Source organism: Phyllobates terribilis, unplaced genomic scaffold, assembly GCF_046119375.1.
Source record: "Phyllobates terribilis strain yellow unplaced genomic scaffold, ASM4611937v1 Scaffold_4__5_contigs__length_816908805, whole genome shotgun sequence".
NCBI classification, from domain to species: Eukaryota; Metazoa; Chordata; class Amphibia; order Anura; family Dendrobatidae; genus Phyllobates; species Phyllobates terribilis.
Genome location: NW_027362764.1, coordinates 748930643 through 749058953, shown reverse-complemented (window position 1 = coordinate 749058953; position 128311 = coordinate 748930643). Strand labels below are relative to the sequence as shown.

The following is a 128311-nucleotide window of genomic DNA, read 5'->3' as shown; positions in this document are numbered from 1 at the left end:
GGCCCTACCAAGTCCATTGCAATCCGTTCAAAAGGTACCTCTATCACTGGCAGGGGTACCAATGGACTACGGAAACTTGCGATGGGTGTGGCCAACTGACATTCAGGGCAGGATTCGCAGTACCTTTTGACCTCCGAGTAAACCCCAGGCCAAAAGAACCACTGCAAGATACGTTCTTGCGTCTTTTTTACCCCTAAATGTCCACCCAGCAGGTGTGTGCGTGCCAAATCTAGAACCCCCCTACGGTACGACTGAGGTACCACCAACTGTTCCACGACCTCGTCCCTGATCATATCTATCCTATAGAGCAACTCACCATTGACTACCATGCGTGGAAATTCAGTATCTGCACCGGGCTGTTGGGCTACGCCGTTTACCTCTACCACCCGTTCCTGCGCCTGAGTCAGGGTGGGATCCTGTAGCTGAGCCATCCCAAACGTGTCCCGGGACACTTCCAGCTCGGGGATCGATGGGCTTTCCTCGACCTCTCCTGCCAGCACCTCTAAGGGAAACCTATCGGGGGTCACACTCTTTCCCTAGGTTGGACACCCCTATGGCAGATTCCCCTGACTCGGGTTCGTCAGGTACAGCGCCTGTAATACATTTTACCGGGGGAGAGTGGATTTTGTTTTTCCACAGAGTTCAGAACAGTCTCTTCCCAACACAGTCCCATAGGGAAGAGTTTTTACCACCCCCACCACATGTTTTATATCTCCACATGGCGTGGACAAAACTACCTCTGCAGTTGGATACTCTCAGAGGTCCCCATGGATACACACAACCCCGACTGGCCGTCCACTGGGGTTGTCTCCTGCCACCAGCGACCCATGTACCAAAGTCACGAGGCTCCCTGAGTCCAAGAGGGCCTCCGTTGGGTACCCATTAACCAGTACCTGGCATAGCTGGAGTTCACTGTCCCGGGGGTCGGACCTCGCCGTGCAGACGGTCTGGGTATACATTGAGACCCGGCGGCTATATCCGCAGTCCATGGGTTCCGTAGTCAGGGGACAATTAGCAACCACATGTCCCGGCCCCTGACACCGCCAGCACCTAAGGGTGGAGGTACTGTTAGGTCTTATGACAGTTTGGGAGGGAACCGGTCTCCTGCCACTCTCACTCCGGGGTTCCCCTTCAGCACGGGTACGGTGCTGACTGTCCCCAGCAGAGGGACGCGACCCCTTTCCCAATTCCTGGGTTGGCAGGGATCGGCGTGACAGCCGAGAGGGGGCGGAGTCTCGAATGAAGTCCTGAGTGGCAGAGTAGCGCTCGATCAAACTGACCACTTGGTCGAGTGTGCCGGGGTCCCCTTGCCCCACCCAACGTTGGATAGCGGCTGGCACAGTCCTCACCAGCCGGTCAACCACCACCCTCTCCACCATCTGGGCTGGAGACAAAGTCTCAGGCTGGAGCCACCTCTTTACCAGCTGCAGGAGATCATAATCCTGAGACCGGGCGGGTCGGGTCTCCACATAGGCCCACAAAAAACACACGCTGAGCCCTCACTTATGTATTGACCCCCAGCCGGGCAAGGATCTCACCTTTGAGCCTCTGGTAGTCCTGGGCGAAGTAGGCCTTATGGGCATCGCCGACCAAAAACGGAGCCACCACTTCTGCCCACTGGCCGGCTGGAAGGTTTTCCCGCTCTGCCGTGCGTTCATAGATGGTAAGGAAGGCTTCCACGTTGTCCTCCAGTTCCATCTTCCTCAACGCTGAGCGAACCTTGTCCCGGGCCTCTCGACGTTCTGGGGCTGGTGCCGTCGGCGTTTCCTGCAGGGCTGTGAGCTGCTGCACGATCAGCTCATTGGTGTGCTGCTCCTGCTGCTGGAACTGCTCCTGCTGCTGCGTGAGGACCAATTGCCTTAATAGCTCCTCCATTTTGTCCACGGGGTGAGGCTGAAAAGTGGCCGGCCGGATTGTGGTCATGCAGCTGCCGGTGGGGTATGCCTCAGTCACAATGCCCGCATTCTCCACCAAGCTGTAAGGCGGCGGTGTTCACACCGTGCAGTAACTGAGGCAGTGACCCAAGCAAGTCCAACATAAACAGCTTTTATTCAGCAACTCATGGGTAAACAGAAAGTCCTCCGGTTCGTAGCCGGGTTAACATGAGTCCATAAACAACGGTTGCCGGGGGCAACGGCCGCGCCAGGCAGCTCAGAGCTTGACTGGTGCAGAGCCTTCCCAGGCGTGGGTTCAGCCACACTCAATCCTGCTGAGCTTTCCTGCTATGCTCCTAGCAGGTTCCAACATAGAACAACACTAATTCTTACTGCAGGGTTTTTAAAGGACTTGTGGCAAGAGCCACTGGAAAACCTGGGTTGGAGGGAGGAGGCCGCCCCACTGCCTCCTGTGACCTCCTGAAAGAAATGAAGGCCCTGCCGGGTTTTACTTAATCTGCCTTAGCCAGATAGCCTGACCAGGTCAATGCTCACCTTCATTCCTGCATTGCAGCCGCAGGTGTGCCTGTGACTGCAATGGACTCCAATGGTTTTAATAGGTCTCTGTACACATTCTGGGGGATATATAACGTCCCTCATATACAATCCCAGTCACTGCCTCACAATATATATATACAGTACAGACCAAAAGTTTGGACACACCTCATTTAAAGATTTTTCTGTATTTTCATGACTTTGGAAATTGTACATTCACACTGAAGGCATCAAAACTATGAATTACCACATGTGGAATTATCTACTTAACAAAAAAGTGTGAAACAACTGAAAATATGTCTTATATTTTAGGTTCTTCAAAGTGGCCACCTTTTGCTTTGATGACTGCTTTGCACACTCTTGGCATTCTCTTGATGAGCTTCAAGAGGTAGTCACCGGAAATGGTTTTCACTTCACAGGTGTGCCCAGTCAGGTTTAATAAGTGGGATTTCTAGCCTTATAAATGGGGTTGGGACCATCAGTTGTGTTGTGCTGAAGTCAGGTGGATACACAGCTGATAGTCCTACTGAATAGACTGTTAGAATTTGTATTATGGCAAGAAAAAAGCAGCTAAGTAAATAAAAATGAGTGGCCATCATTACTTTAAGAAATGAAGGTCAGTCAGTCTGAAAAATTGGGCAAACTTTGAAAGTGTCCCCAAGTGCAGTTGCAAAAACCATAAAGCGCTACAAAGAAACTGGCTCACATGAGGACCGCCCCAGGAAAGGAAGACCAAGAGTCACCTCTGCTTCTGAGGATAAGTTTATCCGAGTCACCAGTCTCAGAAATCGCAGGTTAACAGCAGCTCAGATTAGAGACCAGGTCAATGCCACACAGAGTTCTAGCAGCAGACACATCTCTACAACAACTGTTAAGAGGAGACTTTGTGCAGCAGGCCTTCATGGTAAAATAGCTGCTAGGAAACCACTGCTAAGGACAGGCAACAAGCAGAAGAGACTTGTTTGGCCTAAAGAACACAAGGAATGGACATTAGACCAGTGGAAATCTGTGCTTTGGTCTGATGAGTCCAAATTTGAGATCTTTGGTTCCAACCACCGTGTCTTTGTGCGACGAAGAAAAGGTTAACTGATGGACTCTGCATGCCTGGTTCCCACCGTGAAGCATGGAGGAGGAGGTGTGATGGTGTGGGGGTGCTTTGCTGGTGACACTGTTGGGGATTTATTCAAAATTGAAGGCATACTGAACCAGCTTGGCTACCACAGCATCTTGCAGCTGCGTGCTATTCCATCCGGTTTGCGTTTAGTTGAACCATCATTTATTTTTCAACAGGACAATGACCCCAAACACACCTCCAGGCTGTGTAAGGGCTATTTGACCAAGAAGGAGAGTGATGGGGTGCTACGCCAGATGACCTGGCCTCCACAGTCACCAGACCTGAACCCAATCGAGATGGTTTGGGGTGAGCTGGACCGCAGAGTGAAGGCAAAAGGGCCAACAAGTGCTAAGCATCTCTGGGAACTCCTTCAAGATTGTTGGAAGACCATTTCCGGTGACTACCTCTTGAAGCTCATCAAGAGAATGCCAAGAGTGTTCAAAGCAGTCATCAAAGCAAAAGGTGGCTACTTTGAAGAACCTAGAATATAAGACATATTTTCAGTTGTTTCACACTTTTTTGTTAAGTATATAATTCCACATGTGTTAATTCATAGTTTTGATGCCTTCAGTGTGAATGTGCAATTTCCAAAGTCAAGAAAACACAGAAAAATCTTTAAATGAGAAGGTGTGTCCAGACTTTTGGTCTGTACTGTATATATATATATATATATATATATATATATATATATATATATATATATATATATATATATGAGGCAAAAGACCCTTATATTCAGTGCCTCTTGTTCAATGTCTAGCGGAAGGTAAAAAAAAAAAAAAAAAAGTGGAGTGTGGGATGGATAGAAAGAACCAAAATACGGTACTCTCCAAAGACCCTTCTGAACCAAACCCTTCCTTGGTGAGATTAGTGAAGGGGTCGCTTATTTAATATTTTGGTGAAAAAAAGATGTTCATTGTTAACATCTATACATGATGCCAGCAGATCCCTTAAAAAATACCCCAAGAGGTTCAGTTCTCAAAATAGGGTCATTTTATTGGATCTGTTATTGTTCTGGCAATCAAGGACCTTTGTAAAACCAAAAATGAGGCCCACAAAACATATAAGGAAAAAGCCTTTGGGTATGTGCACGCAACGTCTTTTTCAGGCTCATTTTGCTCTGAAAACCGCATAAAAAAGCGCTACCTAAATGCTTAAATGAAGAGTAATTTTAGGGGGTCTTTTATTGTTCTGGCAATCAAGGACCTTTGTAAAGTCAAAATGGGGCTTGCAAAATAAATAAGGAAAAAGCCTTAGGGTATGCGCACACAATGTCTTTTTCAGGCGGATTCTGCTCTGAGAATTGCCTGAAAAAGTGCTACCTTAAACGCTCAAAAAAATAAAAAAAATGTTTTATTTTTTTCTGTTTCCCTTATTATTGTGAAATTCCCTTAATAAAAATAATTTGACGAAAAAATAAACATAAGCAATTCTATGTAAAAACAACTTTCTGTGCATGCTACATCTTTTGTGCAGGTTTATAAAGATACAAAGTGGTTAAAAACTGATATGGCCGCTTTTTAAGTGGATTTCGCTCTGAAAACGCTCTGTATTTATAAGACAAGTCAATGGGAAAGCTCAAAAGATACCCGGGCATCTTTTAGAGAGTTTTTCCAGAGTTTTTGTTTGAAAAACCGCTAGTGGGTTCTTCATTGTTGAATGGGGTTAAAAGAAAACGGGCAGAATATGTCAGTAAACAAGAAGCTACAAAAATGTTGGAAATTGCTAAAAAAAAACAAACTGCTAGTGGTCAAAAACGTTGAAAAGCACCCAGGAAACAGCAACAAAAAAAACGCTAAAAAGATGATCCAGGGGGAAAAAAACACTGGAATTTTCAGAAGCAAAAGACGTTGTGTGCACATAGCCTTATAGGCCTCAAAATCCCACTATCACTACGTCACTTTCAGGCCCCGCCATGTGCCCAGGCTACAGATTTCAGCCTCTTTCAGGGTTTTTCTCCAATCAAGGAAAATAGCCCAATATATGCTCTGTTTCTGAAAAATATTAACCCTAAAAGACGCTCTTGTGAAAAAGAAGCAAGGGTATGTTCACACGTTGAGTATTTACAGCAGATTTTTTTTGTACTAAAAAAACAGTGTGTTGGCAGGAAAAATGCTGCTTATAATGTTTTTGATGCATTTTCACTTGCTTTTTTTTTTTTTTTCATTTTATTGAATAGGTGAAAAACGCTGCGAAAATGCAAAAAAATAATACACAAGCTATTTTTTTTAAAAGCACCTCAAAAAAAGGCAAGAAAAAAAAAACGCACTGTGTGAATGAGATTTTAGAAATCTCGTTTATTTTACTGCTACTGTAAAACGCCTGGGAAAAAAACCTCTTTGTTTGAACATACCCATAAGGGTTAAAAAACTGATCATACCCCAAGATAAATTTCTTGATAGGTCTAGTTTTCAAAATAGGGTCACTACTGGGGGTTTTCTATCGTTCTGACGGCCCTTTGAGATTTTTCAAGCATTGTTGAACCCGTCATGCAAAACGATCACCATAGATAACTGAGCTGCAAATTGTAACCAATTAAATTCCATCTCTCATTTTTCAGCCGTTCTTTGTAAAATGAAAGTTGACAGCTGATTGGCTGCTATGCATAATGTAAAATGAAAGCTGACAGCTAATTGGCTGTTATACATAATTTAAAATTAAAGCTGACAGCTGATTGGGTGTTATGAATAATGTAAAATAAAAGCTGACAGCTGATTGGCTGCTATGCCTAATGTAAAATGAAAGCTGACAGCTGATTGGTTGCTATGCATACTATAAATAAAAGCTGACAGCTAATTGGCTGTTATGCATCAAGTAAAGTGAAAGCCAACACATGATTGCTACACATAATTACTCGGCTTTTGCCTTACGTCAATATTTATAACTATATCCCCTTCCCCCCACCACCATCTCGCTCTAGACTAGACTATAATGTCTGACTATTCATATTATAATATTATTACATTACTGGCAATTTTCCCACAGTAAAGATGGCAATCATGGAGAGACGTGCGTATATACGTCATACCTCGCCCCTACGTCTTGCACTTTCTATGTTTTTAACGGTCAACATGATGTCACGCGTTCATCTTGAAGAATTACCCAGGATTCCAAGCAGTTACACTGTAGAGCGTATGGGGGCGTGGCTTACATTCCCGCTGCGTTGCCCGGCGACTGCACAGGTGAAGCTGCCGGAAAGGGGGCGGGGCTTCCTTATACAGTTACTGCAGCTCCGTGCTGTGCTCAGTGCGCTGCCAGACCAGGTACAGTACACACCGCACGTGGGGCACGACTAGAGATGATATATCGCGATATATACCGGCTTTAGCTGCACTTTTAGCGCTAACACCTTGTAGCCCTATATAAGGTTGGGAAAGCTGGGTGACAACCAACACGGCCGCCATGACAGTGCTCAATTATGGTTGTCACTCAGCTTTGCCATAGCCCAGCGTGCCTAGAAACGTGTGATAACCAGGGCCGCCGGCTTACACCCATTTCATTTCCCCCTCTCTCTTTCTAGCAGCTGTAACTTTTTTTATTATTTTTACTATTTCGGTTGATGCCGCTGGATTGCACTTGTTTTTTCTGGTACGAGTTGCAGTTTTCATTTGTTTGACTTTCTGGTCTCTATTTATTTTTTTTTAATATTTTCTGAATTTGAACAGTTCCGCACACGACAATACCTTTATTTTCAGCGCTGACGCTCCGGCAGTCCTACTAATGTTTGTTTACAACCAGTCAGCATGTGACCTCTGCTGCCAATCGGTAGCATCTGCCCTCCCCTGCTACGTGACCGCCACCCCCTGCTACGTGACCGCCACCCCCTGCTACGTGACCGCCACCCCCTGCTACGTGACCGCCACCCCCTGCTACGTGACCTCCACCCCCTGCTACGTGACCTCCACCCCCTGCTACGTGACCTCCACCCCCTGCTACGTGACCTCCACCCCCTGCTACGTGACCTCCACCCCCTGCTGTAGTACTGCTACATTACTGCCATCATGGCTGAGTGGTGATGCCAGTAAGCACTGCCTATGACTGCTGCAGCCACATGCTGGCCGGTTGTAAACAAAGACCGGGGAATGGGTAAGATCTAGATGAAACCAATGCGCACTGATAGGACAGTACTGTAAGGAACAAGATGAGGGTGAGGGCAGCACTCTCTTGTAAGGATTGTGTAAGGAAACAACACCTGTAGAAGCCTGATGTGCTGCAGCCCCGTGGCTGGTGGAGAGCATCGACCAGATAGCAGTTTGACAAAGCAGAGATTATCAAAATGTGCCGGCTGTGCTCGTGGAAAGGATTAGATCCGGAGAGTATAAGTAGGGGTTTTTTTTTTATTCACACCAATGTGTTTCGGTGTCGGAGCAGCACTTTTCTCTATGTGAGAGACCAAGTGTCTCTTGTTTTTTTTTTTTTTACCTTGAGAAAGGCAACAAAACAAGTTGGTGTGAATAAAAACCCTTGCTTATACTCTCCGGATCTCATCCTTTCCGTGAGCGCAGCCGGCACATCATGATAATCTCCACTTTGCCAAACTGTCCAATGACTGGTCTGTTTGCAGAGTATCTCGCTTTGACCAATAGCAGGGGCTCCCTGGCAGAGCCCCCCATCTTCTATGTCCACAGGCCTCAATACAGGACTCCCATCTAATGCACCTGACACTTTATAATGTAGAGAGGAGTCTGTTCCATCCTCTTATACTTCTGTCTTGTGGTTTGTTTGTTTTTTACAGCTGGTTGTTATTTCAAAAAGCCGTTGTCGTTTTTAATCTGGCGTCATGCAGACTACAGATTTGGGAAGCAAAGAGACGGGGAAGATCTGGCACAGGAAACCCACCCCGGCCACTAATGATGGGTATGTGGAAGAGCTGAATGATGACTGGATGAGGATGGCTTGGTGAATTAATTAGCATGCTGTTCTCATATATTTATTAAAGAAGTTTTCCAACTTCTTAAAAAATAGGGCCAATAGCATAAAATAATGAAGGACACGTAACTTTTCAGCTTGAGTGCTCCCCACCCGTCCTACCTGCAGTATTGACTTTCGTGAGCTTTGCAGCCAGTTAATACTCTCATCCATGTATGGGTTGGTTGTAGCGTTCACAATGTCAGGGAGGTCATTGCAGCTGGACAACACCGATGGATTAATCTGGAAAGTAATAGGTAATGGTTTTTCAATGAAGGGGTTGTCCAGGCTTGACTGCGTCTGTAGCCTTGTGATTCCTCACAACGTGCAGAGTGCACACTGTCAGGATTCTCTAGGAGCAGGCGGGACCACAAGTATGTGATTTGCATACATGCGGTCACGTGCTGACTAGACGTGTACTGCCTCGTTAAATACAAGTGCACTGAGCGATGCCAGATACGTCTAGTCTGATTGTGGCCAGAAATATGCAAATCGCACACTTTTGATCACACGAGCGGTTCCCAAAATTAGCTTTTGGTCGACACAGGACAGCGCTACACACACACACACACACACACACACACACACACACACACACACACACACACACACACACACACACACACACACACACACACACACACACACACACACACTCTCTCCAAGGGGGTTACTATAAATTGTCACCTATTCACAGGATAGGTGTTGAATACTAGATCAGTGGGGGAGTGACCACGGAGACCCCAATGTTGCATTTGGCTGTCTCCGGCAGGTCATGGGGTTCATTCCTTTTCTTTTTCTTTGCAGGATTATAGTGAATTTAGTCCATGGCTCTGCGGGTCCCCAAGCAAAAACGATGCGGTTTTTGCAGGTTGCATTTGACAGCTCCGGAGATCAATTCCTGGCCGGAGATCACTTAGGAAACATCTATCTTTTCAACCTTAACAGAAACAGGTAAAAATGTTCTTGTCCTTGGAAAATGACTAACGAAGCAAAACGATTAGAGCCTGTTTTATTTTTTTATTTTGCACCAAATTCTTCTTTTAATTTGCTCCCATTTTGAAATCTATTTTCTACTAGTTTGTTTATTTTATTCCCTGTTTCCCATTGTAGAAACTACTTCATATTATCTCCTCCTCACTGTGGTCATGGGGGAGGATGAACGAAGACTTGGGACCCCTTATAGGAATGATCAGTACCCCCCCCCCCCCCCCCTGAATAAGCAAATATTCACCTATTGTGTGAGAAATTTTAAAGGGATTATTCCCAGGCTCACATTGGAGGCTCATTGTCTCCTATACCTAAAATCCATTAATCTTTGCAATTGCATTGTTTTTTTTTTTTTTCTTAAGTGCACAATCCCTGACTTCTCATACATCCCATTTCTGCTTTCCACCTTTTTGTTACTGGACATGTCCTCACTCGCAGGTCGAGCACGCTCAGTTCCTCCTGCCTGTGTACAATCACTGTCTCCCCCTCTTCACCATGTGCGGAGGATACAGAGGGAGGAGGCTCATCCTCCTTTCCACACTGTGATGACAGGGCTCCGGCCCCTCAGAAGCTGATGGCTGACAACGGCTTATTGTGCTCTTGTGAAGGCTACCACAGCGTGGTGGTCTTCCCGCTCTGGATATAGTGGCAGAGACTGTGTGAGTTATGTAGTGTGTAATAAATGTCCTAATATTTCTGTGCTCCGTTCTCTTAGGTTTGATCTGGTGCAGAGAACCCTACAGGCGTGCACGGCGCTGGCATTTAATCTACATAGGAAATCTGAGTTCCTGGTGGCTCTGGCTGACTATTCTGTGAAGTGTTTTGATGCAGGTAATTGCAATATCTAACTACCCTTTTTCAGGGCTGTTCCCAGGCGCCGCTCCACAGCAGGGTCCTCTCCCGGGGGCCGCTCCACAGCAGGGTCCTCTCCCGGGGGCCGCTCCACAGCAGGGTCCTCTCCCGGGGGCCGCTCCACAGCAGGGTCCTCTCCCGGGGGCCGCTCCACAGCAGGGTCCTCTCCCGGGGGCCGCTCCACAGCAGGGTCCTCTCCCGGGGGCCGCTCCACAGCAGGGTCCTCTCCCGGGGGCCGCTCCACAGCAGGGTCCTCTCCCGGGGGCCGCTCCACAGCAGGGTCCTCTCCCGGGGGCCGCTCCACAGCAGGGTCCTCTCCCGGGGGCCGCTTCACAGCAGGGTCCGTTAACTGGGCTGTCTGTTTATTTCCAGCTGCCACCGAACTGGAAAGAGGTGATCAGTCGGGCTGTCGGACCTCCACCATTCTGATAGCGGTGACCTGTCCTGATGCTGATTTATTTCCCCAGCTTCAATATACAAAGGTTTTTGTCGTGATCAGACAGCCGCTATATAATTTATAGTTTCCATCCTCCCATATTAGTGCATAAGAAGCCAACGTTTGCATTCAGCAGTGTGAAAGGTTTGGCTGACCGATTCTGTGGCATCAATGTCTGCCCTTGTGATTATTCTCCACCTTTCCCAGAAATTGCTAAGCTAAGAAATTATGGGTATAAACGGTGTTCGCATCTTGGCTCGATTGCCCAAAAAGCACCGCTCCAGTCAGGGTCACGACACGTGGGCTATAAAGAACCTCGGCTCGGCGATTGAGGTCAGGAAGTGACAAAATTAGCAGCCATCTCCTCCAGCAGGACCACTGGATCATAGTACGACGAGCTCCTCATCCGCTGCTTGTGTCCGGTACACGATCGATGTTGCTGCTTAAGATGCAGATTATTTGCTCTTGATCTGGTGACTTTTTTTTTTTTTATTTGTTTCCAGATAACAAGGAGCTGGTGAGCTGGATGCGTGGCCACGACTCAACCGTTACATCCATCTCTGTACACGGCTCAGGCAGATATGCCGTCACCACATCCAGCGAGACGGCTCAGCTCTGGGATTTGGACACTTTCCAGAGAAAAAGAAAGTTAAATGTTCGTCAGTCGGTAGGGATACAAAAGGTGAGCACGTGACACCTCTATATACATTACTGAAGGGACGTACACTGTCACACTAGCACAATCAAGGGACATAATGTTTCACAGCGATTGTAGATTATCCATTGGATAAGGTGCAAGTTGAAGTCTTTAACCCACCCCATACACCTTAAGACGCATTCAGACATCCATGCAAAAATCATTCTAGGATCGGACCGCAATGCATGGACTGAAATTATATGAAGCTGACACTCTCGGATCGGGAGACCCATGAATAGTCCATGCATTGCGGTCCAATCATAGACGTCTGAATGTGTCCTTAGATTAACTTCGCCCAACGATTATCTATCTGGGACCCCCACACACATCAGACTGTCGGCCGAACCCATCACTATTATTATTATTTATTTATTGTTATAGTGCCATTTATTGCATGGCGCTTTACATGTGAAAAAGGGATATACATACGAAAACAATTACAATAATCTTGAACAAAGCGTGACGGCAACTGGTATAGGAGGAGCGAGGACCCTGCCAGCGAGGGCTCACAATCTAATCAGTGTGTTCTGCTGACGTGAGTCTAATGTTTATAGGGGGGGCTTAATGGGACAACTGTGGACTACCAGAATCCTAGAAATGACTTCTTTATCCAGTCCTGGATTGCTTATATTGCCTTTCCATCATAGGAGGCGATACCACTAACCCTATAGAAGCCATTCGATATTATATGGCATCGGTTGCACCATAGATGATAAAGGGGTTTTGAATTATTTGTGATCGCCAGTAGTGTCCTAAAACTGGATGATGCCACGTCAGACAGTTTGATAGGAATTTATGCTTTTAGGCTACTTAATAATCTTTCAAATGACAAGTGATGGCATAATGAAGTCACTAATAAAGGTACTGTAGATTAGAAAGGCGCTTCAGTCGTGGCTAAAACTTCCCCCATCGTCGACCATTGCTTTGACCAGTAACATTTGCAGCATAGGAATGGATTTCCTCAATGATCCAAGCAGATAGATTATCAGTTTACGGTAGTAACACAGTATGAGCGCCCCCTGTTGGATTCATGCACTCACAGCCAGGAAACTTGGTGCTTTATCTATTTATCCCCCCCCTGCCTCCCCAAGTCATAATTCACTATTGAGGAAATTAGAGTTGGAACCAGCTCAACATACCGGAGTAATTAAAAATTCACAAAATCTTTATTGGAAATCCTTTAAAAATAAAATTGCTGAAAAATTGGGCATCTCAGACAACAAAGAGGGGTGGTGTGTATATCAGGAATCAGTCCATACGCGTTTCGAGCTACATGGCTCTTGAACACTTTATTGCTTTGTTGTCTGAGATGCCCAATTTTTCAGCAATTTTATTTTTAAAGGATTTCCAATAAAGATTTTGTGAATTTTTAATTACTCCGGTATGTTGAGCTGGTTCCAACTCTAATTTCCTCAATTACCTTCAGCGCTGTGCAGCAGCTGGGATACCGCGTTCCTCCCGGATTGGAACAGCATCTCAGGAGTGAGCTGAATTTTTTTTCCCTATTATTTATAGTTCACTATTGCAGTTTGTAATTTCTTCTCATTATTTTTTTATAGGTATTTTTCCTTCCATTAAGTAACACAATCCTGAGTTGCTTTAAGGATAATTCCATCTTTGCCTGGGAAAGTGATACCCTGGCTTGCAAATTCCAGCTGCCAGCTCCAGAGGGGGGATCTGTTTTCCAGTATAAAGCTTTTGCAATTACAAGGTATTTATAGGCCCTCAACATTGTGGGATTCTTTAAAAAGATGTCTCGACACCCCCCCCCCCCCCCCAATTAGCAATATGCTATGTATTAAAATGCTTCCCGATTGCCGTCTTCTCTGGTCTCCAGCTCCGCTCCTCTCCTCTTCAGGCCCACGTCACCACTCTTCAGCTTTGCCGGCTCACACTGTGCGGGACGGTGCTACTTCCATCAGTGTAAGTCTATGGACTCCGCATAGTCTTACACTGACAAAGCAACTTCCACTCCACACATAAACCCGCGTGTGAGCCGGCTACTCTGATTTCAGGTCACGTGGGCCAGAAGAGGAGCTGCGCTGGAAACGGGAGAAGACAGCGATCGGTAAGTATTTTATTACATTTGCACTACATTTATTTTTAGGTGAAACTATGGCAATACATTTTTACTGAGACTTTTTTAAACTTTACTAAGGTATTTTTAGTAGAATGTGAAGGATAGTAAGTCCACCATAAAGTCCTTAATATGTCTAATAGTGACTGTTTTTTTTAATAATTAAAGGAGTTGTCCACAACTATGATATTGATGATATTAATTACATTCACTGGCTTGGTAATTTTCTTGCAGGGACGGGAGGATGTTGGCAGCTGGAGGAAAATCCAACAACCTGCATCTGTGGTGCTTGAGCTCCAAGCAGCTGTTCAGGCTTATCCAGATGCCCGGTACGGTGCGCAGCGTGCGCCAAGTGGAGTTTCTGCCTGACAACTTTGATGGCGGCTCCAGCCAGGTTAGTGACCTGCTATTGTCCTGTGTTGCTTGTAGTATTTTCTCGTATATTTTTTCCTCTCCGGTGGCAGGGCTTTGGTTTCAAGGTTTTTGGTAAAAGAAAGTAGCTCTTTTCTATTGGTTTTGATTTACAATTTCATGATTTATTTATTTTTTTCTTGTATTGCCTTTCACAATTTCTTCAAAAGATCAGGCAAAAGGTACGAGGCCTCACCTAAAGTGACTTTGTATAAACTGAGATCTGTCGCTCCATTGCAGAGATACTCACATTTGTTGCTTTTGGATGGCAGTATGTGAAATCTCTGTTTGCAGTGCAACTGAGTGTGGTTTTTTTTTTTGTTTTTTTTGTTTTTTTTGTTTTTTTTTTCCCAAAGTGCTCTCCGGGGCTGCATGCTTTCACTCCTCCCTCCCAGATGCTGCCAATCACAGCCCAGCAGTGTCTGAGACTTCTGGACTTTTAGGCTGTGATTGTCAGCATCTGGGAGGGCGGGGTGAAGGCGTACACCCCCGGAGAAGAATTTGAAAAAAAAAAAAAAAACTCAGTTGCACTACAAGCAGAGATTTCACATATTTCCCTTCAAAAGTAACAAATGTGAATATCTCTGCAATGGAATGACGCAGCACAAAATGGGAAAGAACGGCAGAATCAGGGGAGTTCAGGGATTTTTACCAGGTATTTTACGTAAATTTATTTATTTATTTTTTTAATGAAGTGACAGGTCATTTTTTTTTTTTTTTTTTACAGCTGCGTACATTATTTATTTTGTAGCATACTGTCCTAAGCTGAGTAACAATTTAATAAAGTCAGATTAAATAGGACCGTGTGCAATTGGTGGTGCACACCCGTGTGAATAATCAATCAAAAAAGGAAGGGGAAAGGGGGGAAAAAGGTTGTGAATAAAAAATTAACTTTTACTGATTATATAAAATATGAAGTGAACCATACATCCTGTAAGAATGTATATAGGGCCACTGCTAGATATATATTGGATAGCTATGACCCTGTAAATCCTGGAAAATATAAAGGACAGCAATAGAATTATGTGGTTCCACAACCAAAGTCCCTTTGATTAAATGGTTGGGTATTATATCCAACCAGGATTCTGAATTATGCCTATCCCCAAGATACAAAATAATGACATCTATACTATTTGTCACGGGAAACCATATATCTTGAAAGCACCCGCTGCAATCCTCATATACAGGTCACAATTCCCTGTGGATCGCTATCATATAGAGTCACTATTGATTGTGCCGATGTGGTAAGAGCTGACACGCCATTAATAGAGATCGCACCTGTATTACATGCGATCATATGTGTCGGTTATGGGGGACATGAGTTTCAATCACCACAGTGGTCACAACAAGGCAGACATGGGCGTGGGAAACATTGAATATTCATTCTCCTTAATAGCCATCACACAATGGGTGTGGAGAGGGGTGAATATTCATACCCTCTAATAGCAGGCACACGCGATCGCCCAGTAGGAGCCACGCTGTGGCTACACTGTGTGCCAGCTATTAAGGTGTGTGAAGTCACTGCTCCCCACACACACAGTCCCAGCATGGGGAGCGGTTACTATTCCCGCACCTGATCTCACCTTGTGAGGGCGCATGGCAGGGACGTCATGCGCGGCTCACATGGTGAGATCAGTGCTGGCAGCAGAGCAGGACACAGCGTTGGAGCAGGGGGAAGAAAGGTGAGTAGGAGTGTTTATATTTTTTTTTTTATGTGCAGTGTGATGGGGATGAGGGGTGCCGTGCATACCAGGATGGGGATGAGGGGTGCCGTGCATACCAGGATGGGGATGAGGGGTGCCGTGCATACCAGGATGGGGATGAGGGGTGCCGTGCATACCAGGATGGGGATGAGGGGTGCCGTGCATACCAGGATGGGGATGAGGGGTGCCGTGCATACCAGGATGGGGATGAGGGGTGCCGTGCATACCAGGATGGGGATGTGGGGTGCCGTGCATACCAGGATGGGGATGAGGGGTGCCGTGCATACCAGGATGGGGATGTGGGGTGCCGTGCATACCAGGATAAGGATGTGTGGTGCCGTGCATACCAGGATAAGGATGTGTGGTGCCTTGCATACCAGGATAAGGATGAGGGATGCCAGGATGGAGATCAGGGGTGCCATGCATACCAGGATGGGGATTGGGGCCACTTATAATAGGAAGGGGGGACATATATACCAGGATGGGGGATATTAACAGAATTGGGGGACATTACTCCTATTCCAGTGTCAGCAGCAGACCCCCTCCCCCTTAACAGTGCATCATTGCCATATTTTTTGCTTACATTTTTTTTTCTATTTTCCTCCTCTAAACCTTGGTGCGTCTTATGGTCCAAAAAATACGGTATATACAATAATTTTTTATTTTTATTTTTTTTAAAGGTTTTAGGGGTTCTCAGCCAAGATGGGCTAATGAGATTCATCAATATTCAAACGTGTAAACTTGTGTTCGACATTGGAAGCCATGATGACGGCGTAGTGACCTCATCTGTCAGTTCAAATGGCAGATACATCGCCGGCATCATGGAAAATGGCAGCATAAACCTTTACAGCATCCAAGCTCTGACCAAAGAAATCAATAAGGTAGGGCATAGATCAGTCATTCTGATGAACATCTTTTGACCTATTTGATTGCCTGTTGGAGATCCAGCTACTAACCTCCGTTCTTTATTTCAGCCGCCCCCACCACTGGTGAAAGTCGTGGATTTAACAAAAGACAAAGACTCGACAGGTAATAAATCTGCAATAGTGAGGAGCGAGAAAGTGAACATCTCGGCCAGTCGACCTTGCCGGCCTTGGAAGTCCAAACAAGAAGTGGTGAAGACTAAATATCTGCAGCCAGAAGAATATAACACGTCCGATAACAAAGAGGTGCGTTGTCCGAGGAAATGTTGTTTTGCTCTAGATTTGCTTGGAAAAAAGAAAAAAAAGTTTTCTTTTTTCTTATCAAGTAGAAAAGAACAAACTAAAGGTTGGTTCCGCATTACTACCAAGACATGTGGAGGAGCAAAAAGATATTTTAGTGTAGAACCATTTGTATATTTTAAGACCTTTCATTATGAGCAATTCTTAAAGGGAACCCGTCACTTCAGAAAAATGCAATTTACCTACAGATATATTATTATTCTGCATGTAAATAGCATTACAATGCTGCCCCGCTGCAGTTGTGAAAGTGCAGCTGTTGGGAGAAAACTAACCTATTTCCTTCCAGGAGCCGCCGGCTTTCAGTGATGGAGGCGTGCACGGAGCGGCTACATCATTGCTAACTATACAGCAAGCGGAGGCTGTAAGCACTTTGACAGTCGGCTCTGCAGCGCATCCGTGCAGAGCGAGCTGTAAAACTATAGGGGAGTGCTTACAGTATAGTGACTGTACCCGCTCCACCCCTTGACTGAAAGCTGGCTGCTCCCAGTAGGAAGTAAGTTCATTTTCTCCCTGTAGCTGCACTTTCACTACTTCCTCCAACAGCAGCTTATAAATGGAATGATCGCATCACACGACCATTCCAGCGCCCAATGGCTTTCCTCTCTCTCCTGACCCCTGCAACAATATCCCAGGGTGCCGACAGGTTTGCAATAGCAGACTGGGACGTACTGATGGTCCACATTGCTGCTATATTTGTTCTGCAATATTTTAGTAATGCTGTATGTAGAAAAAGTGATCACTCAATTGCAGAAAATAAAGACTTTTATTTATTTATTTATTTTTTTTAAATAAGAAAAAAAATCGATCTGAAAAAGTTTGTCACCCCATCTTTCCCCGGTTCAAAAATTAATGAAATACGTTTATTTTTACTTTTTCTTATTTATTTGGTATTACTGCATCCGTAAAAGTCCACCCCCCTCAAAAAATCAATAGTACACGTGAAACAAAAGAAACTTTGTAATATATCTTACTAGTGAACTGATATAGGAGATGACCGTTAGAATGTCTGTGTCGGCCTCTACCTCCTCCCTTATCCATAGAATTTTAAAAGCACCAACTGTTGTCTTGTATCACAGTAATGGGAAAATCTGTCTTCATTGAACACAGATTTTGTGTATTTTACCCCTGAAATGAGAATTAACGATCAGTCCAGGAGGAGAAAGAAGCGGATTTCTCTGATGAGATATATTACAAAGTTGTATATTTTCACTTTTTTTTTTTTTTTTATGAGACTTTCCCATTTATTCACGTGTAACAAAGCTGCTGCCTGTTAATATCCCCTAAATGTCTTGGATGCTTTTTCCTTCAGAATGAGACATCGTGTGTGCTGAGCAAGCAGCGGCTTCGCGCTATCCTGAAGGGGTTTGGAGAGTATCCTGCAAAGTACAGGTATTTAAAAAAAAAAAAAAAATAGGATCTTGGCCATATTCTCATTCTTACATTCATTATTTGTTTTTCTGAATGTCCTCGGTATGTAATATTTCTCAATGCTGTTCTCTTCATGTTCCTGCAGGATGTTCATCTGGCGTTCCCTGCTCCATCTGCCGGAGAACCACGCCGCCTTCAGCAGCCTCACCGACAAGGGCACACACGCCCAGTACCTCCTGCTTCACCAGGAATACCCCCTTAAGAGTACAAAGCTCCTGAGAGTCTTACAGAGGTAGGAACAAGATGCGATCAGAATTTTATCCAATATGGAGGCTAATTTCCAAATTAGTGGGCGATCCATGAGAAGGTTGAGTAGGCTGTGTTCACCGGACGTCTCCATTTATGATACAGAGGACTCCAGCCGGCACCTTACGAGCCTAATTAAGGCAGATTGTGGCCCGCCAGGTGTCTGCTGCATTGAAGGACAAGTGCACTGGTCAAATAAGCTGGGATATGTGTTGTATTTGACACAATATTGATGTATTTCTTGTGCATTTATTTTTTTTTCTCATGCCCATAGACTTGATTAGCTGATCTGCAAAAACCAGAATAGCGCACATACATTGAGTTCTTGGATCACGCACACGGGTCCATAAGAATAGATGTGTGAATAGCGTCGTGACTTGTATGAAATATTATATCAAGGTGATCAGACAGGCACTGCTCCAGTGCCCATGCCATCATGGGTGCATATGACCAGAAAAAAAGACAACTTTGGCCGTTAAAGATAATCTTTAACTTACCAGGTTCACCCAATATAAACCAAAGCCACCACCTTATATGCTCTATAACCACAGTCCATCGACCCATATCTAAGCCACCAACTTCACTTTATATGCCAAAAAATTCCTCTTATATTTCTGGCATGCCTCTCGGTCTGGTCTTTTTTTTTTTTTATGTCTCCGCACCTCCTCAATCAGGATCACTCAGCTCCCGACCTCCTGGCTTGATTGATGTGGATGATGTCATCCACATATTGCTGCAAATCTTGCGCCAGCACATCTCCAAGATCCTATCCCAATATGTAGTAGGTGTAACAATAATACATTTCTAATTGAAGGTATTTGCTAATTTTAGTATAGTTCATCTGATTAGCTATGTTGCTTACCCCATGTACAGGGTATTGCAGTAGCTTATGTATCCATGGTTACAGCCATTAACAACTAACTGTCCACTAGATGAGTGGTCGTAACCATAGACACCTAAGCTACTGCACTGTCTTGCTTGTGGGGTAAGCAACCTAGCTAATCAAAAGAACTATAAACCATTTCTAATTGGAGGTGTCAGGGATCACCACAGCGACGACACCGGAGAGATCACGCAATATCTCGCCGTTGCCATCACGCCGTCCGTAATCGCGAGCACACGATCCAGACTACTCACTCCTTGGACATCGGCGAGCACGCAGAAAGCGTATGGCGTCACACCTCCGAATTCCAGCTCAAGGAATATGTGTGTACGCCCCGTACGGTTGCTGCCGGCTGCACGATACCCGATTATTAATATTATTCTCTGCCACCACTGTCCAGATTTGAAATATAAGGCAGGCCTGAGTGGACGCGTGCATTTTTGTATATGACTTCGGGGGAGGGAACGATTTCAGGACAAAAGAAACAGAACTATTACATTTTATATTTAATACAAAAGGGAGGCAGTGTTTAGGAAAAATATATACACAAGGATGTTACAAAGGAAACATTAAAATACATAACCAGTTACATAAAATAAACCGGATAAAAAAAGACAACTTACACTATACAGTTCGCAGGGACGAATCAGCATAGGTGGAGGAGGGGCTCCCCAGTTGATTTGATCATTATCGAACGCGACTCATTGCTTATAGTTTTTATACCCCGCCCGTGGCAATGAGTGCTCTTCTATTGTCCATGGGTTCTCTTATACCTAAGGGGAGATCTGTCCACACACCCCTTGTGGTGACATCATGTGGGCCGGTCTCCAGCCTGTACATTTTTATTAAAAACGCTAACTTCTGCAATAGCTCAACTCATCGCTCGTTGATCGCAGAAGCTTGCAAACTACGCCATTTTTCCCGTTATGATTTTACCTTCATTTAGAGACCAAACATCGCATAGTTGCAGTCTGCTATTCTGTTTTTTTGCGCTACAGCTCTCCAGAGGGGCCTACGCCTATGAAAAACTGAGCATCTTGTTTCTTATCTGTCCCTACCCCCAAAAATATGGGTCCCGTTATTGTCAGAATTACGGAACATCAGTTATTCCATATTTCATATCGGAGTCGACGTGGCTGGAGATCCTTTTTTTTTTAAGCTTGGGAAAACAAACCTTTCCAGTTACAGACAAATTATTGCAATCCTGACACTAATTCCCTCCTGCGTGTGCCAGGGACAAGAGGCTGGCATTCTAAGTAGCTTGGTGACACCTCTTGGCTGGCATTTGTTTGTGTAAGCTATTTTGGCTGTGGGTGATAATTTGCAGGAAGATAATGTAGATTGTCTTCTCTGGACTGTGTTTATTGGGGCTTTGTGCTGAGATTTTTATGGAGACAGCTTGGTACTGACAAAAGGGAGAAATGGTCAATATCCATGTCAGGGAAATATGGAAGAACATTTTCCTGACATCAATATCTCCCTGACAGGCCACCTCAAGGAGGGAAGGAGGGGGAGCTAAGGGGTGATTTACTGATCGCCCCTTTAAGCCCACCTCCTGGCCCACCCTTCCTGCTGATCCGACAAGCTATGGATCCAGCTTTCCGATCACCCTGACAGGTTCGGGATACGTTTTCCCCACACCTTTGACAGGCTATGGTTGCCTTCCTCCTACCTTGCTTGGTTGTGGGACCTACCCTTCCTGCCATCATTTTTACCTTGGGAGCTATGCCCGGCCATGTCACAGTCCGTCGTGACACTGGTCGGTGGCACAGGACCACTTTCCCTATGATCTCCGTGCTCCCCCGGCCCCCAATCCCTCCTCATCACCTCTGGAGCCGTGCTAGTCATGGGGCAGCTGCCATTGACCATGCCTCTATCTGGCGTGACACTGGTCACCTGCACGGGACGACCTGCTTCCTGGAGTCTGTGCCTGCTCCCCTTGCCCCTAGCACTTATGCTGGCTTGCTTTAGGGGATCCTCGGCAGCATCACTCCGCGGGGTGAGGTGGCTGAGTTCCCCTTTACCACCACAACACACATATTTATTATGCATGACATTGACATTTTTTGACAGTGGCATTATGACATATCAGATATGGGAGGGTTGTCAGGGATGTATCGGTCAACCAACCATCCCAGATCAGTTCCCAATAGCACATTAGTGGGGAGATTTTCCGACACCCCCACTTCCCTTAACCCCCTCCCCGCACCCCAGTCCAGGAAAACTCGGGCCATCGGTATGGGACGGCGAACACCCCCAAACCCGGTGACAGTCAGGGTCTTCCCAGGAATGAGTTCCTCTGGTAACACAAACTCAGGGCGGATGAGGGTACGTTTTGCTCTAGTGTCCTTAAGGCCTACAGTGACGGTGTTGCCCACAGTAACAGGTTGTAAGTTCTCCTGGGCCCGGCCAACCGCCCCACCCACAAAAAGAATGGCTGCAGTAGGCCCTGAGGCCTCAGATGTGGTGTCCATCTTCTGCCTCTCTGGGCAGACAAGGCTGATGTGACCCGTTTGGTCACAAGTATAGCACTTACGGGAGTCAAGTGCAGTCCAGGTGCTGGAAGATGGGGCAGAACCCGCTGAGGGCCGGCTGGCTGGGACACTGGGGGAGGTTGTAGGCTTGCCCCCTTTCCAGCTGGCGGCGGCTGACTTCCGCACATCTGGTGTGCGGTGGGCCTCATAGGCATCCGCGATCTGGGCTGCTTTGGCGACTTCCTTTTGGCACCCGGTCCAGCACAAAGTGCCGCACTTCCACTGGGCAAAGATGAAGGAACTGTCCTTCACCTTCAGGTCCTCGAAGGTGGTGACAGACAGTCCTCGAATCCATTGCTCAAAGTTGGTTCTGAGCCCATCTCCCACGTCGCTGTAGGTGTCATGTGGTCCACGTTGGAGGGCTCTGAACTCTTTCCGGTAAACCTCCGGAGTCAGCTGGTACTTTCTTGTCAGAGCCTGCTTGACGGCCTCATAGTCTCCATCTTGTTCTCGAGGGAGAGAAGTGAACACCTCCAGAGCTTTTCCTCTGAGCCCTGGAGTTAAGCACCTTGCACACTGGTCAGTGGGCAGCTTATGCTGTCTGCAGGCCTTTTCAAAGCCTCACAGAAATGTGTCCAAGTTCCCATCCTTTTCCATTATAGGAAAATGCTCAGGACGGGGTTTAAAGCTGTTGGTGCTGTTGGACTCACGGGTCTTTGTGCTGGAGTTCTGCAGCTGGATTCTGGCTAACTCCAGCTGGTGCCACTGCTCAACTTGCCACTTTCGCTCAGCAGCCTCTAGGTCAGCTTGGGCTTGGGCCTGGCGCTCTTCTCGGTCAGCCGCCTCTCGGTCAGCTTTGGCCTGACGCTCAGCAGCCTCTCTCTCCTGGAATTTCAGGATCAGCTGCAGTCGTCCATCAATCGTCTGCTGCGAGCAGCTCCAAGGCTATCTGCAGGTGGGGGTCCACACTACCCTGGCTGCGTGTATGGCTGGCAATCACAGGTGGGACCCCTACAGCAGCACCATCCAGGCCTTGGCTGGCCACTCCATCATCGGGTCTCTGCTGTCGGACTGGCTCTGCGGCACCTTGCAACATTTCAGCAATCATTTGGGCCTTGGTTTTGTCCGTGGGATCAATCTGTCTCCGCTCACAAAGAGCAGTGATGCTGTGCTCTGACTGCTGGGTATATCAGGGCTCTCCACGTGATAGGAGAAAGGTAGGGTAGAAAAACAAGAGAAGGGGGTGGGATGCAACTGTTACACGTACAGTAATGTCCCAGATAAAAAAATATTAAAACACTAAGTCTGATTTCTTAAAACTTTGCACAGAATTCTCGCAAGAACCGTGCAAGTTTTCAGTGACAGGAATGATTGCTCAATCCAGCCACTGATGTTCTGTAATATCCCAACCGCTGCCACCAATTTGTCAGGAACTCCCACAGTGACGACACCGGTGAGATCACTCAATATCTCACCGTTGCCATCACGCTGTCCTTAATCGCGAGCACACAATCCAGACTACTCACTCCTTGGGCATCGGCGACCACGCACAAAGTGTATGGCGTCACACCTCCGAATTCCAGCTCCTGGAATATGTGTGTACGCCCTGAACGGTTGCTGCCGGCTGCACGATACCCAATTATTAATATTATTCTCTGCCACCACCGTCCAGATTTGAAATATAAGGTAGGACTGGATGAACGCCTGTGTTTTGGTAGTGTATATGGCTTCGGGGGAGGGAACGATTACAGGACAAAAGAAACAGAACTATTACATTTTATATTTAGTCCAAAAGGGAGGCAGTGTGTAGGAAAAATATATACATAAGGATGTTACAAAGGAGACATTGAAATACATAAGTAGTTACATAAAATAAACAGGATAAAAGAAGACAACTTACACTATACAGTTCGCAGGGTCGAAACAGCATATTTGGAGGAGGGGCTCACCAGTTGATTTGAGCGTTATCGAACGCGACCTGAAGCTTATAATTCTTATACCCCCCTGGCAATGAGTGCCCCTCTATTGTTCATGGGTTCTCTTATACCTAAGGGGAGATCTGTCCACACACCCCTTGTGGTGACATCATGTGGGCCGGTCTCCAGCCTGTACATTTTTATTAAAAACACTAACTTCTGCGATAACTCAACTCATTACTCGTTGATCGCAGAAGCTTGCAAACTACGCCATTTTTCCCATTATGATTTTACCTTCATTTAGAGACCACACATCGCATAGTTGCTATTCTGGGGTTTTTGCGCTACAGCTCTCCAGAGGGGCCTACGCCTATGAAAAACTGAGCATCTTGTTTTTTAGCTGTCCCTGCCACCAAAAATATGGGTCCCCTTATTGTCAGAATTACGGAACATCAATTGTTCCATATTTCATATCGGAGTCGTCGTGGCTGGAGATCTTTTTTTTAAGCTCAGTAAAACAAACCTTCCCAGCTACAGACAAATTATTGCAATCCTGCAACTAATTACCCCCTGCGTGTGCCAGGGACAAGAGGCTGGCATTCTAAGTAGCTTGGTGGCATTTGTTTGTGTAAGCTATTTTGGCTGTGGGTGATAATTTGTAGGAAGATAATGTAGATTGTCCTCTCTGGACTGTGTTAATTGGGGCTTTGTGCTGAGATTTTTATGGAGACAGCTTGGTACTGACAAAAGGGAGAAATGGTCAATATCCATGTCAGGGAAATATGGAAGAACATTTTCCTGACATCAATATCTCCCTGACAGGAGGTATTTTGCTAATATTATTATTACATCTACTACATACTGGGCTATGATCTTGGAGATGGGAATACCCCTTAAAGTATGTCAGGATATTGTAAGAAAAAAACACATTTCTGTGTTGATGAGAAATTAGTTCTGGAACGTTGTGATGGGGGGGAGAGGGCTCTGAAGGGGTTCATTTGCATAGAAACTCTTCCCCGCCCCCCCCCTCCCCTTCCCCAAACACAAATCACATTTCGACTTGCATTATTGTTCTGACCGTCTTTCGTTTAGTGATGGTGTTCTTATTTACTCACTAGGACACTCTCTACGTTGGCCCATTGGTCCTCAATATTTGGAGAAACAAAGTACCTTCCTCTCTTGGCATTTCCATTTGTAAAACTTTTTCAGAACAACCAGCTCATCTGCTTCGAAGTTGTGGCCACAGTGATAAGTAAGATCATTTAGTTTTATATACCAGGGATTTCACTTTTAAATGCTCAATGCCTTTGGCAGTCTCTAATTTTCATCCTAAAAATCAAACCACTTTCTAAATAATCTTTATTAAAAATCTCCTCCTGATTTTTCTGCCAGATTAAGGCTATGTGCCCACGATGCAGAAATGAAGCAGAAAATTTCCGCTTCATTTCTGCATGTCCTTGCCCGAAAAAATCGCGTGCGGCATTTGACACTCGTTTTGCACATGCGGAATTGCCTTGCGTTTTCTTACGCATTGTAGATAGCTATTCCGCATGCGTAAACGCACAAATAATGGACATGCTGCGGAATATTCCGCACATCAAAAACGCTGCGGAAGATTCCGCAGCATGGGCATTGAACTTGCGGATTTACATTGGGGACCATGGGAGAAGGAATACCAAGCGTTTACGCTGCAAAAATTCCGCAGCAAAAACGCTTGGAAAATGCATCGTGGGCACGGACCCTAACTGTGTTGCTCGTTCACTTAGCTGGTTATCCCGATGCCTTAACACAGAACCAACACCGCACTTACTCCTGCTGTGTACTTTTCTGTGCTCTCAACCTTCCTTCTCTGTTTTAGAGATACCAGCAGGGAAGGGGAGGTTATGTAACGGAGGCAGATCAGAGTATGGAGAGGAGGTGGAAAGCATTTGTTAAGCTAGGTAGATCACATGTGCTGTTGATATGAAGAGGTTGGGTGTATTACACCCATGACAAATTGCAGGAGATGGGAGGGGGGAAATCACACACTTCTTCACAACAGTGACTGTGTGAGCTCAAGGGAGGAGAAATCAGTCCAGGAATGAAGTTGTTCTTAAACATGAGAGCTAGTGAAGATATGAGGGAATATTCCATTATTCTCTAATGGGGTGTTTTCATAATAGGTTTTCCACATCAGATGACATTTGTAACACCTGAATACTAGTTTCTATGATCCTCCTGAAAATTCTGTGTAACTCTGTGGGTAAGAATTTAATTGCTATTTTTTTTCTTGTTAGCTAATTGGTGTCAGCATTGGTTTGAATATTTCCCAAATCCTCCAATTAACATTCTTGGTATGGTTGAGAATGTGTTGGCACATCATGACAAGGAGCTTCTACAACACTTTGTGAAGTATGATGTCACATCACAGGTAACCAATACAACCTACTATGTCATTGGGATATATTATTGTATGCATGCATGGCAAATAGTGTTCTCCTAACTTATTTTATAACCACTATAATACTGTCTCTATGTACAAGAATATAACTACTGTAATACTGCACCTAAAGTTGAAACCAGAAGTTTACATACACTATATAAAAAGACACAAATACATGGTTTTCTCAATATCTGACATGAAATCAGAATAAATCTTTCTCTTTTTAGGTCAATTAGAATTTCCGTAATTTTTAATATTTGTCAAATGCCAGAATAATATGAGAGAGAGAGAGAGAGATGTTTTAAGGCATTTTTATTAATTACTGAAAGTATAATGCACACCTGAAACACACAACTTCTTTGTGTAGCATCATGGGAAAGTCTAAAGAAATCAGCAAAGATATCAGGAAGAGAATTGTGGACTTGCACACGTCTGGCTCATCCTACAAACAATTATACGCAAGTACAAACAAGATGGGAAGGTCCAGCCATCATACCGCTCAGGAAGGAGACTGTTTTTGTGTCCCAGAGATGAACATGCTTTGGTCCGACGTGCATATCAACCCAAGTTAAAAAAGCTAAGGACCTTGTGAAGATGATGGTGGAAGCTGGTAAGATTGTGTCAATATCCACAGTGAAACGAGTACTGGATCAACATGGGCTGAAAGGCCAGTCTACCAGGAAGAAGCCATTACTCCAAAAGAAACACAAAAAAGCCAGATTAATGTTTGCAAATGTACACCGGAATAAAGACCTTAATTTTTGGAGACATGAAGACTGTGGCCTGATGAAACTAAAATGTAACTTTTTGGGCATAATGACAATCGTTACATTTGGTGGAAAAAGCTTGGAAGCCTAAGAACACCATCCCAACTGTGAAACACGGGGGTGGCAGCATCATTTTGTGGGGATGTTTTGCTGCAGGAGGGACTGGTGCACTTCACAAAATAGATGGCATCACGAGAAAAGAAGATTATCTGGCAATACTGAAGCAACATCTCAAGACATCAGCCAGGAAGTTAAAGCTTGGAGGGAAATGGGTCTTCCAAATAGACAGTGACCCGAAGCATACTGCCAAAATGGTAACAAAGTGGCTTAAGGATAACAAAGTCATTGTTTTGTAGTGGCCATCACAAAGCCCCGATCTCAATCCTGTTGAAATTTTATGGGCAAAGCTGAAAAGGCCGCGAGCAAGGCGACCTACAAACCTGGATCAGTTGCACCAGTTTTGTCAGGAGGAATGGGCCCAAATTCCTACCAACTATTGTGAGAAGCTTGTGGTAGGATATCCCAAATGTTTGACCCAAGTCATTCAGTTTAAGGGCAATATTACCAAATACTAATGAAATGTATGGAAACTTTTGACTTTGCAGTAAGTAATAAAAATGCCTTAAAACATTTTTTCTCTCTCATTATTCTGGCATTTGGCAAATATTTAAAATTATGGTAATCCTAATTGACCTAAAACGGGAAAGGTTTATTCTGATTTCATGTCAGATATTGAGAAAAACATACACTATATAAAAAGACACATATGCATGTAAACTTCTGGTTTCAACTGTAGAATAGAACTAAATCACAAAGAGGACAAAAATAGCCTTGAGAGAAATGTACATACAATTAATATCCAAATGGGGAAACCATGCCAGTGTCCCGTCCCCTGATGACACCACTCGTGCGGTGAAACTTGTGGGGGACGTGCTATAAACAGTTGCCTTATTCAGTCTAATGGTGGCACTTTATGGTGTCAGCCTAACATTATAAAGTGGAAACTAAACAATTAATATAGGCATATTAGGGACAATATTTTATACCCTTTACACATTTTAGAATTAGTAAAATTAAAAGTTAAGTTTTATAGAGAAGTATATAACTACTATAATACTGCCCCTATGTACAAGAATATAACTACTATAATACTGCCCCTATGTACAAGAATATAACTACTATAATACTGCCCCTATGTACAAGAATATAACTACTATAATACTGCCCCTATGTACAAGAATATAACTACTATAATACTGCCCCTATGTACAAGAATATAACTACTATAATACTGCCCCTATGTACAAGAATATAACTACTATAATACTGCCCCCTATGTACAAGAATATAACTACTATAATACTGCCCCCTATGTACAAGAATATAACTACTATAATACTGCCCCCTATGTACAAGAATATAACTACTATAATACTGCCCCCTATGTACAAGAATATAACTACTATAATACTGCCCCTATGTACAAGAATATAACTACTATAATACTGCCCCTATGTACAAGAATATAACTACTATAATACTGCCCCTATGTACAAGAATATAACTACTATAATACTGCCCCTATATACAAGAATATAACTACTATAATACTGCCCATATGTACAAGAATATAACTACTATAATACTGCTCCTATGTACAAGAATATAACTACTATAATACTGCTCCTATGTACAAGAATATAACTACTATAATACTGCCCCTATATACAAGAATATAACTACTATAATACTGCCCATATGTACAAGAATATAACTACTATAATACTGCTCCTATGTACAAGAATATAACTACTATAATACTGCCCCTATGTACAAGAATATAACTGCTATAATACTGCCCCTATGTACAAGACTAGAACTACTATAATACTGCCCCCTATGTACAAGAATATAACTACTATAATACTGCCCCCTATGTACAAGAATATAACTACTATAATACTGCCCCCTATGTACAAGAATATAACTACTATAATACTGCCCCTATGTACAAGAATATAACTACTATAATACTGCTCCTATGTACAAGAATATAACTACTATAATACTGCTCCTATGTACAAGAATATAACTACTATAATACTGCCCCTATGTACAAGAATATAACTGCTATAATACTGCCCCTATGTACAAGACTAGAACTACTATAATACTGCCCCCTATGTACAAGAATATAACTACTATAATACTGCCTCGCAGTGGGTTACGGTGTAATCTCTCTTGCAGGTTTACGCATGGCCTCTGTTGGAAACTCTATTTTCTGAGGTTTTGACAAGAGAAGAATGGCTGAAGCTGTTTGATAATGTATTCTCCAATCATCCTTCCTTCCTGCTGATGGCGGTTGTGTCCTATATCTTGTGCTCTCGGTCTCCATTACTGCACTGCAGCCAGATGGAAGACTTTGAGGTAATACAATGACTTCTTTATATGAACAGAATCCTACAGTCGGGGTCATAGGTGTTGTATTGATGTTCAATGATCAGGGCAGCATGAGAACAGCCACAGTCACACGAGCAGAAAAGTGTAATCAATTCATATATGATCTGGGTGTAAAGTAAACCCAATGTGTAAAATGGCAATGTTAGCTTTTTTTCCAAATAAAAAATAAAAATAAAAGTGTTTTCAGGTGATCGCTGGTTCAAGTCCCTTAAGAAGTCTAAATAATAAAGTAAAATAATATATAAAAAATCGAACCACCCTTCTTTCTGTAGTGTTTCATTGGGGGACTCAGGAGACTGTGGGTGTATGTTGCTGCCACTAGAAGGCTGACACTTGGAAAAAAATTACCTCTTCCCTAGTAATATATATATATATACCCACTGACTGTCACAAAGCTAATCAGTTTTAGCTTGGTGTCGGTAGGAGGCAGACACACGTCTGCTCTCACGCCCATTTCTATCTTAGGAACTTGTGTGTTGTGAATTTTGTCCCTTTTTTCTTTTAGGCTCAGCTTGTGATTACGGGTAACAGCTTACTCTGCTTTCCCACCCAGAGACCGAGAGAACAGTGTGGTCTGATCCACATCGTACCCTCTCGTGTCTATGCGGCAGGACCATACCCCCCTAACACATTAAGAGTGTCTCGGGGTGGCCAGGAGGATGGTCCTTTGCCACCTAACCCCAAACCAGTCGTCTGAGGACCGTCTTCCATACTGCGAAGGAGGAGTCGGCACCGCGTCAGGATAGGTACCTCTCCTTCCCGAGGTCTTCACAGAAGGGCAATAGGGGGGCTCCTGGCCTAATCTACTCCCTGGTTCCGGGTTTCGATCCCCTCCATTACGCAGGGAACTCTCCCTTCGCAGGCCTCAACTCCTTTCCATGGTGCTGGCACATTCCCTTGGCCTTTCCGATATACCCGGTTTCCTCTCCCGTCCGAACACTGAAATAGTCCGCGGCTTCCCCAGGGCCTACTTCTCAAACCCACATCTCTATCTCGCAGCCAACCTTGGTACTTCGACCATTCCCTGGGACAAATCTAAATCCACCACATATTCTCTCTGTCATTGCAGACCACACGTGAGATCAACGAAGCAGTCTCATTCCACCTCCATCTCCTGCTCATCCTCCCCCGGAACCCATGCAACTTCAGGATCAGAACTCCACTCTCCCAGGTTTTCTAAAACCACAAGGATTTGATTCATTTTTTTTCCCAGGAGTGGGAGCACCTGGGAAAAACGCTTTCCTCTGGTTTCCCGGCTGTCCTCAAATATGATCCTTCCTCTTTCGGACGGCACCTCTGTCAAGGACCTTTCAGACACACATTGAATTGTTAGCAAAGACTGTCTTCGAGGTGGCGTCTGCTTCGCTCTGCCCTAACTTCGCCTCCACATGAGTCTCCAAGTCAGTCAACGCCTGGTCTAAGCTCCTTCGTCAAGGTATCCTTTCCTGCGTCCCCTTCTGAATCACTGGCAGATCTTGATGATCAGTCTGCCCATGCGGGTAAATATCTTCTCACAGCATCTCTTGACCCATGGGCTGCTCAATGCTAGCTTCCAGCAACATTGTGGCCATTCGCAAAGTCTTATAGCTCAAGGCCTGAAATGCAGATGCGGCCTCCAAAATATCCCTCATCAGTTCAGTCTCCCCTTCCAGGGTCTACGGCTGTTCAGAACGAGACTGGACCAAATCAGCTCAGACGCCAGCGGAGTGAAGAGAATCTCCCTTCCCCAACAGAGACCAAAATGTCTCAGCTAGGAAATGTACCCTGCAGTTTCGCTCCCTTTGACAATTTTCCTTCTCTGAGACTTCTAACTGCCGAGATCGCTCCCCAGCACGGCGGGATAAAAGGAGACCCTCCTTTTAAGCCAGCTCCCTCCTGGCGACCTTGTGGCTGTCATAGCAAGTCCCGCCCGATCCAGGTCAAACAGATTTTCCTCCACATGACAGGTCGCCCCCACTTGGGGACCCTCCAGGGTGGGTGGTCATCTTCTCATATTCAGGGATGTGTGGCTTTCTGTAGTCAACAACGCCTAGTTAGAGAGTTTGTCTGCACTGGTTATAAAATAGAGTTGTCACCTCTCCTCCACTATCTCTTCTTCGAGGCCCCGCCCCCAAGGGGTCACTCGCTGGTGTCAAATTTTTTTTTTTCATTCAATTTCCTCCCTCCTTTAGTCAGGCATCATTATTCCCATTCCCTCTGAGAAACGCTTCTCAAGTTTCAACTCAAACCTTTTTGTGGTCCCAGAAAAGGATGGTTCTGTCTGCCCTATGCTAGACCTCAAACTCCAAAACAAGCAAGTGCAGTTCAGCCACTTCAGGTTGGAATCCCTCCGCTTATTAATTGCCTCCGTGGAGCCCACGGAATTCCTCTGTACAATGGATACCCAAAACTTCTACCTTCACATTCCAATCTGCTCATCTCACCAAAGGTTCCTCCGCTTTACAGTTCAGGACTCTCACTTTCAGTTAACAGTGCTCCCCTGCGGTCTAGCGTCTGCTCCCAGAGTCTTCACGAAAGTCATGGCTGTTGTCGTAGCTCTTCAAGGGAATTCTAGTCACCCCCTACTTGGACGATCTGCTGATCAAAGCCTTGTCCTATTGGGACTACTGCGAGAGTCTTCATCTGACTCTCGACGCGCTCTCTCTCGCTTGGACTGGCTCATCAACAAATTCCCGCCCAGCGCCTAGTTTTCCTAGGCATTCTCTTGCATACTGTACTTGCCATAGTTCTTCCCAAAGAAAGTCTCCTTCCTCCTCTACGAGATTAATTATCTCCGACGCCCATCACCCTATCCGCTTTGGACTTGCATGAGTGTTTTGGGCAATATGGTAGCCGCCATGGAAATGGTTCCCTTCGCACAGTTTCATACTCGTCCACTTCAGCTGGCGCTTCTGTTGCATTGGGTCAAGAAGATTTCCTCACTGGACCGTCCTGTCCTCCTTCCCCCACACGTAAGACAGTCCCTGGACTGGTGGAGCCTCTCTCCCCACTTTAGATCCTTGTTCCCTCTACAGTGGCAGATCATGACGACTGACTGCTTGGTTGGGAAACTGTCTTTCAACACTTCACGGTCTAGGGTAGTTGGAAACCTCAGGAGTCCCCATCAACATTTTGGAGCTCATAGCAGTCTATTTCGCCCTCGGAAACTGGCATATCCTTCTAGTGGGCCAACATGTGCGCATCCAGTCCGACAATGCCATGGGTGTGGCCTACATCAATCACCAGGATGGAACCTGAAGCACATCTGTCATGTCAGAAGTCTCTAGAATCCTGGCCTGAGCCGAAAAGAGGGTGCCTGCGATCTCAGCAGTTCAAATTCCCAGAGTGGACAACTGGGCCGCCGACATCCTAAGTCGTCAGGACTTCTCCTCAGGTGAGCGATACCCTGAAACCATTGGTGTTCAGGCAGATCTGTCAACAGTGGAGCACGTTCGATGTCGACTTAATGGCATCCAGGATAAATAACAAGGTTCCTCTGTTCGTGTCCAGGTCTTGCGATCCACCTCATGATCGGATCCTACGCCCTGGTTTTTCCATGGTCGCAGTTTCACCTTCCATACCTTTTTCCACCTCTGCTGTTGATCCCCAGGCTCAAAGAAATCGAGGCAAAAGCAGTGCCAGTCATCCTTGTAGCTCCTTACTGGCCCAGAAGAGCGTGGTATGCAAAAGTGGTCAATCTCATTGCAGACATCCTGTGGCAACTTCAGAATCGTCCAGACGTTTGAGTCCCCTCTTCCACCAGAATTCAGTCGCTCAATTTAACGGATGGCTGTTAAAGCCACACTCCTGAAAGAAGCAGGCTTCTCTTACAAGGTTATCCAAACCATAATCAAATCAAGAAATCCCTCATCCTCCCAAGACTACTATTGTTTAGAAAGTTTTTTTTCCACTAGTCTGCGGACAACAAGTTGACCCCCTTGTCCTTCTCAATCCCCTAACATCTGGCTTTTCTCAGTCAGGTCTCGAGTCTGGACTATCACTCAGCTCTCTTAAGGGCCAAGTCTCTGCGCTTTCAGTCCTATTTCAGAGGACTTTAGCTTCCCGTTCTCAATTCAGGACTTTCTTACTAGTTGTTCATTAAGTTCCTTCCTATCGTCCTCCCATGGACTGCTGGGATCTCAGCCTGGTTCTAAACGCTCTTCAGGGGGTGCCCCTTCTAACCTCTTTTGAGATGTCTTTGTCCTGGCTCTCCTGGATAGTTGCCTTTCTAGTGGCAATCTCCTCCATCAGGCGTGTCTGAGCTGGCGGCCCTTTCCTGCCATTCACCCTTTCTTGTTTTTCACTAAGACAAGGTAGTGTCCTGTCCTGTTACTTCTTCCGAAGGTGGTTTCCCCCTTTCACCTTAACAAGCACATAGTTCTCCCAGCCTTCTGTCCTTCTCCAATTCATCCTCGGGAGCAGTCTCTCTCTTTCTAGAATGTCATCCTTTAGACGCATTAACTCTTTGTTTGTGATTCCCGAGGGTCACTGCCGAGGTCATTCAGCCTCCAAGGCCACAATCTCCCGCTGGATCTGTTCTGCCATCTGGAAGCTTATCGTACATAGGATAGGCTACCGCCACCTGGGGTCAAGGCTCACCCCACACGTGCTGTAGGGGCTTCCTGGACTGTTTGTCTTCAGGCCTCATCGTCTCAGCTCTGCAAGGCTGCTACATGGTCCTCTGCACACACCTTCTCGAAGATCTACAGAGTGCATACCTGTGCCTCGGCTGATGCGAGCCTAGGTAGGAAGGTCCTGCTGGCGGCAGTCACCCGGACCTTGACCTATTTTGGGCTTTCTTCCGTTTTTTCTTTTCCCACCCTTGGGACTTCTTTATGACTTCCCATCGTCTCCTGTGTTCCCCAATGAAGCGTTAGAGAAAAGAGGATTTTGGGTACTTAGCATAAAATCCCTTTCTCGGAGACTTCATTGGGGGACACAGTTCCTCCTTAGGCTATGTGCCCACGATGCAGAAATGCTCCGGATTTTTTCCTGAGCGTTTCTGTATCTCCCTGGCAGAAAAAAACGAATGCTGATTGTACAGTACAGACCAAAAGTTTGGACACACCTCATTTAAAGATTTTTTCTGTATTTTCATGACTATGAAAATTGTACATTCACACTGAAGGCATCAAAACTATGAATTAACACATGTGGAATTATATACTTAACAAAAAAGTGTGAAACAACTGAAAATATGTCTTATATTCTAGGTTCTTCAAAGTAGCCACCTTTTGCTTTGATGACTGCTTTGCTCACTCTTGGCATTCTCTTGATGAGCTTCAAGAGGTAGTCACCGGAAATGGTCTTCACTTCACAGGTGTGCCCTGTCAGGTTTAATAAGTGGGATTTCTTGCCTTATAAATGGGGTTGGGACCATCAGTTGTGTTGTGCAGAAGTCTGGTGGATACACAGCTGATAGTCCTACTGAATAGACTGTTAGAATTTGTATTATGGCAAGAAAAAAGCAGCTAAGTAAAGAAAAACGAGTGGCCATCATTACTTTAAGAAATGAAGGTCAGTTAGTCTGAAAAATTGGGAAAACTTTGAATGTGTCCCCAAGTGCAGTTGCAAAAACCATCAAGCGCTACAAAGAAACTGGCTCACATGAGGACCGCCCCAGGAAAGGAAGACCAAGAGTCACCTCTGCTTCTGAGGATAAGTTTATCCGAGTCACCAGCCTCAGAAATCGCAGGTTAACAGCAGCTCAGATTAGAGACCAGGTCAATGTCACACAGAGTTCTAGCAGCAGACACATCTCTTCAACAACTGTTAAGAGGAGACTTTGTGCAGCAGGCCTTCATGGTAAAATAGCTGCTAGGAAACCACTGCTAAGGACAGGCAACAAGCAGAAGAGACTTGTTTGGGCTAAAGAACACAAGGAATGGACATTAGACCTGTGGAAATCTGTGCTTTGGTCTGATGAGTCCAAATTTGAGATCTTTGGTTCCAACCACCGTGTCTTTATGTGACGCAGAAAAGGTGAACGGATGGACTCTACATGTCTGGTTCCCACCGTGAAGCATGGAGGAGGAGGTGTGATGGTGTGGGGGTGCTTTGCTGGTGACACTGTTGGGTATTTATTCAAAATTGAAGGCATACTGAACCAGCATGGCTACCACAGCATCTTGCAGCGGCATGCTATTCCATCCGGTTTGCGTTTAGTTGGACCATCATTTATTTTTCAACAGGACAATGACCCCAAACACACCTCCAGGCTGTGTAAGGGCTATTTGACCAAGAAGGAGAGTGATGGGGGGCTACGCCAGATGACCTGGCCTCCACAGTCACCAGACCTGAACCCAATCGAGATGGTTTGGGGTGAGCTGGACCGCAGAGTGAAGGCAAAAGGGCCAACAAGTGCTAAGCATCTCTGGGAACTCCTTCAAGATTGTTGGAAGACCATTTCCGGTGACTATCTCTTGAAGCTCATCAAGAGAATGCCAAGAGTGTGCAAAGCGGTCATCAAAGCAAAAGGTGGCTACTTTGAAGAACCTAGAATATAAGACATATTTTCAGTTGTTTCACACTTTTTTGTTAAGTATATAATTCCACATGTGGTAATTCATAGTTTTGATGCCTTCAGTGTGAATGTACAATTTTCATAGTCAAGAAAATACAGAAAAATCTTTAAATGAGAAGGTGTGTCCAAACTTTTGGTCTGTACTGTACATGCGGATTGTACATGGGTTTTCCTGCCAGGGACATGCGGATGTGAAGCGTTCTTCAGATGCATTTGCGCATGCGGGTTGACAAGCGCTTTCCAAGCGATTTTAGCATCACTTGGAAAAGTGATTGACAACTTGGTCACACTATATAAATCCATGCCGTTTGCATGGATTTATAGTGTGACCGTAAAGGATGGTAAAAAATAAATCTATACTTACCTTCTGATGGCCCCCGCTGTTTTGCTTCACTCCGTCCTGGCTTACCGGAAGCTCGCGGTACACTGAAGGACCTGCCGTCACATGACTAAATGACGTCAGCGCAGGTCCTTCAGTCCACCGCGATCTGCCGGCAAGCGAAGACTAGCACACCGGGGGCCATCAGAAGGTAAATATAATATTTATTTATTTTTTTTTACAGGTTCTATGGTACCTGGGTCCGGAGGAGACTCTCCTGTCCTCCACACCCGGGTACCATTGAAACGCATGGATTCCGCATGTTCAGATGCAGTGATGCGTAATCCATGTGTTCCAATGCAAGTCAATGGCGGCGAAAACGCATTTCTTCCGCAAAATAATTGGTAGTGCTGCGTTTTTTTTCCGCAATGATAATCAAGCATTTTTTTAAGCGTTTCTGCAGCGGAATTGCCTCTGCAAAAACGCTTAAACGCATCGTGGGCACACAGCCTTATTGTAGATATGTTGGGGATTATTTAAGTTGTTCTTGTTTCTTCTCCTACTACTTTCTCACTAACTGATTAGCTTCCTACCAGCTGTGGGGGGAGGGGGTGGGATGTACCCTGCTGATGAGAGGCTAATTTTTTGCCTAGTGTCAGCCTCTTAGTGGCAGCAGCATACACCCATGGTCTCCTGTGTCCCTCAATGAAGGCTCAGTGAAAGGGTAAGTGTAATTGCTATTTATTTAGTCTCTGCTACTCCCTTCCAAAATGTTGTATGTGGTTTGGTTTTTTTTTTATGTTTTTTGTTTTGTTTTTTTATGTACCCAAAATTGGTATCAACAAAGCCGTCAGCTCGATAAAAAAAAAGAATAACCTATATATTTTCCCATTCTAGTATTTTTTCCATCACCGAAATAACCTGGATATCAACTCAATGATTAAAGAGGCTTATCATGTTATGGACGCCACTCCGGCTGAAATTCACCCACATCAGCTACTAAGTGAATTTGTGCCTCTTACTAAAGGACAGTATCCGATATTCAACAAGTACCCCAAATTTATCGTGGATTATCAGAGTCAAGAGAGGGAGAGGATCCGGCAGGAGGAGCTGGAGTACCTACGAGAGAGGTAAGAGAGCAAGGACATGTACATATAACTTGCTCATATTGGAGACTGATACATGGTTTCACGAGGAATGGAAGCTGCATGTAGGCCGGTGCTGCCTCCTCTTAGCCCTCTTTGTGCAGGGTAGTATAATATATATTAGTTCTTACTACCTTTTACTGAGCATTAATTATTTCCATATATCATTTTGTTAGTTTGCTGGGAGTCAGGCACATTCTCGATTCTGAGCTCTGAAATGTCCGGTCACAATTAAGCGGTGGCCGCACATTCCCGCCATTCATTGTCTTTGTGACTGTGGGACAAAGCCAAGCGCGTTCTCTGCTATGTTACACACTCTATGGACCCCTTCAGCAAGATCTGCAAGTTATCTCTTTTTGTCATAACTTGCTTAGTTGGCAATAAGAAGATAAATACCCCTCCTTTAAGACTTCTGAATTCTACTTTGACTTTTTCTTGCTTGTTCTCCGAAGCTGTCACACTTTATCTTCATCCGTGCAGACAGATATCCCATGAAATGGAGGTCGAGGCTTTAAGGCGAAGAGCAGATGATGAGGCCTGGTACCAGCAGCAGGAGCTTCTCCGAGGAGCAGAACAGCAGAGGCGACAGCTACTGATCGAGGAGGAGCAAAGACTCCTGCAGCAGAGGCAAAGGTAAAAGAGCCGAGATCTGCAGGGGCAGCCATCTCTGAGATCAGGCCTGCAGTAATGTACAACCCTTCCCTATTCTCTACTAGTGTGCGATAAAGCGAATGTTAGAAATGGGGTCAAATGGGTATCGCCTAAACACGTGCCGTTGATGGTTCCAATTTTAGCCAACCTTCCTATTCTATATAAGGACCTTAACTACCCCACCACCAGTCCTCCAGTTTCTCACAATTTCTGTCTCTTACATTAGCTTACTCGGGTAGGTTAACGCCTCGTGCCATTTGTGTGTGTGCTCTCTCCTAGGCTCGCAGCTGTAAAGCGAGAGCTCAAACTGAAAGAGCTTCAGCTTTTAGAAGCCGCCAGAAAACGTTTCATGAAATACCAACAGGATCAAAGAAAGATGGAACTCCGACGTCTGGACGACGAGATCGAAAGGAAGATGTGCATACGGGAAAGGGAAACTGCTGCCGTAGCACAAGACGTGGAGATCCGACAGATGGAGCTGGAGGCTCAGAGACGCTTCTACGAGCAGGTACTTCTGTGTGACCGGTGGGGAGGATGGACCATAGGACTGATCCTCAGCGTCACATGTTGTGTTGAGTTGTACATATGATTCCTTTTCAGGTTTTTGATTTTTTTTTTTTTTTTAATATTTAGCAGTTAGCTAAAGAGCTTGAGGCTGAAACACAAGAAGTGAAAGGAGAACATGACGCCAACAGGAGAAAAGCCGACCTGGAAGAACAGATGTTCTGGAGGCTGATGGAGTCAGAGGCTGATCTCCAAGACAAGAAGGTCGGGAAATAAAACTACAGCCTAGAGATTAATGTAATGACTACAGCAGGTAGAACGTAAAATACATTGTCTCATCCCGCTGGCATGTAAGTCAACCATCATATTAATCTGAATATGTGCCAACGTCATCCCAGCGGCTCACTCTCACGCTTCGGTGCATCTTTAGCATAACTTTATACCGCCTTTTGGTTGGCTTACATTTAGTCCAGTTTTTGAGCCTAAATGTTGGAGCATCATTAGCTGCATCTCCTTTTTGAGTGGGCAGCAAGCAAAATAAATGCGTCTAAAACTAGATGTGACAAAATTTGGGGCATTTTTGAGGCACAATGCCCTCATTACTAATCAGCTTACTTTTGTAGCTTTACATGCCAACTGATCATGTAATGCCTGGACACATCAGGGTAGGAGCCAGCTTGACAGATCGGCTCTCAGTTCTGGCATATATGTTGGGGGATCCTGAATGGAAGGCCTCTCGATAAAGTCCATATAGCCAGGCATTCAGAACCCCTTTAAGGATCTGTACATAGACTGTATTGCAATCCTTGTTCCATGAATCCCTCCCGTTAGTCGTGTGTTACAGCAGGTTATCAAGATTCACAAGTGAAGCCGTCTCAAAGAATAAAACCGCAAATTCAGTTCAGCCAAGTCTGTATATTTATTATAAGAGTTTTAAAGTCTTTCCACAGTACATTTAAAGTTTTTTTTTTTTCCCCCTTTACAGCTCCTAGAAGAGAGTTTGGCCAAAGCCGACCGCTTATGTTCAGAGACGGAGTGGAAGCTGCAGGCTCTTCATACACAGAAGCAGGATGACGAGCAGCGCGGGAAACACTACGAAGACGTGGCGAAATTAGCGGAGAGCATCAAGGAGCAGGAAAAGCAGCTCTGTGACGTCATTAAGGAACTGGAAGCAAGAAAGGTAAAGGAGATCTGCTGGTATTGCTCCATACATCACACAGTTATATTACTAGGCAGTCAGTGGTGTCATGCCCAGTAATACATACATACATACTTGCATTTAGTTATCCGTTTGGAAGCCAATCATTTATGCTCACAATAGTCATTTGATCCTGTCTCGATAATGCACTTCCCCCAACCCAATGGTGACATGATCACTGCATCCAAGATGGTGTCTCTCCATTCTCTTCTATGGGAGTTATGGAAACATTTCAGTTGTTTCTATAATTCCCATAGAAGACCTCATCTCTCTATCCACTTGGGTGCGGCAGCCTCCTCGCCGGGTCAGGGAACCCACACCTTTCAGACATTTATGAATAATGCCATAAACATACAGGGTTGGAAATTCCCCCTTGACAGCAAACCAGGGCATTGAGGTTGAGGTTTAGTGTCTCGGTAACTTCTGGGTAAGACGTGAAACCTATGCAGTATCTAATAGAGAGAACTAATGTCTATATGGAGCAGGTGCCACCAGGGTAGGAAGAAGGTTTCATCAATGAAGACTGATTTCTGGCTTCCATATTGTGCCTTTCCCTCTCCTCAGTGGGCAGAAGTGTCCTGTAGACAGTCACAGCTGGAGACTGAGCGGCACTCGAAAGCCACATGGGATCCGGAGGCGAGGACGTTATTACACCGGGGAATGGTGCAGGAGGTGAAGCCAGAGGACGTCCTGCCAGAGACCGACAGTGAATATTCTGGTCTGTATACGCCATGTTTAGTACCTATTACAGATCACTGTACCAGTTAATCTTCACGTCTTATATAAATGTATCTCTAAACACAGCTCCATAGATAACCTGATGATTAAGGTTTAAAGTCGTTAACCAAAATTGGGGGGGGGATTTTTTTTTTTTTTTTTTTTCCCCCCCCACTGAAACAGTGCCACCCTTGTTCAGGGGTTTTGTCTGGTATTGCACTTGAGCCCTATTTACTTAAATGGAGCTCAACGCCAATACCGTCATCTTCCTGTGGAAAAACTTACTCCAGGACAACCTTTTATCCCCTCCTCTTGTCTCCCCCAAAATTGGATTTAGGAAGCTGAGGAACTCTTGAGTAAATATCCAAGGATCCTTTTATTAAAGGGAATCTGTCAGCAGGATCTTTACATATGGAAGTAGTGGTATGGCTGTGTAAGTGCTTCTAAAACTATAAAAATTATACCTTTTTTGTAGGGATCCGATGTGCCAGTCATGAGAAATCTAGAGTAGAAGTTAAATGCAAATCAGGCTTGAAGTGCAATGTGGGCGTGTCAGCGCATTGGGAAGAAGCAGTCCAAGTGCATAGATACACCTCCTGTGCACTTCCTGCCTGATTTGCATGTATCTTCTATTCTAGAGTTCTCATGACTGGCACGTCAGATCCCTACAAAAAAAAAATATTGTTTTTATTAGGGGAGAAGCATCTATACATCCATACCAATATTTCCATATGTAAAAAAAAATGCCGACATGTTAACTTTAAAGAGTCTTGTCCGTTAATCAGATCAAAGAGAGGTGCACACAGTGTCTCTAGCAACGGAAGACACATGTCAATGCAATACAAATTAAACCCACCGATTATGCAATGCTTCATCTCGCCTGCGGAGGCGCTGCAGGGAGATTACCCTTCTTTCTGACTGGGTCTCTCACAGTTGTGCACTGTGCGATCAGCTCATTTTCATGTAAACCCCCTAATTAAAAGGGATTTCCATTAAATAAGCTGCAGATTTCTCATACTTGATCGGTGTGTTTTGCTTTGTTTTACAGACAGACTTCGCGACTTGAATGAAAGTTCTCCAGTGAAGATACAGGGGGATAGTGAAACTCTGAGCAAACCACACAATGTTTGCCTCAACGATGTCTCTTCTTCAAGCTCATCCACTCACTGTAAGTCCTGGTATTATAAAGACATCCTGATCTTACCTCCGACACCCCAGGATTCACAGTCTGCTCAATATTAGGTATATAGAGGGGTGATATAGGACAAGCTAAACCTCCTACTGCACTGCATGAGCTCAGATAGGTTGTTGGGGACCAGTGTGACAATAAGCCGACTATTTTCTATAACGACCAGGAGAACATACCGTTATGTGCAGATTAACAGCAGTCTGACTGACATCACTAATGTGTTTTAATCATTGTTTTTGGCAAAAAAGATCATACAATATGGAACAAAAAAGTAATGATTTAGGTGTAAGCGAGACACTACGTGTCCGCCTGTGTGAACAGACCAGTAAATGAGCCCCATCGACGTGTGTATACAATAATCAATCTGCGCTTACCTGCTACTGGGTCGACATCAGGCCACCTGAATGCACTATTAATGCTGCTATGTCATACCAGTATGTTGCAAAAACCTATGAAAATTCTGCTATGATTAACAAGATGAGATTTTAAGAAGTCAAATGCACAAGCTGCAAATAATTTCTGCAGTGGAAAATTGACCATAAAATCCTCAGAATGTCAATTTACGCTGCAGGTATCTATGTGCATTTCTGCAATAGAAATGGGGAAATTGGCGTCTTTTTTTTTTTTTTTTTTTTTTTTTTTTTTTTGCAACAATATTTTGCTTTGGCACTTTCATTGCAGGAGGTCCGCAGCACAAATGCAACGTGGCAGAGTTGAGTGCGTCTGGTGACGTTGGTACATTTTCCCAGGCCGCACATATATATGAGCTATATGAAGTCTTAAGGTTTATGTGTGTTTTAGTTTCTTTAGATCGAGGAAGAGAAAACTTGGAGAATAAGGAACGTGCCCTAATGTCAGAAGTGCGAGAGCTCAGACACAAATTGGCTTCACAGGCCCGGAGAAAATACCCCACGTCACACTACCCGGGCACACAGTGGACTTGACGACTGCCACAGGGGGGAGGGGAGGTTATTTTATTCTATTTATTTTCAGTCCTTTTTTTTTTTCTTACCATGTTTTTATACGGTAAGTTGAATCATCTCCAAATGTGTATGATCATTAAATACATTTTATTATTCAACAAGCTGCTTATTTTGAACACTGTGTCAAAAAATGAGTGAATTAGAGGATCGTATAATGTCCAACATAATTTTATATATTACTTGCACTAGATGGCGCTGGCTTACTGGATAAAGGCGTAGAGGCGTTTGGGCCATTACAGGGTTTCTGTCATCAGAAAAAAATATATAATCTTCTGTATTTGCTTCTCCATCCAGCTCTACCCCTGCAGGCACTGAGCTGAATCTGTTTTATCTTCATGTCTATAGGAGGCAGACCACCCTGCTCTGGGATGTTGGGCTGCACAGATGCCTGCACACCTTTCCCCCTATCCTTGCCTGCTGCACCTCCCTACGGGAACTTTACTCCCCAGCCACTTGGTTGCACTCGGTTTATTTTAAGGCATAGCTCCATCTCTGCCCGTTCCCACGCCATCTCCAAACTGGTCTGACATCCATCCACTCTGCCACTCACTTAGCCCTTGTCCATGTTGGGCTTAAAGGGAATCTGTCAGTAGGCTTTTGCTCAGCAGCTTTCCGTAGTTTCAATACAATCATTGTTTTATTAGCAGGAGATTATCATTGCAGGACTAAGTGTCACGTGCACAGCAGTCCAGCTATTCTATCTAACGCCGCCATTGATTGGCAGCTTGCTGTCAATCAAGAGTCATCTCAGATTAGCAGCCAAATTGTGGCCTTGCAAGATACCTTGAACCAAGATTACAAACAGTTCTCATCCATGTCAGGTTCTATTTCCTCCTCCACCAACACTTAGTAAGGTGTTCTCATCCTGCTCTTCTCTGAGGCATTAGAAGCTTTCTGACAGATTCTTTGCCAAACCCAAGCGTATGGACAGCAGCAGGCACCTTCCCTTTTTTAAAATGCGTTTTGCGGGTGACAGAAGCCCAGTGTTATTTGAAGTAGAAGTGTTTTCTTTGTTATTTCTATTTCTCATGCTGGATAAATAATGGATACATGAAAAGAACACATTGCATACAGTGAAGCATGTTGATGGCTCGGGGCTACCTACAGTGAAGCATGGCGGTGGCTCTGTGATGCTCTGCAGCTGCTTTGCTTCTTGACACTGGAAACCTGCATCATGTGAATCCATCTTGCCTTTCAATCAAGTATTGGGAATACTAGTTCGAATCATATATCTTCTATGAGCAAACTGAAGTTTGGGCATCATTGGACCTTCCAGCAGAACAGTGATCCCAAGCATACTTCAGTCCACCAAGGTTTGATTTCAGAAGTAGTCCTGGAAGACTCTGGAGTGACAGTCGGTTGAGTTGAACCCCCATAGAAAATTTTGGTGGGATTTGAGGGAGGTTGCAGTAAACCCAAGAATATTGGGTGGAAACCTTCAAAAGGAACCTAAAGGCCCACCTCTTCCGACAAGCCTACAACCTGCAGTAACCCTCACTCCACCATACCACTGCGCGACCAGCTCTACCCTCACCTACTGTATCCTCACTCATCCCTTGTAGATTGTGAGCCCTCGAGGGGAGGGTCCTCGCTCGTCCTGTACCAGTCGCTGTCACATTGTGTTCAAGATTATTGTAATTGATTTTGCTATGTATACCCCTTTTTCACATGTAAAGCGCCATGGAATAAATGTTCCTATAATAATAATAATATTAGTGGCCTAGAAGCTATTGCCCATGAGGAGTGAAGTGAGCTTTTTCAGGAACACTGCAAGAAGCTGTCACCTTTGCAATAGGTCGTAACAGCCTGAGGGGCTCTATAAAGTACTAAAGACAGTTGTCATAGAGGGGGTGAATAATTCTGAGACTGCAGTAGTCAGTAAAGGTGACATTTCCAGGTAGTCTCTCCTGACAGCATACTAGGAGGTAGTGCTTCTCATCCTCTATGGGGACATTAGAACAGGAGAGCTTAAATAGCCTCACCCACCAGTGTTTTTTCTTGTCCCTAGGAGGACAGACGCATGAGAGGTGCGCGGATGCGAGATGCTTACCTTTTAGGTCGGGATCAGGGGGTTCGTCCTTTCCTTCCTCCAAGACCGTGCCTGACACCTCTGGGCAGAGGTCCCTCAGCCAGACCAGTCGAGCGGGAAAGGCTGCTGGTTTCAGCCGCTTCCCTCCATGGAGGGCTATTGGCTCTTGGCTCCCTGCATCTTCCTCCCAGAGCGTGCGGTCCTCCGCTTCCGGTGACTCACTCGTGGCATGCCTTCCAAGATGGAACGCACTTCCGGCTTCTAGGAGAAGCAGCACAGAGATATGCAGGCTTGGCATGCATTTTAGCATGGACCGCACAGGAAGCAGGGATCGTGATTACCGGAGGGCGCCAGGTAATGCATATATTATCATTTGCAATGGAGCTTTTTGCAGATGCAGCTGCTGGCTCTGTGGAGGGAACTAATACTTCCCTTCGGAAATGTAAGTTAGTGGTCTGACGTTATTATTATGTGCCGACTGCATTGCCAAAATTGTCAGGGATGAACAATCCTCTTTCATGGCTGACAGTGGTTAATGATGAGGGAAGAGACCCAGAGCACAGTTTCCAACTTTGGTTTCTCCTCACCCAGTGCAGATTATGCCCCATCAAAAAAGACCTAGGAGATGGAATTTACCTTTTGAGGATGAAGACTCATACTGTTCTTACCAGGAATTGGAAGAGGGAGTGGAAGTATATGTCAAGTTCTACCAGAGGAGAAGAAACAGTACTAATTTTCGTCAGAAAAAATGGGCGAGCTCTTGCAACCAGTTAGAAACACCATGAAAATTGAGGAAACACAGGTGGCCCACTCTATTCAGGATGAAATGTTAGGTGGTTTGAGGACCCAAAGAAATAGGCAAATATGCTTATTGACTGGAAAGACCTTGTGATAATGGAGGAATGGGAAGATGCAGTGAAAAGGCTAGCTATTTCGAAGGATTTTAAAATCCATCTGCCCTTCAAACCTGCTGAGGTTAAGGTCTGGGAGGAGATCCCGAAAATATATGTCCTGACGGCTAGACTGGCAAAGAACACATTGATCTCATTTGAGGATTCCTCTAGCCTTAGAGACCCTATGGATAGGAAGGCGGACGAGTTGCTTAAAAGAGCTTGGGAAGCCTCTGCCGCCATAAATGGGGCCACTATAGCTGCCTCCTACGTGGCCAGGTCTATGAACTTATGGATTGATAAATTGGAGAACCACTTAAAAACCAAGACCTCAAGAAAGGCCATATTGGAATCTCTTCCACTGCTTAAGATGTTGAAGCATCAACAGAGTCAATTAGATTCGCCGCCAGGAATACTGTTCTTTCAAATTTGGCTTGGTGGGCTATCTAAAGCTTGTTCTTGGAATGATTGTCCCCAGACCAGGTTATGTTCAACTCCCTTCTCAGGGCTACAGGTGTTCGTCCCAGTACTAGATGAGATCTTAGAGAGGGCCCCTGATAATAAGAGGTTTTCCAGAAGAAAGACCAAAAAGATTTCCGTCCTTTCATAAGTCTCGTCCTCTCAGACAGAAATATAAAGTAAAGGGGAAGATTGGTAGATGGAGTTACCCAAAAGGGGGTAGAGGTAGTGGGTCTCTAGTCAGTTCAGGCCTTAGCACAGGGAGACCTTGACTCCAGAGGAGTAGGCAGGGGGATTCAATATTTCCAGGAGGTTGGCAGAAAATTGCTCAAAATCCATGGGTACTTCAGACTATTGCAGAGGGTACCCAAATAGGATTTACTCAGTTTCAGTTAACGATTACTCCGTTGCCAGAAACCCTTCAGAGGCTCATGAAAGACATTCGGAAACTCTGTGGCTCTGTGGTTAGCACTGCAGCCTTGCAACGCTGGGGTCCTGGGTTCAAATCCAACCAAGGACAACATCTCAGCCACCGTGTATCCCCTGGGCAATACTAAGGAAATGCTGAAAACATGACCTGTTGGTGGTTCTTGAGGACCGGAGTTGGGGAACACTGCTATAGTTGATGAGAGAGACTACTTCTTGGTGTGCTCTCATGATGGACTCCTGGAAATACAATTACCAGTAGGACTAATTCCTCCCTTTGTGTTGAATTTGGAGAAACTCCTTGTTTTATTAATAGGGTTGAATTTTTTCTATTTATTTTACTCGGTTCTATAGTGCCATTAATTTCCACTGCGCTTCAATAAATATTTTATTTCATTGGATTATTACAACCAGCAGAAAGTTTGTAAATGTATCTAAGTTGCAATGGAGGATGAATAATTTTGTTTGCAACTGTACCCAAGAGAGACTTCTATTGATGCAGCTTTGTCACTTGCATCCACATTCTCAGGTTTAAGTTTTTTTTTTTTTTTTTTTTTCTTTCGCAGAAAAATGTTTGTTTTTTTTTTCCTTTCATTTTCAAAACAAGAGGTCCAATCTCTTTGAAGCCTCTCTGCAATTTGGATTCATCACTGTGTACTGTTCCTAATTCTGAAGGTCTTCTTAAGGAAGAAACCCCACAATTATTGCTCAGAGGAAAGCTTGATGGCAAATTGGGTGCTCTTCTGGCAAAAGCTTTGCAGGGCAGAAGCAAAGAGGCATAACCTTCCCAAGTAGAATGTCTGCACCACCTAATAGGCAGCTTACGGACCCCACCTTTTCTTATGGACACAAAAACCGAAAATCATGAACTTGTGGTGCCAGCTTAAAAAATAGCAATTATATCAAAATAGAAAAAGATAATCAGTTCTGGACTTGCAGAAGTGCTAGCACAAGCGCGAAACGGCTGTGGTCTGTCTCCCCCCCCCCCCCCCCCCGACTCCCTGCTTACCACTGATTTTTTACTTCATACATGAAATAAAGGACTATTGATTTTACAGAAAGGTGAGTGCAGCTTCCATTATCTTTTTCTATTTTGACACAGTTTAGCTCTGTTTTGGCCTTGGATGGCCATCTTGCCTTAAAAATAAGATGGTTGCAGTTAGGTTTAATTTCATACCAGTCTTTTTCAAGTGCTCACCCTGGTGTATTCGGTGAAGTCCAGGAACTATGTGGTGTCTCTGTAAGTCCAAAAAAAAAAATTGACCAGCAGAAGGGCTTGCAATAAAATCCCATAGATTTATTGTTGAATTCTTTGTACAAGAGTAAAAAACACCAAGAAGTGTGCACATAAAATCACATAGGAAAGAAACACAGGTTACGCGTTTCTGGCCCTCAGGCCCTTAGTATCTACCTGAATACAAAACATATTGCATGAACTTTTATAGGGAAATACTTAATCCACAGACACCTCCCCACATAGGGTGGAGCTCAAATACTACAGGTGAACCAATCCGTAAATACAAATAAACGCAATGGGGCATATAAGAACGAAGAGGGGGAAAAGAAAAAAAAAACAGTATAATAATACACAAATGATGCACATAAGCGCAATACAAAAACATATACAAATACACCAGATAATGAACACAATATCATAAACAAAATACAATATATAAAAAAAAATACAAAAATTATTTTCTTTTTTTTTTCTTTTCCTTTTTTTTTTTTTCTCTTTTCCTTTCCTTTCCTCCCTTCTTTTTCTCTTCTTCCCTTCTTTCTCTTTCCCCTCCTTCCTTTTCAGAATCAATAATGCAAGATTAAATCAGTGCGCTTATTCAACCCATATGGGTACGAAGTATTCATCATAAGAATCCAGTGCGCTTCTCTGTTTAATAATGCTCTTCTCCAATCTCCGTCCCTACGTGGTCTCCCCACCTGTTCAATGACATAAAAAAAATCATTGTGGAAAGATCTCCGAAATGCACCTGAAAAAAGTGTTTAGAAAGGTTAGAGGGATTATTTGCATCCGGATTACCAGCATCACGTATATATTCCCTCCTTCTTTGTTTCACTTTTCTAGTTGTACATCCAATATATGATACCTCACAGGCTGTACATGCTGCTTGATACACAACATAGAGTTACAATTAACAAACTGCTTAATAAATACCAGCTCATGATTTATGCCATTATGAAATGATATAGTTTTTGGGGCATATTTACAGCAAGGACGTTTTAAATAGCCACATTTGTGGAACCCTTTCACACTGAGCCAAGTTTGTCTCCCAGTATTCTTAACCATTAACATAGATGGTGATAATATATTACCCAGTGTAGGTGCACGTCTAGCTGAAAATCCACAGCCATCCGACATGATTTTAGAAATTAAGTCATCCTGCAGCAAAATAGGTAAATGTCTATTAACAATAGCTTTCACTTTGTTATATTCAGCACTGAAAGTAGTGATAAAACTCACATAATTACGGGCTGTTTTTCCTGGTCAAGAATCAGCAAATCCTCCCTAGGGATTTTTTTCCACCTTGTCAATCGCTCATTTAAGCATCCAATCTTGGTATCCCCGCTTGCTAAGTCTATTACAAACCAGATTTTTTTTTTTTCTCTTTTTCATATAAATCTGCTTCAGAACAATTTCTGCGTGCCCTTATTAACTCGCCTACAGCCACCCCTTTGATAGTATAGATGGAGTGGCATGATCTTGCATTTAGAACAGTATTTCCTCCTATCTCCTTCCTAAATGTCTGGGTAATAACTGATTTTTTTCTGATCAGTATTAGATTCAGGAATTCCAGACATCTTGGATCCCACTTATAGGTAAATTTTAAAGAAAATTCATTATAGTTCAAATAATCCACAAGTTCTGAAATCTCAGAAACCTCACCATTCCAGATAATAATAATATCATCCAAATATCTTGCGAACCATTAAATTCTATCCTCAAAAGGATTAGTACTTGAAAAAATATATTTTTCTTCCCAAACTGCAACATATAAACAAGCAGAAGATGGTGAGTGTTTCGCACCCATAGGGGCTCCCACAGTTTGTAAATAATATTTATCCATAAATAGAAAATAATTATGTTTTAACAAAAATTGCAGGGCCATAAGGATGAAATTCTTCAGATCTTCACTATATAAGGAATATCTATCCAAAAAATCCTGACATTGCTTGCACCCCCAAATCATGGGGAATGCACGAATATAAGGACTCGATATCACAACTGATCCACATAAAATCCGAGCTCCACAAAATAGAGGCAGCACTGTTCAAAACCTGCTTTGTATGACGTAAATAACCAGGACAGATTGATAATAATGGTTGAAGCAATGAATCCACCCACTGACATAGATTCTCGTTCAAAGAACCAATACCCGCCACTATGGGTCTCGTAGGCAGCGGGAATCAGTTCTTGTGAAGCTTGGGGAGAAAATGGAACACAGGCACCACAGGGTTAACAACATAGAGATAATCAAACAGTTTTTTAGAGATTACCGAAAGTGAAATACCCTCCATCAATAGATCAAATAATTCCTTCTGAAAAAACAATTGTTGGGTCATTAGACAATAATGCATATGTTACATCATCATTAAGAATATTTTTATATAATATGGGGTACAAACCCGTATCTAAAAGCACCACCGAACCCCCCCCCCCCTTATCCGCCGCTCTTATAGTAAGGTCCGGATGCTTTTCCAAATCATATATAGCTCTCTTTTCCGCTGCAGAAATATTACCAAAATATTTACTGTTTACTTCTCCATGTAATTTGATTAATTCCTTTTGTACCATCTCCTGAAAATTTTATCCATTACTTTAGACTTAGTTTGAATAGGATAAAAAGATGGATTTTTAACCCCAAAACTCTAAGCTTCATTATTATTTCCTCTCTGAATTTCCCTGTCTAAAAGACTGAGATTCCTGCACACGATCTGATCCTGAAAATTGCATACCATCATGTTATCAGGTGAGCTGAAATACTAACTGCTTCTGCTATGTGGTGTCTCTCTCTGGAGATATCGGGGAGTCACGTTCTCCTGTTGTTCTTTTGGCAGGCTCCTCGGTCATGGCGTTTGGAGGGTTCTGTTAAACCTCCTGCCATTGTCGCCAATTTTTCCCACTCAAAATTGGGGTTTCCTCCGTCAGAATCAGAGGGACACCTCTACGGTTGTGACAAACCAGAACCTCCACACATAGCACAGCCATCTGATTTACAGTGATGAACAAAAACTTGTGTATAGATATTTTAATTTTTTACATTTTAAAAATGACAAAAATGGGCCAATCAAAAGTTTGTGCACCCTGAATGGTTAGTACCTAGTAGCACCCACTTTTGAAAGTATCACTGCTTGTAAATGCTTATTGTAGCCATCCAAGAGTCTTTCAATTTTTGTTTGAGGGTTTTTCATCCATTCTTCCTTGGAAAATACTTCCAGTTCTGTGAGATTCCTGGGTCGTCTTGCATCCACTATTTTGAGGTCTAGCCACAGATTTTCAATGATGTTCAGATCGGGGGACTGTGAGGGCCATTGTAAAACCTTCAGCTTGCGCTTTTGAGGTCGTCTATTGTGGATTTTGACGTGTGTTTAGGAACATTATCCATTTGTAGAATCATCCTCCTTTCAACTTCAACTTTTTTACAGATGGTGTTATGTTTGTATCAAGAATTTGTTGACATTTCATCGAATCCATTCTTCCATCTACCCGTGAAATTTTCCCTGTGCCATTGGCTACAACACAACCCCAAAGCGTGATTGATCCACCCCCATGCTTAATGGTTGGCGAGATGTTCTTTTCCTGAAATTCTGTGCCCTTTTTTCTCAACACAATCTTTTGATCATTGTGGTCAAAGAGTTCTATTTTATATTCAATCTGTTTTATTAAATATCAATTAAACATTCATTATTAATCATTTTACATTTTGCAAATCAAGAAAAATATATCTTATTCGACCTTTGAAGAAAACATAAAATAGAAATATAGAAAATGTCCAAAGTTCAAATGAGACCACTTTTTTTCACTAACAATTCAAATGGTAGTACATTGAGCAACATAGTGTTTATATGATAACCACCAATAAGAGGATCATATGTTGAAGTAATTTCTATATTGTATCTAAGAAGACCATATAAGAAGATGAAAGAAAAGAGAAAAGATAGAGGGTCGAGGGAGGGGAGGAGGAAGGTCCTTATGCCCATGTAACTAATTATGAACACAATTACATGCATCTATTGCAACCATTAGAACAGGTTATGAAAATCGGGTGAGTCCTGAAACAGAATCCATCCGCTTCAAACCCTTCTGAATTTATCGTTTATTCTACATAGTCACCATTTCCTTGTACCAATCTAGTATGTTAGGGGGATTTTTAAGTTTTCAAAACTGCGGAATTACCGTCCGTGCCGCTGTTAAACAAAATCAGGAAGGGAGGATTGACAGAAGGGCTATTTGAGGAGACCTCATAACTCTGCTACCTATAACATATATACCTCTGTTGGTGTTTATCAAATACATTCTCCCAAAATGGTTTCATTTTAGAACATTCCCACCAGATATGAATCATGGAACCCACTTCACTTTCACATCTCCAGCATGTTTCTGAAACTCTAGGGAACATTGCATGTAATTTAGATGGGTTGTGATCCCATCATGTAAGTATTTATAGTTCTTTTCTTGTTCAGTCCCAGCATTAGTAAGCTTATGTGTGAAGAGGAACCCTTTTGCCCATTCAAGAGGGGACAAACGAACCCCCAAGTCCTTCTCCCATGCTCGCTGACAAAGAGTTCTATTTTAACCTCATCGGTCCGCAGGACTTGTTTCCAAAATGCATCACGCGTGTTTAGATGTTTTTTTGAATACTTCTGATGCTGAATTTTATGGTTGGGACGCTTGAGAGGTTTTCTTCTGATGACTCTTCCATGAAGGCAATATTTGTGCAGGTGTCTGAACAGTAGAACAATGTACAACAACTCCAGAGTCTACTAAATCTTTCTGAAGGTCTTTTGCAGTCAAGCTGAGGGTTCTGATTTGCCTCTCTAGCAATCCTGCGAGCAGCTCTCACTGAAATTTTGCTTGGTCTTCCAGACCTTATCTTGTTCCTGTTAACTGCCATTTCTTAATTACATTTCGAACTGAGGATAGGACAACTTGAAAACGCTTTGCTATCTTCTTATAATCTTCTCCTGCTTTGTAGGCCTCTACCATTTTTCATTTTCAGAGTGCTGGGCAGCTTCTTAGAAGAACCCATGGCTGCTGTTTTTTGGCACAAGGTTAGAGGAGGCTGGGTTTTTATAAAGGTGGGAAATTTGCATCACCTGGCCTTTTTTTAACGATGATCATGAACAAGCCATAACCCTACCAGGCTAATTAAGGTCTGAAACCTTGGTCAAAGTTATCTGAGCACACAAATCTCCAAGATTGTCCAAGCTTTTGCTTTGCCCATTTTCCTTTTTCTGTATTTTTTAAAATGAAAAAAATTACATTTTTTTTGCCTAAAATACAAAGGAAATTTGTTATATTTGTAACTTTTAGGCCTTTTAGAGATCATTTCATCTTCAACTTGCTTAACTGTTCACAATAATAGTGATTTTGACCAGGGGTGCCCAATTTTTACATGCAACTGTGCTTTTGCTTGTGTGCCTTCATTTGATCATCACATTCTCAGCTTGCAAACAGGGCTTTACCAAGGCTTGTCCTTCTGCTTTCTCAAAGGTGGGTCAATGCTCTGCTGCCCAATTTTTTAAGCCTCTGACAGAAGATTCCACATTTTTCACCTCTGAGATTTTATCTGCTACAGATGTTCCCTGTCCGCTGCTCAGACCCCTTATTCATCTTTTTGATGCTTTCCAGATGATGTTCAGTGGTCTCCAAGGCTGCTGACTTTGGTCACCCATGAAACTTGCCAACACTTTCGGCCATGACACTGTGTGTGTGTGTGAGGACAAAATTGTTGGCACCTTTCCAAAATTGTGGGTAAACGACTTTTGTTTCAAGCATGTGAAGCTTGTTCAAACTCATTGACAGGGCGGATTCAGGTTCAGGTACCGACAGGTCGGTTTCAGGTTCAGGAGTGTGTGCTACCCCTTTTAAGAATTGGGGAGTGCGTGCACCCTAAGTGTGCTGCCAGGAGACTTAGCTATTTATTTTTTATTTCTCCAAATTAGTTTTTTCACTTGATAAAGACGCCGGTACAACTTTGAAACGCATTGTGAATACAAAAATCCTTTTTCTCATCAACATTTCTGAAGAATTGATTTACTAAAGCAGCGCAGCCCTCCTACGTGTTCAACTATACCACATGTATATAGTAGTTATGAGACTCTTTAGGGCACAACTTAATTTTTCCCGCAGCTTTCTGGATAATTCCCCACTCTGTATTGTGCTCTTCTACATTTTCTTTTTGTGAAAGTTGATCAACCAGTTTCTCTTATTAGATGCATCTGATTTTCGTTTTCTGTCTCCTGGAGCGAGGATGTTGCTCGTCGCCTTCAGCCCTTGTAAATGTACCATGCACATAAACTGAAGGACCTACCGCAAAACCTCTGCTCTCTGTAATGTCTTTGGTCTCATTATACTGATTCCTCCGGGATGAGTTCATGTTATTCGGGTTGGTTTGTATTAATAATACAATTACAAGTCGGAAAAGGAAGAACGACAGTAATAGAACAAATTATAGAGGATCTACCACCGCTCCTGACGTGTGTTTTAGTAAATCATTCTATTCCCCGTAATATAATGAATCTAAAACGTCCTTTTTTTTTTGTTAAACTCTGCATTGTGCTGCTCCACAGTTATTCCTTCTTTAAAATATATGAATAGATTGACAACTGGGTGTTACCATTTGTGCGGATGTCCCTGCCCAGCCCAAATGTATTCTTATATTTCTAGAAGGAATTACAGAGGGTCAGTACAAAACTCTCTCCAATCAAAATTTGTTTGTGGATTTGGGAGAGTTTCTGCTGCAAAAAATCAGTGTGAACATAGCCTAAAGGTCTCTTCAAAGAAGTGACGTGGACTTTAATTTTTCCCTCCCGGGAATTTTTGAAAACCTTTTCAGGAAGGAAAAGAAAGCTCATAAAACTCTCCGTATAATTTATTTCTATCCACTTTGAAGTTCATAAGCTTTTTACCAAAAGTATTTTAAAGCAGTTTTTGAGAGTTTCTGCTCCAAAACTGAAAAAAAAACCTGTGTGAACATACCCTTAAAGGAGTTTTCTAATTTGGTCCAGGCCATTAGTGTGGGATCTGCTGAGATAGGGAATAACAACCCCATAATCACGGCTGGTCAGCAGAATGGAGGGGTCGATGCTCCTTGATGTAGTGTCACAGGTTCTTTCACTTCAGGTCGTCTGAAACTGTGCTTACACTGACTCTCGAATTCAAGGGAACCTGTCGTCTGATTAATGCTGCCCGAACCACACAGGCATCAGAGCCAGTTGTGTATGTTTTACTTTGAATGCTGATATGGTTCAGAGAGAACCTACTTAGAATAGCCGGTCGGGAGACCTTGAGTATCAGATGACTAGTCTGAGGTAGGTCCCCGGTGGCATCTCTCCACTTTGCTTCCTTAGACTGATCGGTTTCTTCCTATCCACTGTCAGGTTTCAGAACAAACGGAGCTCTGCTACGTAGGATAAAGGCATAACACAACCGAATACCAAGAAGTCAACAATATATCGCCTGAATCTCAAAACATTTGATTAATATTGTATATCCGAAGCTACACTCCTTACAGAGGCGCACTAGGTGCAGTACTTGCCTAGGGCTGTGCAAAATAACACTAGATTTCGGTATTCCCTTTGTCTTACTATCTGATATCATCTGTCGGAAAGTATTAATAAGTTTACTCCTCATGAGGGATGAGTCTAATTGGCATGTTGAGCAGTGCCTGCACGATAAGTAAAGGGACAATGGATTGATCGGAGGACCCCGGGGCCGTCTGCCCTTATTTTCCGGTAGGTGCTTGGGTTTGTCTATAAGCTAATATATTGTCATACTGTATTGATTTATTATTTAATGGCCTTCGGCTTGGTCACGAGACATGGTGACTTGATGGATGAATTTTTTGATTGATGGATCTTATGCAATCCTAGATAGGTCCACCAGGGTCTTCTCCGCCATTATCTTAATAGTTTCAAGCCATCAGGTTGCTGGTCTTCCTCTTCGCCTTTTTCCTTATATTCTTCCAACCATGATGTCCTTCTCCAGTGATTGCTCTTTTTGTATGATGTATCCAAAGTAGACAAGTCGCAGCTTGGTGATCCTTGCTTCCAGTGACATGTTTGGCTTTATTTGTTGCAAAATTGATTTGTTTGTTCTTCTTGCCATCCATGGTATTGATAACATCGTCCAGGTTTCAAATCCATATGTTAATGTGGAAAAGACCACACTATGTTTGAGCTGTGTCTTCTTTGCCAGTGAAATGTTCCTCGATTTGAAGACCTTGTCCAGTGACTTCATTTTTTATTTGCCCGTAGCTATTCTCCTATTGTCATTGCTCCATCTTGAGTGAACATTGATCCCAGTAGGTTGAGGTCCTTTACAACCTCTGGTTCGTCGCCGTCCATCTAAAACATGTTCCGATCATACCTGGCAATAGTCATTATCTATTGGGCACTAAATTATAGTTAAATAATCCAAATGAAAAATCATTCTTTATGATAATTCTTTTTGTTCTTTTACTTTTTTTAAAAAAAAGTAAAAAAATCATGCTGAAACAAAAATACAATGTATTTATTGCAAAAAAATTTATCATGAACATTGGTCAATAATATCAGATCATTGGGGGTACACCACCCACAAGCCAATGTCCACAGATTAACTGTTAGCCGCTCCAGTAGCCGGATGTCAACCTTGTATGGAGCAGAAACAGCACGACTCCTTACATTTAGTGGCCAACAAGGTGCAGTACCTAGAAGCGGCCACTAAAATGTAGGGAGCGCTGTTTTACATGCAGTCAGAACAAATAACAGCTGATCAGTGGGTGTTGGTTTGTGTGTCCCCCTCCTACCGATCTGATATTGATGACCTATCAATATGGTAATCCCAGACAATCCCTTTAAATACACGTTCAAAGACAAAATAGGTTGCACTGAATTGTTGTATTCACAAATGTAACAACCGATACAATAAATACATAAACTAATATATGATGATCTGCAAACAGCTGGAGAAAAAAAAAATTAGGATCAATTTTTTACAGAAGTTTTAGCAAAATGAACAAAAAAAAGTACAGCCTCCTAACACTACAAAAAGAAGTCTAAGGTACGTGCACACATTATTTTTTTTGCTGCAGAAAAATGTGTTGCAAATACTCAGTGTTGTCAGGAAAAACGCTTTTTAAAATATGAAATGCGTGTATTTTTGATGCTTTATTAATTGCATTTTTCCCATTCATTTGAACTGGTGAAAAAAGCTGCAAAAACTGTTCCCCCTGTAGCTAGGCTACTGGTTCAATCAAAAGCATGCAAAGAACATGGGTGGAAAATAAACTCTTCTAAAATTCTTTAAAACCGTTTCAGGAAAAGAAAACTTCACCAAAAAAAGAAACATTTCCTGAATTGGTTTCTGCTTGAAAAACCTGTTTTTGACGCCTCAAAAAACTCATATCCTTACATGCCCAAATTACATTTTTAGCAGTTATTCTCTACAACAGGAAAAAATTCCAAGTGAGATGGAACAGTAAAAATAAATGCAATTCTGCCATTGTATTTTTATGGCATTCATAATGCGGTAAAAATGACCTGAAAACAATTCTGCAGGTCGGTGTGATTTATGTTGATGCCAGTTTTTTTTTATTTTTCGAACTGATTAAAAATTTTGTAAAACATTTTTTTTTTTTTCCTCCGTCGCCATTTTCGGACACCTGTAACATTTTTTTTTATTTTTTTTCAGTGCCTGAGCTACGTGACGGCTTATTTTTTGCTTTGTGAATCGATGTTTTGATTGCTTATTATTGGGGGGGGGGGTTTAGGGAGGTGTAGTGACCACACAAAAAAAATGCAAGTGTCATTTTTTTTCTTCTTCTCTTTACGGTGTTTACTGTACAGGTTGGTTAATTTTATGTTTGATAGATTGGACTTTTTTTTGTGGCGCTTCCATCATTTTTATTTTTTTTCCTTTATTTGTATTTGTGGGATGGAGGGATGATTTTGATTTTTTTTCTTTTGTTCTTTGGTATTTAAAAAGAACACAAATTCACAAATTTTTTTTTATTCTGCATATGTATTGCAGTATATAGGAAAAATCATGATCTCCTATGAAGCTCAGCCTATAGGTTGGTTTACTCGAACGATTTCTCCACATTCTTGTAGATTGTGAGAAGTCGCGGGCAGGGTCCTCGCTCCTCCTGTACCAGTCACCAACTCGTTTTTGTTCAAGATTATTGTAATTGTTCTTGTATTATACCCCATTTTTCACATGTAAAGCGCCATGGAATAAATGGCGCTATAGTATAATATTTAATAATAATAAATGTACATGAAAAACGGAACAATTATTCTGATCAGAATGGCATCAGTTTTTTTCGACTGTGGAGAGAAAAACAAACAAAAAAAAGTTTCTCTTCCTTCTCCATTCTGTCTGTCCGTGAAAAATTGGACCACACTCGCATGTCATCCAAATTCGGTCTGATATTTTTTTCATGGACCCACAGACTTGCATTGCCGATTTTGATTTAACACTTGTTTCAAAATCTGACATGTCTCTGATATCTTCCGCGGACCACTCTGTCCAGGGAAAAAAATAGGACAGAGTGTAATGTCTGTATACTCTTTTTGCGTCCTCCACTGCACAGGAGATGTGGTATGATCAGACCATGTTCCTGTACGGTGATACACAGCCATTACACAGTACACAGCAGGGGCACATTTATAAGATTATCTCAGTACAGGGACATTTTATTTAATCACATCCAATTGTGGAACTTATTATTATTCCAAGATCTATTGATTAAATGAACTTTTGGTTCATTGGAAAACCCCTTTTTGCAGTTAAGAACGGAGCTCGGCTCTGGTCGCTGCTGTTAGTATCAGTCTCTATGTAATGTAGCCAACATCTCGTGCGTGTGGATGGAGCTCAGCTCCAGAGCCCCCTCCACATTTGCGGACCCCTGCCCAGGACATTTATTCACGTCCTAACAGGGGAAGGGGTTAATCTTATTAAAAATCCAGAGGGTTTGGCACTGCTGCAAAGATGGCCAGAAGTTGCTCTAGCACACAATCCGGCAGGCTTAAATATTCCTGCGTTGCTCCAATGCAGCTTCAGACAGCGCACAATTCGGAACAGCGATGCAACCATGCCGCTGATCTGACCTGTCAATCTTCAGGAGTGCAACGCCCTGGCAAAAAGAGAGCCGGTAGGCAGGGGTGCAACTCCTTCTAACCCCTTCTCGGAGATGAAACTTTAGGACAACCCTTTAATTTATATACATGTCTCCGGACTGATCAGTTCATATTTTTCCTATTTTTTTAGGTTACTTTGTATCACTCATTTTGTACCTGTTTTATATTTTTTTTTTCTTACTTCATTTACAACTAAATTTAGAATTCTTCAGATTCCATAAATAGGGACGTGCAGTCCCAGACACGGACAGTGGATCAGAGTTACACCATAAATCAGCCATTAGATTGTGAGCCCTATCATGGTGAATTGCTACATACAGCGCTACTGCTTTGTGAGAAATACAGGTGGTGTGACAGTTATGACACATGATTAATTGATGTAGGAGATGGTCTTAAATTCATAGGAAAGCGTCTCCCTGAGGGAGAATATCCAACCTGTCTATTTTACAGTATACGAATCATAATACTGCCAAAGTGAGTGATGAAAATGAAGGAAGGCAGAACAGATTTGGCCACAGTTGAAACCTGTTTCATATCGTCGTGTGATTCAGGTCTAATACTATATTATTTTCTTAATATCTCTTTATAACTGTAAAAGCTGCTTTTTTTCTGATGCAATTCTCTAAATGAGAGATTTGTGTCTTTTTAAAGTCACCACTAGAGGGAGCAGGCTGCACACTGATGTTGTTGAGCCCAATCTATAAACTGTATGCACCATGCTCACTGGCTCCCTCTAATGATGAGTGTGCAGGCAGAAAGAACTTTAATGTTTTCATCTACAGTTGACACCAGAAGTTTACATACAATATATAAAAAGACACATCTGCATGTTTCTCTCAATATCTGACATGAAATCAGAATAAACCTTTCCCGTTTTAGGTCAATTAGGATTACCGTAACTTTTAATATTTGCCAAATGCCAGAATAATGAGAGCGAGAGAATGTTTTAAGGCATTTTTATTACTTACTGCAAAGTCAAAAGTTTACATACACTAAGATTACTATGCCTTTAAACAATTCTGGGCTGCCCATATGATGATGTCATGTGTTTGGAAGCTTCTGATAGTGTTTTTTTTTTTTTTTGCAGCATCTGAGTTCATTAGAGACACACCAGTGGATATATTTTAATGCACACCTGATACACTGCTTCTTTGTGTAGCATCATGGGAAAGTCAAAAGAAATAAGCCAATATATCAGGAAGAGAATTGTGGACTTGCACAAGTCTGGCTCATCCTTGGGTACAATTTCAAGATACCTGAAGGTGCCTCGTTCATCTGTACAAACAATTATATGCAAGTGCAAACAAGATGGGAATGTCCAGCCATCATACTGCTCAGAAAGGAGACCGGTTCTGTGTCCCAGAGATGAACATGCTTTGGTCCAACATGTGCATATCAACCCAAGGACAAAAGCAAAAGACTTTGTGAAGATGATGGAGGAAGCTGGTAAGATTGTATCAATATCCACGGTGAAACGAGTACTGTATCACCATGGGATGAAAGGCCACTCTGCCAGGAAGAAGCCATTACTCCAAAAGAAACACAAAAAAGCCAGATTAATGTTTGCAAATGCACTCAGGAACCAGGACCTTTCTTTTTTGAAGACATGTTCTGTGGTCTGATGAAACTAAAATTGAACTTTTTTGGCATAATGACCATCGTTAAGTCTGGAGGAAAAAGGGAGAAGCTTGGAAGCCTAAAAAACACCATCCCAACTGTGAAACACGGGGGTGGCTGCATCATGTTGTGGGGTTATTTTGCTGCAGGAGGGACTGGTGCACTTCACAAAAAAGATGGAATCATGAGAAAAGAAGATTATGTGGCAATACTGAAGCAACATCTCAAGACATCAGCCAGGAAGTTGAAGCTTGGGCGGAAATGGGTCTTCCAAATGGACAATGATCCGAAGCATACTGCCAAAATGGTAACAAAGTGGCTTAAGCATAACAAAGTCAATGTTTTGTAGTGGCCATTAAAAAGCCCTGATCTCAATCCTATTGAAAATTTATGGACAAAGCTGAACAGGCAGGTGCGAGCAAGGCGACCTACAAACCTGGATCAGTTACACCAGTTTTGTCTGGAGGAATGGGCCCAAATTCCGACCAACTATTGTGAGGAGCTTGTCGAAGGATATCCCAAACGTTTGACCCAAGTCATTCAGTTTAAGGGCAATGATATCAAATACTAATGAAATGTATGTAAACTTTTGACTTTGCAGTAAGTAACAAAAATGCCTTAAAACTCTCTTTTCTTTCTCTTGCTCTCTGTCTCTTGCTCTCTGTCTCTTGCTCTCCTCTCTCGCTCTCTTTTTTTTCTTTCTCTTCTCCGTATTTTTCGGACTATAAGACGCACTTTTTTCCTCCAAAATTTTGGAGGAAAGTGGGGGGTGCGTCTTATAGTCCGAATACTATCTCCCTGTATATACTGTGCTCTGTGTGGTAGGAGGTCGAAAGGGTTAATAGAACATACTCGCTCAACACTAACTACAACCCATGGGCGTGGGGAGCAGGGAATATTCATTTTCCTTAATAGCCGGCACACTGTACTGCAGTGCGGCTCCTGCTGCCGCTCTGGGGTCTGTGTGCCCGCTATTAAAGCTCATGAATATTCACTACAACCCACTCCCATGGGTTGTAGTTAGTGTTGAGCGAGTATGTTCTATTAACCCTTTCGCCGAGTATGCTCGGGCCGAGCTCCGAGTATTTACAGCTGCTCGGTGATATGGTTGAATCGCTGCTGTGTGCATGATTTGCGACTGACAGTTTTACTACATGTGAGGAATGTCTATTTCTTACACATTCCTCACATGTAATAAAGCTGTCAAACAGTTGCAAATCATGCACACGGGAGCGATTCAACCATATCACCGAGCAGCTGTAAATACTCGGAGCTCGGCCCGAGCATACTCGGACAGAACATACTCGCTCAACCCTAGTTGTAGTGAATATCCATGGTCTTTAATAGCAGGCACACTGACCGCAGAGCGGCAGCAGGAGCCACGCTGCGGTACAGTTTGCGCGCTCTCACACTGTGTGAGGGCGCATGGCAGGAACGCCATGCGCCCTGCCATGTGCGGCTCACACAGTGAGAGTGTGAGCAGCAGAGCGGGACAGCGCTGGAGGAGAGAGGAGGTGAGTATGATTGTTTATTTTTTTTTGTGGGCAGCAGGATGGGGGATCAAGGGGTGCCATGCATACCAGGATGGGGGAATCAAGGGGTGCCATGCATACCAGGATGGGGGAATCAAGGGGTGCCATGCATACCAGGATGGGGGAATCAAGGGGTGCCATGCATACCAGGATGGGGGATCAAGGGATGCCATGAAAACTAGGATGGGGATCAGGGAGTGCCATACATATCAGGATGGTAGATCAAAGGGGTGCCATGAATACCAGGATGGGGGATCAAGGGGTGCCTTGCATTCCAGGTTGGGGATGAAGGCCACGTACCAGGAAGGAGGGGCCATACATACCAGGATTGAGGATATTAACAGAATTGGGGGACATTACCCCAATACCAGTGTCAGCAGCAGACTCCCTCCCCTATAACAGGGCATCATGACTACATTTTTTGCTTAAATATTTTTTTTCCTATTTTCCTCCTCTAAAACCTAGGTGCGTCTTATGGTCCGAAAAATACAGTTTATTGATAACTTGATCTTTATTTTTGACGTGGACCAGTTCAATCCCACCTCCTTTGTTACCCATCTGAATGATAATCGATGGGGTATTACTTTTAACGCAGACATAAACGAAGACTGCATAAATTTCTTAGATCTTACACTTTTTTATTAAAGAGAATACCATTTGCACCAGAACATTCTTCATGAAGGTGGACGCAAATAGCTATATCCATTATAGCAGCGGACACTATAGAAAATGGGTCAGGAATATACCTTTCAACCAATTTCATAGGATTAGAAGGAATTGTACAGCTAAAACAGATTTCATGGAACAATCTAAGGCTATGTGCCCACGATGCAGAAATGCTGCATATTTTTTACGCTTCTCCCTGGCAGGAAAAACGCATGCGGATTTTACTTGCATTTTTCCCGCCAGGTAGAAGCGTTTGTCAAGCGTTTTTTCATGCATTTCTGCATGCGGGTTATCAAGCGCTTTTCCAAGCGATTTTAGCATCACTTGGAAAAGTGCTTGACAACTTGGTCACACTGTATAAAGCCATGCAACCGGCATGGATTTATATAGTGTGACCAAGTTAATAGTTAAAAAAAAGAATAAAATGGTAAAAAATAAAGATTATACTTACCTTCCGATGGCCCGCGGTCTCCTTCTCCGCTCCGTCCGGTCTCCCCGGTGTCTCGTGGTAGTGTAAAGGACCTGCGATGACGTCATTGAGTCATGTGACAGGTCACGCAACCGCTGACGTCAGCAGTCAGGTCCTCACACCACCGCGAGCCGCCCAACGCATTGCACGCATCGCTGAGGAGTCCGGGGGACATCAGAAGGTAAGTATAATCTTTATTTTTTATTTTAAATTCTTTTTTTTACAGTTTCTATGGTACCCAAGTCTGGAGAAGAGGAGACTCTCATCCAGACCTGGGTACCATAGAAAGAGAGTCTCCTCTTCTCCAGACCTGGGTACCATCCACACATTGAACCGTGTGATATCCGCTTGTGCAGATGCAGTCATGTGGATGTCACGCGGTCTAATGCAAGTCAATGGCGGCGATTGCGCTGCGTGTCCGCAAAATTAATGGACATGCTGCGTATTGTTCCGTAATGATAATCCGCAGCGGAAATTTCCACAGCATGTGCACAGCACATGCGGATTATCATTGGGGACCATGGGGCACGTATTACCAAGCGTTTAAGCGTCTTCGCTGCGGAAATTTTCTATGCGAGGCTATCCCAATAAATTAATCAAAGAATCGTATGAAAAAGCTAGGGATTCTTATGACCAGAATATTGCTCCCAAACATAAGAAACCAGAAGACTCTTCTTTTGAGCATACGTTAAATTCATTACTACTTTTAGCTCTCAACATAAACTTATAAGGGAAATTCTACAAAAAAACTGGCACATTTTTGCTCAGTGATTCCGATCATCGGAAAGTTCTAACTGGGAAACCCTTGAATGTATTCAAAAGAGCACCCACCCTGAGGAATATCCTAGCACCTAGCCGGATATATAATCCACACAATTCTGCTGATATCAGCACCCGTAGAGGGAAAATTCACAAATGTGGTAAGAGGAGTTGCCTATGCTGCAACTCCATTAAACATGGAACAGGAATAGTTTCCAGTTTTTTGAAACATGGCCTCTCGCGACATGTGATCAATTGTCCTAATGGGGACTTTAGTTGTCTGAGTATCATGCCCATTGAACACATTTCGAACAATATACCTAATAGGATTAAAGTGTTGAATAGAAAAGAAATATACTGGATCTACAAATTAGATACATTAAAACCCCGCGGGCTTAATGAAGTCTCAGAGATTTTTATCTAAATTCCATCTAAATGTTGCTTTTAGTCAGTTTTAATGTTTTAGCCCTCGCTTAGTGTGGTTTTTACTGGATCTATTTAAATTTTGTTCAAATCTTGAATCTTGCTTTAAGTTAATTTCAATGTTTTTTTGCATTTTCTTTTTATTATATATATGTATTTTTTTTTCCCTTTTCACAATGAGAAATAATGTAAAAATTATAATTATGACTGCATCTCGGGTCCTGGCGATACATGCGGGATGCACTCTATACGTGCAGTCTCCTGCCCTTGCTCCTCTGACACATGGGTGAGCGGCAGATCCCGTCCTTCTCTGTGTGAGGGTCAGACTCTTTGGAGCAGCGGCTCTTACCAGTATCCTGCAATACTGACCTGGAATCATGGCTTCTATTCCATAAGAAGTATATAAACCATTTTTTTGACATAATACTCCGAGCATGAAGACACAATTTAACAACTTTCAGATTTTTAAATTCATTTTAATTCATTTATATTGGATTATAACATAATAAGACTAGTTAACATGTTTTTGAACATATGTATATCGATTTTGCTTTTATACCAAATGCAACGAATTGATGCCTTGGCACCAGTTTTTGTGTTTTTTTTTTTTCTCTTGATTGCCTGTATATAAGGGATACTAGGAACATCTGTGTATCAGCTACTCCCTGAGGAAGCGGAGAGGACGTCCGCGAAACGCATATGTAGTTTATTAATAAAAAATATTTCCATTAACCCTTTTGATCACCGGATCATCTTTTCATACGGAGGAGTGCGGATATCTATACACCTTTCTTCTGCCATATCCACCTGTTGATGTCTCTCATTATTCTGGCATTTGGCAAATATTAAAAATTACGGTAATCCTTATTATAATAATCTTTATTTATATAGCGCCAACATATTCCGCAGCGCTTTACAATTCAGAGGTTCATATACAACAGTCATAAGCAGCATAGCTAAAGATAATACAATAATTAAAGCAAAAATAATGACAACCCTCCTCGTAAGAGCTTACAATCTACAATGAGGTGGGGGTGACACAAAGTACAGGGGCTTATTTACAATGATGGTCCAGCTATCTTGAGCGGATGAGGGATAGATAAAGGCTGCATGAGCTCGTCACCAGCCAGTATCTGTAGTGCTTTTGGGTGCGGAGGAGTTTGGTGGAGAATTATGATTGGAGAAATAATGAATGGGCTATAAAAATATAAAAGGACTTTGATTAAGGAACGTGATAGGCCACCCTAAACAGATGTGTTTTTAAGGAGCGTCTAAAACTGTGTAAGTTGTGGTTCGTCCTAATTTCTTGGGGTAAAGCATTCCAAAGAATAGGTGCAGCCCGGGAGAAGTCTTGGAGTCGGGAGTGGGAGATACGGATTAGTGCAGATGTTAGTCGAAAGTTGCTTGCAGAGCGTAGAGAGCGGGTAGGCCGATAAACAGAAATGAGGGAGGAGATGTAGGGGGGTGCCACACTGTGAAGAGCTTTGTGAGTAAGAACAAGCAACTTAAATTGGATCCTATAATGTATGGGCAGCCAGTGCAATGACTGGCACAGAGTGGAAGCATCCGAGTAACGATTAGCCAAATAGATGACCCTGGCTGCAGCATTAAGGATTGACTGGAGAGGGGAAAGTCGAGTGAGGGGGAGGCCAATTAATAGAGAGTTACAGTAGTCACGCGAGAGAGGATCAGGGCAGCAGTGAGGGTTTTGTGTCCAAGGTGAAAAAGGGGCAGATTCTAGAGATGTTCTCCAGGTATAAGCGACAAGAGTGGGCAAGATATTGTATATGGAAGGTGAAGGAAAGATTGGTGTCAAACACAGCACCCATACAGCGCACCTGCTGGCTCGGCGTTGTTGTGGTGCCACACACGGAAAGGGAGATGTCAGATTTAGGGAGGTGAGTAGACGGCGGGAGCAGAAGAAGTTCCGTTTTGGAAAGGTCAGGTTTCACATAGAGAGCGAACATGATGTTGGAAACTGCGACCAGTCACTGGTGTTCTGTAGTACAGTGGGGGTAAGGTCAGGGGATGAAGTGTATCGGTTTGTGTCATCAGCATAAAGATGGTACTGAAAGCCAAATTTGCTGATGGTCTGTCCAATTGGGGCCGTGTAGAGAGAGAAGAGGGCCAAGACTGAACCCTGAGGAACCCCAATAGTGAGAGGAAGAGGGGAAGAAGTGGAGCCAGCGAACGATACACTGAAAGAGCGGTCAGATAGGTAGGAGGAGAACCAGGAGAGAGCAGTGTCCTTTATGCCGATTGAGTGGAGCATAGAGAGTAGGAGGTGGTGGTCAACGGTGTCGAGAGCTGCAGAGAGGTCAAGAAGAATGAGCCGAGAGTAGTCACCGTTATGTTTTGCTGTCCGAAGGTCATTGGTCACTTTGAGTGCAGTTTCTGTAGAATGTAGGGGGCGGAAGCCGCACTGTGATGGATCTAGAAGAGAGTAAATGGAGAGGTAAGGGGTAAGGCGGAAGTAGACAAGGTGCTCAAAGACTTTAGAGATGAAAGGGAGATTGGAGACTGGTCTGTAGTTGTTTGTACAGGAAGGGTCAAGAGAGGACATTTTTAATAATGGAGTGATGATAGCGTGTTTGACGGAGGAGGGGAAGATACCAGAAGAGAGGGAGAGGTTGAAGATTTTAGTTAGGTGAGTAGTGACGACTGAAGAAAGAGACTGGAGTAGATGTGAGGGAATGGGGTCAGTGGTGCATGTAGTGGGATGAGAAGAAGAGAGGAGCCTGGAGACTTCTTCTGTGACTGGGTCAAATGTGAAGAGTGAGCCAGAGGAGATGTGGGGAGGGATGGAAGTCACGGCACTTGGTGGCTGGGAGCTGATTTCCTAACGGATGTTCTCTATTTTCTCTGTGAAGTAGGAGGCCAGGTCCTCAGCACCGATTGACCTAAAATGGGAAAGGGTTATTCTGATTTCATGTCAGATATTCAGAAAAACATGCATATGTGTCTTTTTATATAGTGTATGTAAACTTCTGGTTTCAACTGTATATCTATGCAGTTTTAGAGCGTTGTAGCAAGAAAAACTGCCCATAAATGTATATTAAGAAATGAATTGACACAGAATTCTAGAACTATTTAGATTAAAAAATTAAGGTGAATGTCCACATTTCAAAACCTTAAGGCAATGTATGGGCAGAAAGTGAGCTATAACTTTAATCCCTTTTTTGTGTTTTGTGCAACCCTTTTTGCATTCTCATTATCAGCACAGATAAGTTTACAATGACTGATAACACCTCTATATACAGTAGATAACACAGGATTCACCATTCACAATAGGTGATGTCACAGCTCACCTCCTCCTCCTGTACAATGACTGATAACACCTCTATATACAGTAGATAACACAGGATCCACCATTCATAATAGATGATGTCACAGCTCACCTCCTCCTCCTGTACAATGACTGATAACACCCCTATATACAGTAGATAACACAGGATTCACCATTCACAATAGGTGATGTCACAGCTCACCTCCTCCTCCTGTACAATGACTGATAACACCCCTATATACAGTAGATAACACAGGATCCACCATTCACAATAGGTGATGTCACAGCTCAGCTCGTCCTGTACAATTACTGATAACATCTCTATATACAGTAGATAACACAGGATCCACCATTCACAATAGGTGATGTCACAGCTCACCTCCTCCTGTACAATTACTGATAACACCCCTATATACAGTAGATAACACAGGATCCACCATTCACAATAGGTGATGTCACAGCTCAGCTCGTCCTGTACAATTACTGATAACATCTCTATATACAGTAGATAACACAGGACCCACCATTCACAATAGGTGGTATCACAGCTCACCTCTTCCCCTCCCCAAATAGGGTTCAAGTCAGTCTATTTCTGGTAATGTGAAGTACATGTAGTGGTTAACTTTCCATAAAAAAACAAATGTGCAAAACAAAAAAAAAATGTATCATCTAATACAGGATTGCTTCAAATATTTGCAGCGTCCATAGCTGACGGAAGGCCGGGTTTTCCCTGTGATTGACAGCTTTGCTTTCTTTTATGCCACAGTCCTTTGCCACAGAGAGGCCTACATGCAGCCTGTAGACCTGTAAAAAATTATATATTTTCAAGGATACATCAGTTTCTTTGTGTGCGTGAAATAAAAGGATTTCATTATTTAGGAATTAAGAAGGAGATTGGTAATTTTTTGTTTTTGTTAATCACTAATCTCTGTCTTGTGAAATAACACCGCTCCTCCGTAGAAGTCCTCGCCACTCCTATGATCCAAGATAGAAATCTTCAATCATGAAGTGCAGATCAACGGTGGATTATATAACAAATTATCTAACAATGTGTAATAACAACAATAATAATGACAGCAGCACCATATAACACCATTTATCTGGGCGCCGTACAGGACAATTATTTTAATTTCCGCAGCCATTTTTCTTTTTTTTTTTTTTCAGCACCCATATTTTCTTTTTTTTTTTTTTTTACCAATGTTGAAGTATGAGGCTTTGTTTGATGCACAATGAATTCTAATATTTTTTTAGCGCTGTTATGAGGTACATATAAATTACCCCACCATTTATATAATTTTTCTCTGCAAACTATTTTTGTTTAGATTTTATTCTGCTCAAGATCCACCCCAAAATAACCCCTTGAATGAATTCTGCAGATTTTTACATTTGTACAGATGCCTAATATGTGTAGGGTTTGGTTTTTTTTGTTTTGTTTTTATTTCTTTTTTGATATGTAATATATTTTACTCAAGAATTTAAGGATTTTTTCAGTTTTTTTTGTTATGGGGGACTTTACTTTTTCAAACACTTTTTTTTTACTATTATTTTTGCAGGCCTTTTTTTTCTTTTTTTTTTTCCCCACTGTAATCAGGGGCTTCCATAAGAGCCCTAGTTGCAGAGGAAAAAAGCCCCTTTCTGTGCCACTCGTCATTGGCAGAGCTGATCTGGGACTGCTAGGACCCAGCAGTTCTGCTATGGCAGGTCTGATCGGCAGGTCCTACAGAAACATTGGCAGTGCCCTTGCTTCTGTTATGTGCATAGTGCTCACTGAGAGCTACACTACCGTTCAAAAGTTTGGGGTCACCCAGACAATTTTGTGTTTTCCATGAAAACTCATACTTTTATTTATCAGATGAGTTGCAAAATGAATAGAAAATATAGTCCAGACATTGACAAGGTTAGAAATAATGATTTTTATTAGAACGAATAGTTTTCTCCTTCAAACTTTGCTTTGGTCAAAAAATGCCCCCTTTGCAGCAATTCCAGCATTGCAGACCTTTGGCATTCTAGCTGTTAATTTGCTGAGGTAATCTTGAGAAATTTCACCCCATGCTTCCTGAAGCCCCTCCCACAAGTTGGATTGGCTTGATGGGCACTTTTTGCGTACCATACGGTCAAGCTGCTCCCACAACAGCTCAATGGGGTTGAGATCTGGTGACTGCGCTGGCCACTACATTACAGATAGGATACCAGCTGCCTGCTTCTTCCCTAAATAGTTCATGCATAATTTGGAGGTGTGCTTTGGGTCATTGTCCTGTTGTAGGATGAAATTGGCTCCAATCAAGCGCTGTCCACAGGGTATGGCATGGCGTTGCAAAGTGGAGTGATAGCCTTCCTTATTCAAAATCCCATTTACCTTGTACAAATCTCCCACTTTACCAGCACCAAAGCAACCCCAGACCATCACATTACCTCCACCATGCTTGACAGATGGCGTCAGGCATTCTTCCAGCATCTTTTCAGTTGTTCTGCGTCTCACAAATGTTCTTCTGTGTGATCCAAACACCTCAAACTTTGATTCGTCTGTCAATAAAACTTTTTTCCAATCTTCTTCTGTCCAATGTCTGTGTTATTTTGCCCATATTAATCTTTTCCTTTTATTAGCCAGTCTCAGATATGGCTTTTTCTTTGCCACTTTGCCCTGAAGGCCAGCATCCCGGAGTTGCCTCTTCACTGTAGACGTTGACACTGGCGTTTTTCGTGTACTATTTAATGAAGCTGCCAGTTGAGCTGTGAGGTGTCGATTTATCAAACTAGAGACTCTAATGCACTTGTCTTGTTGCTCAGTTGTGCAGCGGGGCCTCCCACTTCTCTTTCTACTCTGGTTAGAGCCTGTTTGTGCTCTCCTCTGAAGGGAGTAGTACACACCGTTGTAGGAAATCTTCAGTTTCTTGGCAATTTCTCGCGTGGAATAGCCTTTATTTCTAAGAACAAGAATAGACTGTCGAGTTTCACATGAAAGTTCTCTTTTTCTGACCATTTTGAGAGTTTCATAGAACAAACAAATGTAATGCTCCAGATTCTCAACTAGCTCAAAGGAAGGTCAATTTTATAGCTTCTCAAATCAGCCAAACCGTTTTCAGAAGGGCTCACATACTTGTGCAAGGGTTTTCTGCGGTTTTCTAAACATCCATTAGCTTCTTACACAGTTACAAACACAATGTACCATTAAAACACTGGAGTGGTGGTTATTGGAAATGGGTCTCTATGCACCTATGCAGATATTGCAATTAAAAACAAGATGTTTGCAGCTAGAATAGTCATTTACCACATTAACAATGTATAGAGTGTATTTCTGATTCATTTAATGTTAGCTTCATTGAAAAAAAAAAATGGTGCTTTTCTTTCAAAAATAATGAAATTTCTAAATGACCCCAAACTTTTGAACGGTAGTGTATGTGACGCGCCCAGGAGATGGGGACGACTCGGCGCCTGGGCCTTGTTGTTGCCTGACCTTGGGGGATGTCGCGGTGGTCGGCTCCCGGGCCCGTACCCTGGGGTCACTCTTAAAAGAAGGGGGAAAGTTGTGTGGGATAGGGGAATGTTCGTGACGCCACTTGTGGTGTCTGGTGAGGACCACCAGCGCTGCGACAGTCTTCTGAGGCCGGTGTTCAGGCAGCTTAGTTGGTGCGGCTCCCCACATGTGGAGCGGGGCCTCGGGGTAGTGTAGGAGAAGGATGCAGGACAGAGGGGACCCAGCCGAGTCAGAGGAAGAATAGGCACACTCACAACAGTTCACTTCAGTACCTTTACTGGTGGTGTTTCTGGCACGGTGCAGGGTACTTCAGGGTGAAGGATGCATATCAGGACTCTCCCTAGTGAGCGGGTGTGGGGCCTCCTGTTCCTTGCCTTTCCTTGATAAGTTTCTGACCTGCCTGGAGCTAGGCCTAACTTGGTCTCTGTCTTGCACCTGCTGACCTGTTGGTAGGGCCTTCTTTTGGAGATCACACTCCCTGGTCTCTTGGGCCTCCGTGACTCCTGACCCTGGTACGTAATCAGCTTTTGGTGTTCCTGGGACATATAGTTCTCCAGGGGTTCCGGTTGTTTCTGCTGGATGTAAGGAATCCCTGCAGACGAGCTGGTTAAGCTCATCTGCCCCCTATGTTGCTTGCTTACTCCACTCGCCTTCGGCCATGCTCGGGGCCCTAACTAGGCTTCACATGGGCAGTAGACCTCGCTACTCTTCACCGCTCTTTTGGCGTCGGCATACCCTAGGCTCACTAACTCGAGCTCTCTGAGTCTGGACTGAACTGACTGAGCTCCGCTGCAGGCTAGCTTCTGCAGGAGTTCCTCTCAACAGGCTCTAGACTCAAACTAAGACTCAGACTTCACTGAGTTGCCTGGCTCCACCCTCCCTTTATATATACCTATCCAGACTCCCTCTGGTGGTCTGAGGTGGTAGGGTGGAGGTGTGTGAATGCTATGAGGGCCTCTTGTGGAGAAGACCGTCCATGCACCCCTCTGGGATCTGTGGCACCAATGCGCAGCAGGGCGCCACATAGGTAGCTGGCAAAAAAGACAGAAGCAGTAATAAAGCCCTTCTGTTTTCTCACCAGGTTTGCCAGCTGCTTAAAGATATTCTTATTAATGGCGTAAAACATTAATAAATTTGGACAAAATTGCACAAAATTTTGGTTGCAAACGAAATGAAAAATGCCACCCTTTGTGGATAATTAAATTGGACTTTGCATTATCATTTGGACTCCATAGCAGAACACACAAATAATAGGTTCATTGTGTCTTTATTTTCCATATATTTCATATGATTACATAGTAATTAAACGCCTATACTGTGCATGCCTTTTCCTCCTTTGACCAGAACATGACCTCAACCTGTTTGCCCTGATCCGCTCTGAGCCCTATAGGCATTGTAGGTCTACTTGTTCTCCAGGAGTGTGTAAACTATATCATGATCTGTCACTGCCAGTCCCACAGCTCAGAAAACAAACCCGCCTATAAATCTATTGGTTGTATACATGTCGCACCTAGCATATACTGGCAATCACGTGGAGCACATGTACGTGTGGTACCTATGTGGCTCTACACATAGCACTGAAGGATTTGGATATGGTTAGGAGGCTGATTTTCTCAAAAAACTGTGATCACCTGTCTATAATGCTACTGTATGAAACTGAGCTGGAATATCAGACTTGGACCATTGTAGGGTTTGTCCAATTTCTTACATTTATGGCATAGCCACAGGTTTTAGATAGCTATAAATGCTAAGGAGCGGCCACCTTTCCAGTCCTGGATAGCACACAACTTCCCAAAATAGAAGTGGATCCTAGTGGTGGACGGCTTTTCCTATGGATGGATGAGAAATGTCATTTGTGACATGGTCTCTGTGTCTTATACAGTCTCTATAGGGTATATTCATTCATGTCAGATTTCTGGGAGTTAAAGGTGTAATCCAGCTCCGCTCTCTTCTGTATCAGGAGATAAGGGGGGCTAGTAATGTCACATCAATAGACATTTGCCACCTCTCTGTTTACGTACATGATATAGAAGTGAGCAGAGACCGAATATACCTGAAGACATGATGTCACCCACTCTGCTTACCTCCCAGTATGGAAGAGAGCGAAGCCAGATTATCCCTGAAGACTGGATGTCGCCCACTCTGCTCAACCTCTTGATCTGGAAGTGAGCAGAGCCAGATCATCCCTGAAGACATGATGTTGCCCATTCTGATCACCTCCCAATGTAGACGTGAGCAGAGTCAGATTATCCCTGAAGACATGATGTCGCCCATTCTGATCACCTCCCAATGTAGACGTGAGCAGAGTCAGATTATCCCTGAAGACATGATGTCGCCCATTCTGATCACCTCCCGATGTAGAAGTGAGCGGAGCCAGATTATCCATGAAGGCTTGATGTCGCCCATTCTGATCACCTCCCAATGTAGACGTGAGCAGAGTCAGATTATCCCTGAAGACATGATGTCGCCCATTCTGATCACCTCCCAATGTAGACGTGAGCAGAGTCAGATTATCCCTGAAGACATGTTGTCGCCCATTCTGATCACCTCCCAATGTAGACGTGAGCAGAGTCAGATTATCCCTGAAGACATGATGTCGCCCATTCTGATCACCTCCCAATGTAGACGTGAGCAGAGTCAGATTATCCCTGAAGACATGATGTCGCCCATTCTGATCACCTCCCGATGTAGAAGTGAGCGGAGCCAGATTATCCATGAAGGCTTGATGTCGCCCATTCTGATCACCTCCCAATGTAGACGTGAGCAGAGTCAGATTATCCCTGAAGACATGATGTCGCCCATTCTGATCACCTCCCAATGTAGACGTGAGCAGAGTCAGATTATCCCTGAAGACATGTTGTCGCCCATTCTGATCACCTCCCAATGTAGACATGAGCAGAGTCAGATTATCCCTGAAGACATGATGTCGCCCATTCTGATCACCTCCCAATGTAGACGTGAGCAGAGTCAGATTATCCCTGAAGACATGATGTCGCCCATTCTGATCACCTCCCGATGTAGAAGTGAGCGGAGCCAGATTATCCATGAAGGCTTGATGTAGCCCACTCTGCTCAACCTCTTGATCTGGAAGTGAGCAGAGCCAGATCATCCCTGAAGACATGATGTCGTCCATTCTGATCACCTCCCAATGTAGAAGTGAGCGGAGCTGGATTATCCTTTTAAAAATAAAAATCCATTCCATGCAATTGAATTGGATTTTTCCAAGCCCCATTTTGATGAACGGCACAGTAGCAAAAATTTCTGCAACATATCTAGTAGTACTGATATTTTTTTATGTGGCACACTGACCTTTGGGCCCCTTCAGCCAACATAACCTGGGTGTGAAAACTCTTCAGCTGGCTGAGTTTCATGGTCTTTTATATGGACCTTTATTTCTAAATCAGCCCAGAGTCTCCTGATCCAAGCTATAACAGCCTCATATATGGCTATAAGGCTGGTAGTTAGGGGCTGGAGACCCATGGCAGTCCAGATTTTGAGGTCCGTACACGGACCGTGAAACTTGGAGATGTGATGCCAACCTAAGTCAGTCTTTTGATGCTTTCATGACTATTATGACTAATATACAAGAGAAATCACCCGTATACACTGCTCAAAAAATAATGGGAACACTCAAACAACAGAATATAACTCCAAGTAAATCAAACTTCTGTGAAATCAAACTGTCCACTTAGGAAGCAACAGTGATTGACAATCAATTTCACATGCTGTTGTGCAAATGGAATAGATAATAGATGGAAATTATTGGCAATTATCAAGACACACTCAATAAAGGAGTGGTTCTGCAGGTGGGGACCACAGACCACATCTCAGTACCAATGCTTTCTGGCTGATGTTTTGGTCACTTTTGAATGTTGGTTGTGCTTTCACACTCGTGGTAGCATGAGACGGACTCTACAACCCACAGAAGTTGCTCAGGTAGTGCAGCTCATCCAGGATGGCACATCAATGCGAGCTGTGGCAAGAAAGTTTGCTGTATCTGTCACCGTAGTGTCCAGAGGCTGGAGGCGCTACCAGGAGACAGGCCAGTACACCAGGAGACGTGGAGTGGGCCGTAGGAGGGCAACAACCCAGCAGCCGGACCGCTACCTCCGCCTTTGTGCAAGGAGGAACAGGAGGAGCACTGCTAGAGCCCTGCAAAATTACTTCCAGCAGGCCACAAATGTGCATGTGTCTGCACAAACGGTTAGAAACTGACTCCATGAGGGTGGTATGAGGGCCCGACGTCCACAGATGGGGGTTGTGCTCACAGCCCAACACCGTGCAGGACGCTTGCCATTTGCCACAGAACACCAGGATTGGCAAAGTCGCCACTGGTGCCCTGTGCTCTTCACAGATGAAAGCAGGTTCACACTGAGCTCATGTGACAGACGTGAGAGTCTGGAGACGCCGTGGACAGCGATCTGCTGCCTGCAACATCCTTGAGCTTGACTGGTTTGGCAGTGGGTCAGTAATGGTGTGGGGTGGCATTTCTTTGGAGGGCCGCACAGCCCTCCATGTGCTCGCCAGAGGTAGCCTGACTGCCATTAGGTACTGAGATGAGATCCTCAGACCTCTTGTGAGACCATATGCTGGTGCGGTTGGCCCTGGGTTCCTCCTAATGCAGGACAATGCCAGACCTCATGTGGCTGGAGTGTGTCAGCAGTTCCTGCAAGATGAAGGCATTGAAGCTATGGACTGGCCCGCCCGTTCCCCAGACCTGAATCCGATTGAGCACATCTGGGACATCATGTCTCGCTCCATCCACCAGCGTCACGTTGCACCACAGACTGTCCAGGAGTTGGCGGATGCTTTAGTCCAGGTCTGGGAGGAGATCCCAGAGGAGACCATCCACAACCTCATCAGGAGCATGCCCAGGCGTTGTAGGGAGGTCATACAGGCACGTGGAGGCCACACACAATACTGAGCCTCATTTTGACTTGTTTTAAGGACATTACATCAAAGTTGGATCAGCCTGTAGTGTGTTTTTCCACTTTAATTTTGGGGGTGTCTCCAAATCCAGGCCTCCATTGGTTAATAAATTTGATTTCCATTGATGATTTTTGTGTGATTTTGTTGTCAACACATTCAGCTTTGAACAGAACAAAGTATTCAATGAGAATATTTCATTCATTCAGATCTAGGATGTGTTATTTGAGTGTTCCCTTTATTTTATTTGAGCAGTGTACTAAGGTAACAATACTTAGATTGAATCCAAACTCCCTAGATCCGAAAATCCTTGCCTAAAGTTTTACAGACAGAAGACTGGACCACCAGAGTATCACAGAATCCTCAGGTGGGCCTTGGTTCTGATACATAATGGACTGACTGATTTCTCAGGTTCCTTTAGACTTTATTTAATACGTAATAAAATAAAAGCATAAAAATAATATACAATAGTAAAAAAGTACAAAAATAATATATGAATAGTAAAAAAAATAAAGCAATTAAGAAAAAAAAGGAAATTGCTAAATCTGGTGAGTTCTACTCAAGTCTCAGTGCCTCCCACATCAGAATACAGACAAGATCAATTCATAGAAAACTGCTGACAATAAATAATACAATTTGCATAGCAATGTGTTCCGCGGGCGCAATCAGGAACTCAACACAATGTTCTGCTTTTAAGATTCCTAGAATCCTTCACCCCTTCTGTAAGACAAGAGTTACGAAATTCTGAGGACGGATTAATATAATCAATCACATCCCTACATGTATACATTGAAATCTACACACATAGGTGTTCACAAGGAGTGGAGGCTATAGGGACACACCTTGCGAACCTATCGCAGATTTAATTTTATGCTTATCGTATTTCTCATCTTTGAACCTCCTGAGAATAGGACAAAATCAAAAAAGAACATGTATGGTAATCCGACCATAAAAGTCTGACTCTTCAAAAGACTTATGACACAAAAACTTTGAATCCCACCAAAAATCTTTAGGAAATTTCAACACCAAAAATTTTCTATGCTTCCAACACCTTCAAGAATTTTTTGACACGTCTAAGAACCTCACTCAGCCTACTCGTGTAAGAATTTTCAGTTCCTCCAAAAACCTTAAAATCTCAATGAACGTCTGGCACTTTTAAAATATTTATGATAACTCTAAGAACTTTGAACCCCACCAAGAAACTCCAGTGCTTCTAAGAACCTCTAGCCAATTTCTCATTCCAATGAACCTTAAAAACTTACAAAAATCTCCAATACTTGAAAGGATCTCCAATACAAATAACTTTCTGCACCTCCTAGATCCTCTAGTTCTTCCGTTAATCTCAAACAACCTGAGAACCTTCAACATTTCAAAGAACCCCTGACAATTCCTGCAATCTCAATCAACATGAAGAAATTCTGATGGCACCAAGACCCTTGAAGATATCTAAGAACCTCAAACACTTCCAAAATTCAAAGACACTTCAAAAAGCCATACCAATTAGCTGGTTGTCAGCCGAATTATGCTTTGCCCAAATGCCATATTGGACGTCTCTCCCATACACAGGAGAGCTCTTTTGGCTAAACGCTCCTGTGTGCTTTATGAGTAAGCAGTCTACAGACATCTGAAAATAGGATGTGCCCAATTGACATCTCTGCCGATGATCAGTTAGCTGCCCTCCCCCATTCACACCAGAGTATATTGACTGGTTTGACCGACATTAGTCTAATCTGTATGGGGGCCTTAAGTTCAAGAATTCATAAGGAGCTTCATCTGAATCCATGAAAAACAGGATTCAGATAAAACCCTCTGTGGGAACCATGAAGTACAATTAGGCAAACATAGTCCAAAGTCTGAAACTTTGGACTCCATTTGTCCTCCTTTACTGCAGTGTCCTTGTTTTTAGTTGGTCCCAATAGTCTTCTATTATTGTACCAGTGTGCCCGGCTTAAAAGATAGACACCACCTGAATCCCGTTTTTCAGGGATTCGAACAGAACTCCCTTCGGAATTCAGAGCAAAAAGCCGAAACACAATGTACACCCAGGCCTTTGTGTGATAACTTTGGTGCAATGACTCCTTAGAATCTTTTGTCTATGCTTCATGTCTTTTCATCATCTCCCACCTTAACTACTGCAATATTCTCCTCTGTGGCCTCTGAATTAACATTCTCGCACGTCTCCACTCAATCCTTAACTTTGCTGTCTGATTAATATACCTCTTCCCTCACTGCTCCTCTGCCTTTCCGCTCTGCCGATCTTTTCATTGTCTCCCAATTTTTCCACTGGATACAGTTTAAACTACTCACATTGGAACTACAAATCTGTCCACAATCTGTCTCCTCTATATATCTATGAACTAATCTCCTGATCTCTTCCTATACGTAATCTCTTGTCCTCATAAAACCTTCTTCTTCTCTCCTCCACTCTTGTACATTCCTCACCCAATTGCCTTCAAGACTTCTCTCGAGTATCCCCTGTCCTCTGGAATTCTGTTCCCCAACATATCCAATTGTCTCCAAAATTCCTTGAGACGGAACTTGAAAACCCATCTCTTCAAGAAAGCTACAGCCTGCAATAACCGACCTTACCACCATCGGAGCTGCCGCTACCCCCCAACCTACTGTCTTTTTCCCCATTATCATGTAGAATATAAGCCCCCCGAGGGCAGGGTCCTCTTCCCTCTGTACCAGTCTGTCATTGTAATTTTGTTAATTGTAATTTATATTTGTATGTAACTCCTTCTCATGTACAGCACCATCAATGGTGCTCTAAAAATAAATATTAATAAAACTGTTCTTTAAACCAATATTTTATATTTTCTCAGGCTTTCCTTTTGAAAAAAAAATAATTATCCACAGTGGCATTGTTTATTGCTTCCCATTGTTTTCATTTCTGTTGAATACTGCATACTTTTGCAATGACCATGAAATGAGACAATTTGTGTCATTTATATAGATAAATACCACTTTTTAACACTGTCACCTTGACAGGTTCTCTACTCGTACTGTTGTCTTTTTTTATGCTTTCTTTTGCTTTCAAAAAAAAAAACAACTTGCTGAATATTTTTGACACCTTTTGTTAAAAGCCTCCAGCTGGAGCGGCTCATACCTGTGCAATGATCTTCTCCATTGACTTGTTACATGACTGAGCTTAGTGTTATCTACATGACAGTGAGAGTGACAGAGCTAAAAGGGGAGTAGCTGAAGCTCCGGTGTAGCCCACAGGTATAAGGTGTGTCTCCACCTAGATAAAGCAGTTTATAGGGCTGTCACTTCCCTGCTGATCCCAGCTCCGTTGTCTCTGTACTGGAAGAGGATTTTTCACAGTTAATGGGACTACTGGGATGAAGTGAAAGTTCTACTCGAGCAGTGATGGCGAGGATCTGCTGAACGTTTATTCCTAAGAGAATCCTTCAAGAAAGTTGGTAGACACCTTGGAAGAATCCTCAGAAGTCATCTTCTTCACCAGTAAATATGAATAGGTCAAAGGCAGTGGGGAAAATCAAGAAAAGACTTGAAGAAGCCAAGAACAAGTGGGCAAGGCTGAGCAAGCCAGAGTTCTGCCACAATGAGAGCGCCAGGTTGGCAACGGATGCCCTCTTGGATGGTGGATCTGATGACTACCAAAAGGTCCTTGCAGAAGAAGGAGAGGTGGACTTCTTATCGAAGCAAGAGATGCAATACATTATGAACAATGTGAAGGAACCGTACTATGCCACCGAAAGCCACACAGAAAACGGCGAGAACGGGTCGGTGCAAAATGGGAACCTTTCCCACCAGTCCGAGAGTTATTACCCTATAAATTCGGACAACAGTGAGACCACCACTCCACTACACAACTGGAGTTCAGAGGAGAAACCTTACCTGAAGGACAAGTCCAGTGCCACCGTGTACTTCCAAACCGATAAGACTAATAATATCAGGGAGACCATCAGGAGGAGTATACACCGAACCGGTCAGGTAGGTATCTAGTATGGCATTGATGTCAGCATGTGTCCTGAATTAGTCATTTAACTCTTTGATTCTATACCGTTAATTACGATAACTCAACCAAAGCTGCGCAGCCGTTCTAATATAAAACCATAAACTATGTCATGTGACACCACAAACGATGTGACAAACTCAGCTCTGCTACACTTCTCAAGTTTGTCGCTGCAGTATATAACTTTCAGTTAACTAATTTCTTTAAAAATGTATTTATTTTTTATTTTGCTTATTTATAAAAAAGTTTGAAATATCAGAGCTGAATTATTCCTTCCACTCTTCTGTGGAAATCCCTCACACCCGTACGGGAAAGTACTCTGTTTTTCATCTATATTTGGTCCGTAGGTCTGGTTTTACCCTTTAATATGCTATGCATTATTCCCATATGCGAAAAAATAAAAAAATTCAAAAATTCTCCTACCCAGTAGGTTAAGTTTCCATGATCACTATTTTTTACGCTATGTATTTTTACGCTTTTTTTTTTCTCACACTGCGGAAATTGACCCGTGGTGCAATATTGAAATCCACAGCATGTCAATTCCTCTTGCGTTAAATATACGTTTTTAGACTTGAATGAGGTGAGGAAAATCCACAGATAAAAATACACATTTTCAGCAGCAGAAGCGAAGTCAAAGTGCACATAATCCACCCATGACTATCAATAAAGTTTTACCAAAACTAAATAACAGTAAGTATCCAAAAATAGCAGTTTTATTTAAAAAAAAAAAAAAAAGGATGTAAAAAAAAATTGGTGCAGAAAATCTGCAGCATCAATAACGCACCAAATACTCATCATGGGAACTTAGCCTTAAACAGTAATAATGGATAGCGCCCAGATGACACATAGATGGAGTCTGCATGGAGTCCAGTTTTTTCACGGACTTCCCAATTTCAATGGGCGATTGATCATTTACTCAGATCAAAGATGAACAATTCTCCCGATTTTTTGCAGGTACACGGATATATGATTGCCCCAATGGGTTAGTGTCCTATCCGTTAAAAATACGTGTAGAACGCCTCCGTGAAAAACAGACGTCTGACTGAGGCCCTTATTACCACATATCACTTTCCTTGGATATATATTAGCAGAGGAAGTTTCAGAGCCAACAATAATGGGAGATATATATATATTTACATACAGTGTATATGTGTATGATGTGTAAAGCTTAATGACAAACTCAGCTCTGCTACCTCATTTCTCATTTTCATTGAACCCATTGGAGTTGCATTATTTAATACAGATAAGTCGACCTGCAGTCCTATGTAAGACCACATGGAACCTTTTATAATATAATATAACTTCTGCTTAATGACAATCTAAGTCTAAGAGCTCGTTCAGATGTTTGTTTGTATTTTTCCACGCACGAGAAAAATGGTCCAGGTTTCAACAGATTTTCATCAGTGTTTGGTCTGAGTTTCATCAGTTTTTCTTGGGTGAGTAAAAAAAGGTTTCTCCACCTTTTACTTTTTTCTACCGAGCAATCTGTGAAAAACGAACAGATTTCTTCCGTGTGCCGTCAGATTTTTTCCAAAATAGACCCATAGACTTGCATTGCCGATTTTGATCTGACCCTCGGATCAACATCAGACACGTCGCCGCTATTTTGTGTGGACCACTCAGTCCGCAAAAAAAAAAATCAGACATGTGAACAGCCCCGTAGACTATAATAGGTACGGGTTCTATCTGTGAAAAACGGACATCTGAATGAGCTCTTAGGAGGGTGGAAAAATGTAGCCGGAACTGTACCCGAACTTAAACCAGAACCCGGACCCCATTGAAAACAATAAAGACCCGGATTTTGGAGCAGGAAAATTCTCTCTTTCGTCCCCGGAACTCTGAACATTAAAATGGACTTCCAGTAGATATCTGTGTTCAGAGTTTAGCTCCGGACACTTATGTCCGGTACGAACCTCAAACTTTTAAATTCATATTCGCTCAACTTTAACTATTAACATCAGTGATGTAGAAACAACCACGTTTCTACAAATTCCACAGGGAGCGCTGGGTGACAACCCCTCTGGTAGCTACAACAGTGACTATATTGGTTGTCGGACAGCTTTCCTAGAAACAGACTCATAAAAGGTTGAGGATATGATAAAATTCATGACACAAGACTTTCTCGTTGGAGCGTCAGCCACAATAACTCCTCCGCCCGGCAGGGACACGCCATTAACTAATTAACATAAGGTCACTAAAATGTATAGGTCAATGCCATAAGTGTGGGGTAAAGCTGGAGAACAGGTCCCTACAGGATGGTTATGTGATCCGGATAAATCATCGCACAGACTGAAGGTCAGCTCCGCAGTAACCACCTCCTGCCCCCCGGGGTACACCGCCCTACAACTCAGGGGTAATAATAATGATCTTGACGGTTTCCATTGAGTGATAAGATCATATACAGAGAGATGAAAGTCAACCTTGAGTGACCCAAGATCCAGAACCAGTCCTGTCACCCCGGCTCTATCACTTGTTAAGTTGAAGGTGATGGATATACAACTTTTCCCACCGCAGAGCTGAATTTAACTCTTCATAGTCGCATTACTTGCACTTTGTGACAACTATCTTTATTAAAAAGGGCAACTCCGTTCTCAACCACAATTTGCACACAAGTAAAATTAACATAAAATGCAGAGTAATTTTATAATTTCTTTGCTAGTTGTGTCCCGCTTGGTTCACAGCTAAAGCTAAATTCAGACAGCAGTGCATTGTGGGAGCCCAGATAATAGACAATGCATGACTTAAAAGGGAACTGTCACTAGGTTAAAAGTGGCCAGTATTTGCTCTTATTTTATTCAGGCTGTTCCCCTGAGTATTCTATTTTTTGTCTTTTTTTTTAATCCGCAACACGGTTCCAGAGATATGGGCCTTTTTATTTATTGCTAATTATTATGGTCATTAGCAAGGAGGGGTGTCTCAAAGGATTCTCGGGGGGGGGCGTGTCTTTAGGCTGCTCTGCATAATTACCTTGTGAGCACCGCCCCCCGGTAAAGACCATAAAAAATAGCATTAAATAAAGAGGCCCATATCTCTGGAACCGTATGACGGATTTAAAAAAAAAACCATAAAATAGAATCCACAGGGGAGGAGTGGAAATAACATACGATGAATAATAGACACTTTTGACCTGGTGACAGGTTCTCTTTAAGGCCACTTAGGATTCCTGTATGGGAGCTTGGTGGGTGGTCAACTGACATATATTCATTAGGCAACTTTTCCCCCACCTGGCACTGATAATCCCTTCACTCCTCGGGAGGCAGCGTTGCACATTGACATTGTTTGCTGTACATCCTTGAGGATTAACATCTTTGCTTTTGTTCATAGACCTGAAATGAATTGTTGCATAAAAACTGCATTAAAGGGATTAAAAACCCACTTTCATGTGCCTGTGACGCCTCTTCTCGGAAGCCCTTTATATACCCTGGGAGATGGGGGACTCGGAGTCGTGTCCTGTGATGGAGAGATGGGATGCAGCCGTGGCCCGGACCCGACCCGTGCTCAGGGCTGTCACATTAAAAAGGATGGTGTGGGCTTATCCGGGTTGAGTGGCTGATTTACGACTACGCCACCTGTGGCACCTGGTGAAGGCTACCAGCGCCGCTGCAGTCCGCTGAGGCATGGTGTTATGGCGGCCAGAGTTATTACTACTCCCCACAGGCGGAGCAAGGCCTCAGGGCAGAGGGACAGGAGGATGGGGGTAGTAGTAGAGGAGATCGGGCGCCGCGTCGTGCGGTGTAGCGCAGAATAAACAGTCCGGAGGCCATAGGGGTGAACTTCCAAGGCTTTATTCACTTTAGAGGTGGCAGAAAGAAGGCGACTCCCTGCTCCCCGCGGAGTCCTGCGGTCACCAGGGACGAGGGTCCTACAACCTCCGAGTAAGTCCAGTGTTATATCAGGACCCTGCAACAGAGTGTTCCTGAACTACAGACTGGGTCCTTTCCTGTCCGTGTGTGCGCGAATAGGCCGGGTCTCCCTCTGAGCTCCTCTCAGAACAAGGGCACAGGTGGCAGCTCCGCTCCGTCCGATACCCGGTGGGATCCGCAGGGCCTACCGGGCTTTCCCGACCAGGACATGGAGTAGCAAGGTCGGGTGTCGGGGGCCGGTACCCCTCTTGCAGCCGGACTCCCTCTGAATACATCAGCATGGCAAGGACAGGTGGCGTACACCGCTCCGTCTGCATCCTGCCTGGGATCAATTTGCTGTGGAGGCACACTCTTAAGCTCCGGGCCTTCTTGGTCGTGGTCCTTGACCAGGTTGAGACATTCCTCGTCTGCTACCTTCCCCTCATCCCAAGGCCGGGGTACAAGGGCTGTGTCCCCATCCCCTGCAGGTCCACACAGGATCCACTTTCAGGGTAGGAGATCACAGTACATGACAGCCAGGCAAGTTGACTAACCAGGACCGTCAAAGAACTAAACTACAAGAACCCAGAACCAAGATGGCTTTTTATTAAATATGAAATTTAAAGTGTAACTATCTTGTAAATCCTCCACCCTCACCCACTAACTGGTTCCCATCACTCTTGGTTCCCCAGTCTCCCTGTAACCAGGGGAGCAGCACCTAGTGCATTCTAGCCCCCTCTGGTGGAGAAATGTGTTGGATGCAAAGGTTGGGTCCCGACCATCACGCTGTTCTTACCTCAGAGGAAGAACACTACACTCCATTAGAGAAGTGCAGCATCCCTGTGGCGGTCGAACCCTCAGGGGCGCCACATGCCCTATTGGGGAAGTCTGAGTTAATAGAGCGTGGGGGTATCGTGTGTTCCAGACCCTCATTTATTGGCCCGAGTAGAAAACGGTTAAAAAGAGTGTTTCTCACTCTGGGGATCCCATCCTGTCCTGTATTACACATACAAACCATTGATATGAATGGGCCTGATGTAATACTTAATTTCTCCTGTTGGGGCACTGCAGGAAAACTGAACACTTACTGTCAGTGTACCTTCCAGATCACAGCAGGATTTTATGATATTAACAAATTGTCATGGGACCATTCTTCAAGTATAGATTGCCCAAAGTGAGGACACACCATTTATTAAAGGGAGTATTGAGCTGTTAAGGTCAAGTCTTACCCAGTAAGACCTGCTCTAATGGATTACTATGGGGAGTCCCAGGATGGAGTAACCCCTCTATAACATCCATGTGCCCAATTGCATATATCCCTACCATATAAAGATCATTCTATACTAAAAGTTTCGATAATGTCAACCAAACCCACCAATTTGGGCAGGACTGGCTGACCCTCCTGACTCTCCCCCAATATCCTCTGAATTCTAACACCCAATCTTTTTCTTCTCCAGGGAGATAATCTGATGCCAAAGAAGTCTGGCAGCAGCTTTCTTCTCTCTCCCATGGAAAACGTTCATGAATATGGTGGAGTTGGAAGAGATAGATAGTGGTCAAAAAAGAGTTCAGTTGACAGCTACCTTTGGTCACCTTTAGGCTCCCTTCACATGCCAGAAGCAGAATCCATAAAGCATGTTTGTTGAGAACGAACAGCCATCAAAATTGCAGTAAAAGAGGTCTTCTAGTAGGATGACCTTCTTGACTAAGAGGACATAAAGGAGATAATGGATTGGATAGTCTTCTCAAATTTGTGGTCTTTTGTTGGGAATTTTGGGTATCTCGAAGTCTTCAGGTAGTCTGCTGTTCTACGTTACTTGACACTAATGATATCATGTGATTTGCGCTTGATTTTAGCTATGGAAATCACCAACCTCATCCTTTATTACATGAATGGCAATACCTATGGTCGTATTTATATAAATGGATGGTCTGGGTCAGAGCAAGAGACAATCTTTCTTTGCGTCTCTCTCCTCTCCCTTATAGATGGGACTTTTAAGTTAGCCCCTTTATGATGTCCATACACTTTATAAGGTTTATGGAAAGGGATTGTTCTTATGAGGGTCTATCATATGGACGACAAGTGACCACAGAGCATTTACTGTTCATGTAATTCTCTACTTTTCAGTTAATCCTCCCTACACTTCATAGATGGTGGGAGCAGCCATTAAAGTGCCCATATGGGCTGTCACATCCCATGTCTCCACTGAAGGGGACTCCAGTGCCCATGATATTCTTGTCACCCAAAACTTTGATCCTAAAACTAGAAAAGCTATGGGAAATTGTCCATCAGTGTTAATTTAGGACTGTATGATTCTATTATTCTATGAGGGTGTTGACATTAAATGGGGAATCTGACTTCCACATGGCCGCAGTAAGCAAGTAACAAAGCAAACATCCAACCCCAAACATGTACTGTATGACGGATGAATGTACGAATGCAGCATGCGTAATGACACTGTAGCCAGAATGAATGTATGACGCTCGTGCAAAGTGAAAGAGAGGAAAACAAACCATAGTAGCGCCGATGGAAATGTATTCCAGGCCGTCAGTATTATACAACGAGATCATGTGCATGCTAAAACCTGTTTATCCTGACCCCATTGCTACTGGATGATGAGAACATGTGTGAGACTTTACTTTCCTGCATTCTTAAGCTATTCAATCAGCCAACAATTATATGTCCCGAGTCCCCCATGCACATGAGTGGTCTTCTCGGACAAGCGTTCATGTGTTTCAACGTTGGCAGACGAGGAAGCTGCTACCAAACACTTTTGGCAGAGGCTAATCTCTCTTGAAAATAAAAGGATCAAATGTTGAAATTCCAACAAGAGTTAGGAGACCCCCATACACTTTAGATGCTCAGTTGGTCCCATGCAAATTGGTGCCTTTGGATGACTTTTATGTCGTATATATGGGGGCATGCCAAAAGGTGGAGAGGTCATAGAAAGGCACAAGCAAAAATTTAAAAAGACCCTCTGACCTGGATGCCAACATCCAGTACCATAATGTTGGATCCATTTCGACTTGCTTGTTTGTTTCCTTTTCTATGTACCCGACTGAACATTTTATTGTAAAATGACTCTCCTGCAAGATCCAAGAGGCTCCCGGAAAAAGGAGTCACCTCCGGACTTCTGGAGGAGTTGGCAAATCTTCTAGGCAGCAAAAAAGACTCCTGCAAAGCAATACTCCATCAACCTTTTGTTTTATTATTGCCGTGATGCCTAATCTAGGGGCGCATTCAGACTGCTGGAAATAGGAGTGGAAGGTGTGGGCCTTAAAAAAAAACATTTAAGAACAAGCTCAATAACTGCTAAAAAAGTATTTACAGAGAACATTAACAAAATATGTCAGGAAACGTTAATAAAACGATAACATAAAAGCTGCAGAATAAAAAAAAAAACACCAGCATTTCCTAAAACTGTCTCCAGTTCAAAACCTCATTATTTTTTATCACCAGAAAAAAAACGTAGTGTGAACATATCCTGAAAAAGTACTGGACTGATTGATCAGCTCCAAATGGGGTTGACTTCTGCTGGACGTTTAGGGTCCATTAGAGCATGAGAGCCACTAACGGGCCAGTTAAGATTAATGACTTCTGAACCTGTTGATTTCGGCAGGACCGGCCCGACCATCTAGTGTGAACGGAGGCCTCACAACTCTTTCCCAATAGATATCATAGAGTAGAGAATGATCCAACATATTTCATTACAACCCCTGGTATTGAGGTGTCTTAGTCTTTTCTTCCAACACATGCAAGTTCAGTGAGACCGAATATTCATGTGAATGGGACATCGGGAGAGATAGAAGTCAACTGAATGAACGTCTGACCAAGGGTGTATCAGTGTCTTTAACCAATCAAGCTAATCAGCTTCCACACCAAGTACAAGTACCTATCACATGGCCATTGTCAGTCTGCTAATTACCCGGAGCGGTATCCTAAGCCCTCGTCAGACCAGTCGTAGGTCCTGCGTCTGTTCTTGTTCTTTGCTACAAAGGACAGCACAGAGAATGTAGGACTACCGGTAAGGCTGGCCGAAGACCAGAGGGTAACTTGAAGCTCCTGGGCCCCAATGCAAAATCAGCATCATATCCCCTCCTACCATTTATAATACTGGTGTCTTCTTTTGTTGCAAAAGGTCAACTGAAGGTGTCAGGACCCAACTGTGAACTCATAGCTACGCTATTCATAATGCACACCTCAGCTGCTGCAGAACATCATGGTACACACCTCAGCTGCTGACGAACATCATAATAAACAACTCAGCTATAGCAGAACCTCATCAGACATACCTCAGCTGCTGAAGACCACCATAATACACACATCAGCTGCTGAAGATCATCATGGCACACACCTCAGCTGCTGCAGAACATCATGGTACACACCTCAGCTGCTGCAGAATATCATAATACACCTCAGTTACTGCAGAACATCATAATACACCTCAGCTGCTGCAGAACATCAGTCAACACACCTTTGCTGTTGCAGAGCATCATAATATGTGGCGCCATGCTACGCACTGGTGCCACAGAACCCAGAAGGGTGCATGGATGGACTTCTCCACAAGAGGCCCTCACACATTCACACACCTCCACCCTACCACCTCAGACCAGCAGAGGGAGCCCGTTAGGGATATATATAGGGAGGGTGGAGCCAGGCAGCTCAGTTAGTAAGAGTGAGTGTTCAGAGACAGAGAGGAACACAGCTCAGAGTTGAGCAGAGAGCGTGCTGACGCTCAGAGAGCAGCGAAGAGGCAGCAAGCTGGCTGCTGTGCTTAGGCGAGCCAAGGCCTACAGCACGTGTGAAGGCCTAGTGAGCGCCCCGAGTGTGGCCGAAGGCGAGAGGAGAAGGAAGAAGTAGCAAGGGGGCAGAGGAGCATACCAGGCTCACCCCAATATATATACCGGACACCGGGTCCGTGCCTACAGGGACCCTTACTACCCAGTAGGAACCACTGGAACCCCTAGGTTCACCAAATGCTGATTGCAGTACCAGGGCTAGGAGTCACGGAGGCCTCAGCGTCCAGGGAGAGTGATCTCCAAAGAGAAGGCCCTACCACCAGGTCAGCAGGTGCAAGGAGAGACAGTAACCAAACTAGGCCTAGTTCCAGGCAGGCCAGAAGCTTAGAGAGTAAAGCCACGGATCAGGAGGCCCTATACCCGCTCACTGGGGAGAGTCCAGAAGTGCGCCCTTCACCTGGAGTACCCTGGACCGTGCCTGCAACATCACCAGTAAAGGTACTGAAGCTTACCCCCGTGTGAGTGTCCGTCTTTCCTCCGGGACCGTCCTGCCGTCTCTCCCCTGCACCACCATCCGTTACACCCCACGCTGCCCTGAAGCTAGCTCTACGTGTGGAGAGCCACACCATCCCTGCTGCCGTAACACCAGCTCCAGAGGACGGCTCCGCAGCGGCGGCTCCCCTTAGCCGCATTCCACAGGTGGCGTCACAAACTTACCAAATCCCATATAAATATTCCCCCTTTTTACTGACCGCCCTGGGTCACGGACCGGGCCAGCCACCGTGATATCCCCCATACCGGCATCCATAGGCCCGGCTGCCGAGTACCTCACGGCCCAGGGGGCGCGTCAAATACACCTCAGTTGCTGCAGAACCTCATAATATATCTCAGTTGCTACAGAGCCACATTATACATACCTCAGCTGCTGCAGAAACTCGTGATACACGTAAGCTGCTGCAGAACATCATACACCCCTCAGTCGCTGCAGAATATCATACAACACACCTGAGCTGCTGCAGAACATCATAATACCTCAGCTGCTGCAAAGCCTCATTACACACACCTCAGCTCTTCTGTCTGCAGCCTTCCCTCTCATATGTTACCATACAAGTCACTAATCCCATTGTCTTATTGTGTCCAGGTCATCGCTATAATGATGGATGAATTCACCGACGCTGAGATCTTCTGTGATATATTAGAAGCTGCGAACAAAAGGAACGTGTTTGTCTACTTACTCCTCGAAGCCAGCAAGTTACAGCCCTTCACGGACATGTGTGAGAAACTGCAGGTGAAAGACGTGCACCTGAAGGTACGGAGCGTCGTCTGCCATCGTTATACCGTCCTCACCCAGCGCAGCCTCCTATGTGGTCAATACTATATAGGACATTTACTGACGGAGTAAAATGGGCGATATAAATTTTGGGAGATGTAAGAGTAGGTCCAAAAGGTATTCCCTCTGCTCCCCTTCATGATAAAATAATATAGAAAGTAGGGGTGTAGATGCAGCAGTCGCACGCGGGCCCATGTTTTCTGAGAAGGCCCAAAAGGCCTAAACTTCTATATAAACTGACACCAGTTAATTTACTGACAGAAGGAAATGCCCCAAATCTGCAGCTTAGGGCTCATTCCCATGACAGTGATTTTCTCATACAGGAAAATCGATCCGAGTTTCAACAGTGTTTTTTTTTATCAAAGTTTCATCAGCGTTTGGTCAGTTTTTACTATCAGAGTCTGGTCAGAGTTTTGTCAATTTTTCTCGAATGTGAAAAAAAGGTTTCTAATGCTTCCCGTGAAAAACACAGACAGCATACGGATTGCACCAGTGTACTGTCCAATTTTTTCATTGACCCATAGACTCGCATTGGTGAGATTGATCAGAGACTCTGATGAAAATCAGACAAGTCTCCGTGCTCGGTCCAAGAAAGTCTTGGGCATGTGAACGGCCCCATAGTCGATTATAGGTACGAGTTCTATCCATGAAAATACAGATAGAACTCTTAGGCGAAAAAGTGACATCTGAATGAGGCCTTAAGTTGGCCATACATATTAGACTTATGTCGGCCTAACCTGCCAATATGGACGGATGTATGAGGGTGCCAGCCAACTGATGGTCGACTCATGAGAGATGTCTCGATTTCGGACTGCCGATTGCACTGTTCTCCCTGAGATAAGCCGCTGGCTGACATATCAGTCAGCGGATTTCTCATAGAGAACACAGGAGCGCTCGGCAGTACAAGTGCTCCAGTGTTCGGAAGGGTCGGCTGAGGTGGCTGTCGGCCAAACGATCTTTTGTCCGACAGCCATCTAATGGGCATCTAATGTGTATGGCCTGCTTTACACACATTTCTGTTTCCACTACATCTAATACGTATCTACTTCTGCCTCCATGATTGACCTCCAGATTAATCCTGTCTTCTGATACTTGCAGAACATATCCGTCAGAAGCGTTACCGGAGAAGTTTACTGTGCAAAATCGGGCAAGAAGTTTTTTGGCCAAATTCATGAAAAGTTTATTATATCTGATTGGAGGTTTGTCCTCTCCGGATCATACAGGTACGAGAAGTTCGCTTTCTATATTCTTTGTAGAGTTTGTGCGAATTGTTTTGAAGCACCTGGTCCAACGACTATGCTGCCGGTAATATGTGTTCACTGGACTGGAGCCATGAGAAACGCCTGCGACATTGTGGCATATGCGGCTCTTTTTTTGATTATCTGTGATGAACCAAGGCTAGCTAATCAAAAGAAGAGCTGTAAGAGGTGGCTCTCAGGGTTCCCGTCCAGCATCCACAGATTACTGACATGGCCAGTGGACCTGGTCCTGTGAATTGATTTGCACCAACTTTAATTCTTTGCATTTTCAGTATATTAGCTGTAGAGAAAAGACTTGCGCAAGAGACATGCGACTAAATTTATGGCACAATTGGAGCTTGAACCTATGAAAATGTAATTTAAAGTGGGTTTCCCACCTCTTCAAGTAATCGTATATGGCTAAGATACGGCATGACTTTCTGATCGGTGACTGGTGGGCATCCTCAGGTCACTGCAGATCTAAATTAATGGTAGGGTTATGTCCCCGGTGTTTGGAGTTGGGTTGTGATGTAGCTTCAGAACACTGACTGGTGAGTGTTGTCTGGTCGTGGTGGTTGTGAAATATGGCTTTTCATGGAGTGCCACTTCCTCCTCGCCTCTGTGAAGTGACAGCACACCTGGTGCAGACAACGGGGCAGATGGCGGCACATGGACCCCATGTCAATTCAGACCTCAATCAATCTCTAGTCCCAAAAAAAAGCAAATATGGTATCTTGATATTTTTAAGACTGGTCGCCAATACTACATCTTGAACAATTTCTGAAAATAAGCGAAAAACAGAAATCTTCAACTCTCCTGCGTTACAAAATAGGAGTTTGAGGAGTAGATATGGCGGGTGTAGTGGTGGGAAAAGTAAGCAGGGTTGGGCATCCTCTGCAACCAACTAATGAGACATGGAGCCACCTGACCTGGACTTTTTTTTCCATTACTCTGACAGAAGTCTAATTATTTGAGGTTGTTTCATCTTAAATGGGTAGAATTGCAAAATGCTTGTAACAAAAGATATCAAGAACAGAGGGATTTTTTAATTCTATAGTTTACAGCTTATTGCTATGGTGACAGGCCATCTCCCAAGTGTATCAGAGGTGGTAGGTTTCCTCGGCAAGGAGTACATGATTTCCAGCTTTTTGTTATTCAGCTTGTAAGCGCTGCAGGCGCACAGTCCAGGCCTGTGACTCAGCCATGTTGCTGGCCCTGTCAATCATCATTAGCACACCACTGCCTGGCAAGCAGGAACCCGGGAGGCTGAGGAGTGGTGCACTCTTAAAGATCAATAATAAGAAAACCCCTTCAGGGTGTTTTCACACTGAGTCTCTTTACTGAGAGTTTGGAGCAGAAACGCTCCAAAATTCTTCTCAAAAACACAAAACTTCTGAAAATCTTGGAGTTTCCACTCCAAAATAATCATCAAAAAGTCTCAGTGTGAAAACAACCTTGGGTAAAAACCTGGAGGTTTTGGAGAATCGTAAAACCCCCTGAAAATACCTTTAGGATGTGTTCACACTGAGTCTTTTTGCTGAGCTTTTAGTGCGCAAGCTCTCCAAAATTCTCCTCAAAAACTCAAAACGTCTCAAAATCTTGGAGTTTCCTCTCCAAAAAAACTCATCAAATAGACTTAGTGAGACAACACCATTGGGGACACACCCTCAGGTTTTGGAGAACCTAAAAACCTCTCCAAAAACCACAAGGAGTTCAAAATCCATGAGTTTTGATTGAAGATTTGGTGTGTTTCAGCTCTGAAAACTCAAAAGAAAACCTCAACGTGAACGCACCCTTAAGTGTAATTAAAATTTCTTCGATATCTTCAAGGTCAAAAGGAGATATGTTTTTACAACTAATATGTAGATGCTCAGGTCCCATTCATTAGATTTGGCACTGGTTGGTTTATCTTCAGTTTTATCTATGGAAATCTAGATAATTTAATGCATGATAAAACACAGCCCTTTAAAAAATGTGTGAAAAGAAACATCAAAGGTCTTTTGTAATCTGGAACCAAAAGTATAAAACACCTATTATCCTGTGCAGAGTGTTGGAGAACATGTATAATTAATGAGGCTCGGTAGCTGCGAATGTGAGAACCTCGGGTCCTGGGCGTGGGCTCCGAGACGTGCCCTGTGCCCACTCACAACCTCGTGGTTACACTTTTCTCACCTGTATCCAGCCAGGATGCCAAAAAAGATCTAAGGTGGCCAAAATTTGTGCCAAAAGTGAATGTACAATAGCAAATATTTTATACCCTTAACGCATGAAATCTGCAGATCAAGTCAAGAATATGTTTCAAAAAATTCTCCATTAGGTTCTCAGATTCTCAGAAAATTTCTGATTGAAATCTGGATAAAGAGGTCTCGATTGATTATCATATTGGCACCTTTTTTCAGCTAGTTTTTTGGTGTCTTTCGCCTGTTTTTCATTTGCGTTTTATTCTTCTTTTACTTTGTGGGGTTTTTTTAGGTCTATTTTATGTGTTCACCTGTTTTGTGTTTTTTTTATGTTCATCATTGTGGGTGATGTTTGGAGTTTTCCCACCGAATCATAAATTTTAAAAAAGTCGTAATATTTTTATGCAAATGTTCTCCAGTCCCCCCGAATAATTTTATGTACATCTTTAATTTTTGTGCAAATTTTAAGATGTCTTTGTTCAAAAAGGTTAAAGACAAAAATAAAGAGCATTTTTGATTTTGTGCAAAATTCGTGAAACACGTGCACTGATTTGAAGAATTTGGTGCAAAAAAAACGTCAACAAATACCACAAGACAAAAGAAAAGTGACTTGAAACCCCTCCAAAATTGATTAATTGGGCCCAAATTGTCCACTTGATGTCAAACTATGGGGAATTGTTGGTTTTCATGCATGGTTATGTGTTCAATTTGGCTCTATATTAATAAATATTATTATATATATATATTCATATAAATATATTAATAAATTGACCCTTTATATGTCTAGAAAATTAACCCCAATATCTCATTGGTAACACTTATGGCCAAATTAGCCTACGGCTAAATGTAAAAACTGCCATGATTGGCGTAAACTGTTAACGGTTAACATTAGAAGTTAGATTAGACAGGCCGTGACTTGAATGGTGATAAATCATAGGGTGTTGGTCTCACCTGATCCTGAGAATGTACTTCTGAAAATACTCATTAGAATGAAGGTAGATAGGTGATAATTTTTTGCGACAACCCCTTTAAAAAACATATAATTGAGCTAAATCTTTTGTTTGGGATAAGGATCAAATTAAAAAGTATATATTTTTTTATTTTTGCTACTGCTCTAATATATTTTAATTTTTTTTCTCTTATCGCACTAAATTCTATATTAAAATTATATTCCCTAAGAGATTGGCCACTGCTGATGTTTAAAAGTGATGACTGAACATGTGCAGTATGTACAAGCTCTTATCTATGGAGCTTGTAAGCACTGCCCTGATGTTGTCCAGGATTACTTGAGCACACTGATAGCTCCTGATCCCAGCCTGTGAAGGAAAACTTGCCTTAGGCTATGTTCACACACTGCGTGCAGTATTTTTGCGGAAAAAAAAGCAGGTACAGCAAGATGTGAAACCCTTTTATTTTTGTGATTTTGCTAAGTTTAAACAAAAATGTCTTGGTATCCTCACATTAGCATTACTGTTAGTATTAGTACAGTTTAATAAAAATAGTGATATATGTGAAAGTAAACAATGCCCTACCAACTCAATGCCCTACCAATATGTGAACGTAAACAATGCCCTACCAACTGAATGCTGTACCAATATGGGAAGGTAAACAATGCCATACCAACTCAATGACCTACCAATATGTAAATGTAAATAATGCCCTACCAACTGAATGCTGTACCAATATGCGAAAGTAAACAATGCCAGATTCAGAAAACAGCACCACACCTATCCATAGGTTGTGTCTGGTATTGCATCTCAACTCCATAAAATAGGTGCTGACCTGCAATACCACAAACAACCTGTCTACAAGTGTGATGCTGTTTTAGAAAGAAAGCAGAATTGTTTTTAGGTCAGTTATTACGCAGCCCGTAATGTACTTTTTATTTAGAATTTTTACTGAATTTCCCCCTTTTATAAATATTTTAAAAAAATAAATAATCTGTACATTCGTTATTTGGTCAAGGCACATAACCTGCAGCTAAGTAATTTATATGAGACGTACTGGAGCCATACAGAAATGGATACTGTAATATCATATAATCATTAGAACGTGTGCCCCGGGGAGGCTCTTTAATGGATATAATAGCAGGATAGGTGTAACGTAGGTATGTCGCTGTCTCATTTAAAAAAAACTATAGAAGTTCACAGCTAATAAATTCTTAATTATGGTGTTTACTTGGAAACGCTGGAGGAGAATGTCCTATACACAGGCTTATGAGAAGTGGAGAATATTAATGAGCCGTTCTGTATCTGTACATAGAAATATAAATATATGTATATATCCTGACTTGCTGGGAAAAACACATTCAGATTCAGACCCCAGAATTTTCATAAATACAAGCGGTATCCAGCTTTCCCAAAATCCTCTGGAGTATTGCTACTTAGATCTAATAATATAGCAAATGCCAGAGAAACAACTTAGCTTCATGACACCATTTATTATAATCCTATAAAACAGGCAAAAAAAAAGCGCAGCACATAAAAACGTGCTTTTCATTCACATTTAACTCAAGTTTCGCCCAATCGGCTTCATCTGGGGCTTATCTAATAGTTAACTCTATTTGAATCAGGTAGAGAGACCCAATTTGAATAATGATATGTATAACACTCTATAAAAATGAACATTTAAAATAAAATATATCTGTTTATGATAAAGAGCAGTAAGATACAACATGATCAGTAATAAATTTTTTTTATTTTACATTGCTTCCTGTGAGATTATCGGTGTCTAACTATTTTATCTATTTTTGTTAATGGACAAGAGTGTCAATATAAAAATTGCCCAGATGGCCTTTTAGGTTGCAGAATTTTTGAGTCTTTACAGAATAATGGGATTGACCCATCGGAACAACTCTACCGATGCCCATACACATTGGATAATAGTCATCTAAAATGGCCAATTTCAACCATAATGAACGATTGTTGGCTATTTCGGAAATACAAACGATTGTTCGTTTTGACTAATGGCCAACCAACAACTGTTCAAAACACTGTTCGGGCAAGTTGGATTTATTTTTAATAAAATATTTTTTTGTCACAAAGAACCCAGCTGTTCCTATAGGGTTTATATTGCAAAGTAATGTCAAAAATGGAAAATTAGACCCCGATGTCCATACCTTAAGTTTTCTAGTCTTTGGTTTCCAGAGGTCACTTACTTTCCTCAGATTATGTTCACGTGGAGTTTTTTTTTTTTTTTTGAGGTGTTGAAAAATGTTTAGTTCAAGATAAAATCATATCAGAAAATGCTCCTTTTTTGAGAGTTTTTATTTTCGTGAAACATTTTTGAAGAATTTTTTATGCATTTTTTTCCTGAAGTGTTTTTTGCAGCCTTTTGTCACTCTTGATGTGTCAAAATTCGCCTAAAAAAAAGTGACATGCCCTTGTTTCTTTCCACCGACATTTTTTTTTTTCAACAGGAAAAATTAAAGAAAGCACAAAAAACTGAACAAACTGCAAAGGAGTATGACATAGAAATGAATATCAATAATCTAATTAATGTTGTGGATTTAAGTTGTTTTTGGAGCAGATCCACTTCTCTAAAATGCTGTCAAAATAAATCTTAAAGGGGTATTCTCTAAGGGGTATCCTTAGGATAGAGAATAACTTCCCGATCTCTGGGGGTCTGACCGTTGGGACTGATCTGGAGTACTGGGGCTCTAAAGAGCCCTCTCTTAATGGAGTGGTGGTCAATCATGCACACTGCCACGCCAGTCATTTTTACGGGAGTGCCGAAAACCAGCTGAGTGCAGCGCTTGGCTCTCTCCGGCGGTCCCATTAAGAATGAATGGAGCAGATGTGCGCTTAGCATGATCGGCCACCATGTAATTCACAGGGGGCTCTTCAGAGCTCTAGCTCTTTAGATCATTGGGGTTCCCAGTGGGCAGACCTTCACCATTTGGGAAGTAACTTCCAAACTTCCACATTCTGGAACTCTAGAGATCTCTGTAGTTACTATTGAGCCTGGAACTACGTAGACTAATGAGACCAGACCATTGTGGACCAGAAGACAGAAGAAAATTTAGGACTTGGGCTTCCGATAAAGGTCTTGAATTCTCCTATTCTTAGGCACACCAAGAATATTTCACACAGATTCTCTTAAGTCTGGTTCCATATTGATGTTATACAGCCTAAAATACGGTAGTCCGTAGGTTGTAAAAAATAACATCTCCCATCACTTCTGTCTGGCTCGGGGCTGCCTCAAGGTTGACATTACATAAACTGGCAATATATTTTTTTTACAGAACCTGCCAAATACATGGGAAGCTTGTGTGCTGCATTTCTCATTCCTAGGACGGACCTCGGGCTGTAGTTACGTTTACAAAAACTTCTTCCCTGAGAACCAATTCTTGACACTAATGAAACCACCTGTGTTAGTAACCTACCAAGGTCCTCCAGAGGGAAAGCCCGGGGGTGGGAGGGCGTTACAAAATCATAATGGTATGGACTTGTATTGGAAAGGACAGAAGATAATTAATGCTGGTTCACTACGGCCTCTATTGGCCTCTGTCCTAAAATCAGTCTGGGCAAGTACACGTTAGAACTTTGAACTTAGTTTCATCCAGACTTACAGTATGACGTATTTGTAGGGCGGGCCTGATGGTGGGTCCTGGGGAGCAGTAGTAAAATAAGTTAACTTTTTTCTAAACTTTTTTATAGCTATTGGTATTATCAAGTTTTATTTTTTAAATGATGTAATATTTTTTGTGTGTAAGTGTAAATATGTGTGTTCAAATGTATGCAGGTATGCAGGCGTATACTGTATATATAAGGCTTAGAGAAAGCATGAATCCCACACGAAGCAAACGGCTTTCAGACACTTTAGGAGGTGACCTGTGACATCACCTATCGTGAATGGCGGATCCTGTATTACCTACTGTTTATAGAGGTGTCATCAGTTATTGTAAAGGAGGAGCAAGTTCAGAGCAGAGCTACCAGGATGGTGAGCGGACTGCAAACTATGTCCTACGAGGAACAGTTAAAGGATATGGGAATGTTTAGCTTGCAAAAAAGAAGGCTAAGGCTATGTGCCCACGTTGCATTTATGAAGCAGAAAATTTCTGCTGCATAAATGCAAGTCCTCTCCCGGAAAAACGCATGCGGAATTCCGCACGCGTTTATCGCGCATTTTTCGCGCGTTTATCACGCGTTTTCCACATGCGGAATTGCCTTGCGTTTTTTATGCATTGGACAAAGGCAATTCCGCTTGCGGAAACGCAAAATTAAATGACATGCTGCGGATTTTTGAACGCGGCATAAACGCTGCGGAAAAATCCACAGCATGTGCATAGAACTTGCGGAATCCCATTGGGGAACATGGGGTGCGGATATACATGCGTTTTTCAAGCGTTTACGCTGCGGAAATTCCGCAGCATATACGCTTGAAAAATGCTACGTGGGCACACAGCCTTAGAGGAGACTTAATAGCTGTCTACAAATATCTGATGGAATGTCACAGTGTAGAGGAATCATCCTTAACTGAAAAAATACAGATTAGATATTAGAAGACACTTTTTGACAGTGAGGGTGATGAATGAGTGGAACAGGCTGCCACGAGAGGTGGTGAGTTCTCCTTCAATGGAAGTCTTCAAACAGAGGCTGGACAGACATCTGTCTGATGGTTTAGCGAATCCTGCATTGAGTCGGGGGTTGGACACGAGGACCCTGGAGGTCCCTTCCAACTCTAACATCCTAGGATTCTAGGAGGTGAGCTGTGAAATCATTTACTGTCAATGATGGATTCTGTGTAACCTACTGTATATAAAGGTGTTATCTGTCATTGTAATCCTGTCTGATGATAATGAGACTGCTGAAAATTAATCTGTAGAGAACAGGCAATATGAGTATAGTATAAAGCCTCAGGCCAGGATGAGAAGTGCAAGACTTCTAATTTTCTGTTACTATAGATATAGTATTATAAAATAATAAAAAATGATCAAATTAAAAAAATATATATATCTATATATAGATATATATCATAAAAAAAAAAAAAAACATTTTAAACAACAAGTCTTTTTATGATGACACATTTCTTTTAAATGTGCTGACCTGCAGAATAAATAAATATATACATGTATGTTCCATTTATATCGCACCATGAACGCCATAAAGGCAAACCTCCAAAATTGGAGAATTGGTGTTATTTTTTGCATCACCCACCTGCCCCCCACCAAAAAAAAAAAAAAAAGAATAGAAAAACAAAATAGTAAACTATTTGTCGCTTGTATGGACTACAAAGACAGATTTTCTTTTTGACAATTCTGCCCCCCATAACTTCGTTACCCCACTTGTCAGTCGTCGGAGCTGAGTCATGGAGAGGACTGGAGCCTGAGCAGTGGGGGAGGCTGCAGCGGAGCTGAGTGCGCACATGACAGGACATATCGCCCTGGGCTGCTCTGCCGCTGACATGTGGAAAATAACTAATGAGCTTTAGCTCTGCAGCCGGTGTCGGGCATGTGCTCAGCTCGCTGGGAAATGATTGCATGATATCTATGAAGATCGACACGCCAAGGAGCTATCACAATGAGGGAGTTCCAATCACTTGTCTGCATTTGTCTCCGGCATGACACCTTAATTACACCGTCAAAGCAACAAAAAAAAGAGCTGACTGGAGTGATGGGAAAATTAATATTATAGACCGTGAGATACTTCAAGGGAAGAGATCATGGGGAGCGTAGGAGGAGGTCCATTAACTCTGATTAGGTCCTATACGTTGACTTCAGGGCCATAACCATAGGGGGTAGGGTAGACTGGAGTTGTTCTTACATAGGTGTAGGGTATATATTACGTTTATGCAAGTGCAACTGCATTCTGCCCTACCCCCTATAGTTATGTATGGAATATATTATAACACACGGATGCAAAACCTGGACGGTAAGGAAAAGAAGACAGAAGAAGAATGGACGCCTTTGAAATGTGGAGCTGGAGAAGGATGTTATCAATTCCATGGATGACAAGAAGAACAAACAAATCAAGCCAGACATGTCACTCGAAGCAAGGATCACCAAGCTACGACTTTGTCTACTTTGGACGCATCATACGAAGATAAAGCAATCACTGGAGAAGGACATCATGGTCGGAAGAATAGGAGGAATAAGGCGAAGAAGAAGACCAGGAACCCGATGGCTTGATACTATCAAGATAACGACAGAGAAGACCCTGGTGGACCTGTCTAGGCTTGCCCAAGATCGATCTTCCTACAGATCATTCATTCATCAAGTCACTATGGCTCAAGATTGAGATGAAGTCCGTTAAATATTAATATATTATGTGCAAAAAATAATCTCATTATGGAGTTCAAAAAGTTCCCCAACCAATTGCTAAAACTGGGGTCCCGATTCCCTGGACCAACACTGGCTGGGGGGAAACGTGACCAGCCCTACTTTTAAACTTTTCCAGAACAGGTCTCCCCCCATTATAGTGATCGGAGAAGGCACCAGCAATCATATATTTATCACCTACCTTTAATACAGGTTATAAATGGTTTTTTTTGCAGGTGAACCCTTTTTGGCTGATTGATGGATGGAGTAAAAATGAGAAAATAAAAAACTTTTTTTTTTCTGCATTTCTCTCAAAATTCAAATGACTCTTTTATTACTGGCTATGCAAAAAAAAATAAATAAATAAAGGCCAACTAGACCTGTAAAAGCCCTAATACAATGCAAAGCTTAAAAATAGAAAAGCTACTGTATGACAGCTGGAATGCTGAAAAGCAATAGAAAAATTATTTTGATCTTTAACACGGTGATGATTTATTACTGTGACACCAAATTTGTATAGTTTTCTATATTTTAGTGACTAATAAAATTCAGAACTTTGCAATTATTTATTTTTTTTTTCGTTCGTGTCTGCATTTTCCGAGATCTGTCACTTTCTTATTTTTTGGGGTTGATGAGCTGTGTGACGGCGTGTTTTTACATGGGTTCTTTATTGGTATCAATTTGGAGTACATATTACATTTTGATCACTTTTTATTGCATTTTTTGAAGGAGGTGCAGCATTTTTCTCTTTATTAGTTAATTAATTTTTATATTTTGATAGTCTGGACTTTTACAGACTTCACGATACCAAATGTGTTTTTACTTTTCCTATTTTTAGTTCTTTATTTTTGAAATGGGAAAAGGGTGTGATTCAAACTTTTACATATTGTTTTACTTTTTTTTATATTTTTAAAAGCATTTTTTTATTTTTTACTTTTATTTTTTTAGTCCCCTTAGGGCACTTGAAACTGCAATTGTTTGATCGCTTACACTCTATGCTGCATTGCTACAGTATTGCAGTATATAGTGTCTGAGCTTCATGGGAGTGTCAAGATGGCAGCGATGGTGGTCTTCAACAGGCCACCTGGTTGCCATGGCAACCCATCAGTATGTACCTGGAGTCAGCAGGCCATCATATTATTATTGGTGTTATTCTGTATAAAATCTGTGTCCCCATGACAGACGCTCTGCTCCTATAGTAGGGACAATGGGATCCATCAACCAATCATATTACTTCTTTCATTTTCTAATATGTTAAAAAACTAAATGTTGGATTCTGATTGGTTACTGTAAAGCTATTTTAGTTGTTTTTTTTTACATGTAAAGGAAAGTTACTGGTATTATATTATATATCATTTTGGTTGAAGGAAAAGATTAATCTTGAAATTTAACCTGAATGTATAAAATAGAGACCGGAATGTTCCTAATACATTTCTAACACCTATTTTCATTCCTAGCTTACGGTCATTTGTATATAGTTGGACGATGCCCAAAATTCTAAACAGTACAAGTTACTTCAAAGGGAAAGATTATCTTTTTTTTTCACACATGACACTACAAAACGCTCTATCTAGTAATCAGCACTTTACCCCCCAAGGGCGCAGCTTCTTTGGTGCCTTCAAAACTTTTTTTTGAATATTTAAAAAAATAAAAAAAAAGGGTGCTTTTTTTTGCAAAATTAGCACCACACCTGTCCCCAGGATGTATGGGGTATTATTGCACCTCTGCAGTGGGGTTTGCGCTGCAATACCAGACACAATCCATGGACAGATGTGATGCTATTTTTTTGAAAATAAAAAAACAGCTATGTATTTCTACAACTTTTACGGTTTTTAATTACTGTGTTCCCGAGTGGTATAACAATTTTTTCCGTTAGTGTAGTTGTATGAGGGCTTTATTTTGCAGAATGAATTTTGAGAGCCATTACTGTTCATAACAGTGTGTTTTTTTTTAGATAACTTTTCTTTTAAAAATTATTATTGATAAATATTTTTTTTTTGCTGGGGAGGGTGGATGAACAGAAAACAAAAATTCTGCCATTGTTTTTACAGCAAAACCAAAGAAATGAGCCGGAGCTTAAGTTGATATATGTGCAATGTGTAAGAGCACGTTCACACTGTGGCCATTTCACAAACAAAACCCAAGAAAAAAAAACAAAATGAGCAAATACATTGTAGTAAGTAAATAGTAATAGTACATGTAAATAACATAAGGGACTTAGTTAACACTATTGTGATCAATAAAGTGTAAAAGCCTTCCCACCACGGCAAGGTGTACCCAACCGGGACGGTCCTATTCTTTCTCTAGTATTAAAACCTTACATTGCTTTTTATAGTAGAAGATAGAACTCCGCACACATTAATGCTCTCGAAAGGAGTTTATCAGAACAAATTGACTGTTCAAACCAAGCAGTGCACACTTGGCGTGGCGAAACAGTTCAGTGCACCTTCCCACTTCTTGGTTTTTACTCTATCAACACCCTTCTCTGGTTGCTGTAAAGCCAGAGCTGTCAATCAAGGAAGAGGAGGGATAGATGGACAACAAGTAGGTGAGAAGGTGGACTAGCGCTAAGGTTCAACCGAACATCTGTGCTTGGTTTGAACGGTCATTTCCCGCTGATAGACTCCCTGTAAGTATAGGGATTTATTTTGTATTGTCAATCCCCACAATGTATTGTGACATGCTGTTAGCCCAATAAAGCATTTTTAAATTTTTGGATGCTGGCAAACTTCTTTTACTTTGATCTTTCACTTGGAAGTGCAATCCAGACTTGTTGACCGTACATCTTGCTGTATGTTTGCCAGTTTTGGCCTGTGCTGTTCTACACTGTATTAATCATTTTTAGCTTGGTGATCCGCTTGATTGTCACTTTCAACTGTAGCCTAATTTGACTCCTTGCCCCACTATTTTATCGAAACTTGAAGATTGCAGCCTACAGATGCTGGGACCAAGTGTAGCACATCAGTGGTCCAGCGCAGAGGTTGCAATAACTATATTTACACTGGTTTAGGAGCGGAGTCACTTATGAAACCTTTGAACTGGGTAAATTAATATTTTAAAATGATCCTGGGTTAACTCTAAACCTTCAGTTGCTATTAAAGGGAATCTGTCAGTAGAATCAACCCTCCTAAGTCATCTATATGGGCATGTAGGCCATAGGAAGCTGAATCAAATGATACTTTGATATCTGCGATCCGATGAATGGTTCCCAAGAAATCCACATGTTTCTTATAGGCAAATGAGCTGAAAAAATTAATCTGGCAGATCTTTTCAGCTCATTTACATATTTGAAAAACATTAATTTCTTAGAAACCATTCTTTGGATCGCAGATATCAAGGTATCATTTGATTCAACTTCCTGTGACCTACAGGCCGATATAGACAGATAAGGAGGGTTGATCCTACTGATAGATTCCCTTTAAGTCATACAAATGATGTGTCCCACCATGTTCCAGTGCATATTCCTATGGACTTGCATAATGCACTGGCAATGGCGTATGAAGTTTCTTTATAGGCAAACTTGAACTAAAAAAAAACAAAAAACAAATAATTTAATAAACGGAATATATAATATAAGATGACCCTTTATAGTATCTCTATAGTCCCAACAACATGCACTGTTCTCGTAACGCATGCACTTGGTATAGGTGAACGATGAATGGCAAAAATATTGCAGAATATTTTTTTTTCTTGTCCTTCCAGAAATAAATAATAGGATTAAACATTAACAAATTCTTACCCCCAAAGAAGTATGGATAAAAAAAAAACAACTAGAAAACCAAAAGACCAGATAGCTGCATAAATTTAAAAAAAAATGTATATAGGTTGCTGCTGAAGCCCAAAAATAGATTTATTATTTGTTTTAATCTTATTTCTTTTTTTGCTTTTATTTTTATCTCAATATTTTGAAAATATTAATTGGGCAAAATGTAAAGGCCACATCTGCTGAGCCTGCCACTCCTCACAGGGGCAGAATATCCCAGGACTTCTGTTTTAAAGGGCCCTGACAATGGGAAACTAAAAACACTCGGTGCCTTTTAAGAAGTGTATGGTGGTATTATTTGTGAACTGGGAACTCTATGGCAGTATTATGTGGGATCTTTGAAGGGAAACTTTGATAGTGTATATAATTTGGGTACTATATTATGTGTGCTGTATTATGTTGGCTGATTTTCTTTAAATCCTTCCTTGCATCTAGGCAGCATTGTCAACTTGATATTTTATTTTATTTTTTTAAATTACATTCTTTAAGGATACATTGAAAAACCCTAATAAATCATTCATATTTTTAATTCATCTTTATCTAAAACCCATAATTCTGATATAAAGACATCAGCTACAGTCACTGTGGACTGTAAAATAATGAGAATTAAAGTCATAATAATCTGTACGACTTTCTTCAACTTAAAAAAAAAAAAAAGCTCGAACTCATCAACAATTTTTTACGGACGGGAAAAAAAGTGCCGTATTTTTATGGACTGTCCAAGGGTCTCCAGGGATAAATTCCAAGCCAAAAACACATCTACAGTCAGCCTTTTTGGGGTGTTTGCTTTTCATCCTTTTGCCTCAAGTTCATTGCACTCAGCCGGCCAGACTCTACGCTGATGAGGAGCAAACACCCCGAAACAGCGACCTGTAGATGAATTTCCTGCACAGATCTTTAAGTAGTCAGACATTAACTTATAGGATAGCTACTTTGCTTAGGTGGAATTTGCAAGATAGTTTCTTTCATTCGGTGCGTGAGCTAATTTGCATATTTTTCTCCCATGAAGCATTGCCAATAAAACTCCATGTTCCGCTTGTCTTTTTAATAAAAACTAGTACTCCCCCCACGTAGCCACTAATATTGCATGTGTCACCCCATGCAACGTGGACCCTGCACTTCCATTTTATTGCACATTTCTTTTCTCACCTCTCAAACTAAATACCAATCAATTTTCATTTTTCTGCATTGCAGCTAATTAGTTTCTTTCATTTGTTGACCCAATCTTTATTTTTCTTAAATATTTTTGATTTACAACCTTCTTGTCACGGAGAAGTTATTATGTTGGCTCTAGTCCATGATAGCTATGTGCATCTGGCAGAGACTGGAGCGGTGTGTGCCAGGACTGGGCGTAGGCTCTGCAGATGGCATGGTGATCCATCAATCTTAAATTTATGGGTACAGGTGTATGGCGTGAGCACAAGCACGCGCTAGCAATATGTTCCATTCACTAATTTGTGTGTTTCATCTCATTGTGGGGGGAAATTTTCTAAGAAGTGGAGGAATTTCACAGTACGATAGGAATGCTTTTCATGCGATCATTATACTTTTTGCAATTTTATTACTTTTTTTTATTTTTTATTTATTTTTTTTTATTTTAATTTTTTGACTTTTGCTTTGCTGATCCTGCATCAAGCTTCGGCACACTATCTTCACTCATTGTACGCATATACTATAAAGCAACATAGTTCCGAAGGGTACCTGTTGCCCCCCAGGCCATGATTTTGTGGAAGAATTTTGCTTTTGATATGGAGGCACTGTTGCCGCATTACATGACATCCACCACTAAAATCAATCGGCATCCTTCTCTTGCATTGTCCTCCGCAAGGTAAATCCACTTTCTGCACCGTGGTTCAACATTTTTGGGTTTCCTAAAAAGGCATTCAAGGGCATTGTTTCTTGAACCTTTTGGTGTAAACTGGTGTAAAACTAAGACATTTGGAGCTAACGACTAGTCCCATGCATTTAAAGAAGCTGCGTTTCAGCGGGCAGAAGTGTTGTGCCTGTGCCATCACCCATGACAGAGGGGAGGATGGAATTGAGGTATAAGTTATACCATTGTGCTATCTTAAAAAAAATAATAATTAAAAGTCCATTTTTGGCCCAAAAAAATTAAATAAAGTTTAATAAAGTATTTAAAAAAAAAAAGTTAAAAGAAAAAGGAAAAAAATAGAGAATAAAAAGTCATTCAGCAAAAACAAAAATAAACAAAAAACATTTTGCATAACCCCTAAATTGTTATGACCAATACAATTAATTAATTTAATACATAATTTTAAAGTATTTATAATCTATAATATAACCGGGGATGCGTGTTTCTGTCCGAAGTCTTGATAGACTGCGCATGCGTGACGTGCAGTCTGGCTCCAGAGAGAAGCAGGCATCCAGCCGTTACAGGTAAGAGGAGGTGTATGGCGCCGGAGATCGCGCGGTATGTGTAGACACTGAACGCATACTGCGATCTCCAGCGCCATACTTACCTGACCGGGAGGAGCGTTGCCGCGGCGCCTCTCTTCGCTGGAGACTGGGGGCGGAGTGAAGGCGTCGGACCGACGCGTGCGCATAGCGCTATCCGGCGCCATTTTACTGAAGACACATTTACAGTGTGTCTTCAGCAAAATAGCGCCAGACAGCGCGGTGTATAACTGTTTATTTTTTTCGTATGTGTGTACAGTGTGAAAGGGGTGAGGGGACCATGCATATATCAGGATTGGGGGGTGAGGGGTACCACACATACCAGGATTGGGGGGTGAGGGGTACCACACATACCAGGATTGGGGGGTGAGGGGTACCACACATACCAGGATTGTGGGGTGAGGGGTACCACACATACCAGGATTGGGGGTGAGGGGTACCACACATACCAGGATTGGGGGGTGAGGGGTACCACACATACCAGGATTGGGGGGTGAGGGGTACCACACATACCAGGATTGGGGGGTGAGGGGTACCACACATACCAGGATTGGGGGTGAGGGGTACCACGCATACCAGGATTGGGGGGTGAGGGGTACCACGCATACCAGGATTGGGGGTGAGAGGTGCCAGGTATACTGGGATTGGGGATGAGGGGTGCCATGCATACCGGGATTGGGGATGAGGGATGGGGTGCCATGCATACCAGGATGAGGAATACCATACACACCAGGATAGGGATGGGGTACCATGCATACCAGGATGAGGGATACCATACACACCAAGATAAGGATGAGGGGTGCCACACATACCGGGATTGGGAGTGAGGGATAGGGTGTCATTTTATTACTTTTTTTTATTTTTTATTTATTTTTTTTTATTTTAATTTTTTGACCTTTGCTTTGCTGATCCTGCATCAAGCTTCGGCACACTATCTTCACTCATTGTACGCATATACTATAAAGCAACATAGTTCCGAAGGGTACCTGTTGCCCCCCAGGCCATGATTTTGTGGAAGAATTTTGCTTTTGATATGGAGGCACTGTTGCCGCATTACATGACATCCACCACTAAAATCAATCGGCATCCTTCTCTTGCATTGTCCTCCGCAAGGTAAATCCACTTTCTGCACCGTGGTTCAACATTTTTGGGTTTCCTAAAAAGGCATTCAAGGGCATTGTTTCTTGAACCTTTTGGATACCATACATACCAGGATAGGGATGAGGGGTGCCACGTATACCAGGATTGGGGGTGAGGGGTGCCAGGCATACTGGGATTGGGGATGAGGGGTGCCATGCATACCGGGATTGGGGGTGAGGGGTGCCAGGCATACTGGGATTGGGGGTGAGGGGTGCCAGGCATACCGGGATTGGGGATGAGGGGTGCCACGCATACCGGGATTGGGAATGAGGGATGGGGTGCCATGCATACCAGGATGAGGGATACCATACACACCAGGATAAGGATGGGGTACCATGCATACCAGGATGAGGGATACCATACACACCAGGGAAGGATGAGGGGTGCCACGCATACCGGGATTGGGGGTGAGGGGTGCCACGCATACCGGGATTGGGGGTGAGGGGAACCATGCATACCGGGATGAGGGGTGCCACGTATACCAGGATTGGGGGTGAGGGGTGCCATGCATACCAGGATTGGGGGGTGAGGGGTGCCACGCATACCAGGATTGGGGGGTGAGGGGTGCCACGCATACCAGGATTGGGGGGTGAGGGGTACCACGCATACCAGGATTGGGGGGTGAGGGGTGCCATACATACCAGGATTGGGGGTGAGGGGTACCACGCATACCAGGATTGGGGGGTGAAGGGTGCCACGCATACCGGGATTGGGGATGAGGGGTGCCATGCATACCAGGATTGGGGATGAGGGGTGCCACGCATACCGGGATTGGGAGTGAGGGATAGGGTGCCATGCATACCAGGATGAGGATACCATGCACACCAGGATAGGGGTGAGGGGTGCCATACATACCAGGATTGGGGGTGAGGGGTACCACGCATACCAGGATTGGGGGGTGAAGGGTGCCACGCATACCGGGATTGGGGATGAGGGGTGCCATGCATACCAGGATTGGGGATGAGGGGTGCCACGCATACCGGGATTGGGAGTGAGGGATAGGGTGCCATGCATACCAGGATGAGGATACCATGCACACCAGGATAGGGGTGAGGGGTGCCACGCATACCAGGATTGGGGGTGAGGGGTGCCACGCATACCAGGATTGGGGGTGAGGGGTGCCATGCATACCAGGATTGGGGGTGAGGGGTGCCACTCATACCAGGATTGGGGGTGAGGGGTGCCACGCATACCAGGATAGGATGGTGGGGACACAATGGGGGCAGCACAAATACAAGGAGGGGGGCAGCACATACCAGCATGGGAGACCATACACCAATAAGTTCAATAGCTAGTATATATATATATATATATATATAACATAGTGGAATTAAATTATTTTACAAATTACTATTTTTTTTTATTGAAAGATTAAACCAAAATAAAATATAACCTAAAACAGAGGAAACAAAAATCTTATACAGTATGGTCAGAGAAAAAAAAAAGTTATGGATCTGAACGGTGGCTCAGTGGTTAGCACTGTAGCTTTGCAGCGCTGGGGTCCTGGGTTCAAATCCCACCAAGGACAACTTCTGCAAGGAGTTTGTATGTTCTCCCCGTGTTTGTTTGGGTTTCTTCCCGGTTTTCCAGTTTCCTCCCACACTCCAAAAACATCCTGATAGGGAATTCAGATTGGGAGCCCCAATGGGAACAGTGCCCATAATGTCTGTAAAGCGCTGTGGAATTAAAAGTGAGTAAAATAAAAATCTTGAAAAGGACCAAAATGGGACACATCCTCAAAGGTTAAATTGTGAGTCTTAATAGAGACATGATCGACAGATCTACAGGGAGACCATATTAAGTGACCATATTGGGTAGGTGCACTAAGACTGTGGCCAAGAGTGAGACACCTTTGCTATTTTGGCCATCAGACCTTCTCTCCTCTGTGTAGACCTCTTCTTGTCAACTTCTGGAAGCTGGATCTTCTACCATAATAATTATACTATAATAATATTTATGGCTTTGTTTTCCCCCCAAGGGTAAGTAATGTACAGTAAGAGGTAGTTGAAGTGTCGATAAGATTATCCCCAACTCGCCATCCCTGTTCCTACACGCTCATAATTACCAGACATTGACAGGACTATGTTGTGCTTTGACTTCTGCATTCTTGTGTCAATAGTCAGATTAATGAGAAGATCTGTAATCCCTGGGTGGGGGGCACTCATAGAACTGCAGGGGAGATGTTTCTTTTTTTTTTTCCCTTTTTTCTTTTCTTGCTTTATGTGAAGTTATGTGATCAAACAGATTTCAAACAACTGGAGATAGTCACTACATATGAGAAGTCAGAGGAATATCTGTAGGAGGTGCAAAGGTAGAAGTCATGCCAAGAAAACATCAAAAGCACGTGAGAGGTGGAGAAAGAGGGGCTTGGGTAATCAACAGAATTGGAGCTTAGGTGGATCGCAGAATGTGTATATTGCCTTCCTTCATGTTTTTTTTAAAACTTGTCAGTTCTTTGGAAAAGAAAATATCTGCTGTACAGCAGCTTCTTTTCTAACGCCTGTTATTCCTGTTATTCATTCCCTGAATGTGGCAGCGATGGGATGTCCATCTGATGAACATCTCAGCACCACACATAAGAAACTTTCTGGAAGAGCTGTTTTCTACGAGGTTTCTTTAGTGCTTGGGATATTTGCCACCTCTTCGGGGAGTCTGGGAGCTCTCAGAGATATTCCAGGAGAGTTGGCAACAGTGACGTAACTAGAGTCTGATGGGCCACGGTGCAAGAATTGGACCGGGCTCCCCCATCCTGATTATATATCCTCCATCCTGGTATATACAGTGGTTTAGAAAACTGTTTGCCCCCTTCCTGATTTCTTATTCTTTTGCATGTTTCAGATCAAAAAACAAATGTAAACATTAGACAAAGATAACATGAGTAATCACAAAATGCAGTTTTTAAATGACGGTCTTTATTATTAAGGGACAAAGAAATCCAAACCTACAAGGCCCTGTGTGAAAGAGTGATTGCCCCCTAAACCTAATAACTGGTTGGGTTACCCTTAGCAGCAACAGCTGCAATCAAGCATTTGCGATAACTGGCAATGAGTCTTTTACAATGCTCTGGTGGAATTTTGGCCCTCTCATCTTTGAAAAATTGTTGAAATTCAGCCACATTGGAGGGTTTCCGAGCATGAACAGCCTTTTTAAGGTCATACCACAGCATCTCAATCGGATTAAGGTCAGGACTTTGACTAGGCCACTCCAAAGTCTTAATTTGTTTTTTCTTAAGCCATTCAGAGATGGACTTGTTGGTGTGTTTTGGATCATTGTTCTGCTGCGTAACACAAGTGTGCTTCAGCTTGAGGTCACGAACAGATGGCTGGACATTCTCCTTCAGGATTTTTTGGTAGACAGCAGAATTCATGGTTCCATTTACCATAGCAAGTGTTCCAGGTCCTGAAGCAGCAACACAGCCCCCAGACCATCACACTACCACCACCATATTTTACTATTGGTATGATGTTCCTTTTCTGAAATGCTGTGCTACTTCTTTGCCAGATGTTATGGGATATACACCTTCCAAAAAGTTCAACTTTTGTCTCATCAGGCCACAGAGTATTCTCCCAAAAGTCTTGGCGATAATCAAGATGTTTTCTGGCAAAACTGAGACAAACCTTTATGTTATTTTTTGCTCAGCAGTGGTTTTCATTTTGGAACTTTGCCATGCATGCCATTTTTGCCCAGTCTCATTCTTATGGTGGAGTCATGAACACTGACTTTAACTGTGGAAATTGAGGCCTGCAGTTCTTTGCGCTTTGTAGATGCTGTTGTGGGGTCTTTTGTGACCTCTTGGATGGTCTACTTCACTTTGTCAGGTCTTATTTAAGTGCTTTCTTGATTGAGAACAGGAGTGGCAGGAATCAGGCCTGTGTGTGGCTAGGGAAATTGAACTCAGCTTCCCAAAGATGTGATAAATCAAAGTTAATTTCTATTTTAAGGGGGGTGGGGGGGGGGGCAATCACTTTTCACACAGGGCCCTGTAGGTGTGGATCTCTTTTTCCCTTAATAATAAAGACCTTTATTTAAAAACTGCATTTCGTGTTTACTTGTGTTATCGTTGTCTAATATTTACATTTGTTTTGTGATCAGAAACATTTAAGTCAAACATACAAAAGAAAAAGAAATCAGGAAGGGGGGCAAACACTTTTTCACAACCCCATCCTGAAATATATCCCCGTTCTGCCGCTGTAATTTAATGTATGGAAAACAATAAACCATTATACTCACCAGGGGTGTACATAAAAGTCATAGGACCCCATAGCAGTATATGTATGGGGCCCCAAATATAATGCACCACCCATAGTCCTCCATACAGTATAATGCACCCCCACAGTCCTTCATATAGTATAATGCACCCCTCATAGTCCTCCATATAGTATAGTGCACCCCCCATAATTCTCCATATAGCATAATGCGCCCCCATAGTCCTCCATATAGTATAATGCACCCCATTGTCCTCCATATAGTATAAAGGACCCCATAGTCTTCCATATAATATAATGCACCCTCCATAGTCCTCCATATATAATGCAAAGCCCATAGTGCTCCATATATAATACACCCACCATATTCCGCAATATAGTATAATGCACCTACATTTATAATGCACAGCCTATAGTCCTCCATATTAGTATAATGCACAGCCCATATCCTTCATATAATATAATGCACAGCTGATAGTCATCCATGTAGGATAATACACAGCCCATAGTCATACATGTAGCAGTATGGCCACTGTGTACTCACAGATTTTAAAAAAAGAAATACTCACCTCCCATCCGCTCCCCCACCGCGCGGTGTACTCTTCTAAAGCCGGCAGCTGACTTTGGCTTGCAAGCGACATTAGCACATGACGTCACTGCTATGTGCCTCCAGTCACGTGCAATTTCTAATTTAATCCTAAATGTCTAAAAAAATAATAAAATATCTAGACATTTACTCAACTATGACACTAATAATGTTCTCTCTTGTGTTTTCAGCTTCACGTGGCTTTCTGGGCAAATTCATAGAAACTTTTTGACTAAGTTTACTGGACAGGTGGTAGAGTTATTTGATGAGGAGTTCAGACATCTCTATGCTTCATCCAAACCGGTGATGGGATTAAAGTCTCCTGCCCCGATGCAGCCAGTACTGAGGAAAGAGGAAAGCGTCACGAGCACCATGACAGACAGCAGCACCCAGGAGAGCGCAAACACCACCTCCGACCTTCTGAGCACCTCCTCAACTACCAGCATCTCCCAACGTTCACAAATTACCTCATCTCCTACAACCCCAACTCCAAACCCAACTCCAACACAGTCTCCACTTCACAGGATGAATTCCTTCCATGGATACTCCTCCTTGAGATCCCCTCCACCTCAAAATAATTACCAAGTGAACTACTACCAGAGGAATTATCTACCTGAAAGCCCAACACAACTCTTCAACAACAATAACAACATTTACCGCTCCATGAGAACCCGTAGAGAAGACTTCAGCCCAACATCAAGGTTCACTCAAGGATGGAGGTTGTTCTCCAAGCCAACAATGACTTAAGTCCAAGTGACTAAATTATTATGTAAATACATAAAATGCACTGAAAGATAATGCAAAAATCTAAACATAAGAGTGCAATGTATAGGACTCTATCGCAATGATGTTCTACACAACAATGAATGATTCCGACATATACAAGATAGTGTTCTTATATTGCCACCAGAAAGTATTCTTAGGTTGATAGGTCAAAGGCTCCTATATTTTTACTTTCTTTACATGTACAAAAATTGACTGTCTTTATATTAACTATTGTGTAAGTTACCATAATGGGGTCATGACCAGAAAAACAGGACATGAAGGTCCACACTCTTATGCCAAATTCAGAGGTCCAGATGTCACAGTCCTAGAATGAACCATGACTTTTTGACCATTTGCAGGTCTTCTGGCCATTTTTCCCCCAGTCAATTTGGCAGGTGCGATCTGTACTTGGACTGTGAAATACAGCTGTCAGAATTCTGCCTTAGGCTATGTGCACATCTTGTCTTTTTGCTGAGCTTTTGGAGTGGAAACTGAGTGAAAATGCAAGTTTTTAGAAGGATTTTGGAGAGCTTCCATTCAGTTTCCTTGCCCAAAACTCATCAAAAAAACTCAGTGTGAACATAGCCTTGACCCATGTAAAAATGTCAGAATAATGAGGTGACTGGCAGTACTTTGAAAGCTATGGAAGCATCTTTTTTGCAGAGTTGTGGTCCATTCGAAGATCAATAGTCAAGCTCTTGCTCTAGCTTATGTGTAATGGGGCTGTATAGGACTATATTCACAATAAAAGGTCATGCCTTAATGCAATTGCACTGATTTGCTAGGCTAACTGAATGCCAAAAAATGGCATTTGAGTTGAACATTGTGTACATAAAAGTCTGATGCCAAGTTATTTTATACCCAATTGGTGCAAATTTGTAAAAGAAAAACTCTTTTTGTTGGTCAACAAAGACACTTCCACTTTAACGGTATGTTCACATTGAGCTTTTTTTAGGAGTTTTTGGAGCAGAAACTAAGTGGAAACTTTTCAAATCTGCCTCAAAAACTCAAAACTCTTTAAAAGCTTAGAGTTTCCACTCAGTTTCTGCTCCAAAAACTCAGCAAAAGAATCAGAGTAAACACACCCTTAAACAGTTTTGTAAATTCTGCCCCAACAACTTATTTATGTAAATGTTTTACAAAAAAGCTGAAGAAATTCAATGAAGCACAGAGTTTTTTCAGGCATACAAAGTGTTTCAAGCGGTAACCCCTTCAGGAAACGTTTCTTTTTTGGGGAGTTTTTGCAGGAGGTTTCTTTTCCTGAAGTGATTTAGAAGAGTTTTGGAATAGGTTTTTTCCTCTAATGCTTTTTTTTTAAGCCTTCTGACTCGACAGTGTCTAGTTTGGAGCGTTTTCCACCAGATGCTTTTCAATACTTCTTCTTCAAAAAAAAAAAAGCTTGAAAAACTCTTCATATGAACAAAAGTGGATTTTCCAAAGAGATGTATAGGCAGAGTTTTACAAGCGTTTTGGAAGTGATTTTTGAGGACGATTTTGGAGAGGATCCACCAAAAAAAACCTCAGAGAGTAAACTCTGTTTGCACATAGTCTACACTGAGTCTTTTTGTTGAGTTTTTGAAGCTGAAACTCCAAGTTTTTGAAGAGGATTTTTTGTCAGTTTTCATTCAGTGCCTATATGCACACAACGTTTTATAAACTCAGGCAAATCTGGCAAGTTTTTCAAATAAAATACTTTGTGGGAAACTTTGGAGGTTTTTTTTTTCCTGAAGTGACTTTTGTGTTGTTTTTCAGTCGTTTTCTGAGCGTTTTTAGGACATTTTTTTCCCATGGTTTTTGTAACCACTCTTTTAACTGTCTTTTTTTGCCAGTCTTTTTTTTGCTCCATGCAATAATGAAGAAACTGCTAGCACTTTTTTAAGCAAAATGCTCTGAAAAACATCTTCTGGTGTCTTCCACGCGTCTTTTGCGCATTCCCATTAACTTGAATTGTAGAGTACAGATCGTCTTCCGAGCAGAAAACACCAGAAGAATAAACCAGTGACTTCTTTTAACCGCCTGTCGTTTTTAGAAGCCTAAAGACATTCAAAAGCCTGAAACTATGCACAGCAAGTCACTTTTACATAGATATTCATGTGTTCATTCTTTTGAACGTTTTTTCTCAGGTTTTTCAGGTGGTTTTCGCTGTGGAATCCGCCTGAAAAAGACGTAGCGTGCACATAGCTAGTTTTTGCTCCAAAAACTCCTCAAAAATATCAGTGTGAACACATCCTTAGGTGGCCAAATGCCTCGTCATCTATTTAGTGGGGCACATGAGTTCATGAACAAGATTCCCAATGTCCATACTTATTATCTTGTAAAACCACAGCCAAGGTACTGGGCTTCACGGAATCAACTGGGAAAGAAGGCCCTGTCGTTATTACCCATGGCAACCAATCACAGCTGGGCTTTCATTTTTATACATCTCTAGTAAAATGAAGTCTGTGTTGTTATAGGTTGCTAAGGGCGACAAAGATGGGGGTTTTTTTTTAGACAATTTTCCTAATTATGCCCCAATAATTTACTAAATATTTTTGGTCCCATCACATTGCATTGAAACCTGGTATTGGTTACTATGGTGACCAGAGTCTTATGGCTTAAGAACTGGCACTAGAACCCACAAATTTTGGCGGGTATCGGCTGACCATACAAAGTGTGTGAAGACCTTCCGACTCTCCCTCAACAGATAATTTTGGGTAGAGAAGGATTTCAACAGTCACTCCTTTTTTTTTGTCCCAAGAAGAGAAGCCAAAGAAGTCTGTCAGTGGTTCTCTCGTCGAGAACCCAGACACACTTGCCCGAGTATGGTGGCATCGGGAGACATACAGTAGTTGTTGGCTGTATAAACGTTTGTCCAACAGCTATCCAACGTGTACGGGGGCTTTTAGCCCATTTACCAACATTTAGACATATGCCCCAATGTGTACTGTAATATAACAAGTGCCGAAAATCAATCACCAAGAATGCTCCAAGGAAACCAAATTAACCAATTTTGGCCAATAATTAGAGATGAGCGAATTAATTGGTAATTAATCAAATTCATTACGAATTTCCCCAAAAGTTCAGACTCTGATGTAAAAAAAATTGGGGGAATCAAGAATCCAGTAAAATGGAGTCTAGCAACATCAATAACGTGCGCCGCAACACGCGGAAGTTCACAGATCAGCTGTTAAGTCTGCGGGAACCTGACCGTGATTCCTCTACAGCACCACCACTGGAGAAACAAAGTAATTACACCGTGTCTATTAAAATCAATTGTAATGCACACACGTGCCCAATCCTACTCTGCTCTACTCAAAGGGGGGCATACATAGAGTGTGCGCAATGTCAATACCACGTTTAGATCAGAACTTGCAATATGAATCCATTACTCTGTACTTTGTACATAATCTTTGTCCTATTTCCTACTAGTCAGGCAGCTATAATTATATATATGGTGATAAACAATATAATTTATCTCTATATTCTTCAGGCTACATTATACAATATATATATATGTATATATATGTATATGTATATATATATATATATATATATATATATATATATATATATATATATATATGAATATAAATAAAGTCTAAGATAAAATCCAATATGTCGATGACATGTGTGCCTGCCCTGACTGTAAATGACTATAATAAAGTGTATATAGTAAGGTTGGATTCTCTCCGTGATTTCTTATAGTACATCCATCTCAAAAAGAAGAAAAACAATGTAAAATCTTACATACTGTATACCGATGTAGCAGAGCAAATTATCATATTATCCCAATGCGTAGTACTGGATTCACACCTCTGAAGTCTGTTGACCATTTATTCCAAACCTCCTGGAGACCTCCCAGAATCGCGGGAGAGTTGACAAATATCCCGGGTTCTGCAGAACCTCACAGAAAAAAGCTTTTTATCAGGTTTCCTGTGTGTGGCATCGGGATGTTCATCAGATGGAGTCCCTGGTTTGAAAAATGGGTCATGATCCAAGTCATGTCCCTCATCCCACAATCACAATTTAGAGAGGAGGGCATCACACTGTGTTTGTGTGGGGGCTTATTTGGGGCATCATTCTGGGTGTGTGGCATTGTTGAGGCATCATACTGTGTAAAGAGCACTGTGGGAGGCCATATTACTATGTGAAATCACTGTGAGGAAATTGTAGTGTGTGAAGTATGTAGAAGAAAACAAGGCACTCCTATTTTGTTGGGGTACAAGTAGGGTCCCACCCCTTACACACCAGAAAATGAAGAACTTGGCACACGTGGTGAAGAAGTCGTGTCAATATGATTTATTAGTAAGTATATTCCCACAAACAATGCATCATTTGGGTCACAATTACCTTCATCAGATGTACAATACATCAAAATTCAATCAAAATTCCCACTTTTCTCCCTGATCTACCATACTGTGTGAAGGGCACCACTGTGGGGGCATCATACTAAATGAAAGACACCGTGCGGCCATTATAGTGTGTGAACATAGGCGGATTATAATGAGGGCAATCCGGGCGACCGCCCGGGGCCCCGAGCCTGCAGAGGGCCCGCGGCTCCGGACGGGGTGTCTAATGCCGGATTGCCCTCATTATATGTGCGGGCCGCCGCGTCACATACCGGTAGCAGTGGCGGGAGGGGGGGCCCCGTACCACTCCCCCAGCAGCGGCCACCGCTACTTCTTCATCGGCCGGGCCAGCACTGCAGCAGTTAACTTCCCTGTGCTGGCCCGGCCACGTCACTGCTAGGAGACACGGCCCTGTGCGCGGCCGTGTCTCCTAGCTGTGACGTCACGCAGTGCGCACCCGGCCTGCAGTGCTGCACCGAAGAGCCTGAGGACTGGAGCCGAGCCGGGGGATGGTGAGTGTGTATGTGTGTGTGTGTGTGTGTGTGTGTGTATGTATGTATGTATGTGTGTATGTGTGTGTGTGTGGGCAGATATCATTGTGTGATGTCTGTTTGTATGTGTGTGTGTGTGTGTGTGTGTGTGTGCAGATGTCATTGTGTGATGTCTGTGTGTGTGTGTGTGTGGGCAGATGTCATTGTGTGATGTGTGTGTAGGCAGATGTCATTGTGTGATGTCTGTTTGTGTGTGGGGGGGGTAGATGTCATTGTGTGATGTCTGTTTGTGTGTGTGTATGTGTGTGTTTATGTGTGTGTGTGTGGGCAGATGTCATTGTGTGATGTGTGTGTGTGTGGGCAAATGTCATTATGTGATGTCTGCTTGTGTGATGTCTGTGTGTGTGTGTGTGGGCAGATGTCATTGTGTGATGTCTGTTTGTATGTGTGTATGGGGGGTAGATGTCATTGTGTGATGTCTGTTTGTGTGTGTGTGTGTAGGCAGATGTCATTGTGTGATGTCTGTTTGTGTGTGTGGGGGGGGCAGATGTCATTGTGTGATGTGTGTGTGTGGGGGGCAGATGTCATTATGTGATGTGTGTGTGTGTGTGTGGGCAGATGTCATTGTGTGATGTCTGTTTGTGTGTGTGGGGGGGGGCAGATGTCATTGTGTGATGTGTGTGTGTGTGTAGGCAGATGTCATTGTGTGATGTCTGTTTGTGTGTGTGGGGGGGGGCAGATGTCATTGTGTGATGCCTGTGTGTGTGTGGGTGTGTGTGGGCAGATGTCATTGTGTGATGTCTGTTTGTGTGTGTGTGTGGGCAGATGTCATTGTGTGATGTCTGTTTGTGTGTGTGTGTGTGTGTGTGTGTGTGTGTGGGCAGATGTCATTGTGTGATGTCTGTTTGTGTGTGTGTGTGGGCAGATGTCATTGTGTGATGTCTGTTTGTGTGTGTGTGTGTGTGTGTGTGTGTGTGGGCAGATGTCATTGTGTGATGTCTGTTTGTGTGTGTGTGTGGGCAGATGTCATTGTGTGATGTCTGTTTGTGTGTGTGTGTGGGGGGGGCAGATGTCATTGTGTGATGTCTGTGTGTGTGTGTGGGGGGGCAGATGTCATTGTGTGATGCCTGTGTGTGTGTGTGTGGGCAGATGTCATTGTGTGATGTCTGTTTGTGTGTGTGTGGGCAGATGTCATTGTGTGATGTCTGTTTGTGTGTGTGTGTGTGTGTAGGCAGATGTCATTGTGTGATGTCTGTTTGTGTGTGTGTGTGGGCAGATGTCATTGTGTGATGTGTGTGTGTGTGTGTGTGTGGGCAGATGTCATTGTGTGATGTCTGTTTGTGTGTGTGTGTGTGTGGGCAGATGTCATTGTGTGATGTCTGTTTGTGTGTGTGTGTGTGTGTAGGCAGATGTCATTGTGTGATGTCTGTTTGTGTGTGTGTGTGTGGGCAGATGTCATTGTGTGATGTGTGTGTGGGCAGATGTCATTGTGTGATGTCTGTTTGTGTGTGTGTGTGTGTGGGCAGATGTCATTGTGTGATGTCTGTTTGTGTGTGTGTGTGTGTGTGGGCAGATGTCATTGTGTGATGTCTGTTTGTGTGTGTGTGTGGGCAGATGTCATTGTGTGATGTGTGTGTGTGTGTAGGCAGATGTCATTGTGTGATGTCTGTTTGTGTGTGTGTGTGTGTGTGTGTGTGGGCAGATGTCATTGTGTGATGTCTGTTTGTGTGTGTGTGTGTGTGTGTGTGTGGGCAGATGTCATTGTGTGATGTCTGTTCGTGTGTGTGTGTGTGGGCAGATGTCATTGTGTGATGTATGTATGTGTGTGTGTGTGTGTGTGTAGGCAGATGTCATTGTGTGATGTCTGTTTGTGTGTGTGTGTGGGCAGATGTCATTGTGTGATGTCTGTTTGTGTGTGTGTGTGTGTGTGTGTGTGGGCAGATGTCATTGTGTGATGTCTGTTCGTGTGTGTGTGTGTGGGCAGATGTCATTGTGTGATGTATGTGTGTGTGTGTGTGTGTGTGTGTAGGCAGATGTCATTGTGTGATGTCTGTTTGTGTGTGTGTGTGTGTGGGCAGATGTCATTGTGTGATGTCTGTTTGTGTGTGTGTGTGTGTGGGCAGATGTCATTGTGTGATGTCTGTTTGTGTGTGTGTGTGGGCAGATGTCATTGTGTGATGTGTGTGTGGGCAGATGTCATTGTGTGATGTCTGTTTGTGTGTGTGTGGGCAGATGTCATTGTGTGATGTCTGTTTGTGTGTGTGTGTGTGTGTGGGCAGATGTCATTGTGTGATGTCTGTTTGTGTGTGTGTGTGGGCAGATGTCATTGTGTGATGTGTGTGTGTGTGTAGGCAGATGTCATTGTGTGATGTCTGTTTGTGTGTGTGTGTGTGTGTGGGCAGATGTCATTGTTTGATGTCTGTTTATGTGTGTGTGTGGGCAGATGTCATTGTGTGATGTCTGTTTGTGTGTGTGGGGAGGGGCAGATGTCATTGTGTGATGTCTGTGTGTGTGTGTGGGCAGATGTCATTGTGTGATGTCTGTGTGTGTGTGTGTGTGTGTGTGTGTGGGCAGATGTCATTGTGTGATGTCTGTTTGTGTGTGTGTGTGTGGGCAGATGTCATTGTGTGATGTCTGTTTGTGTGTGTGTGTGAGCAGATGTCATTGTGTGATGTCTGTTTGTGTGTGTGTGTGGGCAGATGTCATTGTGTGATGTCTGTGTGTGTGTGTGTGTGTGTGGGCAGATGTCATTGTGTGATGTCTGTTTGTGTGTGTGTGTGGGCAGATGTCATTGCGTGATGTCTGTGTGTGTGTGTGTGTGTGTGTGTGGGCAGATGTCATTGTGTGATGTCTGTTTGTGTGTGTGTGTGGGCAGATGTCATTGTGTGATGTGTGTGTGTGTGTGTAAGCAGATGTCATTGTGTGATGTCTGTTTGTGTGTGTGTGTGTGTGTGTGGGCAGATGTCATTGTGTGATGTCTGTTTGTGTGTGTGTGTGGGCAGATGTCATTGTGTGATGTCTGTTTGTGTGTGTGTGTGTGTGTGGGCAGATGTCATTGCGTGATGTCTGTGTGTGTGTGTGTGGGCAGATGTCATTGTGTGATGTCTGTTTGTGTGTGTGTGTGTGTGTGTGTGGGCAGATGTCATTGTGTGATGTCTGTTTGTGTGTGTGTGTGGGCAGATGTCATTGTGTGATGTCTGTTTGTGTGTGTGTGTGTGTGTGGGCAGATGTCATTGCGTGATGTCTGTGTGTGTGTGTGTGGGCAGATGTCATTGTGTGATGTCTGTTTGTGTGTGTGTGTGTGTGTGGGCAGATGTCATTGTGTGATGTCTGTTTGTATGTGTGTGTGTGTGTGGGCAGATGTCATTGTGTGATGTCTGTTTGTGTGTATGTGTGTGTGTGTGGGCAGATATCATTGTGTGATGTCTGTTTGTATGTGTGTGTGTGTGTGTGTGTGTGTGCAGATGTCATTGTGTGATGTCTGTGTGTGTGTGTGTGTGGGCAGATGTCATTGTGTGATGTCTGTTTGTGTGTGTGTGGGCAGATGTCATTGTGTGAAGTCTGTTTGTGTGTGTGTGTGTAGGCAGATGTCATTGTGTGATGTCTGTTTGTGTGTGTATGTGTGTGTGTGTGTGTAGGCAGATGTCATTGTGTGATGTCTGTTTGTGTGTGTGTGGGCAGATGTCATTGTGTGATGTCTGTTTGTATGTGTGTGTGTGTGGGCAGATATCATTGTGTGATGTCTGTTTATATGTATTTTTGTGTTTCAAATGTGTTTATGCGTGTATGTATATGTCTGTATATGTTTGTGTGTGTGCGTGACTGCGTGCTTCCCCCCGCTGTGTATAGATGGCTACGTGCGGCCCCCCGCTGTGTATAGATGGCTACGTGCGCCCCCCCGCTGTGTATAGATGGCTACGTGCGCCCCCCCGCTGTGTATAGATGGCTACGTGCGGCCCCCCGCTATGTATAGATGGCGCCGTGCGGCCCCCCGCTGTGTATTAATGGCGCCGTGCGGCTCCCCGCTGTGTATAGATGGCTACGTGCGGCCTCCCGCTGAGTATAGATGTCGCTGTGCGGCCTCCTGCTGCCTCTGGGGGGGGAAGCCGTGCGGCCTCCCGCTGTGTATAGATGGCTATGTGCGGCCTACCGCTGAGTATAGATGGCGCTGTGCGGCCTCTTGCTGTCTCTGGGGGGGGTGCCGTGCGGCCTCCCGCTGTGTATAGATGGCTACGTGCGGCCTCCCGCTGAGTATAGATGGTGCTGTGCGGCCTCCTGCTGTCTCTGGGGGGGGGCGCCGTGCGGCCTCCCGCTGTGTATAGATGGCTACGTGCGGCCTCCCGCTGAGTATAGATGGCGCTGTGCGGCCTCCTGCTGTCTTTGGGGGGGCGCCGTTCGGCCTCCCGCTGTGTATAGATGGCTACGTGCGGCCTCCCGCTGAGTATAGATGGCGCTGTGCGGCCTCCTGCTGTCTCTGGGGGGGGCGCTGTGCGGCATCTATACTCAGCAGGAGGCCGCATGTAGCCATCTATACACGTATACTCAGCAGGAGGCTGCACGTAGCCATCTATACGGTGCCATCTATACACAGCGGGAGGCCGCACATAGCCATCTATACACAGCGGGAGGCCGCACGGCGCCATCTATACACAGCGGGAGGCCGCACGGCGCCATCTATACACAGCGGGAGGCCGCACGGTGCCATCTATACACAGCGGGAGGCCGCACGGCGCCATCTATACACAGCGGGAGGCCGCACGGCGCCATCTATACACAGCGGGAGGCCGCACGGCGCCATCTATACACAGCGGGAGTCTCAGTGCTTTGCAAGAGCAGTCAATAAATTCTGCTTGACTAATTCTGAGCACCATAAAGTCTGGTTCGCTTCTAACCTGCTGTCTTCATTTTCAGCTTGCTGAATTCTAACTCATTTACTGTCATTCGAGACGATGCCTTTGCTGGTCTCTTTCACCTTGAATACCTGTAAGTGCTCCACTTAATGTCATATTTTTGATTCTGTTCTTCTTCATCTTTTGGCATGTGCAATTGTATGAGCAAGTATTCATATGAATTTATGACCTACTTAAACCTTTGAGGACCTTAAATTTTATTCAATCAAATTTTTTTCCAGTTTAAAACTATGGGACATATATGTGCCTTGGTCCTCAAAGGGTTTTTAAAGGGGCTGCAAACATAAATACGAAAAAAATAATTCATTTAGTGCTTTTCGTGTTCATTTAATTTTTATTTGAAGTCCATTTTTTTTATATACCTTGAAATTAAGCCCTACCCCATGGAATGAAGCCCTACCTACATGACATCTGAGAGCTACATGGATCCCGCTTGTGAGGTGCCTGTCCGTCACTACTATTCAGTTTTAGGGTCCACTCACTAAGCCATATATTCTCTCATGCAAGAGAATAGGGCCAATTATACTAATGACACTCGGCTCAAACTCTGTCAGAGCTTCAACTGAGTGTGATCCGATTCTCTCGCAGCACAGATATGGAGAAGATGGAGAACTTACTTTCTCTATCTTCTCCATAGTCTCTGTGAGTGTTCATCGGACTGCACTTGGATGACATCCGAGTGCAGTCTAATGTTTTACGTGCACCCATAGACTTGTATGGGTGCACATGGTCCGAATATCGAATGAGATTATTTTCTCATGCCCATAATCGCAGATCTGCACTGTCCCATAGTATAACATAGGACCGAGTCCTATCCGATAAAACATCACATAGCATTCGGCCGTGTTATAAGACAGTGTGAACGAGCCCTTAGAGTCAAGGAATATTTACATGCAGATGATGATATTACTCTCTAAGTGTATATTTTTTTAGGCGAGTTCATAGTAAATGCTTTGCCTTTTTGACATGTGATCAACTAAAGAACAAGAAAGATTTAGGACCTCCCCTATAGAGAAACGGAAAATAGTTTGGAGGACTTGCATGTCCTTTTTTATTTATTATGAGAAAATCATAAAAGATCCCGTTTTTTAACCATGCTGTGACTTTCTGCTGAGGGAGAGGGAGAGAGCTGCCCTATTCAGAGTCTGTAATAAGACCTGCTGACAAAAGTGTTGAAGATACAGTCTAATGTGAATTAACAATGAAAAAAAGTTAATTTCACAAATGGCTTGTATTTTTTTTAATACAAACTTTTTTGTCTTTACAGCTCCTTTAAAGGGAATCTGTCATCAGGTTTTTGCCACCTAATCTGAGAGCAGCATAATGTAGGGTTAGAGGCACTGATTCCAGTAATGTGTCACTTACTGGGCTGCTTAGTGTTGTTTTGATAAAATCATTGATTTGTCAGAAGGTAATTATCACTAGATGACTAGTAAGTTCTGTAGGACCCCACCCCCATCACTGATCAGTAGATTTCTGTGTACACTGAGCATGGGCAGAAAGCTGCCAATCAGTGGTGTGGGTGGGGCTATACAGAGCGCAGCATTCAGAGAGCTGCTAGATCTGCAGCAGATAAAACGGTGATTTTCTCAAAATGACAACAAGCAGCTGAAAAAGTGACACATCGCTGGAATCAGGGTATCTGCCCCAATATTGTGCTGCTCTCAGATGAGGCAGCACAATTAATATTGTGCCAAATTAATTTCCCGTGAACTATCACATGATCTATCACAGGGGATCATGTGACATGTCGCGTGATAAATCAGGTGGGGGGGGGCCCGCGCCTTCTAAACTGCCCGGGGCCCTTGCTACTCTTAATCCACCCCTGTGTGTGAAGGTCGCTGTGGGGGTATCATAGTGTGTGTAGGGCAGTGTGGAGGCATCATACTGTGTGAGGGCTATTGTGGGGGCATCATACTATATGAAGGGCACTGTGGAGGCATCATACTGCGTGAAGGGCACTGTGGAGGCATCATACTGTGTGAGGGCTATTGTGGGGGCATCATACTATATGAAGGGCACTGTGGAGGCATCATACTGCGTGAAGGGCACTGTGGAGGCATCATACTGCGTGAAGGGCACTGTGGAGGCATCATACTGTGTGAGGGCTATTGTGGGGGCATCATACTATATGAAGGGCACTGTGGAGGCATCATACTGCGTGAAGGGCACTGTGGAGGCATCATACTACGTGAAGAGCACTGTGGGGGCATCATACCGCATAAATAGAATTGTAGGGGGTTATGATAGTGTGCTTAAGGTCAGTTTAATAACATCATAATTAGTAGGGGAATGTACTGTGAAGGCATCATACCGTGTGGGGAATGCACTATGGGGGCATGATACTGTGTGAGGGGGCACTATGGGTGTACTATATACTATGTGGGGGGCAGTGTGGGGGCCTTCAACTGTTCAGGTGGTACTTTGGGGGCATCATACTGTGTGAGGGGCCAGTGTGGGGGAATCACAATGTGTGAGGGTCACTGTGGGAGCATCATATACTATGTGGAGGGCACTGTGGGAGCATCATACTGTGTGAAGTGCACTGTTCAGTAATCATATTGTGTGAAGGGCATTGTGACGGGCATCATACTGTGTGAAGGGCACTGTGGAGGCATCATATTGTGTGGGGAATGTACTATAGTGGTATGATACTGTGGCGCCCCTGAGGGTTCGTCCGCCACAGGGATGCTGCACCTCTCTAATGGGGTGTAGTATCCCTCATTCGAGGTAAGAACGATGCAATGATCAGGACCTCACCTCCACATCCAACACCGCACTTCTCCCACCAGAGGGGGCTAGTAGGCACTAGGTGCTGCCCCTACTGGGAATTGGGAGACTGGGGAACCAAAAGATAGGGGGAACCATGTAGTGGGTGAGGGTGGAGGACGCACATTTAGTTTACACTTAATATTTCATATTTAATACACAGCCATCTTGGCTCTTGGTTCTTTGATTGTGATCTCCCTCCCTGAACGTGGATCCTGTGTGGACCTGCAGAGGATGGAGACACGGCCCTCGTACCCTGGCCTTGGGTCGAGGGGCAGGTTCGAGTTAACATATGTCTCAATCCATTCAAGGACCATGACCAAGAAGGCCTGGAGCTTAGGAGTGTAGCTCCACCGCAAAAGGATCCCAGGGGCATGCAGACGGTGCGGTATACGCCACCTGTCCTCGCTATTCTGATCTATTCAGAGGGATTCCGGCTGCAAGAGGGGTACCGGCCCCCGACACCTGACTTTGCTACTCTACGTCCTAGTCAGGGAAGCCCGGCAGGCCCTGAGGATCCCACCGGGTAACGGAAGGAGTGGAGCTGCCACCCCGTACCCTGTTTCTGAGCTTAGTCCAGAGGGAGACCCGGCCTATCTACACACACAAATAGGATATAAAATGAAGAAAAAACCACGACCATATCGACCCAAAATAATGATAAAATTTAACTATTATTCATAAATGGTATTAAAAATTCACTACACAATCAATATCAGGCACGATGCAATATGCAAAAAAGCACATATGATGTTGGAATATAACCATCTCACTGAAGGGACGATACGGTCCACATAGTATGGGGTCCGAGGCACCACAGCTATAAAATATAGTATATAGTCCCTCATATAATAAACTCTATCAAAGTACCATGTATCAGTAGGTAAAGTATTCATTCACCATATATGTCTAAGTGCCAAGTGGAAAACACTAATAATGGCCACTATTGCACCTAAGTCAGTCATAATGTGACAAGTAAAATTACTCAGAAATGGGACTATGCTATCAAAGTGCGTTCCTGGCAGTCATGATACTAGATGAATAAGCCACCATGTGGAAAAGAATTACCTGGGCCAGAGGCTGTGCTGTCAAGGTACCCTCACGTGGACCGTGCGTCCACTCCAACGCGCGTTTCGGCGTTGCCTTCTTCAGGGGGCGTCAACTTCCTCCGGGGGTATACGTATATAAATATTAACTTGGCCAATCAAATGATGGGGGCGGACCCATAGTAACGCGCATAGCGTCCCTGCTGCCAAGCAACCGGTGGCGCGGGCGTCATGCAAGGAATCACGTGATGGTCACATGGACCCACGTGATACAGGTACTTGCATAGAGACGCCAGGCGACACGGGGCGCACCAGCATCGGCGACGCTCGCGCGTAAGGTCCTTTAACTCTCTAGGAACAGATGACAAAGACTATAAAAATAAGTATAGACCCTACTGAGTTGTATATCTACTCCCACTACCACCAAATGGATGCATGGATCAATCTTAAATCTGGAGATAGTGTCCCAACCATGTAAATTAGAAGAATGACATCCTGCATACAAGACTATTATCATGATATAAGGACAATAAAGTACAGCAATACAATCCATATTCAGTTTTATATATATATATATATATATATATATATATATATATATATATAAAACAGTATGTAACAGGATCACATTAATGTCACTCTAACAATGCATAGTAATTAGGGTATCAAAGGTAACATCATTGCTATATTATCATGGTTCCCAAATTCTTCTTAAAGAGAACTATATCTGTTATGGAAGTAGAGATTATCCCAAGAATAACTCTACTTGGACAAATTGATGACCACAGAAATACATATGAGGATCTTCCAACAAAAGGAAAGAGAAGATCCAAGGTATATATACAGCAATAGATGTTCCCAGATAAATAGATTATTCAGTATGTTCTCATTCACATATTCATCCATATAGTATCAGCCATGATGTGGACGCAACTCTCCGGAGGAAATAGAGTGCAAATGGATGGTGAAAAATACTAAAAGATAATAAAAAAGTTAAAACCATTAAAAACAGCAATAAAACTTGTGACAAGGGAGAGATTAAAGAAAGGGAACGAAGCTGAGACTCTAATTCAGTCCATTGGGATGTACAGTACTTAATTGCCCAATCCATCTGGATTCAAGCTGAGCCAGACGTTGACTTAGTTTACCTCCACGAATGCCAACTCTCAACGCATCTATCCCCCGAACCCCCAGGAGAGAACTGTCACAATCATGGTGAAATTTGAAATGTCTTGGTATAGTCCTGAGTGTGGAGGGATCAGTGCAGTCGATCGCCGCCGATAACCCCAACACATGTTCTCTTACTCTCACTTTAAGTTGGCGCGTTGTTAGGCCGACGTAAATTAGTCCTCAAGGACAAGTAGC

General features: G+C 43.2%; 2 protein-coding genes across 3 annotated transcripts; both read left to right on the top strand.

Moving 5' to 3' along the window:
• The first annotated feature begins 6645 nt into the window (after positions 1 to 6645).
• TBC1D31 (TBC1 domain family member 31) lies at positions 6646 to 60912 on the top strand. Of its 2 annotated transcripts, none has more exons than XM_073679857.1 (22): positions 6646 to 6806; positions 8279 to 8400; positions 9259 to 9405; positions 10157 to 10272; positions 11233 to 11411; positions 12986 to 13137; positions 13738 to 13897; positions 16298 to 16498; positions 16592 to 16786; positions 18150 to 18229; positions 18354 to 18500; positions 24906 to 25039; positions 26064 to 26197; positions 29224 to 29403; positions 37155 to 37387; positions 37883 to 38035; positions 38333 to 38561; positions 38687 to 38821; positions 39543 to 39737; positions 40320 to 40473; positions 41521 to 41640; positions 42463 to 42745. In XM_073679857.1, exons 2-22 carry the CDS (start codon positions 8324 to 8326, stop codon positions 42603 to 42605), a joined length of 3264 nt encoding a protein of 1087 aa, XP_073535958.1. In that variant the 5' UTR covers positions 6646 to 6806; positions 8279 to 8323; the 3' UTR covers positions 42606 to 42745. The 2 variants fall into 2 exon arrangements, with proteins under 2 accessions (XP_073535958.1, XP_073535959.1); XM_073679858.1 differs by lacking the exon at positions 42463 to 42745 and adding an exon at positions 59893 to 60912 and having other exon boundaries at positions 6647 to 6806.
• Positions 60913 to 79183: 18271 nt separating this feature from the next.
• FAM83A (family with sequence similarity 83 member A) lies at positions 79184 to 114784 on the top strand. The gene is made up of 4 exons (XM_073679855.1): positions 79184 to 79918; positions 89664 to 89831; positions 90951 to 91075; positions 112829 to 114784. The coding sequence occupies exons 1-4, from the start codon at positions 79433 to 79435 to the stop codon at positions 113382 to 113384; spliced, it is 1335 nt and encodes a 444-aa protein (XP_073535956.1). The 5' UTR covers positions 79184 to 79432; the 3' UTR covers positions 113385 to 114784.
• Positions 114785 to 128311: the final 13527 nt, after the last annotated feature.

Excerpts from the sequence above, each read along its gene's own strand:
- TBC1D31 (XM_073679857.1), top strand. The coding sequence starts at position 8,324 with ATGCAGACTACAGATTTGGGAAGCAAAGAGACGGGGAAGATCTGGCAC. Across the intron at positions 37,388-37,882 it reads CTGGAGTACCTACGAGAGAG|ACAGATATCCCATGAAATGG; the intron begins GTAAGAGAGCAA and ends TCATCCGTGCAG. Across the intron at positions 38,036-38,332 it reads CTCCTGCAGCAGAGGCAAAG|GCTCGCAGCTGTAAAGCGAG; the intron begins GTAAAAGAGCCG and ends GCTCTCTCCTAG.
- FAM83A (XM_073679855.1), top strand. The coding sequence starts at position 79,433 with ATGAATAGGTCAAAGGCAGTGGGGAAAATCAAGAAAAGACTTGAAGAA. Across the intron at positions 89,832-90,950 it reads TGAAAGACGTGCACCTGAAG|AACATATCCGTCAGAAGCGT; the intron begins GTACGGAGCGTC and ends TGATACTTGCAG. Across the intron at positions 91,076-112,828 it reads GTCCTCTCCGGATCATACAG|CTTCACGTGGCTTTCTGGGC; the intron begins GTACGAGAAGTT and ends TTGTGTTTTCAG.